The sequence below is a fragment of the Macaca mulatta genome, chromosome 1 (assembly GCF_049350105.2).
Source record: "Macaca mulatta isolate MMU2019108-1 chromosome 1, T2T-MMU8v2.0, whole genome shotgun sequence".
Taxonomy (NCBI): Eukaryota; Metazoa; Chordata; class Mammalia; order Primates; family Cercopithecidae; genus Macaca; species Macaca mulatta.
Genome location: NC_133406.1, coordinates 216549904 through 216691942, shown reverse-complemented (window position 1 = coordinate 216691942; position 142039 = coordinate 216549904). Strand labels below are relative to the sequence as shown.

Sequence of the window (142039 nt, the reverse complement as noted above, 5' to 3'; positions counted from 1 at the left end):
AAATGTAGGTTTGATCTTTTCACATAGTCCCATATTTCTTGGAGGTTTTGTTTGTTCCTTTTCATTATTTTTTCTCTAATCTTGTCTTCACACTTTATTTCATTTAGGTGATCTTCAATCTCTGATATCCTTTCTTCTGCTTGATCAATTCAGTTATTGATACTTGTGTATACTTCACAAAGTTCTCGTCCTGTGTTTTTCAGCTCCATCAGGTCATTTATGTTCTTCTCTAAACTGGTTGTTCTAGTTAGCAATTCCTCTAACCCTTTTTCAAGGTTCTTAACTTTCTCTCATTGGGTTAGAACATGCTTCTTTAGCTCAGAGGAGTTTGTTATTACCCACCTTCTGAGGCCTACTTCTGTCAATTCTACAAACTCATTCTCCCTCCAGTTTTGTTCTCTTGCTGGCGAAGAGTTGTGATCCTTTGGAGGAGAAGAAGTGTTCTGGTTTTTGGAATTTCCAGCCTTTTTGCACTGGTTTTTCCTCATCTTCATGGATTTATCCACCTTTGGTGTTTGATGTTGGTGACCTTCAGATGGGGTTTTTGTGTGGACATCCTTTTTGTTGATGTTGATGCTATTCCTTTCTGTTTGTTAGTTTCCTTAAAACAGTCAGGCCCTTCTGCTGCAGGTCTGCTGGAGTTTGCTGGAGGTCCACTCCAGATGCTCTTTGCCTGGGTATCACCAGCAGAGGCTGCAGAACAGCAAAGAATGCTGCCTGTTCCTTCCTCTGGAAGTTTTGTCCCAGAGGGGCACCTGCCAGATGCCAGCTGGAGCTCTCCTGTATGAGGGGGTACCCACCAGATGCCAGCTGGAGTTCTCCTATATGAGGTGTCTGTCAATCCCTGCTGGGAGGTATCTCCCAGTCAGGAGGCATGGGGGTCCGGGACCCACTTGAGGAGGCAGTCTGTTCCTTAGCAGAGCTCGAGCGCTGTGCTGGGAGATCCGCTGCTCTCTTCCCAGCCAGCAGGCAGGCATGTTTAAGTCTGCTGAAGCTGCGCCCAGAGCCACCCCTTCCCCCAGGTGCTCTGTCCCAGGGAGTTTTATCTATAAGCCCCTGACTGGGGGTGCTGCCTTTCTTTCAGAGATGCCCTGCCCAGAGAGGAGGAATCTAGAGAGGCAATCTGGCTACAGCGGCTTTGCTGAGCTGTGGTGGGCTCCGCCCAGTTCAAACTTCCCAGAGGCTTTGTTTACACTGTGAGAGAAAAACCACCCACTCAAGCCTCAGTTATGGCGGATGCCTCTCCCACCAAACTCGAGTGTCCCAGGTCGACTTCAGGCTGCTGTGCTGGCAGCGAGAATTTCAAGTCAGTGGATCTTAGCTTGCTGGGCTCCATGGGGGTGGGATATGCTGAGCTAGACCACTGGGCTCCCTGGCTTCAGCCCCCTTTCCAGAGGAGTGAATGGTTCTGTCTTGCTGGCGTTCCAGGCACCACTGGGGTATGAAAAAATACTCCTGCAGCTAGCTCGGCATCTGCCCAAATGGCCACCCAGTTTTGTGCTTGAAACCTGGAGCCCTGGTGGTGTAGGCACCTGAGGGAATCTCCTGGTCTATGGTTTGCGAAGACCATGGGAAAAGTGTAGTATCTGGGCCGGAAGGCACCATTCCTCAAGGCACAATCCCTCATGGCTTCCCTTAGCTAGGGGAGGGAGTTCCCCAACCCCTTGTACTTCCTGGGTGAGGCAATGCCCCACCCTGCTTTGGCTCACCTTCCGTGGGCTGCACCCACTGTCTAACCAGTACCAATGAGATGAGCTGGGTACCTCAGTTGGAAATGCGGAAATCATCCGCCTTCTGTGTTGATCTCACTGGGAGCTGCAGACTGGAGCTGTTCCTATTCAGCCATCTTGTCAGCCACCCACTTGTTACTGTATTTTTAAGAAATATTTTCCATCCACAGTTGGCTGAATCCTTGGGTACAGAGTGCTGACTATAAGTTGTTATCCAAAGCTTCAGAGCTGTCCTTGAACCCCCTATTCCTTACCTCTGCAAGTACCTCTTTTGACTTACTTCAAAATTAAGTCTAAATCCAGCCAGGGTTTGGCATGTCTATTGCTGCCACTCCAGTGCATGCCACCCAGATTCCTGCAATTGTTCTCCTTGCTTCCACTCTTGGTCCCTGCAGTCCCCACCAAGCAGCCACAGTGATCTTGATCTTCGGATGGCTAAATCAGAGCATGACACTGAAAGAAAAATCCAAGCCCTTCCCCAGGATCTGCAAGAACTGGCCCCTTCCAGTCTCTCCACCTGTGTGTTGATCAGCTCCAGCCACAGTAGCCTTCTTGCTGTTCCTAGAATGGACCACGCTTGCGCTCACCACAGGGCCTGTGCACTTGCCAATTCCTCCATTTTCCTGCCAGGATGTGGTCAAGGCTGTCCCATTCTCATGACTCACACTTCAGCTCACACATCCCTTTCTCAAAGCAGGCTTTATTTTTAAAAAATGTTTATTTATTTATTATTTTTATTTTTTGGGATAGAGTCTCACTTTGCCACCTAGGCTGGGATACAGTGCCATGATCTTGGCTCATTGCAACCTCTGCCTCCCGAGTTCAAGTGATCCTCTCACTTCAGTCTCCTGAGTAGCTGGGATTACAGGCACCTGACACCACGTCTGGCTACTTTTTGTATTTTAATAGAGACTGGGTTTCACCATGTTGACCAGGTTGGTCTTGAACTCCTGACCTCAGGTGATCCACCCTCCTCTGCCTCCCAAAGTGCTGGGATTACAGGCATGAGCCATTGCACGTCACCTAAGCAGGCTTTTATGATCCCCTTTTCAATGTTGCCCTCAACACATGAGCATCACTTTCTTCATAGCAACATTTGAAATGATCATTTTTAGTGGTTTATGGTTTGATAGCTCCTATGAGGGGCAGATCTTATCTATTTTGTTCAGTTTTATGTTCTCAGAGCCTCGAGAGAGTGCCTAGAAAATATTTACGGGAATCATACATATTTTGCTAAATGAATGAATAATGATGACTGTGGTTATTGTAACTTCTTTTCCTTTTCAACAAGCATACCCTGAGATATTGTAACTCCTTAAAATGTCTTCAGTAAGCTTAAAAGACAATGGTAGGTGTTTTTTTTTGTTTTTTTTTAATGCGATGGAGTCCTGCTCTGTCACCCAGGCTGGAGTGTGGTGGCATGATCTCGGTTCACTGCAAGCTCCGCCATTCTCCTGCCTCAGCCTCCCGAGTAGCTGGGAATACAGGCGCCCGCCACCACGCCCGGCTAATTTTTTGTATTTTTAGTAGAGACGGGGCTTCACCGCGTTAGCCAGGATGGTCTCGATCTCCTGATCCACCCACCTCGGCCTCCCAGAGTGCTGGGGTTACAGGCATGAGCCATCGCGCCCGGCCGATAATGATAGGTTTCAAAACAGTATGGCACTATTTTCCCTTTTCTAAAATTTTGTTTCCAAAAACATATGCACACACATATCCATGTTTATACATACACATGCATATAATATACATAACACACACACACATTATACATACCCAAAGCATACACAAACATCTGTAAGGGCATACATCGAAATATTAATTCTTTTCTTTACAATCAAGATACATATGTTTTAAAATCAGAAATAATCTATAAAACAATTGCCATTTCAAAAACATCAAAGTTGAAACAATGTTTTTGATAAAGAAAACAACCAATAGGAAAAGGAGAATGTCCTAGGACCTGAGCTTAAGCCAACGAACATCCTGTTTCATTTTATTTCCAAATTCCTGACAGCCAAAGGGGTCTTGTGCTGCTCCCAGACATCACACGTGCTGGTCTGGAGAGAGGTGCTCTTTCCTGGTGTTCAGCTCCGGGAGGAACAGAGAGAGCATGGGAATGTTGAGATAAAGGGCGTTGTGCAACGTGGTGAACAATGTCCTCAGCTTCGCCAGTGACACTGACACATTCTTCATTAACTATTTGTCACATCCTCCCTCTATAAAAACTAGGGTATAACATCACATCACAACTCAGCAAAGATATTTTTGCATGTGGCAAAACTCAAGTGCTTGCATCCATTGCCCAACTCGTGGACGGAATCACAGATGCTTATACAATGCTGACAGCCTGCCAGGCTGTGTGCTAAGTACTTTACATACATTAACTGGTTTAATTCTCATATTAGGAGATGTGCCCTAGGAGATGGGCACTGTTATATTGCCATCATCATACCCATTTTACGGATGAATAAACTAGGTACAGAAAAGTTCAGCAACATGCTGAAGGTCATATGGCTGGTCAGTGGAAAAGCTGAGATTTGAACCCACGCAGGCTGGCTCTGGCACTCTGGGCTCCTTACCACGAAGCAATACTGCCCCCCAAAAACCAGGGGCCTGGGGCAGTTACACAGTCCTTTCGACTCACACTGACTTGTCTTACTGTCCACCCAGATATGTTGACACTCGATTAATTTAACCAGCCCAGCCAGGCATATTTCACCTGGCACCGTTCTTTAATTAAGCATGGCTAAAGGCAACTGGCTTGTAGGTTTGGCACAGTAGTTTAGAATGGTAGGAATGTGCATTCTGGGGGCAGATTGCCTAGGGTTTGAATCGCAGCTCTAGCACTTTTAGCTGTATAACGGGAAACTTAACTGTTCAAGCCTCAGTTATATCATCTAGAAAATGAAAGAACTAACACTGACGTTGTATTGGGGTTGTGGAGATGAAAGGTGGTCATCACTATGAGTGTGCCTGTCCTAATACCCAATTCTGTTGAGAAGGTATGTGATAAAAATTAGTTATTGAGAGGCCAAGCCCACCAGCCATTCATTTATTCAATTTCCTCTTCCATAAAATGAGGAATAATCATACTTACTTCATAGGGTCGTTCGAGTAATTTAATCCAATAATGAATGTACAGTGCTTAGCATATGTACTATCTGTGCTTAAAAGTCAGGTATCATTGTTGTCATCACTTGCTGCTAGTATAACAAGGTGGGCAAGAGTGGAGGCTTGGCCAGGCACAGTGGCTCACGCTTGTAATCCCAGCACTTTGGGAGGCCGAGGTGGGTGGATCCAGGAGTTCAAGACCAACCTGGGAAACATCATGAGACTCCATCTCTACTAAAAATACAAAAAAACTAGCTGGGTATGGTGGCACTTGCCTGTAGTCTCAGCTATTCAGGAGGCTGAGACAGTGGAATCAATTGAGCTCAGGAGTTCGAGGTGGCAATGAGCTATGATCAGGCCACTACACTTCAGCCTGGGTGATGGGAGTGAGACACTGTCTCAAAACAAAAACAAAAACAAAAACAAAAAAAAAAAAGAAAGAAAGAAAAGAAAAAGAAAAAGAAAAAAGAAAAAAAGATTGGGGGCCCTTCAAAGTCACCCAAGCTGGGCTCAAACCATGGATTCTGGGGCAGGTAACATCATCTCTCTAAACCTCATTTTCCTCATCTGAGGAATGGGATAAATAACAGTCCAAATGTGACAGTGTGTGTAATGCTTTGGCATGCTGCCTGGCAATTAAGCCCTTAGTTACTATTCTCTCTAATGTGTGTTTACTGACTGCCCACTTGGTCCTAAGCACCTGTCCGTCTTGGGCAGGAATGGGCTGATTCTCCATCTGAGGAGTCCTGGGCTGGGGTCAAGGGTCTCCATTTGAGGATCCTTGGCTTGTAGACCATCTGGTCCATGGCTGGCATACATACCACACTAGAATGACCAGCTGCCCCCAGGAAAGCCAGCCTGGGTCCTGGCAGAGTGGGTGGGTGGTAGACAAGCTGTCTTGAAGCTCAGGAATGAGCACATCCTAATGCCTCTGAGCTTGGCAGACACCTTTGGGAAGCTGAGACCCATCTTCAGGGCCAGACACCCAGCCCCAAGTCCTGGCCTGAGGGAAGCTCTGGTCGCCAGCACCCCGAGCAGTCACTTTGTGCCTGAACAGAGCTTCCTTTGTGTGGTGGCAGCAGTGGATAACTGCTCCTGGGTGACAGGTTACTCACTGAAGTGCAATCCCTGATTTAATAACTGGAGCAATCGCTAGGCTGCCGCAGCAAGGCTACCGTGTTGGCCTCCAGGGGCAGGTGCCACAAGGGTTGTCACTGTACCCTGGGGAGGACCCCAGAGCCTCCATTCCAAGACATCCAAGCTACATCCATTATCCCCAGTGGGGTTTGAAACTTCAAGAAGGTGCTGGGCGCGGTGGCTCATGCCTGTAGTCCCAGCACTTTGGGAGGCTGAGGCAGGTGGATCATTTGAGGTCAGGAGTTCAAGACCAGCCTGGCCAACACGATGAAACGCCGTCTCCACTAAAACATACAAAAGGTAGCCAGGCGGTAATGGCATATGCCTGTAATCCCAGGTACTTGGGAGGCTGAAGCAGGACAATTACGTGAGCCTGAGAGCTGGAGGTTGCAGTGAGCTGAGATTGTGCAACTGCACTCCAGTCTGGGCAACAGAGTGAGACCCTGTCTCAAAAAAACAAAACAAAACAAAACAAAACAAGAAGGTCCTCAGAAAACCCTGGACGTCTTCAAGCTAATGGATCTAAAGTTTTTCTGGTGCTAACAGCAACCCCGCCCAGCAGGAATTATCATCTGCACTTTGTAGATGAGGAAACTGAGGCTCAGAGAGGTTGAAGTTAAGCAAGTGGCCCAAAGGACCTCAGCCAATCCAAAAGCCTTTCTTGCTGTCCAGTCATGACATCCCTGGTGGTGTTGAAAACAGGGGGAGCCTGAGGGTACTGATTAATCACCACCATTTAATCTCACTGAAAGCAGTTATTAAGTTGGTGCAAAAGTAATTGCGGTTCTTGCCATTACTTTTAATGGCAAAAACTCAGCAACTTTTGCACCAACCTAATACCATGTGGCAGGCTCAGGGCCAAGCAACAAGTGTGTATTGTCTCCTTCCATCTCAACATCACCTCCCCTGAAAGAGATGTCATTATTCCTCTTAACAGAGGAGAAAACAGACCTATGGAGGTTACTTGTCCCTGATCCCACAGCTGGTAAGTGGCAGAACCAGAATTTGAACCCACATTTCTCTGTGAGTAAGACAGATGGTGAATTATTACCACATACTGATTGAAGCAGGAGTTGGTAACATGGCAAGTCTTTTAAAACCCGTTTTTATTAAGTACAATACACATATGTACAGAAAAGTGTAATATACATTATAGAAAAGTGCACCAATCATGAATTTTCGCAACCTGAACACTGCTATCCACCCCAAGGTGCAGAAGCAGAACTTTCCCAGCAACAGACACACACACCCTCATCCCCCTGTCCTGACCGTTATCCTGACTTCTAATCTCATCAGTTCATTTTGTCCTTTAGCTAAATGAAATCACATATCGTGTGTCCTTTTGTGCCTGACTTCTTTCATACATTATGTTTGTGTACAGCAAGTGTGTTTTTCAACGTTTCATTATGAAAGTTTTCAAACATCACAGCAAAAGTTGAAAGCATTTTATAGTGAATATCCTTAAACTCACCATTTAAATTTTACTATGAATGTTGTACTGCACTTGCTTTTCTTTCATAAAGCCATTCTTTTAGACTTTCATTAATGCTCCGACTTCATTATGAATTTAAAAGTAAATTGCAGGCATCAGTACAATTTCCTTAACTACTTCAGCATGCACATATATTTGCTCACAACTTTTATCCTTTTGATGTAAAATTTATGATGAAATGCACAAGTGCTTTTTATTGAGTTTTGATAAATGTATACACCTGTGACCCCAAACTCTATCAAAATAAAGAACATTCCCATCACTCCAGAAAGTTCTCTCATGCCCCTTCCCAGTCAATTCTTTCCCCTCCAGCACCCTAGGCAACCCACTGTTCTAATATTTTTCCACAGTGGATTGGTTTTGCCTGTTCTGAAAATTCATATAAATGGAATCATACCTTGTATAATCTCTCATGTAAGGCTTCTTTCATTCAATGTAACGTTTTGAGATTCATCCATGTTGTTCCTGCATATCATTAATTCATTCCTTTTTATTAATGGGGAGTATTCTTTTGTAGGCATATATTGCAGTTTGTCCATTTTTCTATTGATGGACACCTGGGCTGTTGACAGTTTGGGGCTATTATGAGAAAGGTGCTATGAGCACTCTTGTACAAGGCTTTTTGTGAACATATGCTTTCATTTCTTTTGAGTAAATACTTAAGAGTACAATGACTGGGTCACAGGGTAGGTGTATGTTTAATTTTATTTAAAAATGACAGATCTTTTTCCAAGGTGGTGGTATCACTTTATTGCACCACCAACAATGTATCACTTCACCACCAACAATGAATGAGAGTTCCAGTTGCTCCACAGCCTCATCAACATTTGGTCTAATTTTTTTTTTTTTTTTTTTTTTTTTTTTGAGACAGAGTCTTGCTCTGTCACCCAGGCTGGAGTGCAGTGGCATGATTTCAGTTCACTGCAACCTCCACCTCCCAAGCTCAAGTGATCCTCCCACCTCAGCCTCCCAAGTAGCTGGGTCTACAGGCATGTGTGGCCATGCTGGGCTAAATTTTTCTATTTTTTGTAGAGACGGGGTATCACTAGGTTACCCAAGCTTGTCTCGAACTTCTGAGCTCAAATGATCCACCCCACCTCAGCCTCCCAAAGTGCTGGGACTACAGGCATGAGCTACCACACCTGGCTGGTATTATCCATCTTTTTAATGTTTCTGGTAGGTATGTAGTAGCATCTCACTGTAGTTTTAATTCACATTTTTATTAAAAGCACCTCCTTCTCCAGATGGATACAGTTCCTTGCCAAGGCTCACAGCTTAGCAAGCAGAGTACATGCTCTGTCATGCAGAGTACAGCCTGCCCAATGACCCATGGTAGCTGTGCTTCAGGTCTCCATGGTGCCTACTGGGCAAAACGAACAGGAGTCAGCCCTTGAAGTACTGTATTTATTTTAAAGAAAAATAGCATTTATAGTGGTTGACAGTGGCCTCTGCAGTTAGACTGTCTGGGTTCAGATCCCAGCCTCACCATATACCAGCTGTGTGACAATGGACAAATTACTTCCCATTTCTAACTCTTCATTCCCTCACATCTATTCATAAGTTTGTGGTGAAGATTAAATAAGACAGAACATGTAACATGCCTAGCACAGAAAACACTAGTAAACATTAGTTGTTTTGTTATTGTTCTATCTGAGTAGAAAAGTTACACGCAATTTCTACAAATCATAGAAAATGAAGAAAAGTAGAAAGAAGCTTAAAGTTACTATAACCCTGACACCCAAAGATAACTGTTATTAATATTTGGCACATTTTTCTAGTATTTGTACATAGGATTAAAATTTTTATTTTTATTTTTTTAAATACAGTCTCACTCTGTCACCTGGGGAGGAGTGCAGTGGCATGATCTCGGCTCACTGCAGCCTCAACCTCTTGGGCTCAAGCAATCCTCCTGCCTCAGACTCCTGAGTAGCTGGGACCATAGGCACACACCACCATGCCCGGCTAATTTTTTCATTTTTTTGTGGAGATGGGGTCTCACTTTGTTGCCTAGGCTGGTCTGAAACTCCTGGGCTCAAGCTATCCTCCCACCTTGGCCTCCCAAAGTGTTGGGATTACAGTCGTGAGCCACTGTGCCTAGCCTAGAATTGTTTAAAAACACCAATGGCATCATACTCTGTATACAATTTCATACCCTCCTTTCTATATTTAACTCTATGTCATTAACATTTTCTCATGTCATTGCATGTTCTTCAAAGCTCCACTCCTAAAGGCTCTGGAATGTTCCAGCAACAGGTGCTGCACTGTGTCAGGTGATAAAGCAGTGGGTTGAAGATCAGTGATTCCAGAAACAGCCTTGTATCCTCTTGACTACATGTGATTATTCCCTTGGGACATTTTTAAAGCATTTGATAAACATTATCAATTTGGAGCACCAGGTCAAAACCACATCTTTTCACTTTTTCCTAAATATAAAATTAACACAGTTTGTGAAAAGAAGAAATAATACATGATTGTGAAAAATAGAAAGTGAAAGCCCCCTCCCTCCCCAATAATCTCACTAGTAAAGAAAAATCACTTTGATGTACATGCTCCCAGACCTTCTATTCCATACATATGCAACCATAGATATAAGTATACTAACCCAAGAGTAGAAGGGGATGCTGGAGTCTGCCTGTGCCTGGTTCAAGTCCTGACTCTGCTGTGTATTCACTGTGTGACCTAGGGCAAGTTAATTCACCTCACTGTGCCCTGTCTTCAAAAATTGCTTCATTTGTTTCTGGAGTTATTTTTCAAATATCTCCAGGTTCCTCAACATTCTCAACCCTGAATGGATACAGGAGAGTCTGCTGGAGTCTGTACCTGAAACTGGGCCAGGAATGCCTTAGCCCTTTGGACCAGATATTCCTCTCGTGCTGCTGTCCTAGAGGTCCCTGGACCACAGGCGAGGTTGAGGTTCCCCAGCTTTGCAGCAAGTAAACATTGATTCACTTGGGCACACAGGGTAATTGCACAAATTGCCCATGCAGATGGGTGCCTCATGCCTAGTTACCCAATGCTTACCAAGGTAGGTGTGGTTACCCCAAGACAGGTGGGTGCCCAGGCCTCACCCACTACTTGGAGGCCCCAGTCATAGTCATCATATCAGGGAGTATGGGGGATGCCATTTGGGGCCTCCTCAAAAAAGACACCACCTGCTCTAGCCCAGGAAGTCAAGCTGTGGTTGCCTACCTTGGGACAGTAGGGACAGCTTGCTGGGCTTGTAAATAAATGTGGAGCAAATCACAGTGAATGACCCACACCTCACTTAGGCCTTCACCAGGCATTGCCAAATGCTGCCTTCTCTTTACTCGCCCAGGAGCCCGGGCACATTGGTGTCTTCATTATTTCCGAGTGGATCTTATTCAATAACCCAGGGAAAACCAACAATGTGATTAGTTAAAATCTTAAGACACACTCTGTTTTGTATCTGTAGACTCTACTGAGCTACTTCCTCCGGGAAGAAGGAATTGGGCCACTTGTTGGGTTTATTTATTTACTTATCTACATGCATCTGGACAGTTTTGCATTATGATTCATTCTGGGAAAGCTGTATCAGATGGGACCACATCCAAGGAGGAACCGGGTTGGGAAAGGATGCTGGAATCCCGGAATCGCCTCCTCAGTCACCTCAGAATCAGGATTCTTCTCTTTTTTTATGATTTCTCCTTCACAATGAGTTTCCTCCCCAGAAACCTCACTAACCCTGAAACTTTTTGAACATTTTCCACAGGTAAAGGAGGCTGGTCTTCTGGACTCAGCTGAGTCCTGGGTGACTCAGGCTGAGTCCTCAGGAAAACCCAGGGGCTCAGGATGCAACGTGCAGAGTCCCAGGCCGGTGGCCCAACCTCCTCAAGCCTTGTCTTCTCATCAGCAAAATAAAAAGTTCCCTCTCAGGGTGTTGCAGTTTTCGATACAATCACACTGTGGATCAGGCTCACTTCGGGGCCATTGCACATTCTGTTCCCTTTTTCTGAGACACAATTCCTCTCTTCCCATCACCACTCCAGCCTCTCAAGTTGGTTAACACCAACCATCCTTCCAGCTGTAGTTTAAATATCATTTCTGGCCAGGTGCTCATGCCTGTAATCCCGGCACTTTGGGAGGCCAAGGTGGGCAGATTGCTTGACTCCAGGAGTTCAAGACTAGCCTGGGCAACATAGACCCTGTCTCTACAAAAGTAAACAAAATTAGCCCAGTGTAGTGGTGTGTGCCTGTGGTCCCAGATACTCAGGAGGCTGAGGTGGGAGGATTGCTTGAGACTGGGAGGTTGAGGCTACTGTGAGCTGTCATCATGCCATTGTACTCCAGCCTGGGTAACAGAGCAAGACCCTGTCTCAACATTAAATAAATACATAAATATTATTTCTTCAGAGAGCACCTCAGCCCAGCGCAGATGCACAATTCAAAGCACACACAGTCCCTTGAACTTTTCCTTCTCAGCCTCATCACATCTGTAATTTAAGTAACTCTTTGTTTAACATCTGCCTCCTTGGCCCAGCCCAGGAGCCCCATGGGGTAGGGCTGGGTCTCTGTTGCTCATCCCTCCATCCCACTCCTCATGCAGGTCTGGCACTAGTGGGCACTTGGGAAACACGAGTGACCCTTTCAGAACCCAGGAGATGGCCTGTGGGTCTGGAACCTCCAACACCCACATGAGGCCCTTCGACTTGGCCTCTTGTGGATAACGTTCGGGCCAAGGCCATGGAGACAGTGGCATAAGCCTTGGCGTTCAAGCTGTGCCCCCCCAGAACTTGAGGTTCAGTCAGTTCCCTGATTCTGTGGTCAGATTAGAGGTGGGCAGGCCCAGACAAGCCTGTTCTGGAGCAGAGGCCGCTGGGGCGGGCAAACCCTGAGCCTCACCCACGCTGCTCCGTCTCCGGAGCACATGCAGGCTGCTACACGCCTAAGGAAATGCGGCAGCTGCTCCCCAAATGCAGCTACACCCCGACCTCCATCTTGAGAGAGAGGAGAGCCTGTGGTGGAGAGTGTGGCCCCAGCAGGCACCTGTGCTGATAGGAAAACACACAGACAGGTCAACGAATACACGTACGCGCACGCACATACAGACTCTACTTGGAGACAACTTCTGGGCAAGGCCCAGCCCTCTGCTGTGGTTTTGCTTGGGCCCAAATATTTCTCTTTCTTGATAGGCACAGCCCAGTGGCACAGGGACTTGGTTGTCTGTGTGCCCTGGGGAATTACATTGAGAATAAGAACAATGCCAACAGTGGCAGCTGCCAAAGCTGTCTTTTAAAATCAAAGACTTCTATGTGCCAGGCACTGTGCTAAGTAAGCCCTCTGTACATGACCAATATTTACTGAGGGCCCACTGTGCTCCAGGCTCTGTGTAAGGCTCTCGGGGTACAGCGATGAACAGAGGAAGTATGAAGTTGTGCCTTCCTGCAGCTTATGGTGGGGAAAGGCACATAGTAAGTGAAACAAACAAGTAACTTACATAGCAGGTTAGAAGGGGCGTGTGCTATGGATGGACATAAGGTAGGAAAGGAGGAGAGAGGAGTGGAGTTGGGCAGGGGAATGCTGTGGTTTTTTTTTTTTTTTTTTTTAATGTTTTTATTTTTGAGACTGGGTCTTGCTCTGTTGCCCAGGCTAGGGGGCCGTGGTGTAATCACTGCTCTCATTGCAACCTCAACCTCCCAGGCTCAAGCCATCCTTCCACCTCGGCTTCCCGAGTAGCTGGAACTACAGGTGTGCACTACCGTGCCCAGGTGTTTTGTTTTTTTTTTTTTCTTTTTTGTGGAGACAGGGTTTCATGTTGCCCAGACTGGTCTCAAACTCCTGGGCTCAAGAGATCCTTCCACCTTGGCCTCCCAAAATACTGGGATTACAGGCGTGAGCCACTGTGCCCCACCTAATGTTGTGGTTTTAAACAGCCTGATCAGGCTCCCGGAGAAGGTGACACTGTATCGTCTCAGGTCACCTTCTTAATAAGCTCCTCTGGTCATCACTATTCTCATCCCCATGTTATGGCTGACAGAGCTGAGGCTCAGATGGGGAACAGATGTGCTCAGAGGGTCTCAGTCTGTGACAGCAGAGCTAGGATTTGAACCCAGATCTCCCTGATGTCAAAGCATTAGTTAACCAGACATCCTGCCTTCTGGCACCGTGGCCTGCCCCTGCTTGCCACAGCCCTCGGGGTGCAGGCCTTCCAGGACCGGGGGCTGTGTTCAGATTCCATCTGCTGGGTTACCTGCCGGGAGAGGGCAGCTGCTGAGTCTCCCTAGGGCTGGCATTCCTGCTAGGCATGTGTCTCCAAGTCAGACCTGTTTGGGCTGCACAGCCCAGCCCCTGAAAAAGTTCTTTTGTGCTTTCTCAAAGGGCCTCACAAGAGGGTTAAACGCCCTCACATTAGTGCTAATTTGGGGCTGACTTTCCTATTCAGCCAGGGACAAAGCGGTGTTTGCACAAGGACCTGAGGAATGGGACCACACGCACTGCCAGGGAGCGGGGCTCTGTGCCCACCGCCCTCCGCCCACCCTCCCTGCCCTCACAGGCACCTATTTCTCTCACAGGTAACTGGAGCTCTGCTGGGATTCTGGGTCCGGTGGCTCTAGCTCTGCCCGGAGATCGGAGCAAGTCTTGGCCCCAGTCTTTCCCAGTGAAAACCCTCTATGAAGGAATGGAAGGGCCCATTACAGATCCCTATTGTCATCAACAAGAAATGTTTGTCATAATGAAAAAATAGAAACAACCTAAATGTCAAAGGGGCAAATGGTTAAACACATAAGAACGAACATTCACATCACACAGATATTTAAAAAGAGTGAGGCTGGTCTCTGGGCACAGCAACACAGAAAGCACATACAGCCTGCTGTGAAGCAAAAAGAGAACACTGCAAAAGAATATACACAGTAGGATCCCATTTAGGTTCATTTATTTTATTTTATTTAATAATTTTTTTGAGATAGGGTCTCCCTCTATTGCCCAGGCTGGAGTGCAGTGGTGCAATCTCGATTTACGCAGTCTTGAACTTTCCAGCTCCAGTGATCCTCCCACCTGAGCCTCCCGAGTAGCTGGGACTACAGGTGTGCACCACCACACCTGGCCATTGTGTGTGTGTGTGTAGAGACACCTGTAATCCCAACACTTTGGGAGGCCAAGGCAGGTGGATCACTTGAGCTCAGGAGTTTGAGACCAGCCTGGGCAACATAGGAACACCTCATCTCTACAAAAAAAAATGTTTCAAAAACCAGCCAGATGCAATGGTTCATGCCTGTAATCCCAGCACTTTGGGAGGCTGAGGCGGGTGGATCACTTGAGGTCAGGAGTTCAAGACCAGCCTGGCCAACATGGTGAAACCCCTGTCTTGATTTAAAAAAAAAAAAAAAAAAAACTTAGCTGAGTGTACTGGTGCACGCCTGTAGTCCCAGCCACTCAGGAGGCTGAGGCAGGAGGATCACTTGAGCCTGACGAGTAGAGATTGTGCCACTGCATTCCAGCCTGGGCAACAAAGTGAGATCCTGTCTCAAAAAAAAAAAGTATAAATGTTTATGTATATATGTGTGTGCATGTGTAGGAGACAGAGAGAAGTACATTGAATCATTGAATGAAGAATTTCTGTGTTGTTCTGTACAGTTGACACTCATTACTTATGGTAGTTCTCCTCCTATAAAGTCACTGCAAACACTGACTTCCCAAATACAGAACCATTGCTCCTAGGATAAATCCAAGGTGAAATTCCTGTGAGCCACTGATCACAACATTTTCATCAACCAAGCAACATGTAACCTTGTTTTATGTGTGATTCTGTTAAACACACTTTATTTAGTGTAAGTTGTTGCTTCATTAACATTGACCCCACTATAACTCATGAATGAAGCTTATCTAACGTGTATTTTCTCTCTGTAAGGCACATCAGAGCTTAGGAACACTAGACAACACTTCAGCCCTACACTTAGGGGCCATTTTATTATTTATTTATTTATTTTGAGACAGGGACTGGCTGTGTTGCCCAGGCTGGAGTACAGGGGTGTGATCACGGCTCATTGCAGCCTTGACCTCCCAGGCCTAAGTGATCCTCCCACCTCAGCCTCCTGAGTAGCTGGAGCCACAGGCATGCACCACCTTGTCTGGCTAATTTTATTTATTTTTGTAAAGACAGGGTCTCACTATATAGCCCAGGCTGGTTTCCAACTCCTGAGCTCAAGCGATCCTCTCAGCTCGGCCTCCCAAAGTGTTGAAATTACAGGCATGAGCCACCGCACTCAGCCTTGGGGCCCATTTTAAACAGCAAAATCACCAAAAAAAGCACAAAAAGTGAAAAGTGCAGAATTAAATAGAGCATGATATGACATTTGTTGACTGTATGACAGCTGAAACAAGAGGGCATGGTCTCGCTTTGTTCAGACTCAGCTGGGAATGTAGCATCGGGCAACTCAAAGTTTTTGCTGCTCCATGCATGTGTGTGAAAGACAGTGAAAACCCTGTGATATTGATTTTGGTGTTGCAAATATATTTTAGCAAGCAAGCAAATCTGCAAATATGGAATCTGCAAAGGATGAGGATCGACTGGCGATACTTTTGAGGTTCGACTTGGCATTCTACAAGCTCCCTGGTGCCACGCCAGGCCTCTGGCCAGCTGTGTGACCTTGGGTGTCAATATCTCAACTAGACTTCCTCTCCTTTGCAGAGTCGTTGTGAGAATTAAGTGAAATGATGTCTGTAAAACACCTAGCACAGTGCCCGACACATAGTAGGTGCTAAAAAACCGGCCATTATGATATGGCTCATGCCTGTAATCCCAGTGCTTTGGGAGGCCAAGGAGGGAGGACCACTTGAGGCCAGAAATTCAAGAGCAACCTACCTAAGCAACATAGCAATATCCCCTCTCTAGAAAAAAAAAATTTTAAACATTAGCTGGGTGTGGTGGTGTATGTCTGTAGTTCCAACTTGGGAAGCTGAGGCAGGAGGATCACTTGAGCTTGGGAGCTGGAAGCTGCAGTGAGTCATGATCATACTGGTGACACGGTGAGACCCTGTCTCATAAAAGCAAAAAACAAAAAAAGTGCATTGTTACTATTATCATCACTGGCCCGGGACCCTGTGTTCTATACTCTGGGTGGCAGGGTGGTTTTAACCAAGGTTTGGGGAAGGTCCGTCTGCAGCAGAACTCTGGGCTGGCATCATTTTCATAAATTCATCGTCCCATTCAGCCCCTCTCTGGGTACTCGGAAAATAATCTGAATGTTGAAATTTGTAGGCAATAAAATGATTTCATGACACAGGCCAAATCAGGACTTTTCTCCTTTGTAATGACACCTTTCTCCTCTCCTCTGCTGTGGCCCTGGCTCTCCACTCTCCCCTTGAGCTTCCCATGGGACTACTTTGCATGGATCCCACTGGGTTATGGTTAACATTCAAGAGTCCTGGGCGCAGGGCCAGGATGGCAACTCGCCCAGGGCAGGAAGCAGCTTACACATCAGTATTCCCCATACTCAGCACAGGGCCTGGCAGAGATCAGTGCCCTGTGAAAGGCCATGAGTTGAAAAAATAGTGACCTAGAGTGTACTGGGCATCTCACCCAAACTTCCCTGACACAGAAAAGAAAGCAATGAACAGAGTTAGCACTCAATATGTATTTGTGGGCCGGGCATGGTGGTTCACGCTTGTAATCCCAGCACTTTGGGAGGCTGAGGCGGGTGGATCACTTAAGGTCAGGAGTTCAAGACCAGCTGGGCCAGCATGATGAAACTCTACTGAAAAAACAAAAATTAGCCAAGCGTGGTGGTAGGTGCCTGTAATCCCAGCTACTGGGGAGGCTGAGGCATGAGAATCTCTTGAACCCACGAGGCGGAGGTTGCAGTGAGCCAAGATTGTGCACTGCACTCCAGCCTGGGTGGCAGAGCGAGACTCCATCTCAACAACAACAACAAAAAAAAGGATTTGTGGAAGCAGGGAGGAAGGGAGGAAAAGGAAGGAAATAAGAAGCATGCCTGACCTACCAACTGGATGATCAAAGTATGAAAGAACCAAGAAACAAATGAAATGGAATTCCTCTCGTAGCTCTCATTCTCTGGAGAGCTCTCCTTCTCATCATTGGAAAAGGAGAGAAATTAAATAAGTTGGTCTTTTAAATAATAAGCACTAGCATAATAGGAGTATTTACCATGTGACCAGCTGTGTTCTGTTCATTTTGAGTGTATTAACTAATTTAATTCTCACACCAATTCTAGGAGACGTATTTCTGTGCCCATTTCACACTCCAGGAAGCCAAGTAACAAGCTCAAGGTCATGTGGCTGCTCAGTGGAGCAGCTGGTTCCAGAGGCTGCCCTCTGGGCTGGGATTACTTTGGTCCCTCCGAGGTGTTTCAGGAGGTGGACCCCCGCACAGGTGGTGATGACACAGGCCTGGTATTGTGTCCTGCTCATCCTGTTGCTCAGATCCTCGGGTGTGGACTCCTTTGCTTGCCTCTTGCCCATTTCTCCACAGTCTAGCTCTAACAGACATTTTCAGTTTGATCTCCTTCTACTTCCTTTCCCGTACCCGATGCTGCACCCAACCCAGCTGCTCCCTGTTCCCTGCTCACACCCTGTGCATTCCTGTGTCTAGGCTTTTGCTGCTGCTGTTCCTTCCTTGGCCTGGAATGTGTTCTACCACCCCCGACTCTCACAATCATCCCCACCTCTCCAAGTCCAATTCAGGTGCCACTTTGCCTGTGAAGCCCTTCCTGGCCGTCCCTGTTTAAAATGCATTGCGCCTTGCCCTGCTCTGGGCTTCAATAACTAACTCTTGATCATCTCCAGCCCCCAACATCCCACCCTAAGAAACTCTCATTGACCAGCGGCTGGACTGAATTGCTTCACCCCTCCCCACCCCAGATGTTGAGATTTGGGAGAGCAAGGAGCTCTGTCTAGCTCACATCCTTGTCCCCGCTGCACAGCATAGGACCCGGCATAAGTACACTGACAGTTAAAGATGGTTAAAAGTGACCTACTCCGTGTTCAGTCACTAGCTGATGATGACATGCTGGTGTCCCTCACCTTCCGTTCCAGGATTCCTTCAGGTTCCCTCAATACACTTTCCACTACAATCCTTGGCCATGCTGTTCCTTCCACCTGGAATGCTCTTCCTGCTTCGGCTGCTCAGAGAATCCAGAGTCTTTCCAAGTTCAGTTCAACGTCCCTTCCTCTAGAAAGCCTTCTCCCTCCTTTGCCCCAGAGCTAAATCACTTCTTTTGTGTTGTCTCTGCACTTCACACCTGCCTGGGTGGTTGCTAAGCTATACTGCAGTGAGTTTTCCTGTCTGTCTGTCCCAGGTGGGTCTTTGAGGCTGGGGACATGACAGACCACCTCTATGTCCCCAGGACCAGATACAGTGATTTTAAAGCATTTTTAGTGGTGGAACTCTCTCTTCAAAAGCAAAATCTATAGGTATCTCAATATAAAACAGATACAAGAAAGCAGTTCTTGGCAGAATGGGGAAGGGGGCTGGGGGCAGCCCTGCCTGTGTGACCATCTCAGACCCACCAGGGACGCTCTCTCAGAGCTCTGGAGCTCCCGGGTCTCACAACACAGTGTGAGAACCCCTGACTCAGCACCACACCTGGAATAAGGTCGCTGCTCAACAAATTCTTTTTAAATGATTTGAGGGCCAAACACTTTCAGGATCCAAAGAATGAATTTCTTAGAGTGGAATTTCAGACACCTTGCCTGGAAGAAGAGACGCACTGGGGCTTCGGCTCAGGAGTCAGGGGTTCAAGTCTCAGCCCCATTGCTCCCTGGCAGGACAGGGACCTCACCTCTCTGGACCTCATTTTTTTCATACATAAAATGAGAAGAAAAGTAACACCTACAGGTGTAAGGGCTACCGGTTGTGGTTATTTCTAGGCATTGGGGCTCTCTGCCCCTCTCTTCTCCCTAAATCACATCATTCATGTCCAACTGAAAAAAGACCCACTAGCCAGGCACAGTGGCTCATGCCTGTAATCCCAGCACTTTGGGAGGCTGAGGCAGGCGGATCATGAGGTCAGGAGTTCGAGACCAGCCTGGCCAACATAGTGAAACGCCATCTCTACTAAAAATACAAAAAAATTAGTTCGGCATGGTGGTATGCGCCTGCAGTCCCAGCTACTTGGGAGGCGGAGGCAGGAGAATAGCTTGAACTCGGGAGGTGGAGGTTGCAGTGAGTGAGATCGCGCCACTGCACTCCAGCCTGGGCGACAAGAACAGAACTCTGTCTCACAAAAAAAAAAAAAAAAAAAAAAAAAAAGACCCACTGCAGTCGGAGTGTAGGCCAGTCTGGTATAACAATTTGAGCATGGGTCTTGGCGCCAGATCCTGGCTCTGGTCTCTGAGCCTCAGTTTGCTCATCTGCCAAACGGGGATAATAACAGTAGCTTGTGGGGATAATAACAGTAGCTTGTGGGGTAAAGAAGGTTTGTAATATAGAGGTTAAGTGTGTGCACAGGTCCAGTTGCCCTGCTTTGAGACCTGGCTCCCTCATTTTCCAGCCCTGTGACCTTGAGCAGATTACTTAACTCTATGTGCCTGGGTTTCTCCAGCTGGAAAAAGGGAGTAATAATAGTACTCCCCTCTTAGGAGTGGAAAAAGTCATAGACCTGAAATGCTAAGAACAGTGCCTGGCACATAGTAACTGCTACATACATGTACCCAACTGATACCATCCCATGGGGCGGTTGTGAGGATTAAATTAGAATATAAATAAAATGTGTCCAGCCTAGGGCCTGGTATACAGTAAGAACTCAATTCAGAGGAGCTGTTATTTAATATGACTTTGGCTCAAATTCAGCATGTTACATATGAGCTGCTAGGGTGGGGGGAGAAAAAAAACCTGGGCAGCAATTCTAGGGCTTGCAATCTCACTCTGCGATCTCTTGTGAAAGGGGCTGCAGCAGCTTCTCCATTTGGGTGGGTGCCCCACGGTGCAGTTCTGGGTGTGTCCTGCTGCCTGACTCAGAGACAAGTGCCCTCTCCCACCTGTCCCCCACCCATCTCCCACAGCACCCTGTGCCTGCCCATCCATGTGGTGATTAGACCTGACCCCGAAAGCAGCAAGATTCTATCACTGCCCCAGGGCCAGGGACGGCAGGAGGGGTTATAATTATGGGTTTCATCGAAATTGTGGAAATGACAAGCGCTGCTTTCTGCGGCTCCTCTAAGGGCCCTGCTGGGGCCCTCCCTAACCCCTCTCACCTGGGTGCCCCCAGAAGCCGGCACTCCCAGTCCATGGCAACCTACAGTTACTGACAACTTATTACAAGTGTTCTAAGCGTTTTACGTGAAGAATCTCATTTAATCCTCACCAACGGTATTATTTCCCCCATCTTACAGGTGAGGCTCAGGAAGGCAAAGTGACTCACCCTAAAGTATGTGGCCAAGACAGTCTCCAAGGACTTTTGGGCTCTTTGGCCCATGATCTTAACCTCTACCTGAGTTTGCATCAAATATGGCCCCAAAATCTGGTTGCAGTCAAACAGTTAGGAAACTGGGCCCCGAGTTTGGCCGTGGCTCTCACCCTGTGCGATCTGCACAGTCACGTTGCCTCTCTGAGCCTAGGTTTCCTCTTGAGTTCAGCGTGAGGGCCAGAGGAGGAAACAGGTGTAAGTGTCTATTAATGCCTGGGATGGATAAGGCTCCATAAGAGTCAGCTGCCATTCTTTTGCTGTTGTTGATACTGTTAGGCTTTATTGGTGGAGTGATGAAATCACCGAATACACAGGCACAAAAATCAGGGCATTGGGAAACATCTTCGTACTGGATGTGCCACGGGTGAGATTTGATCATACATTCTCCAATTTCTTCCAGATCCTGAGTCATGAAAAGGTGGGCTGAGTCATGCATGGGGCTTCCATTTTGCTTAGACTGAGCCAACACGTTGTGAAATCTTTAGTAAGCAGCAGGAGCTTTAATGGAAAGCAAATTAAACTCATCCCCCGGTTTGCTGGGGCGGGGGTGGGGGGCGGACGCCCGTCAGTGAACCTCTGTGTCGCTTGGTTTCTCTCTAGCTGAATGTGTCAATCTTTTGCCGGGAAGCTCATAGTGATCATAGCATCGAGCCTGGAGCTCTTGGAAGGAAAGGGGTTTGAGAAGTCCTAGGTCTTCCTCCCCGCCTCTCCCTTTTCTTTTGAATAATGTGTTTCCTTCAGCCTGTGATAAATGACTGGGAGTGGAAGATGCCCAGTAGGGGGAGGGAAAGGGAGGGATGTTGTTTACTTATCTGCGAGCACATCGCCAAGACAAAGCTTGGAGTTCTAATACTCTCCCGTGCGTGACCCACTTCCCTCTGTGGCCCAGAGCAAGTATCGCCCTGATTTGCGGGTGACTCTGAATAATCACCTCCCTCAAACTTACTCACCTCTCCCAGCAAGGCAGGAAGGAAACACCACGCCTGGCCTTGGGCAATCCCGGGGACCAGCCAGGATTCCATTAACCCCAGAAGTGAACCCTGGGTTCCATTGGCCAGGCCCCACCTCCCAACTGCGTTGGGCTTCCTTGGGTAATTTATGAGCTTCTCCACTTTGGCTGTTATTATGCGCCTCTTGTTAATGAGCAGGCTTAGGGCATTCAGGATTTCCTTAATTAGTGTTTCCTCCTTCCGGAGTATTCTGTCTTTGGACTTTTATAGGTCGTTAACAGCCTTGCAAAGTCTGACACTGTAACAGGCAACTGGGTTTCTTTACTGGAAAGGAGAAGGGGGAGGCTGAGGGGCAGATGGAAGCTGCTTTGGGTCAAGGGGGGCTCTTGCTCACCAAAGGCCATAAACTCACCATTTTCTGTCCCAAGGGGACAAACACAACCCACGCGGCTACATGGGACTGAGGAGATTTTGTATCTGCATTCCTTTTAAAATGGAGAGACCTGGAAATTGGTCTCCAAAGACAACAAAGTAATGTTTCATTCACTGCTCCTGGGGGCTTCCTATTTTCTGAGGTCAGTGTGTGCAGTTGCTTTCCCGGAAGGCACGTTTTCTTCAGCCTCAAGGCCTCTCCAGCTGAGGTGGCTGAGGGAAAGACTGGAGTGAGGGGATGAAGTCCTGGTTGACAACACCACCTTTCTTTTCATACTTCAGCACTTGACACACTGGCACGCTTCATAAAACAGGTGGCAGGCACGGTGGGGCCAAAGTGCTGATTCAGTCATGCCACTTGCCTTTCATCTTGAGCTTGAACTGTTGAACAGACATGCTTAACAAGATGGAGGAGTTTATCTCCTGAAGTCACTGTGCGGAACCATATTCATCTCCCAGGACGCTGCAGGGGAACCATTTTCTAGTTATAGAGTATTAATAATTTGCCCAGTGGGCTTAAGAACTATTGATATGGTCATTAATAACAACAAAATCTATTGATACATTTTTTTGAAAAAAGCAAGCTTAGACCAGGCGCGGTGGCTCATGCCTGTAATCTCAGTACTTTGGAAGTCCGAGCTGGGTGAATCATGAGGTCAGTTCGAGACCAGCCTGGCCAACATGGTAAAACCCTGTCTCTACTAGAAATACAATAAATTAGCTGGGCGTGGTGGCGGGTGCCTGTAATCCCAGCTACTTGGGAGGCTGAAGCAGGAGAATCGCTTGAACCCAGGAGGTGGAGGTTGCAGTGAGCTGAGATTGTGCCACTGCACTCCAGCCCTGGTGAGAGTGTGAGACTCCATCTCAAAAAAAAAAGAAAGAAAAAAGCAAGTTTATAAAACATAGTATCTTGTCTGCGATTTCATTTTTGTGGAAAACAATCTACTATGGAAAGAATAGGTTGGAAGGTTTTAAAATATCAACATTGAATGGTGGAGTAACGTTTTTAAATTTTTAGTTATTTATTGCCTTTGGTAATTCTGAAAATTTTCTCCAACAAACATATATTACATTTGAAATAAATAATAAAAGTAACCCCCCAGATATTTCTGGTAAATCCAACCCCAGCTTTAGCTTAAAATTGTCTCCCAAATTCAGACAAAAATATCTCAAGGTCAGTGGCTAATTTCTGCTTTTATGCCTTCTTCAATTCAGCCCTGCTGCCCCAAAAGCCCAGGGAGTTGAAGCTAAAGATAAATCATTAGGCTGGGTGCGGTGGCTCACGCCTGTAATCCCAGCATTTTAGGAGGCCAAGGTGGGTGGATCACCTGAGGTCAGGAGTTCGAGACCAGCGTGCCCAACATGGTGAAACTCCATCTCTACTAAATACACAAAAATTAGCCAGGGCATGGTGGTGGGCGCCCATAATCCCAGCTACTCCGATGGCTGAGGCAGGAGAGTCACTTGAACCCCAGAGGCAGAGGTTGCAGTGAACGAGATCACGCCACTGCACTCCAGCCTGGGCGACAGAGCAAAACTCCATTTCAAAACCAAAAAAGGGAAATCATTGTTCGCCATTTGTATTTGACTCAGTGGCCCCTTTTTCCCTCTAGGCCTAGCTTCTCCTATAATGAGAGCTGTCACAGAAGGGCATGGGGCAGGAGTGGCTGTCTTTCCACAGCCATAAAATGTTTGTTTTCCCCTTGCCTCTGCTTTACCCTGAGAGGCTGGGATTAGCAACACTGTACAGTTCTGAGTGGGGCTGTTTATCAAAATGTGCTGTTTAAACCCAGATTAAGGCAACCAGGATTTTGAGTATGGAACCAGCGCTGTCTCCCAGCCTTTCTGACCTGTGTCTGCTCCTCAGCCCGAGCCAGGAACAAGAAGGACCCTGGGGGAAGCCTCTCTTTATGAGGCTTCCGCTACTAAATCTCTTCAGCTTCCTCAGCTGGAAGCCTGAAGCGAAGCCTGGACAGTCTTGGCATCACCTCACCTTGAGCAAGGGGAGGGGTTTATTTAAAAAAAAAAAAAAAAAGCTCTAGACGATCAGGAGGATGACAACAGGTCATTTGGGAGTGAAACACTTTTTAGTGATGAAGCCTGAAAAGGGATTTTGAAACCCCAGACAGTAGTTGCTTATGCGACAGGGAGAAACAGCCCTCAGGCCACCAGGGTCATTGCTCCTGGGGATGTTTTCTGAGCCTCCCTTCTGCTCCTGGTTGCAAAACACAGTGGTCTGTGCAAGAGCCCTCCAAGCCGCCGCCTGTGCGCCTGGTCCTGCAGCCCTGCTGCTGCTTCTGAGGAGATTATGTCCTCCCTAAGGAAGGCTTGGGTGAGGAGGAGGGCTGGTGAAGTGGGGCATCTTCCTCTCCTTTGGAAAAGGACGACAGAGGGGACCTGCCCTTAGCTCACTGTTAACAGAAAAGGATCTCGGGAGAGGCTTCTCAGTTCTACTGGTGAAAGCTGTCAGGCTTGGCACATGGAGAAGGAAAGCAGCAGGAGGAGGAGGAGGGGAGGGCAGCTGGAGGAGGAGGAGGAGGAGGAAGAGAAGGAGGAGGAAGAGGAGGAGGAGGAGAAGGAAGAAGAGAGGGCAGCCCTGTGCTTTTGTACCACTGAACTTGCCCCTGGTGAGGCAGGTGAGAGCCCAACACCCCCGCAGTCTGGGACCAGGGCAGAAGCTGCATAGTCCAGAAGGGACCATGGCCTGTTTGTTCCTGGAAGAGGGCAGCGCATAGCTGGTGCTAATAAATATTTCAGTGAACACCCAGGCTCTAGTGGGCAGTCAGCAAATGAAGGAGTCTTGGACAGCAGCAGTTAAGAACTACTAAGTTAACTCCTAGTTAAGATTAGAGTTGGTGGATCTGAGTTCACATCTCAGCTCTGCCACCAAGAGCTGTGTGGCCTTGAGCAAAGGGGAACCGAACACCCACTACACAGGGTGGTTAGGCAGACTAAGAAAGTTCGCAGTTGACCAGGTGCAGTGGCTCACGCCTGTAATCCCAGCACTTTGGGAGGCCAAGGCGGGTGGATCACGAGGTCAAGAGATCAAGACCATCCTGGCCAACATGGTGAAACCTCATCTTTACTAAAATACAAAAATTAGCTGGGCATGGTGGCCTGTGCCTGTAGTCCTAGGCTGAGGCAGGAGAATCGCTTGAACCCAGGAGGCAGAGGTTGTGGTGAGCTGAGGCCGCTGCACTCCAGCCTGGTGACACAGTGAGACTCTGTCTCAAAAAAAAAAAAAAAAAAAAAAAGAAAAGAAAAAAAGAAAGTTCACAGTGCAGAGCAGGAGCCTGGTAAACAGTGGATAGTCAAGAAATGAACGAAAGCTTCAAACAATAACTGGGCAGCATGAGAGACCTCTGAGGGTGATGGAACCATTCTGTGTGTTGATCGTGGTGGAGGGGACACAACTCCATACCTTTGCCAAAATCCATAGAACTGTATGCCATGAAGAGTGAATTGTACTTTTTTTTTTTTTTGAGACGGAGTCTGGCTCTGTCGCCCAGACTGGAGTGCAGTGGCGCCATCTCGGCTCACTGCAAGCTCCGCCTCCCGGGTTCATGCCATTCTCCTGCCTCAGCCTCCCGAGTCGCTGGGACTACAGGCGCCTGCCACCGCGCCCGGCTAATTTTTTGTTTTAGTAGAGACGGTGTTTCACCGTGTTAGCCAGGATGGTCTCGATCTCCTGACCTTGTGATCCGCCCGCCTCGGCCTCCCAAAGCGCTGGGATTACAGGCTTGAGCCACCGCACCCGGCCCTGAATTGTACTTTTTTAAACTTTTAAAAAAATTGGTTGTCTCAAAGATTCCTTCTGGTTTTGACATTGTATGGATTTCTTCACCTATAAGATAGAGTTGTTGCTGGAAAAAAATGATGTAATTGATATGATTCTGCATTTTGGTGGAAAGAAAAAGGGTCTGTATGGTATAGTTTCATTTGTTCACTCTAGCGTCCTCTTATCAGCCTGCTTTTGGTTCCTTCAGGACTTACCCAGGGAGTGGTCGAGGATGGCCACTCAGGACCTCATTTGGTGTCCAGGGGCAGTGAGCTCTCAGAGGTACAACATCCTTTATAGTAGCCCCTGGTCCCACATGGCTATTATGACTTGAAATGTAGCTGCCTTAATGAGGGAAGTTAACTTTTAATTTTATATCTTAATTAACTTACATTTAAATTTAGAAACCAAATCAGTGTAAAAGATTTTCCTATTAAATATAACTGTATTGTTTTGGTAGAACTACTTCTTAATTTTATTTATTTTATTGTTAATTTTTTTTCCTGAGATGTAATTCACATACCATAAAATTCACCATTTTGTTACTCATTTTTAAATTTTTGAGACAAGGTCTTGCTCTGTCACCCAGGCTGCAGTGCAGTGGCACCATCACAGCTGACTGCAGCTTCAAACTCCCCAGCTCAAGGGATCCTCCCACCTCAGCCTCCTGAGGAGCTGGGACCACAGGTGTGAGCCACCATGCCTGGCCAATTTTTAAAAAAACTTTTAGTAAGACAATATATCACTATGTTGCCCAGGCTGCTCTCGAACTCCTGGGCTCAAGTAATCCTCCTGCCTTAGCCCCTCAAAGTGTTGCAATAATAAGTGTGAGCCACTAACCTGGGCTTTTTTTTTTTTTTTTTTTTACATTTCACCATTTTAAAGTGTTACAGCTCAGTGGTTTTAGTATATTCACAAGGTTATGCAACCATCACCACTGTCTAATTCCAGAACATTTTATCACCCCTCCCCCAAAATAAAACCCGTATCTGTCAACCGTCTGAATTCCTCCCTAACCCCTAGCCTCAGGCAAACACTAGTCCACTGTCTGTCTCTATGGATCTGCCTATTCTGGACATTTTACATAGATGCAATCACTTAATATGTGTCTTTTATGTCTGGCTCTTTTCAGTTAGTATATGTTTTCGAGGTTCAACCATGATGTACTCCTTTTATGGCTGAATAATATTCCACTGTATGACTGTACCAGGTTTTGTTTATTCATTCATCAGCTGATGGACATTTGGGTGTTTCCATTTTTTTTGGCTACTAGCCCTTGAAAATATAGCATTCAAATGAGATGTGTTGTAAGGGTAAATCAGACTTATAGAAAAAATAATAAAAATACCTCAATAACTTATTTATATTCAATACATTTTGAAATAAGTTTTTTTGTTTGTTTTTTTGAGACAGAGTTTTGCTCTTATTGCCCAGGCTGGAGAGCAACGGCACAATCTCAGCTCACCACAACCTCTGCCTCCCAGGTTCAAGCGATTCTCCTGCCTCAGCCTCCCGAGTAGCTGGGATTACAGGAGTGAGCCACCACGCCCGGCTAATTTTGTATTTTTAGTAGAGACAGGGTTTCTCCATGTTGGTCAGGCTGGTCTCGAACTCCCAACCTCAGGTGATCCACCCACCTCGGCCTCCTAAAGTGCTGGGATTACAGGTGTGAGCCACCATGCCCGGCCCAAAATAAGATTGTTTGTATATGGAGTTCGGTAAAATATACCATTGAAAAAAACAAGCCTAGAAACAAAGCAGAGGAGGTGTGACTGTAGGGGAGGGACGGCAGGGACCTTCCTCCTCAGGTCTCTTTGTTCAACTTCCTGCACTCAATGGTGGACTTAGAATGAGGGACGAGGGAGGGCCTGGGAGGAGCAGCCGCTTTTGGAGTCACTGTGCCTTGGCACTTAGGGGAGCTGCAGAAAGCACAAGTCCAGGCAGGCGTTGGTAGATTTCCCCCTGGGAGGGGACTCAGGGCTGGATTAATTGAACAAAAGGAGTAACCGGAGTGGCCAATGACAACACTGCCTTCTCCTGGCACCTGGCCTGCGCCAGGCTGCGGAGTTGCTCAAGGCACTTTTTGCTCAAGTACCTGCAAGCTCCTGTGCTCCTCTCCTTTGCGGGGGAGCAAAGGCAGCAACATGAGAGGCTTCATTGTCTCTGGGAAGCAGGGCTAGAGCCCAGGCCCTGCTCTGTCACTATTTTGCTGTGTCCTTGGGCAAGTTCTTTCTGCTCTCTGGGTCTTGATTTCCTCATGGGTCAGATGACAGGACTGGATTAGATAATCTATAGGGTGTTTTCCAGCTTTAACATTTTAGAGTTTTGAAAATAGTCCTGAGTCAGACAGAGATGGGATCAAAGCCTGGCTTTATCCTACCAGCTGTGTAACTTCTCTGTGCCTTGTTTCTCTATCTTTAAAATGGAGTAAATAATAAATAGTGACTTCACAGGGTTACTCTAAGGTTTAAATAAGGTAACTGTTGCCAACACTTGGTGCTTACTATTACCAAACACTGTCCTAAGTGCTTTGAACAGATGAGCTTATTTAATCCTCCCAGCAAACCCAAGTTCCTATAGTGAGAATGTGACAGAGAGGATTTTGGACCCAAGTAGTCCAGCTCCAGAACTTGTTTCCTCATCCACCATGCTAACCTGCTTTCAGTACAGGTAGGAGGCTATGTCCTCAATAAATGCTGGAGGGAGAGGGAGGCAGAATTCTATGACTGTTAAAATACTTCTGATGGAAATGCTAGTATGTTCCCCATTAAACAGATGGAGAAACCAAACTCAACAGGACGAACTGATGAGCTCTGGACCACCGCCAAAATGGTAACAGAGCAAAACCCAGATACCCTGGCTCAGAGTTCCCCCAAGTATTTGGAACTGGAGTGGATCTCAAATTACACGTGCAAATCAATTGGCAGATAAGCAGCCCCAACCCAGGCTGATCTCAGAAAGTATCGCTTGGCTGATTAATATCTGAATATCAGGGCCGCGTTTCTGGAAATGCCTTTGCCTTCCTCAGTGCATATTCTCTGAATTTCATCCAGGTACAATTCTTAGTTGTTAAGTGTTACACTTAGTAAGAATTGGCTGTCTAGGGTGCTTTTAAAATCACTCTTGGCTGCTTCTAAGATTGAGCTCAAATATTTCTTGAGTGTCTACTGTGGGCAGAGCATGTACTAGGCACTGGAAATATGCAGAGATGAAGGAACTACTTCCCGCCCTGCCCGCTGGGAGTTCTCAGTTGAATCAGGCAGATAGAAGACATTCCCTTGCTCAAGAATAATTGTTTAAAGATGGACAAAAATGATAAAACTCAGTGTTGGTGACTGTGTAGGGAAACAGTCACTCTTATTCCCTGCTGGTGGGAAAGGAACATGGTCCAAACTTTCTAGAGGGCAGTTCAGTAACAGTTATCAAAAGTCATAAAACTGTGCCTACCCTTATAACCCTGCAATTCTACTTCTTGAAATTGGCCCCAAGGAAATAATTATGGCTGGGCACAAAGGTTTAGCCATAATTATGTTTGTGCAGCGTTATGATAATGAAATACTGGATACACCCTTGTACGTCAATGGGGGACTGGTACATTAGGCACGGGTCTTCCACACAAAGGTCACCAGAGAATATTTAATGCTACAGAGGTTCACATTGTTACCCAGTGAGGAGAAAAGGCAGGATACAAAAATGCCATCAGATAGTGTGGCAGCATTTTTTCAGTAAGAATATGCTTTTTCCAAAAATTAGCTGGGTGTGATGGTGGGTGCCTGTAATCCCAGCTACTTGGGAGGCTGAGACATGAGAATCGCTTGACCCCGGGAGGCGGAGGTTGCAGCGAGGTGACATTGCACCACTGCACTCCAGCCTGGCGACGGAGCAAGACTCCATCTCAAAAAGACAAAAAAGAATATATGTTTTCTACAGTAAGAGCTAACATCTATAGTCACTTTTAGGCATTATTTCAACCCTGTAACAGATACTCGTTTTTAAAAAATTGTTTAATAAACTCTTAACTATCATAGGTGCTCTTTAAATTTTTTTTTTGTGGGGAGGCCAAGGCAGGCGGATCACCTGAGGTCAGGAGTTCAAGACCAGCCTGGCCAACATGGTGAAACCCCGTCTCTACTACAAATATAAAATTTAGCCGGTGTGGTGGTCCGTGCCTGTAATCCAGCTACTCGGGAGGCTGAGGCAGGAGAATCGCTCGAACCCGGGAGGCGGAGGTTGCAGTGAGCTGAGATCATACCACTTCACTCCAGCCTAAGTGACAGAGTAAGACTCTGTCTCCAAAAAAAATAAATAGCCAGGCGCGGTGGCTCACACCTGTAATCCCAGCACTTCTGGAGGCTGAGGTGGGCCGATCACCTGAGGTCGGGAGTTTGAGACCAGCCTGACCAACATGGTGAAATCCCGTCTCTACTAAAATACAAAAATTAGCCGGGCGTAGTGGCGGGCGCTTGTAATCTCAGCTACTTGGGAGGCTGAGGCGGGAGAATCACTTAAAACCAGGAGGCAGAGGTTGCAGTGAGCTGAGATCGCGCCACTGTACTACAGCCTGGGCAACAAGAGTGAGACTCCGTCTCAAAATAAATAAATAAATAAATAAATAAATAAATAAATAAATAAATAAGTAAATATTGTTTTTAGAGACGCTCTCACTGTTGCCCAGGCTGGAGTACAGCGGCTGTTTGGAGGTGTGACCATAGCACACTACACCCTTAAAGTCCTAGGATCAAGTGTTTCTCCTGACTCAGCCTCTCAAGTAGCTGAGACCACCAGTGTGGACCCAGCCTCATAGGTGCTCTTTTTCTTCTCATTTTACAGTTGAGAAAGTTGAGGCTCTCCGAGTGTAAGAGACTAGCCCACATGTTATAGCTGGGATTGAAGTTTGGCTCTGAGAGCCTGTGCGGTTAACTCGGATGTAATTGCTTTCCTATAGGCAAAGAAAACCATACAGGAGAATAATGGTGGTTCTCTTGGGATGGCGAATTATGAATACTTAATTTTTTCTTCATTATAATTATCTGCATTTTCACTGATTTTTTTTCCTCTCAATAAGCATTGGTTGTTTTTGTAATTAGGAGAAAAAAAGTTATTTCAAATAACATTGGCCTGTTGAACTCAGAAATCACAAAAATGAAAAGCTTGAAATATAAGAGAGTTTATCCTTGGCAAGTCCTCCACCTGCCAGAGGGTTGTTTCAGATGGAGGACAGAAAACCCTAATGTCTGGTCTTCAGAACTCCAATGGAGGACCCTCATCCCCAGCCAGCCCTCAAGCCAAATCCCAAAGGCCGAGTTTCCAACCGGCAGGTTCCTGTCTTCCCATCAGCCCTGAATTCCATAGCCCAGTCTTCGCTAGCAATTCAAAGCTGGGCACCCAGAGCTCAGTGGCCCCATTCATCATGTGGGAAGCCTTCCCACCACCTCATTTGAGAGTGAGTTAGGCAGGAAAGCCCAAAGCAGGTGGCAAAGATTATTTAAAAACAAAGATTTTTTTTTTTCTCCAAATTAGCTAGGGATCCCTAGAGTCACTACCCACCAGGAAATTAACCCCTTTTTGTACTCACAGGGCTGACTGGCTATTGTGATAGCTGTTCATTATGAAACTGTCCATCACAACTGCTGTTAGAGAACTACCTGCTGGGTTTCTACCACCTGAGGAAAGGAAGGCGTGGGGAGAAGGCCAAAATACCGTTGTGGGGGGTGTGGAGGTGTAAGGGAAGACACGGAGGAGGGATACAGGTGGTTGTAATCATAGTAAAAGCAGCAAAATGTTAATAAACTACAACGAATGTTTCCTGAGTACTTACACATGCTGGGGGGTTTATATGCATTATTTCATTTAATCTTCCCTTAAAACCCCATGAGGTAGGCACTGTTATTACACCAGTTTTGCAAGTGAGAGAGCAGTCAGGCTGAGTAAGGTTAAATAACTTGTTCAAGGTTATACAGCTGCTAAATGGAGCAGTTAGGATCATAAACTCAAGTCCTCCTCTTGCTAACCACCCACCTGGAGGCCTGGGGAGCCCCCAGAGAGCCTCTTCTCAGGGCGTGCTTCATATACACACTTTACACACATTTTCAATTTCAAGACTTGCTGTTTTCAAGTCTCTTGGCCAGAAAGATCTCACAAGGTTTTTGTTTTGTTTTGTTTTGTTTTCCCTAGATTTATGTGATGCCACTTTGGAGGTACTCAAGCTTGATGGCTTTGAGATCTGCCCGTCCTGGGTTTGTATCCTATTTCCAGCACTATACGCTGTTGTATTTCGGGCCTCAGTATTACCAATGTAAATTAGAGACTGAAAATTAAACATACATGTCCTTAATCACACAGTAACCATAAAGTTTGGAAACACACTTATTTTGCCTGTCTTTTAATGTAATCGAGTTATACCATTCACATTTGTTATGCATATTTTCCTCTTTTCAGATACAGAGTAGCTCATGAGATAGATCTGAACTCATGGGAGATATATATATTTTTTTTATATTATAAAATTAAATATGTGTATAAAGAACTTAGCATGCAGCCTGGCACATAATAGGTGCTTAATACATGAAAACTACTGTTGTTTGTTGCTTTTGGGCCTTAACTCAATCTCACAAATGTTTGTTGAGTGTCTGTGTGAAGGCCCTAGAGGCAAGCTCTTATGTAGTGGGGAAGGCAAACAAACATATACATAAATTATTCTCAAAGAAGGCAGTCTATGTTAAGCGAAGTGCTGCCAGTATAGACAAAGTGCACTGAGAGAATAAGGGACAAAGTAGTGAATTCTTGCCAGGGAGATCTGGGTGCTAAGATTTTTATTTTTAGATTAAATTGACAATATAGAGAAATGTAGATCTTCAGTGTACAATTCAATGAATTTTGGCAAATGTATTTACCCATGAAACTACCACTGGAATGAAGATCAAGAACATTGACATACCCTAAAAATCCCTTCTAATCAATCCTCCCTCCCCAAAGGCAACCACAGTTCTGTTTTTTCCCCACAATAGTTTTGCCTGTTCTTAACCTTCATACAAATGGAATCATTCAGAATGTCCCCTTCTTGTGTCTGGCTTCTTTCATTTAACATGGGTGATAAGGTTTGAGCTGAGCCTGAAAGCACCGCTAGGATTGAATAAGCAGCCATGGAGGCAGGGGAGAAAATATGAGGTATAGGGAATAGCTTGAGAAAGAAAAGGAGACAGATAAAAGTGAATTGGGGACTGGTGTGACTACAGAAAGGGGTACCCAATGGGGAAGAGAAAGAAGGATGGAAAGCTAGGTTGGAGCTTTGTTTTGCAGAGTTTTCAATGCCAGGACAAAGGCATGTAGACTTTATCCTGAAGGCAACAGGGAGCCAGCCAGGGAACAGAAGAGTGGACTGATGAGATCTGGGTTTTGAGAAGATGTGTATGTGGCCACAGCAGGTAGATACAATGAAGTTCAGGAAATCTGGAGGCCTGGAGACCAGTTATTTGATTGTTTATTAGTTCATCCATTCATTCACGATGTCTGCCAACTTTGTGATCAACAGTCTGCTCATTCATTCATTCACTCAAAAAGTATTTATCTGGTACTGAACTCTAGATTTTGGTTTCTGACCATTACATCTCTGGCTTTATCCATTGACTAGGAAACAAGTAAGTTTGCTAAACCGTTTCTGCTGGTTCTTCCTTTTTTTAAAAATTGAGATGGGATCTTACTGTGTTGCCCAAGCTGGTCTTGAATTCCTGGGCTCAAGCAATCCTCCTTCCTTGGTCTACCAAAGTGCTAGGATTACAGGCATGGGTCACTGCACCCAGCCTCTGCTGGTTGCATCAAATTCTCTCCCCACCCCAAAATTCTGGGAAATCCTTTTTTTTCTAGTAGTGGGCTCATCAAATCCTGCTAAGAAAATCTTCATTCCCATTGGGTATATCTTTTCTAAAAACTCAATTGGGCAGGTATCACCTTAGATTATTTTATATGTGAGATAATAAGTAAATAGCCCAGAGAAACAGGAAGAGTTTAAATAAATGAAGGCAAGGTCAACTCTATGCCTTCTTGGAGGGCTGGGGACAGTGTTTCCCAAAGTGTGTTCCACAGTGGATCACTGGTTCTGCAGGTTGTTATAGGATTCAGTGGGGATGGAGGAAATGAAATCATGGCCATCTCAGTTTGGGAAATACTGGGTTAAAAAACAAACAAAGTAGGTTTCCTGACTGCAGGACTTTTCAGAGGCTTGATGACTATGCCTTGTTCATTTCTAAGAAGAGGCGTGAATCTTTTCTGCCTGGAACATCTCAGGCATTCCTGTATTTCTCAGAATGCATTTGTGAGATTTGCTGACATGACTTGAGAGAAATCAAAGCAGTTCAGATCCAGGAGAGTTATGGAGCAAAATGTCCATAAGGCTGGGCCAGAGTAGGGAAGAGCCCGGAGCAGTGAAGAAGAGGGAGCTCCTTCCACAGGAAGGCACAGGAAAAGGAGAAGGAAGTGTGCTTGAGCCTTGCCTCGCAGTTGCATGGAAGCAGGAAGAGGAAAGAAACTTCCCAGCGGGAAAAGGAACTGGTGCAGGGCTGAACTGGGACCATGGAAAGCCATCTGTATTGCAGAATTCCTATGGAGGAAACTTTATCTTCAAAGTGGCTGCAGCTGGAGCCTATATTTGCTGGGCAGGAGAAAAAGGAGGAAAAAGTACATGGCTACTGGCCATGGGATGTGACAAGGACAGGGAAGCAGTGTGCTCCTTTGTGATCCCCACCCCTAGAACTGGCCTCTTTCCCACAGGCAGAGAAGTGAAGAGCGCTGAGTTCTGTCTTCTCATTGTATGGCACACTCACCTCCCGCATTGTGCTTTGGTTCCCCCAACCATCAAAGGATGAAAAGGTAGGCCTTCCAGAAAAAGAGTCTGAACCTTCCAAAGGCGGCAGGCAGATCTGTGCCTCTTCATAGCTGGCAGAGCTTCACCAATAGGCTTCAGACAGGTTTGCACACAAAGTCACCACGGTAGTTGAGGTGCTGAAGTAACACGGTATCTGGGAGCAAATACCAGCTCCACCACTTACCTTGAGCCAGTCACTTTACCTCTCTGGGCTTTTCATGTTTCAGGTTTTTTCACCTGAAACACTTGGGCACCAGGAGCTTAGTAAAAGGTACTTATGTTTGTTAGTAACATCACTAAACTCCTCTAAAGTCCATTGTCTCTGTAAAGGGAAATTTGTTACATTAAGATGGTTAAGAGACTTTGTACTATAAGGGGCAAAAACTGGTAGAACGAGTTGAAACTGATTGTGTTTTATTTTCTGTAAATCCCACCCGTGTCATCCCCCTCAGGGTTCAAGCAGGGCTTAAGAATAACTCGGTGGAGACTCTTGTGAGTAAGGGGGATGCTGAATGCCTCCTCCATTCCCAGCATTGGTCTCCTGCTGGGTGTGACTCAGACTGCGTAGTGGGCCAGGAAGCAGGGGGTGGGGGTGTCAGAGGTCACTAGGCCCCAAAAAAGAAAATGTTCTATTTCCAAGGTGGGGCCTGTTTTACAACAGATGGGGACATCCCCAGGCTCTAGGAACAACATCCCTCCCTCACCATAAACTAATCCATTCTGGTCAGGTGGAGGATGATTCTTGCCCAAGGCACCAAAAAGCAGAATCCCTCAGGTCTGATGTTTGGGGTCAGCTGGTTTTCTCAGGCCTGCTCCCTTTGTGATGCAGGCTTCGCTTTTTAGCCTTACACCTTCCCTGAGGCCTCCTTGGGGCTCCAGAAAGCTTTCTGCGGTCTTGCAAACAGTTCATTCACCCTATCTGCTAGAGAAGGTCCTGCCTAGAAACTGCAGGATGGGGTGACTTTTGAAGATGGTGTCAAGGCCCTGGGGTTTATGAAATGTTATCTTGGCTGATAAAGGCATCTGCTGTTATTTTTTCCTTTGTTTTCTTTTTTTGTCACCTTCAAAGTCACAGATCTCAGATAGTTAGAAAGGACCTGAGTGACCTTCAAACTCAAACCATTCATTTCGCAGTTGAAGAAACTGGCTCAGAGAAGGAAGATGACTTGCCTGAGGTCACACAGCCAGCAAGCAGCAGAGCTGGAACTCAAACCTTGATCTCTTGCCCCTCGGTCCTGTGCTGTCTCTCCTGCTGCATAATATTGATAATCGCTATGGAGCATTTACTGTGTGCCAGGCAATATATTAAGTGCTTTATATGCATTCAATCCTTAAAACCATCCTATGAAATAAATACTGCTACTAATCCCATTTATAGCTTTTTTTTTTTTTTTTTTTTTTTTTGAGACAGAGTGTTCTGCCACCCAGGCTGGAGTGCAGTGGCACGATCTCGGCTCACTGCAACCTCCATCCCCCGAGTTCAAGGGATTATCCTGCCTCAGCCTCCTGAGTAGCTGGGATTACAGGCATGTGCCACCATGCCTGGCTAAGTTTTGTATTTTTAGTAGAGAGAGGGTTTCACCATGTTGCCCAAGCTGGTCTCAAACTCCTGACCTCAGGTGATCCGCCCACCTCAGCCTCCCAAAGTGCTGGGATTACAAGCATGAGCCACCATGCCCAGCCTTAATCCCATTTATAGATGAGGAAACAGACTCAGAGAAACAAGTTATGAAGCTTAGGGTCACGGCTAACAAAACGCTGAGCCAGGTTTCAAACCAGATCAGTCTCAAAACCCGGAGCTTGTAATCACTAACACTAATCTAAGGCATAAGACTTCTCTTTGAGGGGCTTAACTTTCAACACCCCAAACCACCTCACAGGTTTCAGGGAACCCATAAGGACTGGAGAGAGAAAGAGGGTGAAACAAAAGGCTCCCAAACGGGTCCCATTCTGATGGGGCTATCCCAAGTTGTCACTTTAGTCCAAGAGCAGCCAAATGAAACACTGTGACCCTATGCTGGGTAATCAGTCAATTCAGAGGCCCCTGGTAGTTTTGAAATATGGCCAAACAGGCAAAGCCATAGGTTAGAGAGTCAAGCCACTGTCACCTGCCTATCAAGACTCATCTTCTTAGAGGTTTCTCCAGCGCCCATCAGTGGGTAATACTGAGGATGTCTGCACATGACCCAGGAGGTGCAAATGACTGAGCTCATTGTGAAAGGAGACAGGGCTGCAGGTGAAGTATGCATATTCATAGAGTATTGGCAAGGCATGAATCAGATTTCTAAGGAGACTGGGCAGAGAGCAGCAGTCATGCTCTCATCCTCTGAGGCAGGGGAACCTGATGACTAACCCCCATCATCAGGCACATTTGCCTTGGGCTGAGTGCCCCAGGTGGCAGAAGCAAAGAAAGAGACAAGGAACTGTTTCACTGGGGTGGCAAGAGATGCCCATCCCTAATGATAAAAGACAATGGCTGACGCTTATCAGGTTTTAACTATACACCAGAGTGGTACTGAATGTTTTGCATGTGTTACCTTATTTGCAAAGACCTCACAACAGTGAAATTATGCCTACTTTACAGATGAAGAAACTGAGGCTCAGAGAGCTCAAAGGACTTGCCCAAGGTCACACAAGTAGTAAAGGGTTGACAGCCAGGATACAGACTCACGTAGACTGGCTCTAAAATCCAAGCTCGATGTGCTCCACCTTCTGTGTGTGTGTGTGTGTGTGTGTCTGTGTGTGTGTGTGTGTGTGTGTGTGTGTGTGTGTGTGAGGGCAGGCAGTCGGCAGTAGAGACTTCTGCATCACCTGAAGGGTGAAATTAGAGAAGTCTGATGGACTCCTCCAACACAAGAGATTTTATGAAACTTGACAACAAAACAATGTTTCCAAACATCTAGTTGCAAGCCAAGGAAAAGTTTTCAAGTAGAAGGGTTTCATCAAGGTTCCCCCACTGGGCTTGTGTACAGGAATATACCTTATTCATTTATCTCCCCAGACTGTGGCATAGCTGCTTGAACTGAGGGCGTCCTCACCAAGTTACCTGAATGACTGCTGAAGCAACATAATGTAGCAGTTCGGCTTTGGAGCCAAACAGCCTGGGTTGAGATCCCAGCTTGGGTCCTCTGGCGCTGCAGGACCTGATCAAGTTTCATAGCTTCTTTAAGTCTCAGCTTCTGCATCTATAAAATAGAAGTGGGCACTCGTAAGGACTGAGTGAAACAGGACAGGTAAAGTATACAGACCCAGGCAGAGAGTTAAGTGCTCAAAAGATGAGAGCTGCTATTATAATTGGTGATGATTAAATAACTCTCCATACTCATTGAATGGATAAATGAATAACGCATGCGCCTAGCAATGTGACAGCGTGTCCCGAGCACTGGCTGAAAGGGTGAGCAGGGGCAAGTGAGGGGTGGGGAGATTGATGGTGACTTCTGAGCAGTTACCGTCCTGAGGGAAGAGCCAGAGGGGCCTGATCTTGACGTAAGATATGGTTCTTAGGCCCCTGCAGGCCACAGTTTCTAAGTCCTTCCTCTTCTCCACTGCTGGACCATAGGGCCCCAAACTGATGGCCTTGAAAAATTCCCTAGCAGGCCAGCGGTGGATTCAGAAAACCCCTCACCTGAATGTTCAAGGCCCAAGGTTGAGCACTTAACCTCTGACCACATGGCCTCTGCCTTCCTAGCGGGGGATACAGGGCCCAGAAAGGCCTCAGCAAAACTCTCCCTCTCCCTACCCTCTCCAGTGATATCAGATCTAAACAAACACCAATGGCAGCCTTTGAAGGAACACTCCTAAGAAACAGGATGGGTTAGGACCTTATGGATTAGTTGTGCCTATCTGAACCTCTCTAAGCAGAGCAGGTCCCGCCCTGCCCTGCCCCACCTCACCCCACCCCACCCTAACCTAGGAAGGCAGCACTGACCCTAGCCACCTACTCACTCCATTCAGCACTGGGGCACCAAGACCCTCTGTCCAAGCCAGACCTTGGCCAATTTTCCTCTGTAGCATTTCAAGGAAATCCTCATCTTAACCCTCCAGGCCCCAGTTTGACCCCTGCAGAGAGGAGGAAATACATTTTCAGTGTTGGTTGCTGTGGGGGTAGTGGGGAGAAATACGTTGTTCTCCACGATGCTGTCTTTTATTTGGAAGTGGGCAGTGTCTTGTTTAATGGCCTCTTTTAAGACAGACCCAGCATAGTGGTTGGGTTGCTGGGGCCTGAGGCACAGGTGAGGGCTCACCTGCGGCCAAGGCAGCTGGGTTCTGTTCTTTCCAACAGGCCCTTTCCTTCCAGGACTGAGGCTGCATTCTCCCCGGCTCCCCTCTCCCTGGCTGCCTCCTGGTCTGGCTAGTTCCTGGCAACAGAGGAAGAATCTCAAGACAGCACTCTGGCTGCTGCTTCTTTCTCTGCCTGAGCAGAGGATAAGCCTTCTCTGATTTGTTACTTTTAAATAAAGTTTCTTTTTCCTATTAACAGAAGAAATAATGTCCACAGAAACAAAAATAAAGCAAAAAATCACCACTGACCCCAATATCCATAATGCTCCCTGGGGTGAATTATTGTTTTCTCTATTCATATAAATGGATGTTTAAAAGAGGAATGGACTAATTTACTAAAAGTAGAGTAAACGGAAGACTTAAAAGTAGGGAATCAGACCCAGATTCAAGACTTAGCTCAGAAACTCCCTGAAAATAACCTTAGTAAGTTTCACTCCTGGGCCTCATTTTCCAAATAAAGATAATAGTACTTACATCATAAGGTGGTTGTGAGAATAATATGAGGTCAAACACTAAGCCCAGTGCCTGGAACATCGTAAGGACACATAATTGCTAACAACTGTACTGAAAGCACAGTAAATAACTTCCATGGTACTCAGGAAGCCTCCGTAGCATCCTTTTAAACTGTAGCGGGGCATGCAGCTACATTCAGGTATCTTAATTTACTTCACTGAATCTCCTCTGAAGGGTATTTTTATTAATTCTAATTTTTCAGGATTATAAACAATGCTCTGACGCATATCCTTGTAGGTAACTCTTTGCACACAAAGATTATTTGCTCAGACAAAATTCCTATGAGTGAAATTGCTAGATCAAAGGATGAGCTAAACTTGAAAGCCAAAGCTTGGACGGGCTCACTCTCCTTCCAGCAAGGAGCACGCTTGTTTTCCCTTGCCAATACTGTGATTAGCATTTTCTTTCATCTTTATCAACTGGATAAATGAAAAAAAAAAAAAAAACTGCTTGTTTGCTTTCAGAGACTTTTATTTTTAGGAAGAGCTTTCAGGGTGACTTTAGACTCCATGATTCCTCATGTCCAAGAAAGCTCCAGGAAGGAATGTAGGTGGTGTTATTGGAAGAACTGTGATAACAATCTAAAGTACAGAATATAAAAGGGCCTGAGAGCTGCCCTTTTCATGTCCTGCTGCTCTGCAGGCACAACTTCCAGGTCCATCCATGCCTTCAAAGAAGGGCCATATTCTCATGGCCTGGTGCGGTGGCTCATGACTGTAATTCCAGCACTTTGTGAGGCCGAGGCGGGCGGATCACCTGAGGTTGGAAGTTTGAGACCAGCCTGACCAACATGGAGAAATCCCATCTCTACAAAAAATACAAAATTACTGGGCGTGGCGGCACATGCCTGTAATCCCAGCTACTAGGGAGACTCAGGCAGGAGAATTGCTTGAACCTGGGAGGCGGAGGTTGTGGTGAGCCAAGATCACATCATTGTACTCCAGCCTGGACAACGAGAACGAAACTGCGTCTCCAAAAAAAAAAAAAAAAAAAAAAAAGGGTCATATTCTCTATGTAGGGTGTGTGACCTATCCCTCTGCTTAAGAACATTATAATGAAGCTTTTACTTTAAATGTTGAACGTTCAAATGAAATGCTACAGAATATTTTAATGAGCTTTGAGTGAGTGCCCAGGACAGCACTTCTGTGATCCCTTAGGACCCATAATTATATCTAGGGTGATGCTTTGTCCGAAAAGTCAAGGGTCAATCCAAAGTTCTACATGTAACCAGGGGCACTCTCTCTGAACCTGTCTAACAAATGGGGCCAACCATGCACTCTTGTCCCCTCCTCGGGGGGCAGCTGTATGGATCAGAGGAGACGAAGCACAGGAAAACACTTTGAAAAGAGCTCTGCATCTAGCAGAGACTGTTTCTAAGGGAGGTTGAGGGCTGAATGCTGTGAAGTTAGCTGTGCACTGGGGCTGGAAATGGCAAGTGGCTGAGAGGCCTTTTTTCTAAGCTGGTTGCTCCCTATAACACTAGCTATCTTTTATTGGGTACCTATTTGCCATAGATTTTATGTCAATATCTCATTTAATTTAATCCCCAGGCTGACTCCACTGAAGTATGATGGGAAATTACTTACAGACATGAAGTCATGGGTGCAAAGAGAAGGCACTGGTGCATGATAATAAGAGGGAGCAGAGGAATTCAAACTTTGGAGGTCTTCCCTTGGGTAGTGGTGGGGGGTGGGGTAGAAGGCAATACTTAATTTGCCAAAAATGTCAGTAATGTGTGAGATTATATTCATTCATCCGTTTTTCATTTATTCAACAAACATTTATTGAACACCTATTATGTTGAGACACAGGACAAGTGCTATGTGAGATTTATTTTTCCTTGTATGGTTTCTGCCCTCCAGAAGCTTACAAATCCTATCTGCCTTGCAGATACTATCAACCAACCTATCTGCTTTTCTTCCCTCCCTCCCTCCAGTCTCCCTTCTATTTATCTATCCTAGACCTTGTTCCAGAAAGGGAGTAGGAAGCTTGAAAGGACTATTTCCACAACTTTGGGATCAGGCCAACTTTGGTTTGATTTCATCTGTCACTAAGGGGAGAGCCAGGTGACCTTAGATATTATATCACCGCTTTGGGACTGTTAACGTCTTCTGTAAAACAGGGATACTTATGGCGGCTACTTCGAGGCCTCTTGAATTACATGATATACATGTCAAGCACTAGAATAGTGCTTGACATATATATCTGTGGACACTGTTATCTAATCCTCACAGCAATCATTTCACTGAGGACAAAATGAGGTAGAAGGAAGCGAAGTTGCTTGTCCAAGGCCTCAGGCAGTCACCCTCAGAGCTGATGTTCTTTAGTAACTTGGCCAACCATGTGACCCCATTTTACAGGTAGGAATGGGATAGAGCATCTACAGCTAGCATTACAACGTTAAGTGCTCAATAAATGATAGTAATTTTAATTGGAAAATCAAAATGAGATCAGATAGCTAAGCTCACTGCTGAGAGCCTGCAAGCCAGACAGCCCCCCGTCTCCATTCCTGTGCCTCCTGGGGATCTCTGGGCAAGGACTCAGTCTTCACTCTCTTCATCCCTGCCCTTGCCCCAGGAAGGATGGGGACACAATGGTCATTTGTCAATGGGAAATTATTTTGGTTTAATGACATTTAAACTGGGGCTTTGTATAGAATTTCTAATTACAAAAGCAATGCAAGTTCAACGTAGCCCATTTGGGGGAAGACAGGGAAAATACTGAAATCCTAGTATTTCAGTGCCCACAGAGAAGCACTGTTGACATATGGGTATATGTTCTTTCAATACTTGAATATAGGTCAACAGATCTGCATTAAGAGTTCTGGATAATTAGAAAGCATTCAAGTGTTAGAAAAGGACGGCTGTCAGCAGGGTCCTCGTGTTCGGCAGCGCGTGTCCCGTCTGGTAAACGGTGCCGTCATTGTTCAGTACACCACTTTCACAGACACACAGAGGAGCCCTGCCTCTCAGGACTCCCTTACAGTGGCCCTAACTTTTACTGCTCCCCAGCGTGCCACGGAGAAGTGTCATACTCTTTGGGAACAGCGGCTTCTGGACAGGCATGATCGTGGAAATGAGGGGAGGGATGAAGGACTGTGCAATCCTCCAAGAGGGCAGATCATAACGTCTGGAGAAAGAACATCAGTAATCTAGAAAAGCAAATCAAGATGATTTTGATAGGGAACTCCACCCTCATAGTGATTCACTAATCTGGTCTTACAGAGAGGGAAATTGATGCTCTGAGAGGAGACAATTTACTCAGTCACACAGTAAGTGGCCAGAGGCCAGGCAGAACTTGAGCCCAGGGCACTCCCTAACTTAGTCCAGTCCTGCAAGAATGGAATCAGAAAGATGTGGGTTCAAATCTCAATTCTTTAACTTACTAGCTTTTGTTGTTGTTGTTGTTTTCTTTTAAAGAAGCTCACTGTTTGCCCAGGCTGAGTGCGGTGGCGCAATTTTGGTTCACTGCAACCCCCGTCTCTCAGGTTCAAGCAATCCTCCTGCCTCAGCCTCCCAAGTAGCTGGGGTTACAGGTATATACCACCATGCCCGGCTAATTTGTTTTCTTAGTAGAGACAGGATTTCACCATGTTGGCCGGGCTGGTCTCAAACTCCTGATCTCAAATGATCTGCCTGCCTCCTAAAGTGCTGGGATTACTGGCATGAGCCACCGCACCCAGCTAACTTTTGACTTCCAACAAATCATTTAACCTCTGAGTCTCAGTTTCTTCACTTGTGAAATAAGGTTAATACCGTCCTCATTAGATTTAAATGAGAATTAAATAAGAAAAAGAAAAAGGCTTTTCTAACAAGTATTGAGTGCTAGATGCCAGGTACAGATAATGTGCTTCACACGCATTATCTCATTTACTCCTCACAATAACCCCATAAAGGGGGAATAGTTTTTATATACACTTTACAGGTGAGGAAACTGAGGCTCAAAGCGCTATAGCCACTTGCCTAACATCATGTAGCTAGTAGGTGGTTGGGCTGAGATTTGAAAGGAGGCCTGTGAGTCTCAGAACAATACTATCTTATCACATAGGTAAGTCTTAGCACAGTGCTTGCAAAATACAAACGCTAACTAAACAGCAGCCCTCATTATTTACTGTCGTTATTGTGGATATAATTATTATGTTACATGTAATTGGCTGGTCTCTGTTTATGTTTTTTTAAACTTTTTTTTTGTTGTTTTGTTTTTGGAATAGCTGTTCTGTTTTAAAGCTCCTCTGCAGAGGAACCAAGAGCTGTGCTGATCCATGAAGGGGAAGTAGGTGCCAGCCTCATTTAGCCCCACGGGAGCAGGAAGGGGGCAGCAGCAAAGCATGGGGGGCATCTCTTTAAAGGCCTGGCATTTCTGGGTTGTTGGGATGAAGGCCTGGAACAGCACTTGTACCTCCTGCCCAGGAGGTGTAACTCCTACTGAGGGGTCTGGTGACCTTACAAACTGGCTCATGGCATCCCTGCCTACCTAGCCCAGACCACCGGTCCTTCTATCCCATCCAGGATACTTCTGTGGCCTTCCTGTGTGTGGAGACATAGAAGCCCTCTGCCTTGTGATTTGGGTCTCTGCTGATCTCTGAAGATGGGCACAGGTGATGAAAGAGGCAAGACCTAGAGGCAGAGGGAGAGGACCCATTTTTAAAAGCCTAGCGAGCACAGACACGCCACCTGGAATCCCAGCCTCCCCTAAGCCCAGCCAGCATGAGTCACCCACAGCCCTTCACCTGTGGGTTGCAACACGGCTGACAGAAACTCCACAGCCTTCCAAGAGGTGGGCAGACAGGTACATACAGAGGAGTGTGCCATCCTTTGGACTGCAATAAGTTTTGCAGTTACAGTTGGCACCCAATAGCCCTTCGGCCACCAATAACCTCTGTGAAGCGGTTGGGTACCCAGGCTCCGCTCTTGGATTAAATCCCAGCTCTAGCTCTACCACTGCCTAGCTCTGCAGCTTGAGTAGTTTACTTCAGTATTCTGTACTGCAGTTTCCTCATCTATAAAATGGAGATATCAAAAGTGTCTTTCTCCCAGGGTTGCTGTAAGGATTAGGTGAGACAATGCATGCAAAGGCTTGGCACAATGCCCAGCCTGGTGCCTGTGGTATATGAAGCACCTACTAGGTGCTAGACACGGGAGATTCCATAGTGAGCAAAACAAAGTCTTTGCTCTTATGGAGTTTACATTCCAGAGGAAGGGAAGAAAGACAATAAACAATTAGAAAAATATCATAGGTCATATTACATTATATCATAAGTCAAAAGGGCTCTGCAGAGAACAAACAGTAGTGTGATCCAGAGTGACTGAATGTCTACTTTATTAACAAGGGTGACTGAAGAGAGCTGTTCTGAGGAGGTGGCTTTATTAGCAATTATTTACTATTATTTATTAGGGTCCCCTGGGCTTCCCCCAACACAGCCTCCAGGGAGAAACCAACCTCCGAGAGTTCTCAAACCCAGTACCCCCTCTCCACAGCCCTGACCCCACCCCAAGAGGGCTCCTTTGAATTCCCACTTTACCCTGAAAAACCTCCATAAATTGGCAGGAGTAGCTGAAACCTCATTTGCCGTTCCCAGAGAAGAGAAAGAGAGGAGTGGGCCAAGTTGAGGTTCCCAGGAAGATAGAGCAAAGAGATAATTTGCCAAAAGGGGAAGGGTGGGGGAGGGGAGAATTGAAAGAGAGAGGGAAACAAAGATGCCAAGATCTCTGGCTTAGATTTAATTTCAAACTAATCCTGGAAGAAGCTCTTTAAAAAGCTCTAACATTCTCCTGTTTGTGTTTGTGGATATTCTGGGGTTTACCAAGCTTGTTCTTCATAGAAGACAGCTCACAGCAATTACTCCACAATTACTTCATCTATCAGGCATTGAATTTCTCCCAAGTTCCCCATACAGAACGAAGCACTTGGCACCTGTGAAATGACCAGCTGGCTGAGGCTTCGGAGGTGCCTTCAACTTTTCTATCCCTTCTGTGCTAAGCAGAGGTATGTGGCTTGCCCACACCCCCTTCACACCCAATAAAAGCCTGGTCTCCTTTACTCCCCCACCCCCTGCCACCAACACACATCCCCCCCAGATAAACTCTTGTTTAACTCTTGTAAACTCCTCTAGAACAGTAACCCTGTTTTTCTGGCCTCAGTTTCTCCAGAACCCAGAGTAGGGTCTGGCACACAACAGGTGCTCAATGGATGTCTGCTGAATTGAGGCCACTGACTTCAGCCCAAGGGGCAGCCAGACTTGGAGTGAGATGACCGCAGATTGGATCTGGGCTGGGACCTCGCTAGCTGTGCCCTTGGGCAAGGTGCTTTGCCTCTCTGGCCTCCGTTTCCTCCTTCATCTGTAAAATGTGTGTTGAAGAGGAAGGGGGAAGCGATAATAAATCTATCACAGTGGGTTACTCTAAGAACCAAAAGAAGTCACTTGAGTAACTGTAAAAGATTATTCGTAAGTATTATCTTAAAGGGGAAACCGAAAAAAAGGGAACTTATACAAAGATCTACCTGGGAAAAGTTGCTCTCTCCTTTGAGAATTCCCCAGTGGTACAGAAGGAGGGGGCAAAGAAATGTGCGGGTGGGGATGTTTCTGGGTATCTGGGACCACTAGAAACAGGAATCAAGTTTTCCTTTAAGCCAGGTTATCTGTTTGTCCCTGTACTTTTCCTCTAGTTATCTTGCTTCTTTCCAACATTTTTTTCTCCATCCCTCCTCCCTCATCTCCACCCCCCACCCCCTCACCAAGGAAGGAATTGGCCAGCTCCACCCAGCCAGTCCCCCATAGCTCCGCCCTCCTCGGCCGGCTAAGAGTTAACAGCTGCACCTGTTGAGGTATACCTCCAGTCGCGGGCACCTGTACCTGTAGCCAATCAGCGCCAGCGCTGCTGGGAACCTACCTGTCAGCAAAATCTCGACACCCAAACCTCAACATAAATCAAACACTTCCCTGGGCAGAGAATGTCTGTGTCAGGCAAGAATTAGAGACAAGCGGTCAGCAGAACCTCAGTGCTGATCGTCGGAGCCTGGGAGCAGGAAGATGTCGAATGAACTTGAGTGAGTAAACATCGGTGGATACCTGCCGCTCTCGGGGCGTGGAGGCTGGATGGGGTTTCCTGGAGGGGGAAGAGCGGGGAGGCCGGCACCGGGATTCACAGAGCAATTTGTAAGGGTAAATGAATGGGCTGACGATCTTACTTTGGCGTGTCAAGGCAAGCCCCAGTCTCAAGCTAGAGGTGAGTGTTTCCCTGGGAAAATAGTTTTTCTCATTCTCTTTGCTGAGCAGTTTCGAGCCAGGCAGGGAAACACAAGACTGAAACTGTGAAGGTTTCTGGCACCACTTTTTGATCCTCTGAAGGGGCCTTGGAAATCAGACAATCCCAGTCCCATCGAGGCTTTCTATCTTCTTGCCAAAAGGAACTTCTTTGAGGTAGTTCTAAGAGCTGTCTTAGGCAGAGTTGAGTTTCTCTAAAGGGACTTGTTTAGTGGGCTGGAACAGTCCCAAGTGGGAAGGTTACAGTGTGGTGGTTAAGCATGTGTACTCTCTGTAGTGGGCTTGACCTAAGTTCAAATCCAGGCTCTGTCCCTGGGTGATCTCAGTTTTTCTGGGCTTCATTTTCCTCATCTGGAAAACAGGTACAAGAATGCCTTGTAGAATTCTTGAAAGAGTTAAGTGTGATAAATGCTGTAAAATGCTTAGCGTAAAGCTATGGTCTAAAGATGCGTTCAGTAAAATGTGGTTCATCTTATTCAGAGGCAGTTCTAAGGCTGGGGAAGCTGAGAAGGGATTTTTGGTAGGTCACCTCTGTGGGCTGGCAGGATGCATGTGCTTTCCTGCCCACATCTGAGATTGAAGATCCTGACTGACTTATGCTCATCTTCACCATGGTGTCCTTCTTAGGGTCCAGACCTTAGAGAAGGTAGGATGAGGCTGGGATCTGGACTGCTTTAGATTGGGTTCAGGTTGCTGGCAGGAGAAGCCAGAACCCTTTAAACATAGGCTCTCCTTTTCCTGCCACCCTCAGAGGTGAGTGGGCAGAGGCAAGGATTGTACCATCTTTTTCCTAACTGCTCCTCAACAGACTGTTTTAAGAACTTGAAGATCTGTGGGCAGAGCAGTGCCAGGTTCTGATTGCAGACAGGATTCTATGTTCTAGCTAGCCCTTCAGCTCTTCATGTTCACAGCACAATCACTTGGTTTAACAGGCACATTTCTTTCGAATGAATTTCCCGGGGTTGACAATGTATTGACAATTGGACCACAATGAGAATAAGAGCAGGAGCATTGGTGCTGACACCTGGGTTCAAGTCCCAGCTCCAGCACTTACAGCTGTGTGATGTTGAGCAAGTCACTTATTCCTCACCTGTAAATTGTGGCCAACAGTAGTGTCCACCTCATGGGGTTGTTAGGGGATTTGACAACTTTAGAATAGTGATTGCTTTTAAGGCTGGTGGAGAACATGCTAGTAACACCATTGTTCCTTCATGTAGAAATAACCAATCAATGAGCATTCCCGAACCTCTTGTTATTTTTCCATACTTTGAACACACAAAAAAATCTTTGAGATGTGTCTCCATCCCACTTAAATTTGCTGGCTAAAACTGCGGAGGCTACAGAATCTATTCATTGCTGTACGTTAGGGGGTATGTGTTCCGAAGCTGGGTTACTTGAACAGAAAGGTTTCCTGCTTTTCTCCTCCCTAATGGTTTGGATTTGAAGTCAGATCCGCTGACAGTTAAGGCTTCTCAGTTTGGGGTGGGGTGAGGGAAAGCCAGTTGCCTGCTGAGTAATTGCAGGCGGACTCCAAGCCACCATTTGAGATTACAATGGCAGAGCCTGGGGGCTCGGCTGCCCCTACTGATAAGGGGAGGACACCCCGTGCTTGACTTGCAAGTTCTGAGCTGCTGTTGCTGCTGCGGCCTCGGCATTCTCCTAAAAAGTGCCAAGACGACTGGCCATAGCTTACAGCTTGGGCCCTCACGGAATGGCCAACTCTGGCCAGGCCTTGATATAGTGGAAAAAGTGAGACTTGCCTGTCACTCTAAATTCTGCCACTTACCAACAGCAGGATCCTGGTGAATTTGTTTGTCCTCCCTGACTCTCAGTCTGCTCATTGTCTGTAACACCTACCTGGCAGGAACAACTGTGAGCTCCCCAGTGTGGACCGGGAGCGCCATCCGCGCCCGCCCGGTGGGCAGGCCCCGGGTGTAAGGCGGCACTTCGAAGGCTGGCCCCTGAGAAGCATGGAGGCCCCGGCGGTGTAGTTAGAAACCAGCTGGCGGTGGTTGGCGGGTGCTGAGCGCCGGGCCTTTCATGTGGTCGCAGCGCTCTGGGTGCCTGGAGCCCGCAGCCCTGGGCAGCCCCGGGCTACGGCAGGGCGCAAAGGATCCTGGGCTGCGGCCGACGGCGCCGGAAGTCGCTGCCGACCGCCCGGGTATCGCGGGAAAACAGCTAGAGCCCGCGAGGTGGCTGCCGTCGGGCTTTCCTGAAGGTGCGTCGGGGCCCCGGGGAATTGGAGCCGCTGGCGACCTCGCTGGTGACCTCCTGTTCCCCGCCGGAGCGCCTGCCATCCCCCGGCCCTCCAGGCAGGCCCCGTTGACAGCCCAGTAGAGTTTCGCCGCAAAGGGGCTTGGCACACAGTAGGTCTAAGGCACCGAGGCCGGAACGTCCCCCGCAGCCTCGCTTCGTGCTCTCTGGGCCCCACCGCCGCCGCCTGGAGTCTCCCCCCAGCCTAGCAGAGGCGCGACTCGGTTGGGGGATGGGGCCGAGAAGCGTCGCAGTCCTGACCGCGGCTGCCGCCGCCGGTCTATCTGATCTCCAGGAGCGCCGGCTCCAGACTGCCTGGAGCGCTGAAAGAGTTAACCAGGAACGCCTCCCCGCTGTGGTTTTGTGGTCGAAACCATGATTGCCAGGAGCAAATTTTTGTCGTGCACGAGGTGTGTTATTAAAAGTCGGAGCTACGCTGCTGCTGAATGAAAAGTTAAAAGCCCTCTTTGAGTTCGGGCTATAAAACTGGCGGACTGGGCCGAGAGGCTTGAGCCAACCCTAACGGCGGCGGCCCGGGCTGCGCGGGGGTCCTGCGGCTCCACCAGCTGCTGGGAGCGGACAGGCGCCCGGACCCAGGCCAGGGGCAGGCCGTGCAGTCCCAGCAGTGAGTGGCCGCAGCCAGGCGGTCGGCAGAGCTCCCACTGAACCACCGGAGGAGTGAAGAGGGGCAACAGGGCTGAAACCCAAATGGGATCATCCAGCTTTCTCTTATGTTAGAACAAAAATGACAGCCAACATTTATGGAGCGCTGACTCCGCATCTGACATTGTGTCGAGTCCTTGATAAATACACGCTCTTCTTTAACCCTCCCAACGAACTAATGAGGGATGGGAGTGTAAATGCAGTTTTGCCGAAGAGGGGACCCAGACTTGGTTCAGGTTTGCCCAAGGTTTCACGGAAGCACTGGGATTATAACCGCGTCTTAGCCGAGCAGCCATAAGCCACCCTGCTTCCTCTGTGCTTAGACTCTGAAAAGAAGGCAGAGAAATACGCCAAACTGTTAAGAGTGGTTATTTCTGAGCAGAAGAATGTGGATGAATTCCATTCTTCGTATTTTTCTGTAGGTTCCACATTTTATGTATTTGTTGTATTTTACAAACCTATGTTACCTTTGGAATTGTTAGGGGGAAGAGGGAGTCATTATTTTGAAAGAGAACACCTAGAACAGTGTTCTCAAACTGTGGCCCGTGGGCCATCATCATCATCATCACCACCACCTGGGAACTAGTTAAAAATACAAATTCTCAGCCCCACCCTAGACCTACTGAATCAGAAACTGGGGGTACGGCTCAGCGTTATGTGTTTTCACAGGCCCTCCAGGTGATTCTGATGCGTGTCCAAGTTGTAAAACTGTTGGCCTGGGAGACCAGGCAGAGGACTGGGAAGCAGGAGGTTCCCAAATCCACTACTGACCTGCAGTGTTGTTGCTGAGTCAGCAGGCTGAGAGCTTAGTTCTAAGATCACACCTGTGTTTAAAGCCCAGGTCTGCCACCTATAGATTGGGTGGCTTGGATGAGCTCCTTAACCTGTCAGTTTTTGCGCATATAAAACGATGATAAAAATAGCCACCTCGGCCGGGCGCGGTGGCTCAAGCCTGTAATCCTAGCACTTTGGGAGGCCGAGACGAGTTGATCACGAGGTCAGGAGATCGAGACCATCCTGGCTAACACGGTGAAACCCCGTCTCTACTAAGAAATACAAAAAACTAGCCGGGCGAGGTGGCGGGCGCCTGTAGTCCCAGCTACTCGGGAGGCTGAGGCCGGAGAATGGCGTGAACCCGGGAGGCGGAGCTTGCAGTGAGCTGAGATCCGGCCACGGCACTCCAGGCTGGGCTACAGAGCGAGACTCCGTCTCAAAAAAAAAAAAAAAAAAAAAAAAAAAAAGCCACCTCACAAGGCATGTATGAGAATAAAAAGGCACAAGGCCTGACTCTTAAATGATTGAGTTCCTTTCCCTCTCTTGCCTTCCCTCCTCTCTCTGGAACTCACCGTTCCCATCTAAAATGCAGCAAATAATCCTGGCTGGCTGCCTCCCTCTATTCCTTTTGCCTCCTAAAAAGGTTAGAACAACTGACCTAGTGAAAGTCTTGAAGGGAAATTATCTCACCGTTATTTGGTGCTATTTTGCTAGGCTTCCAGAAGGTCAGCAAGAATTGGGAACTGCCAGGGCAGGGACTGAAAGGGGACAGAACAGTGTAGCCACATGAATGGCAGTGGCCTTCACCTTTTTGTCCTCAGCACCCAGTACGTGGCCATTTACAGAGTAATCCTCAGTAAACGTTTGTGAGTGAATAAGTGAAGGGATGTGGCACCCCGGGGTTTAGAGGTGGATTTCAACTTCTTTCACACCTCAATTGAACAATAGATGGGGGCGGGGGGCGCGGTAAGGAAAATTAGAGAAGACACCAAGAGGAGAATATAGCACGAAGGAAAAATTCCCATACAGAGAAGAATTTTTAAAAGCGAAGAAAGAGAGTTTCTGCTATAAGTAGGAAAGGGCACCTAGATAATTTACGTGCAACTACAAGTGTCCGCTGGAGCCTGACCACCGTCAGCTTGCCCGCCTGGCTCCTGACGATGAAGCTGGTAGTGCGTGTTCCTCTTAAATGGAAATCTGTAAGCATCAGGTCTGATTCTGCCAGCTAGGAAGAGGTATCCCAATTCATAGGCTGGAGAAAGGCTGTGAGTTGTGCAATTTGCTGGGGACTGCCCTACAATGTATTAGTAATAATAATAAAAATAGTTCACATTATTAGGTGCTGGCACTATGCTGATTGCTTTACCTGCATTATCTCATTGCATCTTCCAACAGTAATACTTCACAAAGTTGTAAAAACGTAAGACAATGATTAGAAGTTGTTGTCAGCCAGCACCTGGTACTTGGTAATCCCTCAGTGAACGGTAGCTCTCATAATAATTCTGTGAGGTTCGCATTCTCATCGCCTCACATTTTACAGGTAAGAAAACAGGCACAGAGATGTCAGGTTGCTTGCTTGAAGTCACACAGTAAGTAGCAGAGCTGGACCTGGAACCCAGGTCTGCGAAACTCTGGGCCCACTCCCGTAACAATGAGTTCATACTGCCTCATTCAAACTGGAGTCATTACAGAGCCATGCCCTACACTCTGCCATTTCCCCACTGAGGCCCCTAAATGAGCCCCCAGCCCATGTGACAAGGCACATTTCACAATCTGTACACCCAGAAAACCAGATGGGCCACTGGCAGGCACGAGAACCCTGGGGCACCCCTGTTGTGCCCAGGGAACATCGTGTGTGGGGCTGACTGAAAATGATTCCTCTGTGAGCAGTTGTGTCAGGGCCTCCCTGTGGGTGATTAGAGAGTGATTGATCACCGTTAATGAGGTTGGGTGGCTCATGGGAGGATTTAGCAAGTCATTGACTGGGAGTATCTGGGTGTCAACACCCAGCTCAGGCGGCCCCTGGGACTCTTCCTCCTCTGGCCGAAGGGAAGTGGGGTCTAGCCCGCTGGATCTGTCCTGTGCCACACACCTCCTTTGGTGGAACTTGAGACCACCTCCTTTGGTGTTGGGTTTTCTTCCCACCTTCTGGAAAATGGAGTACTTTCTTTTCCGTAGCTTAACTATGGAGTCCCATCCTGCCGTATGCTTCATGTCCTTAGGCAGGTCCCTCTCTGGAACTAGATCTCTGAGGTCTCTCTGCATCCTCAATTGCTAGGATTCTAACAGAAGGAAAAGACACCAAAAGTTCTCAACTAATGGCTGAGACGGCATTTCCTTGGCCTTATTGGGGGTTTTAAGTAGCTCAGCCAGAAAGCAGTGGGCATTTTGAGTCAGAAGAGACTTGTTGGGATGAAAACCCACTTTACCACTCTAGACTTTCACCATCCTGGTGCCCAGAATGAGGCATGTTGGAGCCATGAAGGCTGAGGCTGACTGGACATGGAGCAGCTGGCACCACACCCCTGCTGTGCTGAGAGCCAGTGAACTGGGGAAAGGTCCTATCCCCCCCTCCCAGAGCAGGGGCCCTGGCAATTTGCACTTCCCCACAGACTGGACGGGAGGCCTCAGGAAGTGAGGCCTATCAGGTAGACCCCTGAGCTCCTCTCTCTTGATCTTGTTGCCAACTCTCTCCTAAATGGAGAAGAAGCCAGACGGGAGACTCTGAGGAGGCGGCTCTGTGAAGGTTCTGGATGCTGGGAGCCAGAGACCTCAGTTCTACGCCTGATGCCTTGAGGTACCAGCTGGGTGGCCTTAGGCAAGCCAGTGGCCCTCTCCATGGCTCAGTTTTTCCTCAAACGAGGACAGTCATACCTTCCCTCCCTCCCTCCCTGACAAGGGCGTTGCAGGATCAGAGGTGATGACAGATGTGTGAGCACATTGAAAAATATAACACTATGCAAATGTGAGGGATTATCAAATCTTGGATTTCCTCCTTAGTGGGCTGGCTTTCCTTAAAACAAGGTGGCATATGCAAAGCACCTGGCACACAGTAGGCGGACAAGCTCTGGGAGCTGTCCCAGGCTGATGCCTTTGATCTTGCCTTTCCTTTCATCTGGAAGGTCCAAGGTCCTCCCAACTCATCTCCATTCTCCCTCTTCCCCTCCACCCCTCTTCTCAACCAACATCCGTCACTCCCTTGGGTTGAGGCAGGTCAGAAGTCCTCTTGTTTCTTTTTCTTCATAGCTCTCCTCACCTATCTAATGTTAACTGCTTGTTTTTGTGGTCATGTATGTCTTGCTGCCACTAAAATGCAACCTCCATGTCAGCAGGGATGACCTCCTTATCTTTTCTCCCAGGACAGGTTCTGGCACATAGTAGTTACTTGATAAATATTTGTTGAAAATGAGGGATGGATGGTTACATGGATGGATGCCACCCAGGTTTATTGCTTTTTAAATCTCTCCTACATCCCTTCATGGAAAGTAGTGGTTTTTTCTTTCTTGGAAAAGTGCTAGCCATGGAGTTCCCAGGCCAGACCCTAGAAGTCCTGGCTTCAGTCATCCAGTCCCCTGCAACAGATCACCTCACATCTCTGTTGTATATTTCCTGGTCTGTAAAGTAGGGATAATAACACATCACATATGTCGGGAGGCTCTGTGAGATAATGGAAGTTGGGCAAGGTGTTATTACACTATCTCTTTTGTTTCTTTTGAACAGAACCCCATTCACAGACAGGAGGCTGGTGGGGGGATGATAAGAACCTCAGGCAGAATCTCCCCTTTACTCCCATTTGGAGGTTCTGGGATGATGATGGTGATGATGGCTATTATTAACTGAGCAATTATTCTCTGGCAGGCTCTAGGCTAAACACATTTCTTACCTTAATGTACTTCATTCTCCTAACAACCCATGAGACAAACCCTACTCTAAACTAGCCACCCCTAATGACTCTCCATTATCTTACTATGTTAATTTTCTTCACAGCACTTATTACTAACTAAAAATAACTAATTTACCTACTTGTTTATGGTCTGTCTTCCCCAATTAGACTGTAAGTTCCATGGAAACAGAGACTTATCTGTCTCATTTTAGTTGATTCCCAGTGCCCAGAAGAGTCCCTGACTGGCACATAGAAGACACTCAGTAGACCCATTTAACAGATGAGGAAATAGAAGGGCTAAGTGCCTTACCCAAGGACATGTAGTTAACACACCCATACACTGTGACCCTGGTGCTGCCTCCTTCTATGGTGGTGCAGGTTCTGGTGTGCTGTATCTGGTAGAGATCTGATGGCAGGCTGTCCATGGCAGGTCTTCCCTCCTCCCTCATTTCCTTTTCACTTTCTGATAGTTTAGTTCAGTCTTGGACAGGGACACCAACAGAGAATCTGTGGAGGCCCTGGGGAAGCTGACCTCATAGGTTGGGAGTCCCCTGGTTTCCTTTCTTTCTTCTGGCCCTATCACCCGTGAGTAGGACTCACTCCTTCTTAGAACTCTTTTCACATTGATCCAGTATCAGCTCCTGGGACGACTTTTTTTTTTTTTTTCCTCTCTCTCACCTCCTGGCTCCTCAATACTCATTTGTAATCTTTAAGAGAGCAGAGAGTAGACAGCCAAAAGTTCTTGGATTTTAGGATTCAGCACACAAGTCAATACTAACCTTATCCATTAAGACTTTCTAGAAGCCAAATGCTTAGTTCTAGAACATGAGGTTATTGGTGGCAGGAGCAGGTATGGGAACCAGGACACTGGGACTCCCAGCCCCTGACCAGAAACTCTTACAGTCATCATCTTGCCACCTTCCTCCTGCCTTGTGTGGGTGGGAAATTCCTTTCTGCCTTGCAGCAGAGAATTAGTTCAATGTGTTTTGAGAAGGAAAATTTCCAGAATAGGAAAGGCATCTGGAGAAGAGACTAGCACAGGGGTTGAGCGCTATACTGTGTAGTCTGACAGCTCCAAGTTCAAGCTGAGCCTCCGTCACTTATTGGCTGAGTGACCTTGAGCAGGTGATGTCACCTATTTGAGTCTCAGTTTCCCCTTCTATAAAAGGAGATGATAATTCCTGTCTCTCGGGGCTATTGTGTGGAGTAGATGAGATGACACACAAAAACAGATGGCACTGTGTTTGCCAGTGGTAAGTGTTTAAAGTACAGAAGCTGCTGTTTATCAAGGAATCAGACTTTGAGATCCCAACAGGATAGACTGGAGACCTTATAGGCCAGGAGACCCACCCAGGTGAATAGCAGACATTGTTCTTTTGTTTCGGTGTTACTTTATTGTTGTCTTCTAAAATTTATCTTTTTTAAAGGGTAAGATAACTCAGCATCAAAGCTGATAATGGTCAACCCCTAGAGTCAGCAGATTGGGGCTCCAGGGCCAGACCTGCCACTGACTTGCAGAGTAACCATGTCTTCTACTACTTTGCAGCCCCTCCATGTCTCACCCCAAGCTGACCTGGAACGCAGTGATGGCTTGCATGAATTGCACACTTGTTTTGTGCCAGGCACAGTTTTAAGCATTTTTCTTGTGCTGATGCATTATCCTCATTATGTTAGTGGAGGGTGCTTTTATTAGATTTGTTTACAAATGAGGAACACTGCTAAGCACTGGTGGTCCTCACTGACCCAGGGGGTGGGATCGATCAGGCATTTCCCTGCTTTTCCCATGCCTCGTTGGTTGGGAGTTTCCATTAGCTCAGGGTTGGGCAGACAGTGAGGGTGGTCACCCTGGACTTGCCCAGTAAACTCCTCTAAACTCCAGGCCCAGGAGGCAATGAGGAGGGGCCTTTTCGCACCTCTCCTTGAGGCCCCTTGATTTATAGCAACAGAAACTCAGGGTGTGCCTCCCGCACCCCTAGAACAGGAAAGTTTCTGTCATTTCTCTTTCCTGTGTGACAGCTCCACCTCCCTTCCTCTCAGAGCCCAACTCCTCACACCTCGGGGCCGGTGGGATGGGAGACACTGTCCTGGATGAAGCCGCTGGGAGAGCTGCCGCCTCCTGTGTGCTGAGGTATGGCCTGGCCGGCTGTTCCCACTGCAGTCTGAGGATATGGGCCCGAGTGGCCTGGCAGCAGGAGGGTACTTCATGCACCTGATTATAGGGGTCTCTGCCCACCCACTAGTCTGCCGCTGTGCCGCAATTTTACCACAAACACATTTTTCTGCTGTGATAAAGACTGTGCCCCTGCATCAACGGAAAAGCAGTGTGGCCGAGTGGCAAGTGTGTGCCTTTGTGCTCGATAAGGCTGAGTTGAAATCCTGGTTGTCTCATGGACCAGCTGGATGATCTTGGACATTTTCTTGTTCTCTGCAAGACACAGGTTCCTTTACCTTAACAGACGCAAATGATCCTTACCTTGTACTGTCCCTGTAAGAAGCAGGGCTAAGGAACACAGAACATTCATATGCATCATAGTAAGTGGCAGCCGGCCTTGTTCTTAGGTTCCTAACAAGGGAGATTTTGCCTGGCCCATGTAGAAAGGGAGGCACTGGGAAACTAGGAGACCAGTCAGTGCCCACTTCATCACTGGGGCTCTCTCTTCATAGCCTGGACCATCCCATCTTCATACACTCTTTGCTCTAAATGGAACACAACCAGAACTTTTCTGCTTCTATGCCTTTGTTTGTGGTTAAGAGCACGTGCAGTAACTAGTGATTCCTCAAAATGTGGTCCCCAGCCTACCAGCATCAGCAGCACCAGGGAAGTTGCTAGAAATGCACATTCTCAGCCACCCGGAGCCAGTGAATCAGACACCCCGGGGGTGGGGCCCAGTAATCTGTGTGTTTTTAATTAATTTTTAAATAAAGGACACATAATAATTGTACATATTTATGGAGTACAGTGTAAGATTTCAATGCACGTTTACATTGTATAATGACCAAATCAGGATAATTGCCATATTTATCACTTTAAATATTTATCATTTCTTTGGGATGATAACATTACAAATCTACTCTTCTAGGTATCCTGAAATATACACTACATTGTTCTTTGCTGTAGTCACCCTGCTGTGAAAGCGATCTGTGTTTTAACAAGCCTTCCAAGTCATTCTCATGCAGCTAAAGTTTGAGAACATTATTCTGTACCATTGCATCACCCTGAAGGAGCTTGAATCCCCTCTGGGCCACTCACTTGCTGGGACCTTGGACAACTCTCAACTTATCTGAGCTTCAGTTTCCTCCACTGTATAATAGGAATAATAATAGTATCTGCCTTGCAGGGTTGTTTCAAGTAACATGGTAATTTATGAAATGTGCTTAGCTAGTGCCTAACACATGGTCAGTGTTCAATAAAGAATACTTTTATTTTTACCATTCTCATTATTTTTCTGTGTTAGGTCCCTCCTCCTTCCCCCGATTGCTGAGTGAAATAATCCCCTGTGCTGAGTTTCCCCAACTAAAATGTCTGCCTGCTCCAGAAAGCCTTTCCTGATCTCTTTCCTTTGAGCCCTTGTGGCTTGTCTCTCAAGCGATATAATGCCTTGTATTTGTCCAAGCTTCTCAGCACCAGTACCTGGGTCCTGCCTGCCTCTGTGTGCTCTGTAGCCTTCAACTCCAGTTCCTGGCTTCTGAGCAGCTGCTCGAAACTCTATAATAAAATTGGTCTGAAATGGCATTTCCCAGACCAGGTTCTGCCTAAGGGCTTCCTTGCCCTGGCTGTCTCTGTCATAGACCACACTTTCTCCCAGACTTGAAATGATCTACAGCCTTCTGTGCCTTTCACAGTCTTGAGGACAACTTCTTCAGTAGAACTCATGAGGGGTTATCTGGAAATTTTATTCCTATCACATTGCAGCTTGTCATTGGCATTTCCCATTCTTTACACTAATTCTCTTTGAATAAGTACCTACTATGAAAGTATTTTATTGAATCCACTCTGTAGTCTTGAAGATCAGGATGATGGCCCTCATGCTGTGGATGAGGGAACTAAGGTCCAGGTCATCAGCTTCTACACGGCAACATTTGGAATTGATCCGGCACCAGAATTTGTGTCCCTTCCACTGCCCCACACTGCCTAATGGTGGCAGAAGAGACAGTTTCATGTTTTCAAAGCTAATAACTCTGAATTCCTGCGCATTGGCCTGCAGTTGCCCATTCATGGACCTTCCTCTGGGATAGCCTAAATTTGACCCTCCTTACTTGCATTCAGTTTCAGGTCTGTGCGGCTGCTAAAGAACGATCCAGTCAACTTACAGAAATTCTCTTACACTAATGAGGATGAGGCCTGGAAGACGTACCTAGAAAACCCGTTGACAGCTGCCACAAAGGCCATGATGAGAGTCAATGGAGATGATGACAGCGTTGCAGCCTTGAGCTTCCTCTACGATTACTACATGGTACGCCTGCCCCCTCTGGGCATGCCCCCCTTTTGACTGAATGGGTGTCTTCGCTTTCAGGCCTCATGGCTCAGCAGCCCACCATGACCACCCCAGCCCCTCATCTCTGGGCCTTTGCACAGTGCTGTTCCTCTGCCTGGCACCCTCCCTTTCCCATGGCTAATCCCTACTCTCAGCTTTGGGTCTCAGCTTAAGTGTCACTTCATTCATTTACTGGAGGGGAGGCTTTCTTGTCTGGGTGCCCTCAGCAACCACCGTCGTCATCCTTGATGCTATCAAGAATGCTTAGAAGCTTGCTGTTTACACATTTATTTCTTCCATCTTCTGCATGAGACTGAGCTCCTAGAGGATCATTACCAAGTCTTCAGCCCACCATACAGCCTGCCACACGGTGCATGACACATGCTGACCAAGTAGACAGTGCCTGACCCACCCCTTGCCTGGTCCAAGCATGTTCTATGACAGCAACACTCTTGTACCCCACCATCTTCTTTCTGCCCCTGTCCCTCGGATCTTACGTTTCCCTGTCATCCCCACCCATGTGGTATAGCCCCACCACCTGGAGCCTACCTCCTGCTCTTTAACTTTCCTTCAGGGCCCTTCCCAAGGCCCACCTTCTCTTAGAAGCCATCTGCCACCTCATCTCCCTCTCCCAAGGGTCTTACTGTCCTTCCTACTCCAGCTGACATTATGTCTTTTACTGTTCTCTAACTACTTCCAGGGTCTTGGCCTTGTCTCTGGGAGGCTGTAGGCTCCTAAGAATAGGAATTAGGCCCTCCTATATCTGATAAGTAGGGGGTTGGGCCAGTCAGGAATCACAAGGATATAATACGTGATACAACCCCCCTCCCAACTCCAGTGCATGTGCCAGACATTGCTAATGGATTGCAGCCTGCATTCTCATGAAGGGTACAGGTGGCTGCAGAATCTTTGTCAATGTAGTAGTCGAGGTAGGCCCTACCCATCTGTCTGAATTGTCACAAGACAGCAAACTGACATGCTGTCCCTGGGCTGGGTAACTGCTCCAAGAAACTGTCCTAGATTGGGGGATGGGGGCACACAGCTAGCCAATTATTGAGAAACTTGAAGATTTAAAGCCACCTTGTACATAAGACCTCAAACTTAACTAGCCCAAGAAGTATTTTATCCACTGTACCTCAAGAATAAAGGCACATTCTTTGCATGAACTCAGAGGCCAAGGGGATTCCAGACAGGAGAAAGCCCAAAACCATCCTCTGGCTTTGGTTCTCCTTCTGGAATGGTCTGGTTACCCTACCCTCCTTCCTCCCCAGCAGACTGGTAGCATCCAGTGAGTGTTCAGCCCAGGTCAGTGGAAGAGGAGTTTGAATGGCTGCCTCAGCTTGGGGCCATGGTAGGAGCCAGAATTCTAGATCTAGGTTCAAACTCCAGCCTGGGATTTATAGGTTGAGAATGGACCATAAATTACAACCTGACTCCTTGTCCCCTTGGCAAGAAGCCATTCCAGGGCCAGGATGGTAGAAGAGAGGCTCTGAAGGTGCCACCGATAATACTGGTTTTCGCGAAGTACAGTGTCTCAGTGAGATACACCTGCCCTGGCCTCCCCATTCCAGAGCACTCTGGATTCACAGCAGCCCCCTGGACAGTGAGGACATGGTCTGATGGTATAGAAGGAGCACTAAGTCAGGAATTTGAGACCCAGTCCTGCCACAAATGTGGCTTTGGGCAATATAGTGCTAAAGGCAACTGGTTACCATTTCTTACTGAATGTCCACCACTGTGTCGGGCACCTTCCTTCATACTCTCATGGGGTGTGATGAAGAGTACAGGCTTTGGAGGCTATGCTGGGTTGGGGTCCTGGTTCTAGCTGTAACAGCCTTAGAGACAAATGAATTAGAATGTTCTAAGATATAGGCCGGGCGCGGTGGCTCAAGCCTGTAATCCCAGCACTTTGGGAGGCCGAGACGGGCGGATCACGAGGTCAGGAGATCGAGACCATCCTGGCTAACACGGTGAAACCCCATCTCTACTAAAAAAATACAAAAAACTAGCCGGGCGAGGTGGCGGGCGCCTGTAGTCCCAGCTACTCAGGAGGCTGAGGCAGGAGAATGGCGTAAACCCGGGAGGTGGAGCTTGCAGTGAGCTGAGATCCGGCCACTGCAACCCAGCCTGGGCGACAGAGCAAGACTCCGTCTCAAAAAAAAAAAAAAAAAAAAAAAAAAAAGAATGTTCTAAGATATAACAATATTATAATTATACTCGTGAAATGTCACATTTATATAGTGCTCTCCATGTGCTAGACGCTGTTCTGAGCGCTCAAAGTGACCCCTGAGGTTGGTATTATATTATGATCTCTGTACAGATGAGGATATGAGGAATGGAGAGGTTAAGGGACTTGTGTAAGGTCACACAGCTAGCATGTGGTAGGTCTAGGAACTGAACCCAAGAAATCTGGATTCAGAGTCCATGCTCATAAGTACTAAGACAATAGAGTCTCTCTGAGCCCCCACTTCCTCATCCATAGAATGGTGATGATACTAGTAGACATCTCAGAGTGATTGTGAGGATTAACTTAGAAATGAGAAGGCACTTTAGTATGAGGCCTAGCCCATAAGAAGTACTCTATTAAAAAAGTGAGTATTTTTTATTAACAAATATTTATAATCCCCTTTAAGTAGGTATTATAACCACTCACTTGACATATGAAGAAACTGAGTCTCAGAGAGGCGTAGTCATTTATCCAGAGTCACACTGCATTTTCAAGTGGCATTTCTAGGACTTACGCCAGGCCTGTCTCACTCCAAATTTCATGCTCCTGAACTACTAAGCTTGAGGTTCTTCTTCCCACTCCCTGACCTGGGGCTCAGACTAATCATAGCTAGAGCTCCAGCCAGTGGGAAGGACTGGAGGGTTTTCTAGTGACCAAGTGTATTAGTCTGTTCTCACACTGCTAATAAAGACATACCCAGGACTGGGTAATTTTTAAACGAAAGAGGTTTTTTTTTTTTTTTTTTTTTTTTGAGACGGAGTCTCGCTCTGTCACCCAGGCTGGAGTGCAGTGGCCGGATCTCAGCTCACTGCAAGCTCCGCCTCCCGGGTTCACGCCATTCTCCTGCCTCAGCCTCCCGAGTAGCTGGGACTACAGGCGCCTGCCACCTCGCCCGGCTAAGTTTTTGTATTTTTAGTAGAGACGGGGTTTCACTGTGTTACCCAGGATGGTCTCGATCTCCTGACCTCGTGATCCGCCCGTCTCGGCCTCCCAAAGTGCTGGGATTACAGGCTTGAGCCACCGCGCCCGGCCACGAAAGAGGTTTAATTGACTCACAGTTCAGCATGGCCAGGCGGCGTCAGGAAACTTACAATCATGGTGGAAGGGGATGCAAACACATCCTTCTTCACATGGCGGCAGCAAGGAAAAGTCCCGAGCAAAAGGGAGAAAGCCGCCTTATAAAATAATCAGATACGATGAGAACTCACTATCATGAGAACAGCAGCCTGCGAGTAACCGCCCCCGTCATTCAGTTACCTCCCACTCCCATGTGATTATGGGAACTACAATTCTAGATGAGATTTGGGTGGGGACACAGCTGAACCATATCACCAAAGTTACTCCCCTGCCTGGCCAAAGCTGCAAAAGGGGGTTGAGGCTCCTACCAGCAAAAGCTTAGCCATGCATAAATCCTTCCTTTCTCTCCTCTCAGGGTCCCAAGGAGAAGCGGATCTTGTCCTCCAGCACTGGGGGCAGGAATGACCAAGGAAAGAGGTGAGGCTTGCCCACACCCTCTGCCTCTTTGCCCTTCCCCACCTCCACCTGGGGCCTCTTCCACACAGGTTTGACTTATCCATTAGGCACAGGAGGCGCAGTGTTGAGGGCCCACAACACATTTTGGGATCCATGATAGTGTTTTCATTTCTTTTAAAATTAAAAGAAAAAAAAATCAATATAATCCAACTTGGATTATATTTGTCTTTATACCAATGTACTTATTAAAGATATTTTTAAATATTTTGGAAGGGGCCAGTGAAGGCAGAGCCTAGGGCTCTTGAAAGTCCTAATGAAACTCAGCTTGAAAACACACACACACACACACACACATACACACACACACACACACCCAGATGCCTGTAGGTCATGTGGCTGGAGTTTACTGAAAACAAACTTCAAAGCCTTAGTAATAGAAAAGCTTTTCTTTCTCAGCTTCAAAACCCTCTCCCCTGCAGTCCCACAGCCTCTTGGAGAGGGAGACCTGTGTTGGGGGAGGGACATCTGGGTTCCCATACTTCTTCCCCTGGCATTAGTGCCCCAGGGCATTGACGGTCCTTCAGAGAGCAGCCCAGGCCATGCTTATGGCTAGATGGGCACTGGAAAGACCTTGCCTCTCTTTCTCCACTTTCTCCTTCCTGGCCAATCAGGTGACTTCTCACAAATGACCCTGTCGTGCCTCTGCTGGGAAGCCTTTTGAAAAATTCAAACAGGCATTGCAGCTCTTCTCATAACCCAGCCTGGGCCTGCAGCTGGCTCAGGGCCAGTCCCCTCCACTGCCAGGAACAGTGGGTTTGGGTACATGGGGACCTTTCTCAAAACTAATTTTAAAAAATATCATTAGCTCTTCTGATTACAAAAGCAACACCAGTCTCTTGCAAAAGATTCAAACTCTTCAGAAATGTATAAAGTAAAAAAAAAAAATTTCTATAATCCTGTACCCCTCTCCTGCTGAACAGTTTGGGGTACATCCTTCCAGACCTTTTTCTAAACATGTGTTAACTATACTCACAGATACACATTTCCCCCACCCTCCCCACTTCGTACACACCCCGCTAGGGTTGACTCCATACAGCTGTTTTGAAGTAGGGACATTTTGACACAGAGACATTTGACTTTGGCTAAAAATAAATGATTAAACTTTCAGGGGTTTTTTTTTGTTTGTTTGTTTGTTTTCTGGTTTTTTGTTTGTTTGTTTGTTTAAATTAACAAGTACTGTAATGGATAAAACAGATGTTGCTCCCTTAACCCTGAGCCTGTACTTGGTTCCATTCTCAACACCTCCCTGCTCATCCCCGTAGCCAGTTGGGCTGCTACAGTGACTTATTTCGTGCATGTTGGATGGGCCTGAACATTACACTGGATCGAAGGCCAGCATGTCAGTTGCCTTCCACTCTAGCCAAGGACCCCCCTCTACCCCCAGAGAGAAGTATACTGAGCCCCTTTTCCTTCTCCCCAGGTACTACCATGGCATGGAATATGAGACGGACCTCACCCCGCTTGAAAGCCCCACACACCTCATGAAATTCCTGACAGAGAACGTGTCTGGAACCCCGGAGTACCCAGATTTGCTCAAGAAGAATAACCTGATGAGCTTGGAAGGGGCCTTGCCCACCCCTGGCAAGGCAACTCCCCTCCCTGCAGGCCCCAGCAAGCTGGAGACCGGCTCTGTGGACAGCTACCTGTTGCCCACCAGTGATATATATGATAATGGCTCCCTCAACTCCTTGTTTGAGAGCATTCATGGGGTACCGCCCACACAGCGCTGGCAGCCAGACAGCACCTTCAAAGATGACCCACAGGAGGTGAGGGCCCATCCCCATTTCCCTATAGCATAGATAGGTGTGTGCATGTACAGAAGGAGAGAAGATAGTGAACAGATCAGAGCTTTGGAATCCATGGGGGAAAGCATCCTAGAGCTGAGACAGGATTGCCATGTACTATTGTCCAAGTTGTACACTGTAAAACCTGCACAGCTGTAATGCACAGCCCTGGGCTGAGGCTTGCTGGAGTGAATGTGATCATTTATTCTCTTGGGGCTATGTTTCTCTGCAGTCGATGCTCTTCCCGGATATCCTGAAAACCTCCCCGGAACCCCCATGTCCAGAGGACTACCCCAGCCTCAAAAGGTAACTTGGCCTCCCTGGACCCTCAGACACCTGGGCAGTGGGCAGGAGGCTGCAGACAGAGCCCCACACTGTCCCCAGGGCATAGCAGGCACAATCAATTAATGAGAAGTGGGAGATGAAGGCAGATAGATAGAGGGAGAGAGAACAATTCCCACTTCCTGTCCCTGGGCTGTGACAGGGAGCTCAGAACTTGCACCTTATCAGAAAACTGAGGTTCTTTTATCCTTAGTTGCCCCTGGTTTTGTCACCTCTCAAGGTTCTCTCTAATTTTCACTGGGCCCTCATTATTCAGCAGGATTGTGGCTCAACAAAGCCGTTAAATAGAACCCCAACATTGAAGAAACTGGGGCCCAAGGAAGTAAAGTTATTTTCCAAGGTCGGACAGCAAGTCTGTAACACAGCCTCAGGCTTCCTGCCCCACTGCTCTCTAGGGTACTTCTTGCCTGGGAGCCCAGCCTCACTGTCCTCTCCCTCCTCCCTGCAGTGACTTTGAATACACCCTGGGCTCCCCCAAAGCCATCCACATCAAGTCAGGCGAGTCACCCATGGCCTACCTCAACAAAGGCCAGTTCTACCCCGTCACCCTGCGGACCCCAGCAGGTGGCAAAGGCCTTGCCTTGTCCTCCAACAAAGTCAAGGTGCGTTGGCGTGGAGCAGCTTCGGAAGGGCTGGAATGGGGCAAGATATACGTCCTCCTTGGGCTAGCCACGGACCCTGGGGAAAGGCTGTTTGATAATAGCCCATGGCCGCAGGGTTGGGGAAACTGAGGCAAAAGGGCAGGCCACTGGACCCAGGCTCTAGGAAGAGGCCGGGAGTGACTGTGACCAACTGTGCTTGCAGAGTGTGGTGATGGTTGTCTTCGACAATGAGAAGGTCCCAGTGGAGCAGCTGCGCTTCTGGAAGCACTGGCATTCCCGGCAACCCACTGCCAAGCAGCGGGTCATCGACGTGGGTGAGCGCCTTCTCAAGCCTCCATTCCAGCTCTTCTCTCTCCCCCCACCCCGCACCAATCAGGCCTTTTTCTTGCTCACCCCTGTTTCCCTACCCGGCTCTGACCTCTGTCTCCAGGTCAAACACTGTGGGGTTTGCAAGGATTTGCATCTGTTGATGAGAAGTCGTGGCCTCTCTTCTGTATTGCTTTGGGATAAACAGGGCCCTGGGGACCCTAGCAGTGTGAAATAAATAGGCCCCTGAGATGCTGGCCTGTTTGTCCCCATCAGGAGGCTGATGAAGACACAAAGGGACAAGATAAGGTGCAGGCAGCAGGTGGTTCAGAAGGCCTGAGGCACAGCACAGGATGTTCAGCTTTTGGGAGCTGGGCAGAGGAAAGGCTCTCTGTGGGTGCCACCTGGTCCCCATCCCTAGCCCTGAAACAAGTGGGAGGCACAGCCCGCCCTCAAGTCTTCAGCTTCTGGCTCCCTTACTCCCTTCCTGGCTGTGTGACCTGTGTCACCTCACCTTCCTGAGCCTCAGTTTGTTCACCTCTCAAACGGGCTGAGGCCAGCTGCCTTGCCTGCTTACAGTGCTGATTTCTGCTTTGGAGCTGTGTGCACTGGGGAACACAATACACACAGGGGACTGTTTAACGATTTGTCCGAGAGGCTGGACAGCAGAGTAGTAAGGAGCATGGGTTCAGGAGCCAGACAGATCGGAGCTCCAGCCCCTACTCTGCCTTTTATTAGCTGAGTGACCTTAGCCAAGTAACCAAACCTCTCTGAGCTTCGTTTTCCTCATATATAAACTGAATATTCAAAGCATAGTTGTGAGGATGAACTAAGGGCTTAGCATGTTGTAAGTGCTGAAGGAATGGTACTTGCTAATCCTACTACTTTTGCTATTGCTCTTACTACCCCTATTACTGTTGTTACCATACTGCTGCTGCCGCTTCATCTGGGAGAACTCCCAAATCACAGCCATGGTGAAAAGTACAACCTCCACCCCCAATATGATGAGTCTATTTGGCAAAGCTTGGGGTTCCCTCTGGGGCTTGGGGCAGATCTGCTTCTCAGGCTGGATCTGTTTTCCCATCTGTAATCCAGGGCACAGTAATCCCTTTTCCTCCCTGGATCGAAGTGTGGTTCTTGGGGGAGAGGATGTATGCCCCTGCCAAGAGTCAGGCCCAGTCAAGTGGCCCCAGATCCCTTCCTTCCTGATTCTGCTTCTGGTCTCCTGTGGTTTCAGCTGACTGCAAAGAAAACTTCAACACTGTGGAGCACATCGAGGAGGTGGCCTACAATGCGCTGTCCTTTGTGTGGAACGTGAATGAAGAGGCCAAGGTCAGTGCTGAGGGCAGTGGCTGGGATGGGACTGGGCTGCCCGGAAGTCCCTATTCTGGGGGAGAGGCTTTCTTGCACCTAGGAGAGTGGCATTTGCTCTGACGAGTGTACCCATGGAGGAGGCAGGACGTAGTGTGGTGTGGAAGCTCAGGCTTTGGAGCCAGGCAGGCTGGGTCTGCATCCCACCTTTCCACCTGTTGGTCCAAAGTGTGACTTTGGGCCAGTGCCTTAGTCCCTCTGAGCCCCGGTTGTTTTGCCTGTAAAATAGGAGTGGCATCATAGCACCAACTGGTAGGTTGTAGTGAGGAGCAGGTGAGATAAGTAACAGGTGGAGCATACACCTGGCCCAAAAGTGGCAGCTGTTGATATTACTCCAGTCCACCCATTTGCTAGATGGGAAAACTGAGCCTTCTGCATGTTCACTGGGGGCACCCAGGTTTCCTGACTTCTTGGCCAGTGCAGAATGTCACATGTAGGAGAAATGCGAAGGAGTCCGGTGAATGAGGGCTTGAAAACCAGTTATCTCACTTCTCTGAGCTCATAAAAATGAGAACAGTAACCTGCCTGCTAGGATTGGAGTGCAGACCCCACAAGATCATGCATGTCTACAAACCGGAGAGGCCTGAGAGATGGAGCCTCTGGTGGTGTTTTCATGCCACTAGTTAACCTGTTAAGATCCTTCCAGCTTTAGTGCTTGAGCCCAGCCGCGGGCTTGCCGTGTGCTCATGGGCCTCGCTGTGTCTTAGTTTGCTGTTTAGAGAGCCGGCCTGGTGGAGAGGCCCTAGTGTGGGAGTCGGGAGCTGAGTACCTTTGGCCTGTCCCTTCTCTCCCTGGACCAGGCTTACCTCACTCACCAGGGTCAGGTCCAGCTCATCTCAGGGGCATTTCTGGCCTGGAGAGGCTGGGGAGCTAACTCCTGCCTCTCTGCCTGCCTCCAGGGATGGCCAAGCTGCCTGGAGAAGATGGAGGTGCAGGAGCTCAGAAAACACAAAGGGAGCACAAAGGCAGGGATTATTATTATTCAGACAGGCACCGACTGGAGGAGAAGCTGGGGCCTCGGGTTCAGGGAGGTGGGGAGTTTCATGGGAAGGGAGAAATGGGTTTCGGTGGGGATTTTCTCACAGCCTCTTAAGCCCCCAGGCTTGGGTCTTTCTCAGGTGCGAGCTGGGCGGGGGCTGCATGAGGGCAGAGCTGGCTGAGGGGGAGGTATGTCTGGCATGTGCCTGGGGGCCTGGGCCGCACAGCCAGGGAAAGAAGGGGGTCTGCTCAGACACACCCCCTACATCCTGTTTGGGTCAGGGTCATTTCCAAAGGAAATGTTCCAAAGACCAGGGAACAGCCTGCGGTGCAGGGGCCGGGGTTCCCATGGAGCCCCGGAGAAGGACAATCACCAGGTGATCTTGCCAGGGTTTGCCCAGCTGAGACCGACCCCAGGCGACCATCAGTTGGGCATAGGCTTTGGGATGAGACTTCCAGCTGTCCCTCCCATGGCAATAGTCACAACATATCAAGCATACATCCCCCGACAGCCTCACAAGATAGGTTTCATTATCCTCATTCTGCAGACAAGGAAACTGAGGCTCAGTGAGGTGAAAGGATTTGTCTGAAGCCACACATAGCTAGTGAGCGGCCGAGCCCAGCTTCCTGCGGCAGGTGTGGGCGGCCCCACCGCCCGGCTCACTTTGTGATGCCTCACGCCTGACTTCCTGGGGGAACAGCAGCAATTATGGCCCCGCGCAGAGCTTCTAGTTCCCCGACTGTAAGATGGGGTGGCTAGGACGCTCCCTTGCTGTGTGTGGGGTGGGATCAAATCAGCGGGCAGAACCTCTCACTAGAGGGTCCTGCTGTGGCTGGAGTGGGTGGCTGGGGTGGAGAGGGGCTGTGTCTCTGGACCAGCAGGAAAGTGGTGTCCCTGTGCTGGGGACAGGGGACTCAGCCCTTTTCCACCTCCTTGTCCTGAGTTGCAGAAAAATGAGGCTCTGGATCTTAAGCTCCTACAGGACTCTTGACATCCCCCCAAGTCTCCACCCCTTGGGCTGCCCTTGGCAGTCTAGCAGAAACTGTACCAACAGAGGTGAAGGGCCTGGGCTGTGAGTCTGGGCTCAAACCCCTGCTGCACCACACACTGCCCGTGTCACCTCGGGAAAGTTGCCCCCCGCCGAGCATCAGCTCCCCATCCGTGAAAGAGAAGTGCTGATGTTTGCCTTCTAGGGGCCCAGTGAGGCGTAAGGGTGAGCAGCAGGCACACAGAACGCTAGAAAAACAGGATCACTGTGGGACGGTGGGGCTGGACACCTGGGCAGGCCACTTACCCAGCGGCCCCCTCTGTCTCCAGGTGTTTATTGGCGTAAACTGTCTGAGCACAGACTTTTCCTCACAAAAGGGGGTGAAGGGTGTCCCCCTGAACCTGCAGATTGATACCTATGACTGTGGCTCGGGCACTGAGCACCTGGTACACCGTGCTGTCTGCCAGATCAAGATCTTCTGTGATAAGGTGACTGGACCGGGCAGACCCTCTGCTGGGTCCCGGGGAGGTAGAAGGGCCAAGCCCTGACCCGTGCATCCTCCTAGCCTCTCTGGGTTGTCTGTCTCTGTTTTTCTATCCCTTCTCCTCCTCCTTCTCTGTCTCCTCCTCCACCCCCACTCCTCCCTCTCTCTGTCTCTCTGAGTTTCTTCTTTTCTGTCTGCCTCTCTCATGGTCTCTACTGACCTCAGGCAAGCAGGGCCAGGCCCCACTGGCCAGGCTGGGCCAGGTAAGTGCTGGTACCTTCCCATTTCCTGGTCTTGTTCTGGAAAAAAGAAGGACCAGAAGCCTGGCCCATATTTAAGATGCAAGGCAGCAGCTGTGAAAGTAGCTAGCCCCTCCCAGGCCCTTGGTGACCCTCTCTCCTTGTCCCCTGCAGGGAGCTGAGAGGAAGATGCGCGATGACGAGCGGAAGCAGTTCCGGAGGAAGGTCAAGTGCCCTGACTCCAGTAACAGTGGTCAGTGGGGATCCAGGGCCTGGGTGGGTTGGTCTGGCGTGAAGGGGAGAAGGAGACCAGAGGTGGGAGGGACCTGAGTGGAAGGACCTGGGGGCACATGGGCTTCCTTCTCCCATCAGGCGTCAAGGGCTGCCTGCTGTCAGGCTTCAGGGGCAATGAGACGACGTACCTTCGGCCAGAGACCGACCTGGAGACGCCACCTGTGCTGTTCATCCCCAACGTGCACTTCTCCAGCCTGCAGCGTTCTGGAGGGGTGAGGCCAGGGCTGGGGTCTCGGGGAGGGGCCGAGAGAGGGTCCTGGCTCCTGGGTGGGGCCTGCCTTAGTGCAGACCAGTGGGGAGCAGCCTGCCACTCAGCCAGTTTCAAGACCTTTATTGAATCACAGGGGTTTAAACATGTATTTATGGTCCTATAGCTTCAGTGACCTATTGAACTGAAGAGAAGAATGTTATGAAGAAACAGATATCGTAACCATTAAAATGTTCATGGTTAGGGCACACAAAGAGGAGGCTTCTGATATCTGACCCCAAATTTGACTGCAGCCACATGGAATTCTCATGGCAGCACTTGGGGTGCTCACCGTGTGCCAGGTGTGGCTCTGAGCGCTTCCCAGGCATCACCTTCCTTACCCTTCTCTACAGCCCTGTGAAGTCAATAATAATGTCTCCCTGGATCCGTGGGGTAGAAATGGAGGCACAGAGAAGTTAAGAAACCTCCTGAGATTGCATAGCTAGTGAGTGGCAGAGCCAGGATCTGGACTGAGGCACCTGTTCAGAATCCACACCTTTCCCCACTAGCTGCTCCGTCTCTCAAGCAGCCGGGACTGAGTGCCTGGCAGCCAGGAGTGGGCTGGGTTCCCTGTGACAGCTGTCCTCCGAGAGACTGCACCTACCCCCTTTTCCAGGCACGGTCCCACAGCAATTCAGTGGCAGGGTCAAGACCCCAGAGCCTGTCTCCCAGTGCCCTTCCTCTGGAGAGTCTGAGCACTTCCTTCCTTTAGGGGTACAGCTCCGCACTGTTTCCTCAGGAATATTTATACAAATGGACCTCGATGTACAAGGCATGTTTAGTGTATTGACTTAGGACAGTGAGGTAGACAGTGGCACTGAGAAGAGCAGCCAGTGCTGACAGAGCTTGGCACAGGCGCAGAGCACTGCCTGTGTCCCTCCTCTCTCTGCCGCCTTGGGAGCAGCACTGTGACCCCACAGCACAGGCGGCTGTGTGAACCTGTTCTCTCTTGACTCTCCTCACTCTCTCACCAACTAGAGGCCCTAAGTAAGGAGATGACCACTCAGGGTGAAGGCCCCTGTGGCTAGGTTGACAGTCAACCTGTGGGGGATGAGGGCAGGCCAGTCTCCACACCTGTGAGCCTGGGAGAGGGGAAGCCCAGGGCAACAGCCAACAGAGAGCCTGAGTTTGAACCCCGACTCCTCCTCCTGCCGTGTGTGTCATCTCTAGAGGCTCTCTGCTCTCTCTAGGCCTCGGCTTCTTACCTCACAAGACTGGGTAATGCCTGCCCCAGACCAACAGTGCCAGGTACACTGTAGGGTCCAAGAAGAGGGCCTGTGGCCAGGCTTAGTGGCACACACCTGTAATCCTAGCTACTTGGGAGGCTGAGGCGGCAGGATTGCTTCAGCCCAGGAGGTCGAGGCTGCAGCGAGCTGTGATGGTGGGACTGCGCTCCAGCCTGGAAGACTTCCCTCCAGCAAAAAAAACAAAAAACAAAAAAAAAACCCTCTTCCCATCGCCCCCTTGGCCCTCAGCTCCAACTGCCTAGATACTGGCCATAGGACCATCTGCAATTCCCGGCCCTTCTGGGTGTGCTGGGGCCCAGGTGGGGCTCAGGGCGGCTCTGCTCTGACAACATGGCTTTAGCACCTCCTGTGTGTTCACTGAGTCCCTGACCCGTCCAGCTTGGGCTGGGTGATTCCTTTTCACTCAACATCTCAGGTCACCTAAGGGCACTTGTCTGAGCAGAATGGGCTAGAAAGGCATTGTAACAGTATTCTCCCCACCTCCCACCAAAAATATTCCTCCCAGAGAGCCTCCAGCAGCCAGGGGCCCCTCTCATCTTCTGTGTGTGATGGAAAATGTCTTTTTCGCTTCATTGCAGGCAGCCCCCTCAGCAGGACCCAGCAGCTCCAACAGGTATGGAGAGCAGCAACCACACACCTCCCTCCACACTTGTGTCCCCTCCACACCTGTGCCCCCTCCACACCTGTGCCCCTTCAACACCTGTGCCCCCTCCACACCTGTGTCCCCTCCACACCTGTGCCCCCTCCACACCTGTGCCCTTCCACACCTGTGCCCCCTCCACACCTGTGCCCTTCCACACCTGTGCCCTTCCACACCTGTGCCCCCTCCACACCTGGGCCCTTCCACACCTGTGCCCCCTCCACACCTGGGCCCTTCCACACCTGTGTCCCCTCCACACCTGTGCCCTTCCACACCTGTGCCCCCTCCACACCTGTGCCCTTCCACACCTGTGCCCCCTCCACACCTGTGCCCCCTCCACACCTGTGCCCTTCCACACCTGTGTCCCCTCCACACCTGTGCCCTTCCACACCTGTGCCCCCTCCACACCTGTGTCCCCTCCACACCTGTGCCCCCTCCACACCTGTGCCCTTCCACACCTGTGCCCCCTCCACACCTGTGTCCCCTTCACACCTGTGCCCTTCCACACCTGTGTCCCCTCCACACCTGTGCCCCCTCCACACCTGTGCCCTTCCACACCTGTGCCCCCTCCACACCTGTGTCCCCTCCACACCTGTGCCCCCTCCACACCTGTGCCCCCTCCACACCTGTGTCCCCTCCACACCTGTGCCCTTCCACACCTGTGTCCCCTCCACACCTGTGCCCTTCCACACCTGTGCCCCCTCCACACCTGTGCCCCCTCCACACCTGTGCCCTTCCACACCGGTGTCCCCTCCACACCTGTGCCCTTCCACACCTGTGTCCCCTCCACACCTGTGTCCCCTCCACACCTGTGCCCCCTCCACACCTGTGCCCTCTGTACCATGCCCATTGCCCCAGCCTACTTTTCTCCCTGTTCCTTGTAAGCTAGGGCGTGGGGCCAGAGGAGGAAGCCACAGGCTTCCTACCCCAGCTCCCAAGCTAGATCCTTGCTCCTTTCTCACTGAAACTGCCTGGGTTTTTATGGGTTTGTTTTATGTGAAAAGTTGGCGAATCTCTGGCGAGACACCCGCTTGTAAAAAAGGGAAAGGAAAAGAGTCTGTGGCGGTGCAGATTCAGAGAGAAGAGGGAAGCTGTGCTGGAGGCTTAGGGGATGAAAACCCTCCATCTCCTTCCCCAACACACACCCACTGGGGGGCCTAGCTGGGGCCTAGGAAGGGCCTTCGTGTCCTTCCTTCTGTCAGCCACAAACTTAGTGCCCTGAGCAGTCCCTTCCCCTCTCTGAGCCTCAGCCTACACATTTGTCAGATGAGGAAAACAGCCTTGAGAGGGTGAGGAGGGTGGCGTGGATATGGAATCTTCGTAAGTGGGAAAGCGCTTTATGAAGATCATTTGTTGTTATGATCAGTTTCTTCCCTATGAACAAAATGTACTTTTCAGATGGTGCTTTCACCCCAAATTGTGTCACCTGTCACCTCACAACAGCCTAAGAGTTAGGCAAGCAGGGTTATTGCCCTACTTTATGGATGAGGAAACTGAGGCTCAGAGAAGTGAAGTGCCTTCTAGTCACACAGCTGTTAAGTCACGGCAGCAGGACTGGCACCCAAGTCTGTCTTATTCCAAAGCCCACAGTCCTTCCATCCCCACTGCCTCACATCTGACCTGAATTCTTTTAAAAAGGAACGATGATGATGATGACGATGAGTCCACATTTATTGAGGCCCTACTGTGCATCGCAGTGTTCTAAGAGCAGTGTGCATGGTCTCCTGTGGCCTCACACCACTCTATGAAGTATTGCTATCATTGCTTTCTCATCACCCCATTTTATAGATGCACCCAGGTCACACAGCTAGTGCGTGGCAGGGCTGGGATTTGAACCCAGGCAGTCCAACTCCAGACCTGCTGCTTTATCCCCACTGTCCCTCTCCTTTGTGTCCACCCTTGTGTTTTCTTCCCCATTTCTAGGGCCCCTGGAGGCCCAGCAGTGTCTTTCAGCCTCTAGGGGCCCCCGAGTTCCTCACAAGCTCCCCCACTACCATCCCCACAGGCTGCCTCTGAAGCGTACCTGCTCGCCCTTCACTGAGGAGTTTGAGCCTCTGCCCTCCAAGCAGGCCAAGGAAGATGACCTTCAGAGAGGTGACCGCCCGCCCTCCACATTTACTCACCGAGCCCACCCCAGCTTCCCCCTCCCTCATGGCGTCCTGGAGAGGGCACGAGGAGCTGCCTTACCCCTTGAAGCTAGGTTTAGGTCAAGACTTGGGGGTGGGGGTAAGGAGGGCACCTCAGGCCTCTTGGAGAGACCACCACAGGACTGGTGGCTTCTGTCTCCTGAACTCGTGTGGACGTGGGCACCCTGGGCAGCTGGCATAGTCAACAGGCTCAGTATGCTGGGCGGGTCCTCCTCCCCCACTTTTTCTAATGGGGAGTGGGAGAAGGGTGGGGTTTTGATGTCTGGCTTCCTGGCTTTGACCCTCTAAATCTGTGACTTCTCGGGGTGGGGAACAAGCCCAAACCTCTGGAGGCTGTAGCTGACCGTCAGAAAGCAACCAACTAGCAGCTAAGCTCAAAAGCTTCCAGCAGCCGTGAATCGAGCTATGCGCGGCAGCTCGTGTTTCCAGACACCGCCATCAATTCCCACAGTGACTCTACGAAACAGTGGACAGAGCCTCCATTTTATAAACAAATACAATGAGACTCCGTGATGTTAACATCACGTTTGCAAGGTCACCTGGCTGGCAGGTAGTAGAGCAGGGTCCAGACACCCTCACATCAGCACAGCTTAAGAAGATACATGGGAATCTGCAGAGCTGGCCGAAGGGCGTCCCAGCTGGGCACAGCCCCTCAGCAGAAGTCAGTCTTCAAGTAACGTTTTCAGATTCCGCAGCCCCTGACATGATCCTGTTCACATTCTCTTCCTTGCACTCCTCAAGCTGCCCCTTTCTTTTCAGTTCTGTTGTATGTGCGGAGGGAGACTGAGGAGGTGTTTGACGCCCTCATGTTGAAGACCCCAGACCTGAAGGGGCTGAGGAATGCGGTAAGCTGCCTGTGGACCCCGCCCACCATGGCAGACCCCCCTCTAGGCTCCTGTCCCCACTCCTCACCATGCAGTTCTGATTTCCCACAGGAGGGAACCTTGGCTTGTCGGTGGCCTACCCGTCCCACCCTGTTCAGGGGGCCTGAGGGGCCCTGCCGGTGGGGGTGTGCCTCCGTGATGTTATCTCCCAGTCAGAACCCTGACTGCACCCTGGGAATCGCACACACCATAAATCCTCCTTAATCTGATGGCTGCTGTCTGACAGGCCAGGGTTTTTTGTTGGCTTTGTAAACCTGTTTCTGTTTTAATGGGAATGGAACCCAAAAAGGCCAGGCCCCAGAGAGGCTCTCTTTCTTTCCCAGGGGGCCTCATTCCGCCTGCTTGTGGCTGGCTGGGGGCCACTGGCTGGGGTGGCCGAAGGCAACGTCTGTGCAAGGAGACCTTCCCCAGCCCCCTAAACCACCAGAGAGCGGGCAGAACAGCCCAGTCCTGAGTAAAACCCATAGCCAGCTTTGTGGCTCCACCAAAAACTAAGCAAACAGCCTCTACCAGGGCCAGCTGTGTTGAAGGTAAAACCACTCAGAAAAGCCAGATGGTGTCAAGATTTCAGGCTGGCAGAGTGAAAATGGCATCAAATAGTAACACTAGCTGACCTTTATTGAAGGCCCACTATGTGCCAGGCAGTTGGTCAGACCTTTATTGAAGACCTACTATGTGCCAGGCAGCTGGTCAGACATGCCGCCTGTGCTGGCTCATCATGTGCCCTTAACAACCCTGAAAAGTGGGTACTATTTGTATCTCCTCATTTCCTGAGGATACAGCCTCCGAGAGGTCGGGTGACTTGCCAGGGTTCCTCAGCTCCAGGTGACAGAGCCGGGATGCCAGCCCAGGCTCTCCTCACACTGCTCAGCTGCGTGCTCTTTACACATCGTCATCCCTGCTTGGCATCAGCCCCAGGAAGTTGGGCTCACAAAGACCATTAATGTCACCTAAATATGGACTCAGAGGCTTTGGACAATACCTTAAAGGGTCAGCTCCCCATCTAGTGCCTGCGCTCCCTCTCTCTAGCAGCGCTTCCAAGCTGGTACCCACTTCTGACCTGTGTACTTCTAGGAATGGAGAGTTCACTACCTGGGGGGCAGCCATGGTGTCTTTGTCCAATTTGTCCAATTTGGGGTGAGACAGTTCCTGAGTTCTTCCTTAGACTGACTTGAGATCTTCTTCCTAGTAGCTTTCAGTCACATCATCATGAAAAGAAATAGTAGTCTAAGAACTTTTCTTGCCAGGAGGAGTCTCTGTTAGGGCAGAGAATAACTGAGAAGTTGAACCCGATCCTTTTTCTAAAATGCCAGAGAGGATGACCTCTACCTGAAACCCAGGACCTGAGGTTTGCTGCAGCTTCTAGGCAGCTGGTACTAATCCACACACAACAGCTCTTACAGAGCTGTTACCCTGGCACAGGCACTGGGCTGAGCCCTTTACGTATTTGTCTCAGTTCATGTGCAGAACTGCCCTGTGTGTACATCCTATTACTATGCCCATTTTACAAGTGAGGAGACCGAGGCTCAGAGAAGTAAGAGTGACCCGTCCAATGTTCTGCATGTTCAGGTGGCTCAGCTGGGACCAGACTGGATCTGCCTGCCCCAGAGGAATCTTCAGAAGCTCTGGGGAGACAGGCTGACGCTGGCTCTGTCATCTCAGGCAGGTCACTCAACAAGCCTCTGACCCATAGTCTCCTCATGCAGGGAACTAAATTCCAACATTTTCAAATGTGATGGAGTCAGTTAACCTGGGGTCTAGGCCTTGGGTGCGTGGCTTATCTTGTTTGAGCTCCGCATGCTCGCCCATCAAATGGGGTTAATAATTCCGGCCTAGACGGGGCAGATGTCTGGGCTTTCCCCTGTCACAGCAGGGCAAGAAGCATCCTCATTGCTCTGCTTCTAAAAAAAAAACGACACTGACCGCTTATTCAGGTCTCAGTACGCGCCAGGAGCTGTCCTAAGTGTTTAATGTGGATCAATCCACTTCATTCTTCCAGCAACCCTCTGAGGTGGGCACTGTTTCTGTGTCCACAGGTAGCTTGCACGAGGCCGGCCAGCTGGTACCTGGGTGCACCCGCAGCACTAGGACAGTTTCAGTGTCTGATGGACCAGTTCAGGGCAGTGATAGATGCTCTTCAGGTTATTTTTCAGCCACTAAAAATGCTGCTTGACAACTGTTTGTTGTGATATAGGAAGGCTTGTAATAGGATGATAAGTAAAAAGATATATAAAACCAGGTGGAGCCTAGAAACATTTATACACATAATCGTACACATGAAGAAAAGATGGGAAGACACATACTCAGTGTCTGTCTCTGAGAAACAGGATTATAGATGGTTATAATTTTCTTCTTCATATTTGTCCACAATATGCATATATTTTACTTTTGTAATCAGGAAGTAAAAAAAGTGATGGCATAAAAGACTTGTCTAAATCTAGCGTGGGCAGCAGGCAATGAATCACCTATCTTTTCCTTCCAGATCTCTGAGAAGTATGGGTTCCCTGAAGAGAACATTTACAAAGTCTACAAGAAATGCAAGCGAGGGTGAGTGCCTAGTTCACCCTCCCCCAGCTGGTTGCTCAGTGCTGAGCAATGTTTGTACTTGGCCTTTGTGAAGGGGCTGAGGGGCTGTGGAGTTGGGGTGGACAGCCCCCCAGCCAGGCCAGGGCCACTGGTCACCTCTCCATCTGCAGAGACAAGACATGGGTCACAATTGGGAAGGATGGGAGTGGGAGACAAGTGGAAGTGTCTTTACATATGATCTGCTGTGTGGGGTGGAGAGAGAAGTGGAGGGTCATGTGTCAGAAGACCCAGGTTCAAGGCCACTGGGAAATCAAGCCATTTGATTATAATGATTATAGTGACCACCATCCACTTGACCACTCACTATGTGTCAGACACTAGGCTGAACACACCCCACTTAACCCTCACAGCCACACTAAGAGTCCTTATTTGACAGATAAGGAAACTGAGGCTCAGAGGTAATAAGCAGTGTTCAGGGGCAGGAGAAGTGGATCAAAGGCATGAGGCAGGCAGGCCCAACAAAGTTGCTACTAACAGAGCCGTAGGCAGGAAGGGAGTGGCTGGCGATGAGTCTGGAAAAGGAATTGTGATTGGGAGTCATTTTGAGGGAATCCAGCCAGGGATGCTCCACAGGCCTCCTCCACCTTTGCTAGCCAGACTAGGCCAAGAGTAAAGCTGTACCCTCTAGGGGCAGGCAGTGCCTGGCTGCCTACCGTGGGCTCCTGAGGACCACAGTACCTTTGTTGTCTGCTCAGAAGATCCCTTGGGAAAGAGAGGTAGGGTCACGTGGTAACTGTCCTCCAGACATCTGTCCCCTGGTCAGAGTCAGTGAGCCTGGCCTCTGCAGCCCTTCCTCAGTAGGTGACTTCACCAGCCTGGCATAGGGCCCCCAGACAGTGAGGAATTGTCACTGCTATTGCCAGCCCAGAGGCCCCGGAACCAGAGCCCTGGGAAATGCACTCCCAGCCCCTCTGCGCATAGCTCCAATCTGATCCTCTTGCTGTGGACAGTCTAACTCCAGCGACATTTGCTAGTAGCCCCTTGGAGGTGCTCAGCCGCTTGCCCTGTGGCTATTGCATGTGGATCTTCCTTTTTAGAAGACTCTGCAAAGTGAGGCAGGTTTTATACTCAAGCTGAGTCCCCATCTCATCAGGCCTAGAGGCCTGGCCGCCTTCCTCACAGGCCCAGCCCTGCCTGCCTTCCTCCTCCTTGGTTCCTACCTAGCCTTCCACAGAAGGCTGAGCGTGGGGCAAAGTGTCCATCCCTGTAGCCCCTGGGAAGGGTTTTTTTTTTGCTTTTAGTCGCATACATGTCTAGTTTTTTGTGTGTCTTTTTTTCCAAGTTTCGGTTTCCAACTGAGTCTCACATGCTCTGTAGAGTGAAATCCACCTCATGGCGAAGGGCAGGCTCTGCTTTGCCCAGACAAGCCCAGCCGCACTCTCCCTTCAGCACCGGTGCCCACGCCCCCTGGCTCCAGCCCCACCTGTGGCAGGCCTCCCTTACCAATCCCACTCCAGGCCAGGCTGTGTGATTGCGTGGGGGGGTGGGAGGGTGGGGTGTGCATAAAGGATGTTCCCCAGCCCCACTGACTGAGTTGCCAGAGGCTTCCCCTTAAGCCCCAGCCAGCTATTGAAATCATAATTCTAAAACCTCCCATTCATGGGGCACTTCCTACACACCAGGCACTGGGCTGCATCCCTCCCGAGCACCACTCACGGACCCTTTGAGCTGGGTATGATTATCTCCGTTTGTATGTATGGGGAAACTGAAGTCTGCAGTAGTTACAAGGTCATGAGTTAGGAACTGGCAGAAGCATCCCCGATTTCTAAAGCCTGTACAGTCATCCACTGTGTTATCCTGCCTCCTGCTTGTTCCTCTAACCGCTAAGCAATGTGCAAATAAAGGATGCAGCCAGAGTGCTCAGTTTATTTGTCCAGCACCATAGCCCAGGGCATCACTCAGCAGCCTTCAGAGGCACCCCACACACCCCCACGGCCATGAAAACCTCAGCCCCAGGACTGTCTGAAATGTCTGAATGACAGTGTTCCCCAAAATACCTCTTAGGAGAGTCCAGGCTCATCTTCTGCCTCCCTCCAAGTCCTCATGTGAGAAACAGGAAATTCTGATCAAAGGCCTGGTTTATTTTCATGAAACCCTCCCGAAAGTCCTCTGGACGAAGGTGGATAGAATCAGCTTTACAGGCACCACAAAGTGCTGGAAAGATGAACAAATACATTGTTTTTGCTGGCAGCTGGCCAGGGGTTTAATGTGACCCCGGACTGAAGACAGCTAGAAGGTGGAAAATAATAAGAGGCCCACATTTGGTGACAGTTGTTCTGCCTCTCAGGGGCCTGTTGTCACTGACTTATGAGAGGAGGGGTCTGTGAGCCCATCTGGAAACCCTCTTGTGCAGGTGTGAGCAGGTGTGAGCTTGGCAGGTGTGAGCAGGTGTGAGTTCAGCGTGCTGGGAGGCCCTGCTGGGGAGTGGGAGGGATCCAGCCTTCCAGCTGGTGCACATCAGGTACTTCACAGCGCCTGGCACCTAGAAGCACCCAATAAATGGCAAACAAAAGCACCCTGATTTTGACAAAGCGCCCTCCCCTCTGCCCAGTTCTGGTCTCCCCTGGTCTGTTTCCGACCTCCAGTGCCCAGACAAAGAGCCCTCTGTGAAATGAAGGAACTCCAGGCAGGACCCAAGAAAGGGGAGCCTGTGATTACACACTGGCAGTCAGCACTCAAACCACTGAGAGCACAAGCCTGGATCTCCTTCCTGAAAGTGGCAGGGAGAGAAAACTGGATGTGGGCCATGCCTTCGGGTCGGGGGTCCTCATGCCTGCCGCTCCTGCGCCACTTCAAAGAACTCTCCCGTAGCCCTGGATTTTGCCCTCCTTCTATCCACTGCTTCCGAACTTGTACTTATAGGGCTTTGTTTCCTTCTAAAGATGATACAGTAGAAAGAGACAGAGGTTCAAATCCCAGCCCTGCCATCTAGGAAATGTGTGACCTTAGACAAATAACTGTTTCTTTGAACCTCAGCTTCCCCATCTATGAACTGGGGTAATATAAGGATTCATCCTCCCAGTCCCTACTAGATTCAAAACTCCTGGAAGGCAGGAACTAGGTCTAATTCATCTCCCTATGGTCCTTGTTTTTGAGCAAGGCCCTGCACATGGAAAGGCCTCAGTGAATATAGGGGTGAATGGGAAGATGAAGGCCAGGTGGGCAGGTGGATGGAGGATGGTGGATGGGTGAGTGTGTGGGTAGATGGTGCATGAGTGGGTGGATGGGTGCGTAGTAGAGGGTAGATGGGGATGTGAGTGGGTGGGTGCATGGTAGATGGAGGTGTATATGGGTGGGTAGATGGTGGGTGGGGCTGTGGTTGGGTGGGTGGATGATGGATGGGGGCTATATGTGAATGGATGGTGGATGGTGAATGTGTGGGTGGATATAGCCAACTCCATTACATGCTCAGAAGACAGCAGGGAAGGGGCAAAGAGAAGATTGATGTGATCAGCTCAAGTCACATCTTGGTGGGTCCTTCATCAGGAGCAGCTCCTAGAGGGCTGCTCTTTGGCATAAACAATGGCTCTGACTCCCTGCAGGGGCCCACAGCCATGAAGGTTCTGTCTCTCTCAGGTTGACCCAGGTCCTTCCCTGGAGAATATGGGGAGAGAGTGGGCCTAGCCCCTCAAGTCTATTGGACAATCCTCCTGAGATTTCAGCTTCCTGGGAATGGAACTGGGAGGGGCTTGTGTGGCAGCTGCCTCAGGCTCAAGCAGGCATGGCTGAGTGACACATCCAGGCCTCTTGTTGAACCCAAACCACCACCCCTCCTGGACTTGAACTCACACTTCATGTCTGAGTCCTCAATATGGTGACTAAGGGAGCACTGCATCCCCCCCAGATCTACATACTAGTTGCTTGAGTGTCCATCCTCGGGTGCACCAGGACAGAGGCAATCCGGCACAATAGCTGTGATCGTGGGGGCCAGCAGGCCTGGGTTGAGTTGTGGCTCGGCCACTGGGCATTGTGCAGTAAAGGAGACTGTGACTCCCCGACCTTGCGGGGTTGTTGTGAGGATCAGAGGGAAAGTTTGTGAGGTGCCTAAAATGTGGCAGGTACCCACTGGGTATGACCCGTCACTCATCCTGGTCTCTCAGAAGGCCTGAAAACAGGGCGCCTGCTGTGTTCCAACCACATCCCCTCTTCCCTTCCAGAATCTTAGTCAACATGGACAACAACATCATTCAGCATTACAGCAACCACGTCGCCTTCCTGCTGGACATGGGGGAGCTGGATGGCAAAATTCAGATCATCCTTAAGGAGCTGTAAGGCCTCTCGAGCATCCAAACCCTCGCGACCTGCAAGGGGCCAGCAGGGACGTGGCCCCACGCCACACACAACCTCTCCACATGCCTCAGCGCTGTTACTTGAATGCCTTCCCTGAGGGAGGAAGCCCTTGAGTCACAGACCCATAGACGTCAGGGCCAGGGAGAGACCTGGGGGATTCCCTGGCCTGAACCCCCATGGCATGCTTGAATCTGCTCCCTGAACTTCCTGCCAGTGCCTCCCCGTAGCTAAAACAATGTCACCGTGGTTACCACCTACCCAGAAGACTGTTCCCTCCTCCCAAGACCCTTGTCTGCAGTGGCGCTCCTGCAGGCTGCCCGTTAACATGGTGGCGGCACACGCTCCCTCCCGCAGCATCACGCCAGCTGGTGCGACCCCCACTCTCCGTCTTCCTTCAACTTCAGACAAAGGGTTTCTCACCCTTTGGTCAGTTAACTTGAAAACTCTTGATTTTCAGTGCAAATGACTTTTAAAAGACACTATAGTGGAGTCTCTTTCTCAGACTTCCTCAACGCAAGATGTAAATAGCACCAACGATTGACTGGGCAAAGTGACCGCTGTGTGAAACTACTGCCTTGCCACTTACTGTTGTATACATTTCTTATTTACGATTTTCATTTATGTTATCTATATATATATAAATATATTGTACATATATGCAACATTTTATATTTTTCATGGATATGTTTTTATCATTTCAAAAAATGTGTATTTCATATTTCTTGGGCTGTTTTTTAGCTGTTATTCAGTGATGCATTTTGTATACTCACGTGGTATTTAGTAATAAAATCTACCTATGTATTACGTCACATTACTTCACATGCTGCACTCGTTCTTTTTGGGAGAGTCTGTTGGGAAGAGAGGGCCACAGTGGTCGAGGTCTTGCTCCTCTGTCTCCCTTCGCTCTGGCTCTGTGCTGACAGCGGGTTGTCCTGGACTTGAAGGATGCTGGGACGTGCAGGGCACCAGTGGAGCAGAGGTGCCGCCTCTGGAAGGCAGCAGATTCCTGATGCCCAGATGTTTGTCTTTGACTGTTACAACCTCAGGATCATTGACTCTGAAGAGAAAGTCCTGGGAAGGGTGCAGAATGAGCTTGAAGAGGACCTCACAGCTGGGGCCAGCAGGCAGCACCCAAGGCTGGGAGCCACATGACCTGAGTCTTGTGCCAGCTCTGCCCCTATTCCCTAGGCCAAGCCACTTTCCCCGGAGCCAGCTCCTACAGCTCACAGAAGCAATCGCATGCGTCTCGTCCCAACTCTGCAGCAGTGTGGTCGTGCTGGCACACTGAAATCAGCCATGGTGACAGTCAGAAATTGACAAATGCTACAAGTCAAGGCCTTTATTTTCCTTAGAGAACAAATCACAGATTCAGGCTTGCTTTCTTTTCATTTATCTTTTTTTTTTTTTTTCCTTGAGATGAAGTCTTACTCTATCACCCAGGCTGGAGTGCAGTGGCATGATCTTCACTCACTGCAACCTCCGCCTCCCGGGTTCAAGCGATTTCTCCTGCCTCAGCTTCCCGAGTACCTGGGACTAGAGGTGCCCACCACCATGCTTGGCTAATTTTTGTATTTTTAGTAGAGATGGTATTTCACCATATTGGCCAGGCTGGTCTCGAACTCCTGACCTTGTAATCCACCCCCCCCCCCCACTTGGCCTCCCAAAGTGCTGGGATTACAGGCATGAGCCACCGTGAACGGCCAGTTTTTGTCTCTTAGTTCAATTCCTTCATTGCCTCATTTAGCTTTTTTAAGCTGCCAAGTTGAAGTGCGTCTTTCTTCCTTTGGGAGAGCAGACTTTCCAGCCACTGCTACCTGTAGCCCTCAGTTTCTCTGGTATGAAATGCAGGACATGATCTCCATTGTTTGTTTGTAATTATCATCTTCAGAGCCTCAGGACTCACTGGTGGGTCTCCAAGGTCACTACAAAGTGAGGAAGGGGCTGCAGCAGGCCCTGTGTATCCGCCCCCCAACTCCATCACCACAGCTCTGCTTCTCCCCATTTAAATAGGATTTCTTGTAAACGTTTGTCTGAATAAAACTTTTTTTTAAAGAAGTGTGAAAACCATGATGCCTATAAGAACCTTCCAGCGCTGACAGAGTCTGTGGTCCTAATTCCCAAGCCCCTACCTAGAGTCAAGGCTACGGGCAGGTGAGTCTCTAGCCTAAGGCACAAAAATTAAGGAGTGCCCAAAAGCTCAATAATCAAGATAAATAAGTTTAATGCAATATTTTTTAAATTAAGGCAAAAAAAAAAATGCATGGTGAACAAAACATCACAGTCTTGAAGACAGGATTCGTATTACTGATGTTTCCTTTTGCCTCGGGTTCCCATTAGGCGTGCCCCCAGTGGGGCACCCAGAGTTGCTCTGCCAGGCCAGGCCTCACTGTGGCTGTGACGCCCCCGTGATGTCAGAATGAGGTGATGCGTGGAGGTTAAATGACAGGAGTGTGGAACCGCAGCCACGCTGTAGGTGCTCCGTGTGTATAAAGTTCCCACCTCCTGTCCTTCCCAGCTCCCCTCCCAGAGCCAGTCAAGAAGCTGGAAGGTGTCACTGCTCAACCTTCACCTGTCACTGGAATCACCTGGGTGGCTTTTACCCCCCCGCCTCCCCACTGCCCAGACCCCACCCTGGAGGAGTTAAATCAGCATTTGTGGGTGGGCCCCAGGCCTCAGTACTTTTTAAAGTCCCCAGGTGGTTCCAGTGCGCAGTCAAGGCGGAGAACCACTTCTCTGGAGAGGCCACAGACGTACAGGCCCTGGAGCCTTTGTAACCTCTCAGTATCTGGCGGGGTGAATGCACAGAGAGACTTACAGCGTCAGTCAAAGTCTGCTGGGAGATGAGGGAAGGAACCTGGCAGCTCCCCACCCACCGTGCACCTGTGCAGCCTCCACCAAAACCACCAGGGCACATTTCTTTTGGCCTCCACATAAAGAGACAAAGGCTATCAGGCCTAGACAGGCCATGTGGACTCCATGGAGGGGCCTGCAAGCCTTGAGAAAATTCAGTCCCGCCGGCAGAGGAAGTCAGGGAAAAGCACAGCCCCTGGGCCCGGCCACTGCCATTCCAAGATGATCTCCCACTCCAAAGAAGAAAAAGGTCTAAAAGGAGTAAAGCGAGGCCTTTCCAAATAGGTGGTCACTTTAGAAAGGAAGCTGTGGAGTGGTGGAAAAAGCATCGCCTGCCTGCAGGTAGCTTTCGCCCAGTAGATATACCGTGAGTGAGTGAGTGAGTGAGTGAGGTCAGGAAGGGACAAATGAGAAAGGCAGGAGTGAGGGAATGAATGAATGTGTAAATGAATGAAGGAATGACACAGGGAAGGGTGGGGCTTCCAGGCTTGGCCACCTTCAGGGTGGACTGCTCCTCCTTGAAGTCTGCACCTCAGGAGTCCCTTCAGTCTGTGGCAGGGAGTCGTGCCGGAAGCCAGCCTGGATGGGTGCGTGGGGAAGCAGCCAGGGGCTCTGTCCACTCCTCCCTTCTGCTCAGGAACCCACTGGAGTCCGTGGGGCTGGGGTGCAGTCTCCAGGGAGCAATGTCTCCAGCTCAAGACAAAGGCAATGGCAGCAGTCCGGCTAGCACGCCAGGCCAGAGTGGTAGAGCTGGCCCCCAAGTTGTCAGCTGCCACACACATGGTCAGTCTCCTCCTGAGGAATGTCCTGGGGAAGCTGGGCGGGACGGGCTGATGGCAGGGGTTCTCCTCGACCTTGTGTGACATCCCTACAGCACCGGGATCCATTTCTTGTCCTCGTTGTAGAGGAAGGACTGCTTTCCCGGGAGCTCTGGCTTGTACGTGGCTGCGAGGGGAGAGAGAGGAGGAGGCATTAAGAGAGAAAAGGCCCAGTGCTGCAGTCTCTGGCATTCTACCTCAGAGCTGGAAAGGCCTGGGGAGCCCTGTGCCAGCCCCTGTATATTACACGAGGGGAGACAGAGTGGAAGGAACTGGCCCGAGGTTATTTGGCTCTTAACGGGCCCAGGCAGGAGTCAAACTCTGGCTTCCTACCTTCTTTAATTCTTTTCAACTTCTTTAACAGAACAAAATTTACAAAACTATTTTCTATGAAATTTGAAAAGAAATTGAGTAAAACAATATTCTTGAAGCAAAGTATTAGCTTCATGGGGTCTTGTTTTGATTTAGTTCAGGGGTTTCCATAAAAGCAGAAGCCATGACAGTTGCAGACATGGTTCTCTAGGAGATGAACAGGGCTTGGGAATCACAGCCCCAGGCGACCGGAAACTCTCTTGTTGATACTGACTTGGTTAATGAGGGTCCTGAGTGCGGCCTCTCTGTTCCTATACTTGGGAAGCTGCTGAGGGGAGCCCATGGCAGTCCAGGTATATCTGAGTTTACTGGAAGCTGAGCAGGCAGATGCCGACACATACATGTGCCCAGGAAACCCCTCGCAGAAGCCCACCTTGGCCTGGGTGATCAGAGTAGCAGGAGCTGCCTGTCTCTGTGTGCCAGGTGTCTAGCACCACAAATGGCATGGAAAAGTCATTCGGGCAATGCTCCTAGAGGATGTGGCCGAGCAGGGTCAAGCCAGGATCCCTGCCCATGCCCTGCCCTCTCTGGAGCTCACCCTTGTATAGAGGACATACATGTTTGCAATGCTGAGTTCTCCTTGACTGACCAGATGAGCCCCAGATCAAACCTCTATAGCCTTGCTGGTGTGATTATCACCACATTTGCAAGGCCAAAGCTATGCGAGTGACTTTCTCCCTGCCCAGTCTGCCTTATGTTAGTCTCACCTGTGAGTATGGAGCGGAAGGAGTCTCCCTACCTGACTGCAGCCTCTGGGGGCAAACCCAGGGCCCAGGTCATCTTGGCTCCCGAGCACAGGAGCATCGTCAACACTCACGGAAAGGCTGAGTGTAACCAAGCTGGCGGCCATCACAGCTCTGCCTTCGTCCTCCTGTGCCACCTGCCACACATGTCAGTCCCCAATGCTTTGGCCATGGTCAGGGTGTGGTAATAGCAAAAGCGCTCTATAGAGAGCTACAAATAGGTCAGGAAGCACAGAGACTGCCCATTGGAGTGAGTCCCTCCTGATATTAGCTCCCAGCTAGATCCCAGATATAACAGGTGATCCCTACTTATGCTTGCCTGTAAAAAGGGCGTGGCGCTAGATGGCTGAAAAGTGCTGCTCCATTGGACAATCCCTGGTTAATTTCATTAACAAACAAGGCACAAATGGGGAAACGCCTGGCACTGCCCGCCATGAATTCGCCACGGACCTGTGGCCAACCTGCTCTCCAGGGCTTCTTCAGCTGTAAAATAACCTGGCCACACTAGACCAGTAGTTTAAATATTTTTAAGAAAAAGAATTTTTCTGGCTGGGCACAGTGGCTCACGCCTGTAATCCCAGCACTTTGGGAGGCCAAGGCGGGCTGATCAGTTGAGGTCAGGAGTTCGAGACCAGCTTGGCCAACATAGAGAACCCGTCTCTGCTAAAAATACAAAAAGTAGCTGGGTGTGGTGGCAGGTGCCTGTAGTTCCAGCTACTCGGGAGGCTGAGGCACGATAATTGCTTGAACCTGGGAGGTGGAAGTTGCAGTGAGCCAAGATTGCACTACTGTACTCCAGCCTAGGTGACAGAGCGAGACTCCATCTCAAAAAAAAAAGTAAAAAAAATTAATAATGACAAAGACAAAGAACTTTTCTGACACGCTGACAAAAGCTATGGCCTCCTTTCCCAGAAAATAATGTCTATATGTGCCAAGTCTGCAGCCAACTGCAGAGTCACAGACCCCTTCAAGACTATCTTTGAGCCCTTTAGATGTTCATGGTCCTCAGTACGAATCCCTGGCCTGGACCATCTCTAAGAGCCCCTTCACCTTAAAAAACAAAACACTTTTGTACTGTGAAAATGTGAACGGATAACGCTTCCAAACTACTCTCATCCCTGTCACCTATTTGGGAAACAACCTATAAATCAGGGGCATGTGACGACCCAAGAATGACAATTCCAGAAGATTTGGTTTTTATAGTCATTTAAAACAATCCTCTGACCTGGGCCAGGCAGGCCTGGCTGAGCGGGCGCCGCTGTCCACCGGCTGGTATTAGACACGAATGACGCGCTCGAGATGAAATGCTTGCGGGGGCCTAAGTAGTCCACGATCTCATACTGACCAGGACCTGGGAGAGGCGGCTTCGGGGGCAGAGGCGAAGGCTGAGCAGAGAAGTTCAGGATGGGGTTTTTCCTTTGGGAAAGATAAAAACGGGAAGATGTCACTAAGGCAGTCTAGTGGGGAAGGCATAGTTTCTAGACGCAGCCAAGGCCTGCACAGCACCAGGTTGTCTGAAAGAGGACTGGACGTGGCACCTGGGCAGAGTCCTAGCTCCACTGCTGGTGAGCTGGGAACCCCAGGATCTGTTTCCTCATCTGCACATGGCAATCATGATAGTAACTACTTTGAGGTCAGGGTTGTCAGGATAAATGAGATGATGCACCTAAAACACAGCACTCAGGACAGGGCCTGGCACACAGTGAGAGCTCGGTGTGCATTGTTGGAGACGTGGAGCTAATCAGAAATGGCAGGCAGTGTATATCTCATGTGCCAACTCTGATTGATTGGTAGTGCCTAGCTGGAGTTCTGTGAAAGAAACTGAGGCCTCACATGACTCAATGCGAAGAGGCCTTGGTGAGCCACTTGTGATGTCTGCCATGATCAGGGAAGAGAAAGAAGCATCCCACAGCCCAGAGATTTGCCATCCCAAGACCAGCAGGTCTTTAGAGGCCACTGTAACATTGATGTTCCAGAATCCTACTAAATATCATCCTGGGGAGGCAGGAGGCATGAGTGGAAAAGCACTGGGCTGGAAATCAAGAGACTGCATAACCCTTACACTTACACTGTCATTGTTTTCAGGTCTGTCTTCCCCTCCTTCAAGAAAGGGAGTCTATCGGCCGGGCGCGGTGGCTCAAGCCTGTAATCCCAGCACTTTGGGAGGCCGAGACGGGCGGATCACGAGGTCAGGAGATCAAGACCATCCTGGCTAACACGGTGAAACCACGTCTCTACTAAAAAATACAAAAAACTAGCCGGGCGAGGTGGCTGGCGCCTGTAGTCCCAGCTACTCGGGAGGCTGAGGCAGGAGAATGGCGGGAACCCGGGAGGCGGAGCTTGCAGTGAGCCGAGATCCGGCCACTGCACTCCAGCCTTGGCGACAGAGTGAGACTCCGTCTCAAAAAAAAAAAAAAAAAAAAAAAAAAAGAAAGGGAGTCTATCTTTTACTTCTGATATTGAGACATTAAATGAAAGAGAAATAGGACCTGTACTTGAGTCCCAGCTTGGTCATTAATTCATTCTGGGCTTCAGTTTCCCCATCTGTAAAAGGAAGGAATTAGACAAGATGACCTCTGAGGTCCCTTCCTGCTGTGACCTTTCATCAGGCCTTGATTCAAAGTTCTACTGGGTTGTCAGAGATTTCTGGGCTTGTTACAGGAATCATGCTACTTTCCCAACCATGCAATAGAAGGGCCGCCTCCTTCTGGCTCACACCCAGGGCTTCTTCTAAAAGGCTTCTCACCAAAAGGGGAGAGGAGGTACTCTGCACTGAATGGCCAAAGGAGCCTCCCCCAGCACTCAACGACCAAGGGAGCCAGCCCATCCAAGCAAAGAAGGGGACTTGGGATTCCTGGCCACGGGGGCACTACTGCACTTTAGCCAACAACTTCTCAAACACAGAGAGCTTGAGGGGACCCAAGTGATATCTTCTTCAACCTCCTTAGTTTTCTAAAAATGTTGGTGTCCAGATCCAACTGATCCAAAGTTACAGGCACGTTCATAGGAATGCTGGCATGGAACTCAAGTCTTTGGCACCTAGCAATATGGAGGAAAGCATGATGGCGGAGGGGACTGAGTTTAAGGGTCACAAAGACCTGAGGCTGAATTCTAGTCATGCCACTTCCTGGCTGTAAGACAAGGCCCCTGATCTCTCCATAGCTTAGTGTCAGTATACACAGCATGGCACGGAGCAATGACACTAACTTTATAAAAGAGTTACGATGACTAGAGAAAAGGTATGTAAAGCACCTAGTAGAGCACCAGCACATAGTAGGTGCTCAATAAAGATAGTTGTTATTCTTCTGATGATCCCTGTGTCAGCGTCACTGTGTGCTGCTTGGTGACAGACAGGCAATTGAGCCTCGTAAAAGACTGATTTAGGGCCCTTCCACCTCAGAGTCATGCTGAGGCAGGGGACACCCCCCTTGTCAGGGAGGACACTAAAAGTCATCATAAATGTGCTTGGGTTCACATCTTGTGGTGGAGGAGCAGCTGGCGTGGATGCTTATATTTAGAACAAAGGTACCCACAGGGAAAGCGGGGACATGCTGCCTCCCTGTTTGCTGTGAATCTGCATGGAAGAACTGGTTATAGGGTGTAATCAACAACCTCTCCCCTTATAAATAAAAGCTGGCTTCTCCTTGTTCTGGCTTGCGGTTCCCCCTTCAAAACACCTCCAGACATTTGATGAGTTTGTGGCTGGCATCATAGAGAGACAGGTTTGATTCCTGGAAATTAAAGCTGGAATGAACCAACCATTGTATGAGGTCACCCCATCACTGGTCTGGGTCACTCCATGCCCAAGATTCCCACCCTGTTCTTTGAGAACACCATGAGGTATCTGCTTTCTTAGCCAAGGACAGCCTGCAGGAGGCTGGAGCACGCTGAGTTAATGACTCACCAGTGTTCTTGGCAAGATGGGTTAGAGAGGTCCCTTGCCTTCCATTCCTTCAGTATGCCCAGGAGAGGCTCAGAACCTTCAGCCTAGCTCTATGGATCTTTCATGAGCACCAGCCATGTGTGTGACTCTGGGCCAGACATGCTTGGGAATCCAGGCAGTTCTGTACTAAGACACGGACCCAAGTGTCCTTAAGGGCTTGACAATCCGCTGCCAGCAACAGCCATGACTGGTGACAACTTCAGGCAGTACGGGCTTTGCACTCAGACAGAACTGGGTTTGAATCCCCTCTTCTCCATTCACCAGCTATGTGTTCTTAGAAAAGGCTCTTAACCTCCTTAAGCCTCAATTTCCTCATCTGTAAAATGGTGGAAATAATACTTCCACCCAGATTGTTAGGAAGATTAACTAGTGCTTTACTTGTAACATTTGTTTAAAAACATGAAATCTGTTAGAATAGAGGTTAAAAAAAAACAAAAACAAACAACAAACAACCAAAAAAACTCCAAAACAAACAAACAAAACTGCATTGAGAGCAGAAAGAGAGACAGACGGACATTAATTCCAACAGGATGAATCCAGAAATCCACCCAGAAATCCAGAAAGTCTTCAGGTGAGGGGCATTTCCAGCCGAGGGAACAGCAGGTGCAAAAGCATGGAATGGGGAAAGCTGTAGCCGTTATGGCAGGAATTGGGACACAAGGAGACAGACGCTGAGCACCTAGACTGCCTTCAACCCTCCATCCACCGGCGAGTTCCTGGGTTGTTCACTGGCTTCTGACCCTCCCCACTTACAAACCCTGACGAAAAGTTAAAGGCAAGATCTATTTATGGCCTCTCAATCCAGCCTAATCTCCCACGTACTGCTGCTTCCGTTTTACCTTCCAGAAACACCCAACACAACACAGTTCAGCAACTCCATGCCTTTGTCCCTGCTGTTCCTTCTGTGAGGAACACCAACTTTCCCCGCAAACTTGAATTCAATTCTTGACGTTCTCACTTCCTTCAGGGAAACTTCTCTCCTCCACCGACACCCATCTCACCACCCCGCACCTGACTGTCTTGGATGTTCCCATCCTGTGACTCAAGTGAGGAACATGGGTTTTGGAGATGGATTTTGGAGGCAGAGGGACCTGGATTCAAATCCCAGCCCCACCACGGTAAACAGCCTGCACCTCACTGTAAACTCGGAGTGACATGCCCACCTGGAGGAGAAGTGGAAGGATGATGGCAGATCGCATCTGAGAGCTCTCAGCTCAGAGTATACGGCCCTTGAATACATTCTGGCTATTCCTTTGCACTTAAAATGTTGCATTTTCTATGGCTTTTACTTGCCTAGCTCTTTAAGGGAAGGGAATGTGTCTTCCTCAGCTTTGAGGCCCCCAGCCCTATCCTAGGAACATTTGCTGAAGTGCAGAGAAAAGCAGAGGGCTGGCAGCAAGTAAAGGCGCCCAGGCATCTGAGGCCCACATGACAGTTTCATCCTCATCCAGGGCTGGTCCCTCCATGTCGAGGTGGGGCTGGCAAATCACAAAGGTCAGGCCAGATCAAACCCAGGGCAGCCCACAGTGCACTGTGACCAGGGCTTTTATGAGCCTCATTACTCAGTTATAAAAGCCAACCTGGCCCTGCCCCGTGGAAAGAAAACATCTATCAAAGGCTCTGAGTTGGCCACAGCTGGATTAAATGTGTTTGCAGCTTCCAATGCGAGCTGTTTGCAAATCACCTAAGAATAATGAATGTCTTCGAGGACTCAGCAGGCCACTTGGGGAAGGCATCCGAGACCCTCCAGCCACTCCCAGGCACACATTCACTCTGCCTCAGGGATTCCCAGGGTTGGGAGGGATAAAGGGGCAATTTTTCTCATCATTAAAGGGCAGCCGATTGCCTCTGGGGTGGAATGCAGTATCTATTTAACAGGGTGGCGGGTGACAGATCACAGCCACTTGGGAGGAAGCATCCCATATCGAATTGAAAATCCCAGGGGAAGTTAAGGTGGGTCCAATCTAATTACCAAAATTGGAGTGGGGCCAACGGGGCTTGATTTTTCAGCTCGAGCTGTGACAAGACAGCGTGTCTGTGCAAATCCAGTGGCTTAAAACTCCAGGAAGCAGATCAAGGGTTAGAAAGATGACCCTGAGTGTTGCACCTCCTTGCCGGGGAGCATGAGTTGGAAGGCAGTGCCTAGGAGGAACTATTTTGATCTCCAAAACTCTCACCCTGACTCACCCTAAGTCATTGAGTCACCACTGTGACGGATATTGAAGACCTCAGAAGTGAAACCTTGGCTGACACTTCACTTTGCTTCTGAAGACACCCTGGTAGCTGAGAAATCCTCTTAGCTTTTGATTCAGCAAGGTGGCCATGGCCAAGGAACACCCGATGGTGTGACCTTTAGCTAAGGAGCTCAGAAATGCCAGTGCTAACAAACAGCCAGCCCCCAGCACAGCATCTGCCCTAAGGGGCCACACTAGAAACCCTAGGAAGACTCGGAAGACCTGCTCACCTGCTTTGATAAAAATACAAGTTACCATGTGAGTTTTGTGGGTTATCTCCTTTTATCCTTGCAACCATATTATGAGGTACTCTTATCCCCGTTCACCAAAGACGACTTTGAATTCACTGGGAGTTAAGTGACCTCCCTTCCCCCAGGCCCACCTGGCTGGTGAGAGGGGAAAGTGGAGGTTCCATGGTACTGACTTTGGAGTCTGCACTAATCAATCCACTGCCCACGCCGCCTCCATGGCCTCCCCAGGAGACGTGATCAGCTGTTCCCTGCCCTTCTCAGAGCCTTTAAGATGCCTGTGCAGACTGCGATGTTCTCAGGGGCAGAGGGTTACCATGCAGTGCTTCTCAGACTTATTAACCAAAGACCTTTTATTTATGAAGCCTTGACAGACAGCCAGCGATCCCTAGAAGCCCCAGACACGCAGCCCCGCTGCACTGCCCAGTGGGAAGACGGCCCCACGGGATGTGCATGGCCACACACCCCTGAGGCCACCTAACCCAGCATTTTGCTGCAGGCTCCCCCACTTGGCTTCGAGGCTGTTCCCAGATGAGGCTGGCTGGAGGCGTGGTGTCCTGTTCACCTGAGCCTCCAGTACAGAACTAGAAATCTATAGAGCCTGATGACTGACAAATGCAACCACCATAAAATAAGAATGATCTCAAACCACCTGCTCAAACTTGAGCAAAAGCCAGAAGATACTTCTCCAGATAAAACAGTTAAAAACCAAGTGTCCTCCACTCTTATGTTATTTCACCATTTTCCTTGAAGAAGCTTCCAAATTTGGGCTGGGGGCTTGAGCTGCCATGCCAAATAACAGCCATATTGTATAATATAGCCTAATATGTCTATAGGATATACAATAACCACAGCTATCATTATAAGGGTAATAGCTATTTTCTTTCTTTTTGAGACCAAGTCTTGCTCTGTCACCCAGGCTAGAGTGCAGTGGTGTGATCTTGGCTCACTGCAACCTCCACCTCCTGGGTTCAAGCAATTCTCCTCCCTCAGCCTCCTGAGTAGCTGGGATTACAGGCGCCCGCCACCACACCCAGCTTTGTATTTTTAGTAGAGATGGGGTTTTGCTATGTTGGCCAGGCTGGTCTTGAACTCCTAGCCTCAAGTGATCCATCTGCCTTGGGCTCCCAAAGTGCTGGGATTATAGGCGTGAGTCACCACGCCCAGCCGGTAATAGCTATTTTCCAACATCTTCTCATCGAATCTTCACGGAATCCCTACAAGATTCTTATCTCTACTTAATAACATGAAACTCAGGCTCAGAGAGAAGTCTCTGGAAGGTACAGAGCTGGGATTCATACTCTGGTCGGCCAACCCCAATACCTGTCCTCTTGACCACCTTCCTCTGGCAGAGTAAAGGAACAGTTGCTTGTAGAGATGCCGCATGCCAACCTGGAGGCGGGAGGTCTCTGGAGAGAGGCTTTCCAGAGAAAGAGCTGTTCCTGGAGACTGGCCTGCCCCAGCCCCTGGCCCTACAGCCTGTACAAGGCCAGCCTGCAGAGCCCTAGCCCTGGAGGGCAGAAGGGACTCCTCTGGTGGATTCCAGCGGAGGTCTCAATCCCCTCTCCAGATTCTAAGTTCAACTTGGCAGATTCACAACTCTCACCTCTCTCTAACAGTGGTCCCCTTACCCTAGGCTGATGATCAGACTATGCCCAATGTTGTCAGCCTCCCTGGGTTGCCTGGACTTCTGACCCACTGTGGCTATGGCTCCCACCACCTGCCTGATCTCTCCGGAGGGGCCCAGGTGGATATATGGTTGGTCCCACCTGGCCAGCCCTCCCATTGGCCAGCTGTGTCTGGAGGGGCTGCACCAGGGTGAGAGCTGAGATGGTAACAGGAGGACTAACCCTAACTGCTGTTAGTTCCAGAAGTTCTAGAACCATTCGAGAAATAAATAAGCCCTGTGAGTGTTTGAGACTCTTAGGTGAGAGTAATATAAAATGTGCAGGATATTAAACAGGGTAACACAAATCCCTGTATTTATTTTTAAAAATCTGTGTTAATATTGAGTCACCAGCTGCAATGCCAATGCCAAACATATATTTTATTTACCTTTTTTTTTTGAGACAGGGTCTCATTCGGTCACCAAGGCTGGAGTGCAGTGGCACAATCTCGGCTCACCACAACCTCAGCCTCACAGGTCCAAGTGATTCTCCTGCCTCAGCCTCTTGAGTAGCTGGGATTATAGGCATGCACCATCATGCCTGGCTAATTTTTGTATTTTTAGTAGAGACAGGGTTTCACCATGTTGGCCAGGCTGGTCTCGAACACCTGATCTCAAGTGATTCACCCACCTCGGCCTCCCAAAGTGCTGGGATTACAGGCGCAAGCCACTGCGCCCAGCCAAACATATATTTTTAATTCTGAAAGCAATCCTATGAGGCAGGAATTATTCCCACTTTACAGATGAGGGCATGGAGGCTCAGAGAGGTTAGAACTCTGCCCAAGGTCACAGAGCATAAAAACAGCAGAGCTGAAGTACAAATCCAGCAGGTATCACCAACTCCAAAGTCGGGGCTTAAACTTCCATCAGTATAAAGCTGCGAGAGCCGGACTGCTTCTGAATGTCCTGCCACTCCAGCGAGGATTTTATGTTACAAAAATACAACAATGTCAGCACCAGGGGAATCCAGCATCACAGGGAATGAGGACAGACTTCGTCCTGAGCCAATTCCCTGTGGCTCCTCACTTTAGCTGTGTGGACTTAGGCAAATCTCCCGCCAAATCCGAAGCCTTGCTTCCTCCTCTATGGGGTAAGAATAACAATTCTTTCAACAGGATTATAGTAATAATTGAATACAATTTTAAGTTCCTGGCACACAGTAGTTGCTCAATAAATATCAGGCATTCAACAGGCATTTATTGAGCACCATTATGTGTGACTAAGGGCCCCTGAAGAGTGGCCTGGCACTGTGTTCTGCCAAGCAGTGACACCCCTGCCTTTTCTCTATGTTGGGCTCCTTCCCCACAACCACCTTTCAAAAGAAAGATCAGAATGATCGGGACTCACGGGAAAAGAGTCTTTTTTGGAACTTTTGTGCAATCGCCAGGGTTGTAATAACCGGGTCCCGGGCCTGTTGACGTCAGTTTTAATCCACGGTTGGTTTTTGATTTAAAACAAGACATTAATGTGTTTGGCGACTGCTTCACAAGGGATTCGTTGATATCATAATGCCCTACGGAGAAAGAAATTTTATGACAGAATAAGGAACTCTTCTCAAGTAAATAAAAAGTAGTACCTTACCCCTAAGAACACACTTGATGGCTGTAAGGCAACATCACTCTAGGATGGTCAAGTGGAAGGGCTGCCTGAGATAAACAAAAACAGTCCTCACCAAGCAGAGAACAGATGGCAGGGGAAGCACACACTTAGCTGATTTAGTTCTCGCACTAGCCTGGCAAGATGAGTATTACTGCTTTCATTCTAAATGTGAGGAAACCGAGACTCAGAGATATTAAATAATTTGCCAAAGGACATTCATCTAACCAGGGACTTAGATAAATCTCTCCACCTTGCTGAAGCCCAGTTTTCCTTCTCTACAAAGTAAGAATAATAATTCTTCTGACAACAGAGTTGTTATGATAGTTGAATAATATTTTAAGTTCCTAGCATATAGTGGTTGCTTTGTAAATATCATGCAATCAACAACTATCTTTTTTGTTTGTTTTGAGATAGAGTCTTGCTCTGTTGCCCAGGCTGGAATGCAGTGACATGATCACAGCTCACTGCAGCCTCAACCTGCTGGGCTCAGTGATCCTCCCATCTCAGCCTCCCGAGTAGCTGAGACTACAGGTATGTACCACCACGTCCTGAAAATTTAAAAAAAAAATTTCTTTTTTGGTAGAAACGAGGTCTCATTATTTTACCCAGGCTGGTCTTGAACTCGTTAGGTCAAGCAATCCTCCCACCTCAGCCTCCCAAAGTGCTAGGACTACAGGTGTGAGCCATTATGCCCAGCTAACATGTATGTATGGAGCACCACTATGTAGAGACTGGTCTGCTTGTCTCCAAAGCCCACACTTCCTCACCATGCCACAATGCCCTGTCTTGAGAAACTGTGACAGAATAAAATGAATTTGTGTACAAAGCTTTAAGGAAGAAGAGAATGACCAAAACTGGGGTGAAGAGGAAGCCATCTCACCCCTAAGTTGTCAGTAGCGCTGTGCATGGATGTTCTCCACTACTCTATTCATATTAGCAATCAATTCAGAACAATCACAATTTCCAATAAGACAATACTGCTTCCTTAATGTATGGTACCATCATATAATAATATACTATATATTTATTTAAAATGATGTTCCAAAAGGATTTTTACTAACATGAAAACAGGTTCCCAGTATCAGCTGGGCACAGTGGCTCACACCTATAATCCCAGCACTTTGGGAGGGCAAGGTGGGCGGATTACTTGAGGTCAGGAGTTTGAGACCAGTCTGACCAATATGGTGAAACCCCATCTCTACTAAAAATACAAAAAAACAAATTAGCCAGGTGTGGTGGCGCACACCTGTAGTCTCAGCTACTCTGGAGGCTGAGGCAGGAAAATCACTTGAACCCAGGAGGCGAAGGTTGCAGTGAGCTGAGATGCACCCCACTGCACTCCAGCCTAGCTGATCACGAGCAGGACTCCTTCTCAAAAAAAAAAAAAAAAAAAAAGAAAAGAAGTTCCCAGTATATACTTAAATTTTTAAAAAAGCAGATGTCAGCAGCATTTACAATATTGGATAACTCTCATATTCTTTGTTTCATATATATATTTCTACTAAAAAGGTTATAGCAACACTTGAATTACAAAATACGGAAAACAATGAAAAGCAAAAGCAAGGAATAGAAGGCATTTATGCTGCCACTACCAGAGAGAGCCAGCCGCCAGGAAGCTGGGGTGGGGGGTGAGAAGGTACCAGGTATTGAACTAGATGAGCCTGGATTGAAATCCAGCCGTGGGGCTGGGTGTGGTGGCTCACACCTGTAATCCCAGCACTTTGGGAGGCCAAGGCAGACAGATCACTTGAGGTCAGGAGTTTGAGACCAGCCTGGCCAACGTGGTGAAATCCCGTTTTTACTAAAAATACAAAAATTAGCTGGGCGTGGTGGCGCATGCCTGTAATCCCAGCTACTCGGGAGGCTGAGGCAGGAGAATCACTTGAACCCAGAGGGCGGAGGTTGCAGTGAGCCGAGATCGTGCCACTGTACTCCGGCCTGGGTGACAGAGAAGACTCCATCTCCAAAAAACAAAAACAAAAACTAAAAGAAATCCAGCTGTGGGACACTGGGCCCATCATCTGCTTTTCTATCACCTCTGTCGGTGAAGTGGGGATAAAGTAAGAACAGCTCACACTTTCTGAGCACATGATTACGTGGTGAGTGCCTGCTCCATGGGGCTTTGGAGCATTCAATGAGATAATGAATGTAAGGCCCCGGCACCCACGGGGAGCTTAACAGATGCTAGTACCCGCCCTTCCCCTCCTGTTCTGTGTTATAAGGGGCTGGGGGCTTCTCAGGATCCCCCCCCCCCAGGAGGGAGCAGGAGCAGGTGGTGGACTGTGGAGGTGCCCGCATCCCAAGGCTCACTGGCAGGGACTCTGGCCAACCCCAGGGATGGGCTTTGTTCTTCTGTATAAACAGACAAGGTGGGGTTTTGCCCATGGATGATGCAAGGCAGGGGAGCATGAACTGGGGCTGAGCTTCCTAATTAGCGCTGGTTTTGTTATTCAGCTTCAGATTGATCTTTTCAACTTTAATCTGGATTTGCTGAAATCTGACATGCACTACAATTTTATCCACACCCCTCTGCAAGAGGCGTGATTGCAGAAGCAAACCTTCCCTGCTCCTCCTGGTTTGGGCCCAAGGCTCCTGGGGTAGCTCTGGTGCCCAAGGATCCTGGGGGTGGGGCGTGGTCTGTGGGACCTATTTGGGATAATCTAACATAATGAGTGCTCCAGGACTGGCGGTCAGAGAGCACAGGAGAGGTGCAACACCTTGCCCCAAGGCCAGCAGGGGAAACACTTGGAGGAAAGCTCTTGTTATTCCTGCATCTTGGAGGTTCCAGAAGGGACAATGGAATGATGGAGGACGTGGGCTCCTCAGTGAGATCTCTCTGGGCTTGTGTCTGCCATTTACCGGCTGTGTGACACTGGGCAAGTCATTTCAACTGTCTGAGCCTCCATTTCCGCATCTGAAAAGCAGGGCTAAGTGGACGAACCTACGAGGGCAGACCTGCAAGACTGCATGGAAACCATTGAGTGGGTGCCCCGGAAACAGAGCTGCCTCCTCCGTTTCACGACTAATGATGAAGTCACCTCTGGCACAGGAGAAAAGGAACATGGCAGCTGAGTGTAGAAGGAACAGGATGTATGGTCATGCCCTGTGTCTCCCACCCCTCCCCAGTGGCCTCTGATGGCACCTGGGGTATACAAATGTGCACACTTCTGAGGTGAGAAGTCACTTCTCCACTTGGCTGCCCAGAGCAGGTATGCCAGGTCATAAAAGGGGAGGCCCGGAAGCTGCTTTGGAGGCCCATTTCCAGAGCCAGCCTGTCCTCCTGGGGGGGAGAGCTGGCTGTCTTCTCACCTCTCCTCTTTGTTCAGTACCTGCCTGCTACTCCTCCCCACCCAAAGACTAAATCCTTCCAAAGACTCCCTATGGAGAAGTAGGTGCCCTGCAAATCAAATCTGGGACACTTAACCCTTAGGTCAAGGCCAGGGCAAAGCAGCTGCTTACCTGGGGGAGGTCCTTTTTCAGCAAAAATGAAAGATCCTCTTTGGGTTTTTGACATAAACCCGGCTCGGGCACAGACGTTGTTTCTCTGCTTGCAGCAAGAGACAGAGGCCTGGGGGGAGAAAATACACCCAATGTACTCAGTGCCTTTCCTCTCTTTGTCTTTGTCATCATGCCTGGACAAGTGGCAAATGTACGTAAAAAAAAAATCAAACTGAAACCTGTCCTTCTTAGCAAACGTAAAGATGTGAGCTGTAAAGGTCACACTGGCTGTGGCTTCCCCGTCATCCCAGCTCAAGTGGTCTATGAGTCTGTGATCCCCAGAAAATGCTGGTCACTCAAGAAGGAACAGAGCACACAGCTAGCTGCAGGCCGGCTTCCAGGCTCACTTCTGTTAGGACAGGCTGTGTGGTCCTGCATCTGTAACCTCTCTGAAACCAAGTTTCGTCATCTGTAAAACGGATTGGACAGTCGGCTCCACTTGCTGTGGAGTTCCATCAGGGAGTAGGGGTGGGCCAACAGAGATCACCTCTAGGAAAGTGGGGTTTTTTTTGAAGTGTGTAATGCTACACCTGAAAATTATCTTCATTTTGTTGCTACTTTTTTTTTTTTTTTTTTTTGGAGACAGAGTCTCACTGTGTTGCCCAGGCTGGAGGGCAGTGGTGCCATCTCAGCTCACTGCAACCTCTGCCTCCCGGGCTCAAGCAATCGTCCCACCTCAGCCTCCAGAGTAGCAGGGACTACAGGCACACGCCACCACACCTGGCTAATCTTTTTGTATTTTTTTGTAGAGACGGGATTTCACCATGTTGCCCAGGCTGGTCTTGAACTCCTACACTCAAATGATCTGCCTACCTCGGCCTCCCAAAGTGTTGGGATTACAGGCATGAGCCACTGCACTTGGTTTTCTACTATTTTTACTGTTTTCAGGACACACAGTCCTACCCATCCCCATCCTCATTCCTAGGTGCACTGCTCACTGTTCAAATAGCCCTTCTATAAATGCAGCATTTGGGGCACACAAGAAAGTCGTATCATTTAACATTGTGATCACATTTGCAAGCACTCCCTTGTCTCAACTTTCCTGAACTGATCAGAAATTAAGCATTCTGGCCGACTCATGAAATACATTTGAGAGTGTGCGATGTGTTCAGAACTCTAAAAATAATAGGAAAAAACCCTGAGATCATTCTTCTGTTACACATGAATCATAAATATTTTAAATGCCAATTTGCAGTCTCCTGTATTCATTGGAGAACAGAGGCAATACAAATTAAACCTGTGATTGCTGGGGATATTTGCTGAATGAGTGAAACTATTTGCTGGGGCCAGGATGGTTTGATTTGCTGTGATACTCCTTTGTCAAAAAAAATGTTTCTTGAGAAATGCAGATGGCATTTTGATTTTGTGTTTACAAAGGTGGAGGAATTTAGCTTTTCCCAGGGCCCTAATGGCTAGACGGCATGCAGAGAGGGCAAACAAAGAGACCAGATGGGACAGGTTAATTACTGGACGTGGGGAGTGGGGAGAGGAGCCAGGTTGCCGGAGAGAAGGTAATAACACAGTACCAAGGAAGAGGACTCGAATATACAAATGAGGGATGGTGGCAGCAAAGGCAGAGAAAGGCTTTGACAGACCTCAAAGCACAGTGTGGCTAACAGGATTACTGCATTTCTACTCCTCACCAGTTGACTCAACCATTGTTCTCCCGGCCTGAAAAAAAGCCACCTGTAGACAAAACAGCATGTCGGCTTTATTTTTCACCCAGACAGAAAAGCAACTGAAAAAGGGAACATTTTTGTATACGCTGAGTGTGCGTCACTGGAAGATTTCTCCATGGGGCCAGGAAAATATTCAGCAGGTTAAAAAAGACTGAAGCAGATTTATTGTATTGCCATGGAAAGAAATCTAAGAAGAAAATGCATGTGTGCTGTGTACAGCATAATGCTAACACTGGTGGAGGGACAGAGGTAGGAGAGAATATGAAAGAAACTGCACCTGGTTAGTTCTTTGTTTTGTTTTGTTGTTTTGTTTTGAGATGGAGTCTCACTCTGCTGCCCAGGCTGGAGTGCAATGGTGCGATGCTGGCTCACTGCAACCTCCGCTTCTCGGGTTCAAGCAATTCTCCTGCCTCAGCCTCCCGAGTAGCTGGGGTTACAGGTGTGTGCCACCATGCCTGGCTAATTTTCGTATTTTTAGTAGAGGCAGGGTTTCCCCATATTGGCCAGGCTGGTCTCAAACTCCTGACCTCAGGTGATCTGTCTGCCTTGGCCTCCCAAAGTGCTGGGATTACAGGCATGAGTCACTGTGCCCAGTCTGCACCCGGTTTCTAACGCAGTGGTTTGCTTTGGGAAATAGAATTATAAGGGACTTCCACTTTCTAATTCATGGGTTTCTACAGGGCTTGAATATATTTTTTGATGAGCGTGTATTATTTTCAGGGTCATGTTAAGACAATAATGAACAAAAAATATGCACCTAAATGTATCTGTTGGCAGAAGGACACAATTCTGACTTGGGAAGTGGTCCTTTCTAGATTAACAACTGTATATTACTGGAAAGTTATTCCTTTGATATCATAAACACTGATGGATGCTTACTGCATCCCAGGACCTGTGCTGGGCATTGGAGACAGGAAGCCAGGTGAAGGAATAGACAGCGATTTGGGGAGAATGGCGCATGAAACACTGACGGTGGCGTCCCTCAGCTACAACTGGGAGGCTGCAGAGAGGGGCATCCGCACAAACAGTCCGTTCCTGTATCTGTCTCCCTAGTAGCCTGGTTGCCACTTGGGATTGGCAAAGGGGCAATGGTTAAGCCCCTTTCTGATCAGTTTCTTGGACCACACCTTGCCATCTCTCCTGTCAGCATAATAGTCTCCTCACTGGTTTTTCAGAACCCCCAACCCACACTGCAGTCCATTCACCACACAGCAGCCGGAAGGAACTTTTAAAAAAACACATCAGAATGGCTGGATGCGGTGGCTCATGCCTGTAATCCCAGCACTTTGGGAGGCCGAGGTGGGTGGATTACGAGGTCAGGAGTTCGAGACCAGTCCGGCCAACATGGTGAAACCCCATCTCTACTAAAAAAAAAAAAAAAAAAAAAAACCAAAATTAGTCGGGCGTGGTAGCATGCACCTGTAATCCCAGCTACTTGGGAGGCTAAGGCAGGAGAATTACTTGAACTGGGGAGGCGGAGGTTGCAGTGAGCTAAGATTGTGCCACTGCACTCCAGCCTGGGCAACATAGCAAGACCCTGTCTAAAAAAAAAAAAATCAGATCACGCCACCCCATACCTCCAACCCCCTCATGGGCTTCCTAGGACCCAGAGAACAAAATGTAAACTTCCTCCTGGGATCTTCAGGGCCCTGCGTGAACTGGCCACTGCCTGTCTGGTGCCCCCTTCTCCCCCTCCTCTTGCTCATGCTACACTAGCCACTCGACCTTCCTGTAGGTCCTCGTGGGCTGAGCTCCTTGCTGTCCCAGGACCTTGGCACATGTTCTTTCTCCAACCCTGGCTCTTCCTCAGTCCTTGGGTCTCAGCCTCGGCACCTTCTCTGACCACCAAGTCTAAAGTATGTGGTACTGCCAACCTCCATATCTCCCACATATTCTCCCTCAGGCTCCAGCTGACCCTCAAATTGATCACAGTTTGTAATTATTTTGTTTGTTTACCTGTTCTTTTCTGAATTTCCCACTGGAATCTAAGCTGTATCACCAGCCTGGCACGGAGGAGCAATAGGATCCACGGAGGGAAGCCTGTCAGGGCTGGAATGAGGTGACTCTGACCTTTCCCCAGCTTTCCACCCCAGTCATCCACCAGTGCCCACTGATGTGCAAATGATGCCTTCAAGCTGGGGAATTTTGGCCAAGTCCCTTCACCTCTCTGAGCCTCAGCTTTCACTTCTTTATACTGGGAACAAGATAATCCACGTTATGGATTCACTTGTGAGTATTAAATATGATTAATATATAACTCTTAGACCAGCACTTAGTACATGAGAAGGGCTTCATCCTTCTCCTCCTCATCATCATCATTATTTTCAGGCTCTGATTATGCCGAGGGAAGACTGCCTGGAGTTGTACTGCCCAGTATAGTAGCCACAGGTTGCATGTGGCTATTGGCCCTGGAAATGTGGCTGGCCCAAATTAAGATGTGCTGGAAGAATAAAACACATACTGGATTTTAAAGACTCAGTACAAGGAAAATAATCTTCCTCAAATATAAAATTCATAACTTTTATATTGATTAGTGTTGAAATGATAATATTTTGGATCTGTTGGGTAAACTATATTACTCAAATTAACTTTATCTGTCCCTTTTTCTTTTTAGATGTGGCTACTAGAAAATCTTAAATGAGGCCGGGCACAGTGGGTCATGCCTGTAATCCCAGCACTTTGGGAGGCCGAGTCGGGTGGATCACGAGGTCAGGAGATCGAGACCATCTTGGTTAACATGGTGAAACCCTGTCTCTGCTAAAAATACAAAAAATTAGCCAAGTGTGGTGGCGGGTGCCTGTAGTCCCAGCTACTCAGGAGGCTGAGGCAGGAGAATGGCATGAGGCAGGGAGGCGGAGCTTGCAATGAGCCGAGATCGCACCACTGCACTCCAGCCTGGGTGACAGAGCGAGACTCCGTCTCAAAAAAAAAAAAAAGAAAGAAAATCTTTAATGATGTCTGTGGCTCCCATTTCACTCCTAGTGGACAGTGCTGGCCTAGCAGGCACTTATATTACTTGGGACACATTATAATTGCTTGAATCCATCATAGAAGGTGGGCAGGATCTTTGTAGTCAGAAAGATAATTATTAATTATAAATATTATGAAGGAAAAAAGTAAATGGCATAATAAAGGTATAAAACCAAAATAGCTTGGAAAATGGCATAGTAACATTAATATCTTAAGTACAATTCATGTCTTATGCACTTCAGAGTGCTTTCATGTTCGTGGCCTTATGGTAACGCTGTAGGGCGAGTAGAATTGATTCCATTGTACTGTGGGGGCTGTGACTTACTTGCCTCATATTTAAGGGTAAGTAAATACCCTTCATGTACTAACAAAGACAGCCCTACCAATCTCCATGTATTGTGTGGTCCTTGTGTGACTGGTGCTGTCCTGGGCATGCAGCACACATTATCTCATTTAATATTTGCATTGACACGATGAGGTGAACATACATCCCCATTTTACAGATCAATAAACTAAGCCCTGGAAAGGTTAAGGGACTTGCCCAAGGCCACGCAGTTAGAAAGTGGCAGAGACGAGAGCTAAACCAAACCTCCCTGAATCCATCTCTTAACCATCCATGCCATTCTGCCTCAGTGAATACAAAGCGATCATAATTGGCACAGCAGAGCACAACTGTTAAAACACCTATTTTCTGATATGAAAGTTTATTTTCCCTAGAAGAACCTAAAAAGTAAATCACTAGTGGCTGCAGACAAAATGGTAAATAATACACCCATTGTTACAGATGAGAAAACTATGTCCCAGAAAGGTTACAGGATGAGAGTAATTAGAATATGTGTTTCTCAGGGCAGTGGCCTCCCCACTTTATACTGGCCTCCACATTGCCCGCCCTGATCTCCGGGGCCTGCAAACTTCCTGAAAGAGACGTGTACATCCTTAGGCACCCATTGGGTAGTCAACAAATGCTAACTGGCTTGACAATTGCATTAAAATATGATGTCCCCAAGATCCCCTCTTTCTTTTATTTCAGTAAACCATTCATTTGATCTATATTTAGCAAGCAAAGGCAGAGTTCTTACATTGTAATAGTTTGGTGCAGGAGTTTCAAATTTGAGAACTTTCATAAAGCTTGGCAACTGGAACATGCTGGAACATGAATTACTAAAGTCTCTCTTGGAAATAAAGTCCGATGGGATAGTGTATGCATTCGCTGCAGGGTATTTAGAAATGATGGTGTCCAATCGGGCGCGCTGTAAGGAGACAACAAAAGGAATCAGCATTGTCACATAATATTTTGGCTCTGAAGGACAGATGTCAAAGAGATGGTGACCAGCACAAGGTCTAAATGCATTTTATAAAAGGCAAAACTCTGGCAGGTAACAACGATAAACTGACCTCGGGCTTTAAGGATCTTCCCTTGGAAAACACAAGTTGAGACCTGTACTCGCTTCTGTAAACTAACTCAAATTATTCATCTTCTGTTTGGGACTTGGCAAAAATGATTTTGCCATAAATGCATTTCCACCCAATCCTGTTCCAGGCCACTTACCCTTGACTCATCAGCTGTTGGGTAATTTACGTGATAGGAAGCTTTAGACGCTCTTCTCAGCCTAGGCTTTTCTTCTGAGTAAAATCTCACATCTTGTTTCTAAGATTAAATGATCTGAACTGCCTAAGCAACGAGTTTGCTTCAAACAAAGCTCAGGGGGCTTGTTGTCCCTCCGTGCCTCCTACTCTCCACCAAATTACTGTTTTCATCAAATCCTACAGTATTTTCACTGTTTAACAGAACCAATCCCACTCCTTTCAGGAAGCCACGATAAATTATCTTCAGTTAAAAAACAAACAGAATCAATGTTTGTCAAAAGAACAGGGACAAAAGTTACAGAAACTCAGTGATAACATCACTTTCCCCTAAGATAGCATGGCAAATATTAGAGTCTGATAAAACAAAATATTTCCTACTATTTAATGGTCAAAAGCTTGAGAACATTGCCCTGGATTTTCTCACTTGATAGGAATCAATAACTACACAAACACAGAACATGGGTGAGCCCAAAGGAAGGCATTAGGGCCCCCCTACTTCACTCTGTGGTTGGTGGTGACGGTCCTCAGCGTCTGGTTTATGGACCACCCCTAGCATTTGGGTGGGTGTAGCATCACCAGAAGTGGGAGTGTTCTTGTCCAGAGCCTAAGTTGTTCAGAGCCTAACCTGGGTTCAAGCCCCAGCTCGACCTCAACCTCTTCAGTAATGGGGAGTTAACTCCAAAGCTGGTCTGTTCCTTGAGTATCCAACTCTGCCAAACTCGAATTCTAATAAGAAGTGGCCGCATGCAGTGTGTAAGGATTTGCTGATGCTCCTAGAAGTAAGGTCACCCCAGCCTTGAACATGCTTCGTCTTTTTCATTCTGGCCAAGAGTTAACCAATACCTTTGGTGGGTTTTTGTGTTGAATCCTCACGACAACCCTGAGCAGTGGATCTTATGATTATCTCTACTTTTACAGATCAGGAAGCTGAACTTCCTTAGCTAATTCAGGTGGAGGACCAGCATTCCTACCCAAGCAGTCGGCCTCCATTACATGACATGGATCAGAGATCCCATTCTAAAGAGGAAAACGTCAAGTGGTATGGCCCTGGGGTAACAGCAAGCCCTTTCAATTATAGACTCTTTTTTGGTTTAGAACACCTACAACTTACATTTTGAAAATGAAAAAAATTCTTCCCGAAAAAGTTCCAGTAGAGGCAATGTTTTATAAAGTATTGTAATAGAATTAGTCTCAGAGTGTGGCTACAGTAACACTCACTCACCAACACTACACACCCCTTGGTTTACTTGCCAGACCTGTGGCCTCCAATCTGGCCATACGCCGGCATTTATGAACTTCTCTCCAGCACCTACTAACTTTTCTAGAGCCACTCCTGCCAGCATGCAAATACAGACAGGCCATCAAACTCTCCACCCACCTGCCTCATACACTGCTCCTAGTCAGTTCTGTGGAAGATTCTGGAGCAAAGATTTGGAATATACTAATAAAGCTCTTTATATCATTTGGACTTAGAGAGATGACAGGTCTCTCAAAAGGTTGGGTGTAGTTGTTTCAACAGTCATGAGGAAGTTTCAAAAATTTATAGACCCACAGAGTTTTTTGGTCAGCCTCACCCATAGTCACATTCCTACTGGTCATTCTGATCTTTCTCTGATGAGAGCTACTTTTAATTCCCTTCACGTCTTGGGATCCAGAAGTGGAGGAGGTGCTAAAGGTGAAAGTTACTGAAAGAGGCAGTGGGGTGGGGGGATATGAAATTCTCATCCAGTTCACACAGGAATGAGGTAAGATGCAGGGATCTCCTACTAGATCTCCATCGACCACTTCAGGCACCCATCCCCAGCTACAGGACCTTAAGTGTTTATACTTGAGTGTAACGTAACTATAAATACAAATTCCCATATTTGTGAAAGGGAGGAGGGGGGAAGCCTGAACAGCTCAAAAGTCTGCCTTCTTTGGGGTTTGGTTCTGAATTTTTTAAAGGCCTGTAAGGTGTGGCTAGGTTCTGTAACACTCAGCTCTTGCCTTGGGCCCCTTCTCCTCCAGATAGTCCGGCTTTTCATTTGGAAAGTTACCGCACGCAAAGCCTTGTAGACAACCAATCATGTCCTCTGATTCAGTCTCTTTTTTGGCACCAAGAAGGAATGGGCAGTGCCATTATTTAGCAAAGAAGTTCTCGGAGAGAAAACCTAGGTGTTGCAGGAAGTATTGTTTGTGACTCAGGTGGTAACAATCATAATATTCAGCATGTTTATAATGCTTTGCTGTTTCAAAGAGTATTTCACTCATTGCAATGTTAATTTGCCCAGTGCCTCCAGGGAGTCTCCACTTTCATGAGGCAACTGGGACACAGAAGGGTGACGTGCTTGAGGTCACGTCAAGAATCCACAGCTGAGGCAGGATCAGGTCTGAAGTCTTGTCTTCTACACCAGGACTTCATGAGACGGCACTTCTTTTGAATTTCTTTCCTAGCAGAGCTGGTGGCAGAAAAATAAGTAGAGGCATGGTTGTTCTGTGAACCTACTGAGGCCATGTACAAACTCAGCTTCTTCGGTAATGGGGAGTTAACTCCAAAGCTGGTCTGTTCCTTGAGTATCCAACTCTGCCAAATTCAAATTCCAATAAGACGTGGCTATGTTTAGTGTATCTTAAATGATCCCTTTGTGTGGTTAAAAAAAAATCAGTTCCAATGTCAGGCATCAGAATACATCTGTGCAAGAAATTATTATAACTTTTAAAGGAAAAAGATGGCATATGTTTATTAATTTAATGTTAGAGTCTGGGCTTGCTTTCTTTTCACTTTTTTTTTTTTTTTTTTTTTTTTGGCACAGGGGGTGGGGGGATAGAGTCTGCCTCTCTCATCCAGGCTGGAGTGTGATGGTGAAATCATAGTTCACTGCAGGCTCAACCTCCTGGGCTCAAGTGATCCTCCCACCTCAGCCTCCTGAGTAGCTGGGATCTATGGGCACACATCATCACTCCTGGCTAATTTTAAAATTATTTTGTAGAGATGGAGACTCACTGTGTTGCCCAGACTGGCCTTGAACTCCTGGGCTTAAGTGATGCTCCCGCATTGGCCTCCTGAAATGCTGGCATCATAGGCATGAGCCACCATGCCTGTCCACTTTTCACTTTTCTTCCTCAGGTAGCCTTACCCTAGTTTGTATCTTTCCCCTTGCTGTATCTATTTTTCTTGATCATTTATCTATTTTGCTGTATCTGTTTTTCTTGACAATGTATAAATATTTCTAAGAAGCCTATCTTTGCCCAACTCTGGTCAGAGTCATTGGCAATTCATACAGCTGCTTGATTGCTACAGCCCTCAACCAAAATTAAGTCCCAAAATTAAGAGAAGGAATGGGGTGGGGCCAGTACATTTCAGGCCCACCGCTGGCTTTCTTTTTAGTCCTATCAGATTTCTCAATAGTTTGACAACCAATTAGATTAAGCATTGTAAAAATCATATTACACCAAGATGTGTAAGAGTAACAATTTCCTGGTATGCCTAAACATCTCAGGAAAATACTTGCTTAGTCCACTCACTGATGACAAAATTGGTTTGGCAGGACCAAGTCCTGAAGATTCCTCTGGTTTCTCTTCCCACCCTGGCAATGGGTAGAGATGGGAAAAAGTTACTTAGAGACACAGGGTCCAATTTACCTGCATGAAATTTGAGGAGGCAGTTACTCTCCTAATTAGAACCATGGGCCTTTGGAGAGAAAGGACCAGATGTCCAAGATATAATTATGCAATGAATGAAGGAAATTACTGACCAGTTAATGCTTTAGTCAAGAGAAGTGGTTCTCACCATCGAGGGAAACATGCATGTTCCTTTCTTGGACAATGAGACACTGTTGGACACTGGTGACTGGTGAATGACATTGTAGAATCCAGGACCTGGGATTTCATTCTGAAAGGGAAGAGAAGGTGGCGTCATGGAGATATTTCAATTCCATTGTGCTTTTCCACAGGATTTACATCCATTAACACTGAACCTTACCGTAATCCCACAGCACAGGCGCTACCACCACTTGGCGGGTGACAGCCTGGCTGTACCATTTCCTGACTTGCCCGATCTTCGGCTCAGTTACCAAGTGGTGGGGCTGGAATTCCAAGCCAGGCTAAGACTCCTAAAGCCCTTGCTCTTTCCACTATGCCCTGCCACATTCCGAAAGAACACAGTTGTTTTTCATGTCATTAGAGAAATGGGCCTAAAGTGGGACACTGAACATGGCTGATGTACAAGGCAGTGTGCAGTGATTGGGTAAGCCAGACCCACGGCAAGGGAAGGGTGAGCGATTTCACGTTCACCCCACCCCACCTGACTCAGCTTCCTCCTCAGCCTTTCAGAAGAGAAACCAGGGAGTGTCTCTGTTTATAAAGCAAAATGAAACAAAAACAACCTTCATCCCAAACCAGGCCGTTTCTAACTCTCAGACAAAAAGAGGCTAGCTCTTGAGGCTCAAGCGCTGAACGATGCAGGCATGTGAGAGAGGAATAAGTGAGAGGTCATTTCCAAGTTCATTTCTGCTGCGGCAGCTCATTGGGCTTTCATCGCATTTCCCATGCTAGTTACCAGGGGGAGGTAAATGTTGACAGAAGCTGGCTGAGCAGTGTGAAACGCTACGGATGCTCCACTGTCACAAGAGGCTCCTGGGTACCTGCTTGGTGCTAGAAGCTTTTCCAAGTTGGTCTCATGTTCACCATCAGTCAGTGAGGAGGGGATTACTGCCCCTTTGATAGATGGAGACACTGAGGCACATGAAGATGAATTTGCCCAAGGTCCCACTGCTGTAAGTGGCAGTACCTGACTTCAGTGCCAAGTGCATGGTGTGTGCTGTCTTGTTTACTCCTCACACAAGCTTTTTACCGTGAGATATGGTCAGGGCCACTTTAAGGAAAGTGAGGCCCAGAGACATTGGGCCATAGCTAGTAAGTGGCAAACCCCGGAGCTGAACCGAGACAGCCCGACTCCAGAACTTGCCATCTCCACTCTCTGCCACTCCGGCCTGTCCTGTGTCTACCGTCCCTACTGCCTGCCTTAGGGTAGAAAGCCCAAGGTACCATCAGTACCTTCCAGGACTTTCCAGTCTGGCTGGACAGTGTATAATTATGGTTTCATAGAGGGGATAGAGTCAAAGTGCAATTAACAGGTTCTTCTGTGCTGCCTTTTAAATGCAGTGAGCCCTTTCACCCTTGCCCCATGGCAGGTAGGGACAGGGGAGCTGCTTCCTGCTTTAGGTGAGAATGATCCCGGTGGACAGAAGAGGAACTGACTGTCATGGAGAGTGAGGCAGGCAGCAGGAGGCACTGCGGAGCCAGGTACTCCAGCACCCCAGTCCAAGAGCTCAGGAGAACCCTGCTGTTGTGGATGCAGATGCGAAGGGCTATGGGGAGACAAGGAAGAGATTTTTCTAGGCAGCTGTTTTCAAGGCAAGCATCAATTTATTGAGTGCTTATTGTGTGCCATGCACCGTTCTGAGGACTTTACATGTACTATTAGCTCACTTAATCTCCATTGTAAAGAAGTTGGGGCCAAAAGAGATAAGGCCCACATAACCAGTAAATGTCAGAGCCAGAACCGAGGCACTCTGACCACAGAGTCTGCTCTTAACCACGAAACCAAACTAACTTTCAAATGAGATTGTATAGGATTAAAAAAATCCCCACTGGGTTATGAATCAGAAATTGTAGTCTCGGTGCTGCTACACGCTAAGTGATACTGAGCAAGTCACCTCTCTGGGCTTCCTTATTTGTAAGTCCAAGGTGTTGGGCCTTGGGGTGCTTTTGAGCTTCCGGAGTCCCTGAATCTAGGAAAGCTGACGCAGGAAGTGTCACTGTGACTCTTCTAGGTTTAAATAGCAGACAGTAAAGACACACACCTCTAGCTCCCGGTTATCACCACGCTCTGAACCTGACCATCAGTTTGCAAGAATTTTCTGAGCACGCTTATGTGTCTGAGGAGCCAGGGTTTCCAGACAAAATACAAGACCTAAATGCCTGCTCCATCCTACCTGTCTAGTTAAATTAGAATTTCAGATAAACTGCAGATGATGATTTTAGTATATCCCATGCAATATTTGGGACATACTTGTACTAACAGAGTTGCCATTATCTGAAATTCTAATTTAACTGGACATCTTGTATTTTCATTTGCTGAAGCTCACAACCTTCCTGTGCTTTAACCACACTTTAATTCTGCCACTTTGCAAACTGGCTTGAGCCCAGGGCAAATGGGAAGAGGACTGTTACCACCTCGCCCGGAGGAACGGAGTGCTGCCTGTTTGTTCTTAGCAAGCAAAAGGACAGTCCTCCAGGCAGCAGCAGCTGGAGCTGGCCAGCGGCAGCTTGTGAGGAAAACTGTTAAAAATTCCGAAATGTTGCTGGTGGTGGCTTGAAACTGGCCAGGATGGGAGTATTTATACCACAAAAATGGGCAGATGCTACAACTCAGCAGTCTTCTTCAAGGAGGGTAAATGGTGGTTGACCAGCACACCACCACCTTCGTGCAATGCCCAAGTAGGTCTCTGGGAGGGGAATGTCAAGCATTCTCCTGCAACTTCTAGAGGTGGGCGGATAGCACCCTAGGAGAGAACTTTCGCCTGTGCGATAATAGTTCCTGCAACTGACGTTCTGTGACTTGGATGAACTTAGGCCTCTCAGAGCAAATCCCAGAGAACGAGAATCCAAGTTGTGACTGGTGTGAACTTAGCCACTCCTTGGTTTCTTGGCAAAAACCAAATAAACAAACAAAACAAAAACACGTATGGGGAGGGAGACGGGAAGATAACTCACATTTACTAGCACACTATGGAAGCCCAGTGCCGGATGCCCTACCAGCTGTCTCCTTCGCTGCCTCTTAGCGTGAGGATTAAAGGGGTCAATACACATAAAGCGGGTGGAATAGCACCGATGCAGCCCGCCATCATCATCACCATCACCACCATCACCACGCATGACGTTGCCTACTACTGCCTCTATGGAGCCAGGACCCTCCCTTGGGAGTCACAAACCTTCAGAGTGGGACTGAACAGCTTATTAGCAGCCTCTTGAAGTCCCCTGAGTGGAATGGGGCAAACATGCAATTTAGCAGACACTGATTGAAACCTACTGTGCATCAGGACCTGTGCTAAGGGTAGAAGATACAGGCGCAACCTGTTAGCAGCTCACAAGGTCTAGGAATGGGAGGAAGGAGACGCATCACAACAGTACTCATGGATGGATGTGTGGTCGTGACTCGATGGGAAATGTGCAGACTTGAGTTGGGGTCATTCAATCCATTTTTGAGGGATTTGTGGGGTCTGGAAAGGACAGCAATGACCACTGCCCAAGAAGCCCCTAGGCAGGTGGTGGAGGTAAGACAGCACACACATTAACCTCCTGTCAAGGGCATAAGACGGACTGTGGGAGGTACTTCCACCTGGGGAAGATGCTGGGGAAACAGGATCTGAGGACCAGGAGCTGCTACCTGGGTTCATCCTCACTCTGCCCAGCCTCGACTGCACAAGCTACTTCCCCCTGTTTTTGTCTCGGGATCATTATCTGAAAAGTGTGGATAATGAGGGGATTTAGCTCACAGGGTTATTATGGGGATTAAATGAGGTAACAAGTGCAAAGGTCTTTGAGGGGGACCTGGCATGTCATGAGTGCCAGCCCAGTGTTTGCAGACCCCTTTGGAAGGGGTGCTGGTGAGTGGATATGGAGAAGTCAGGCTTCACAGAGCAGGGAGGCAGGGCAGACCCTACTGTGGGTCAGATATGCAGCTGAGGGCACACTTGGGGCGGCTGTCCGCTTGAACATGGTGACTTCCGCAAACTGAACCTCCTTTCATTTAAATATCCCTGGTCTAGTGTCATATCAAGTTAATAAGTGAACAATATTAACTTTGTATGATTTCATCACAAATTAACCACTGGCTGGCTTCCCGTCTGGAAGGGGAGATTTACTATGTAATGGTATTAACATACATTTTTAAGTTGTGCCCATCTAGAGCACATGGTACCGATGTTCTACCAGTATTTATTTATTCAAGCCTGGAAGGGATGAGGTTTAGAACCATGAAATAGTCATTCCTGGCAAGGGCTTACCTACCTATTGCAACATCTTTATTTTTAGGATGAGGAAACAGAGAAGCAAAGACATTAAGTGGTGTCCTTAGGGGTACACAGTTTCGGAAACAGTAACCACAATCCAGGGTGAAGTAGAGACAGAAACACGGAGGCGGGGGTAGAAAATGTCCAACAGGCTGCCGGGCCATGCTCTGTCACACAGATCAGACGTGTCTCTTCACCTACGCAAAGTTACCAGCACATCTGTAAATAACTCGAAAATGTTCAGGAAAACAGACTTCATTTCTAGCAGCCAAAATTGCCATTCCAGACACTGAGCTTTGTGAAGGATTCCTTGTACTCTGCAGTAAGATTCTCATGGGGAATGTGAGCTGGGCAAGGGGGCCCTGATGGTTCACTGCAAAGTTAGCCTCAGAAGGTAAGTGCGCATTTCAAAGGGCACTGATTCTCTGCGTCAAAGATGTGCTAAGGTGGGCCACAGGACTACTGTGAGGAGGCAGCCATGTTCGACCTGGAGCAAGGGTGCGTGCGACTAATTCTTTAAGAAGGGTGGCGAAGCCCTGGAGTTTTAAAATCTGTTTTTAATTTGTATTGCCTCACTAAATTATCAGGTGATGTTAAACAAGATCTTTAACTTCTCAATGCCTATTTCCCTCAGGAAAAATGAGAATGAACCATAGAATAGGATTTTTTTTTCTGTTTTTATAACTTGAGGAGACCTCAAAAATTATATAATCCAAATTTTATGTTTCAGTTAAGGAGACTGAAGCCCAGAAAAGTCAAGTGACTGGTTTAAAGGCACACAGTCAGTGACAGAGTAGGACACAGAAAGCCTGATTGATGGATCCCCTGCCCTTTCCATAAAATTCCATCCTTATTTCTAAAATGTTTACAAATGCCGAGATGAAAGTTTTCATGTTGTCAGGTAATACGACCACATTTTAAATGTTGGAACCCAATCTCTGAGCAATTCCTGTCTTCATTCAATGCTGCCTGTAGGTTTGGCTACCCGCCTCCTTGGTTCGTTCAGTTGAAAACGTTCTGAGAAGCAATCATCTTTTCAAACACTAACTTGAGAAGTCAGCCCGTTTGCTTTCTGAATTTGAGTGCTCAGAACTAGATCATGGGGGATGGGGCCCATCCACGCTAGCTGACATCCTCCCCTGTCTTCAGCTTGGTCTGCTTTGCTAAGGCCTTTTCAGAAACTTGCTGACTTTCACAGGACAAAGTTACAGCTCTGCGGGCCACAAAGGTAGGCGTGGTGCAGTGTGGAAAGAGCAAGAGGCTTTGGAGTGAACTAGACCTGGGTTGAGGTCTAATTCTTTCAACATTGATTCAGCAAACATTTCTTTTGAGCCTCTTATGTGCCAAACCCTGCGCTGTGTGACCTTGGGTGGGTCATTTAACTTCCCCAAGCCTGGGTTTCCTCTTGTGTTAAATTAAAATAATAAACCCTTCCTTTCAGCACTGTTCCGAGGATTAGAGATAAAAGGCAGTCTAAAAGTACACATGGTAAGGATAAGTAAATGGTGGCTGCTATTGTTTTTATCGGAGGCTGGGCTGCAAATATCCTAGAGATGGACAATATATTACCATTAAATTGACAAATGGGAAACCAGACAGAAAATGGGAAAGAATCAAACAGTTAAAACAGAGAAACTAGAGAGAGAAGAAAACTCCTGAGCAAATATGTATTGTCTTTGGAGAAAACCTGCAAGTGATTTAAAACTGTGTGTGTGTATTTGTGTGTGTACACTCTATTCTTTATTATTTGCTTTCTTAAAATCCTAAAATATCAGAAGTGGAAGAAACTTAAAACTTTCTCTAGTTCAGCGTTCTCATCTACCAAGGAGGAATCAGGTTGAGGGCACCAGGGCTAGCCAAGGCCCCTCAGTCCATGCTTTGGCTCCATTCAGAACCTAGATCTCCTCATTCCTCCTCTGCCATCTGGGCAAGGTGACAGGATGAAAACCATTTTCAGAGAGCAGCAAAAGACATGTTAAATGAGGACTCCTCCAAAAGAACATTATTCTAAAGGTCTTGCTGAAATGAATGAAGGAATGAAAAATTTTTTAGATTCTAAGGATGCCTGTGAGTTGCTTCTGGTTGCTTCTGTCCCCTGATAGTGAGAGAGGAGAAAGTCAGGTCCCATAAATCCCAAAGATTAAATAAGGACCGGTCAGGAACCACGCAGAACTTTCTAGGTTAGAGAGGAAAAGAGATGCGGCAAGATTTAGGGAAGGGGGGGAGGTGGGTAACACAGGAATATGATAACATGTTGTGGTAGTGGTGGTTTTGAGATGGAGTCTCATTCTGTTGCCCAGGCTGAAGTCCAGTGGCGTGATCTCAGCTCACTGCAATCTCCGCCTCCTAGGTTCAAGCGATTCTCCTGCCTCAGGAGAGGCAGTGGTTGGGTCTACAGGCACGCGCCACCACTCCCAGCTAATTTTTGTATTTTTAGTAGAGATGGGGTTTCACCACATTGGCCAGGCTGGTCTCGAACTCTGGACCTCAAGTGATCTGTCTACCTTGGCCTCCCAAACTGCTGGGATTACAGGCATGAGCCACTGCACCTGGCTAATAACACATTGTTTAAGGAAGTTGTTTTTTGTTGTTGTTGTTGTTGTTTTAAAGTAGGGCAGGGCTCATTACAAAGGTAATTTTTTTTTTTTTTTTTCAGACAGGGTCTCGCTCTGTCACCCAGGCTGGAGTACAGTTGCACTATCTTGCTTCAATGCAACCTCAACCTCCTGAGGTTCAGGTGATCCTCCTTCTTCAGTCTCTTGAGTAGCTGGGTCTACAGGCACGCACCACTACGCCCAGCAAATTTTTGTACTTTTTTTTTTCTTGTGGAGATTGGGTTTTGCTTTGTTGCCTGGGCTGGTCTGAAACTCCTGGCTCAAGCAATTAATTCTCCTACCTCAGCTTCCCAAAGTGCTGGGATTACAGGCATAAGCCACCATGCCCAGCCCTCCAAAGGTAATTCTAGATGTATTTGACTCTTCTTTTCCTCTTGTGTTATTTGAAGTCATGTGATTTCCTCTCACAAGGATGAGGAAGATTTTTGTTTTAACGTTTTACTTAATTGATAACACTTGGGAATTTTTGCAATTTTTCAGTTTTATAATTATTTTTAAAATATATTTTTTCCTTTAAATAGTTTTGGTCCAGTTCAATATTTTTGGCGCCATAAATCCAGACATAGTTGTTTTTTCCCTGGATGTCCCATTTTTCAGGCTCATTCTTACACTTAGTCCAGTCGGTGCCCCTCAGTGGAGCTGGTGCCGCGGCTCCTGGGAGCACACTGCCCTCCACTGTCCACAGAAAGACACTGCAGCCAGACAGAACCTGCCTGTCCCGCAAGGCTAAAATCCAGACTAAAACGAAAGAACCCCTAAGACAACGTCATTACCTTCTTTTGAGAAAATCTCTTGGCTTGACTATTGAATCCTTTTTTTTCTGATTCTGGGATTACTGAAGCTTGATATTTAACAGGAATGGAGGATTGTGTTGGATATGCAGCAGTAAAACCTAAACAACAAAAATGAAATAAAATCAAAATGAATACAAAACAATGATTGACAAATGTGGAAAACACAAAGGTGTATATTAAAGTTTTATTTTAAATGGTAGAGAAGAGAAACTTGCCTTTTGACAGGAAATAGACATGAAACAGGATTAACAAAAAAAAAATTCCCCACTTTCTTTCCCTCTCGGCAATTTATCAGACTTCCCCCCTCCAGCTCTTACACTAGTGAGATGTGGTCACATAAAGTCCTTAAAGCAGGCTGTCCCGGGGAAAAGCAAGGAGATGATAGTAAAGACATTCTTGCCAGGCAGGAAGGAAACAGCAAAACTATTCTGGGAGCAGCCTGGACAAGGCGTGGTCAGAGGACAGAGGAAACGTCCTCACTGCTCCTTGGCCTAGATTCAGACACCAGCATTAGGCCGTTAAAATCGAAAGAGGTTAGGGAAATCCCAGCGTGGGGCTGGCTCTTACTTTCCAGGGCACTGTGCAAGACAGGCATAAGTTTTCGTTTCTGCTTTGAGCAGACATGGGGTTAAAAGGCAGAAAGGGCTTATCTATAGAAACTGAAGTTAAAAGTTCATTTGTCTAGGTTGTGATGTGTAAATGCATGTCTGATGTATAAACTCCCCTCCTGCTGAGACTTCCACAACTGCTAGAACTTGGCGGCATCTGTCTGCATAGCAGGTTGATTATAGACTCTAACCTGGAAGTGTAACGGACTCTGACTCCAGTTTTCTGATGTTTGATGGCTGATAGCTCTTCAGCTTCACCACTCCCTCATTCCCTTCTGCCCCAACACTGGGCAAGTGGATGAGAAAGCCCAGTGCTCCCTCCTGTGGCAGCAGCTGGAAGTTCAGACCATGCAAACCCCTGCCCTCAGTCCAGCCCCGCTTTCCAACCACAAGAAAACCCCCAAGTCGGCCGGGCGCGGTGGCTCAAGCCTGTAATCCCAGCACTTTGGGAGGCCGAGACGGGCGGATCACGAGATCAGGAGATCGAGACCATCCTGGCTAACACGGTGAAACCCCGTCTCTACTAAAAAATACAAAAAGCTAGCCGGGCGAAGTGGCGGGCGCCTGTAGTCCCAGCTACTCGGGAGGCTGAGGCAAGAGAATGGCGTAAACCCGGGAGGCGGAGCTTGCAGTGAGCTGAGATCCGGCCACTGCACTCCAGCCTGGGCGACAGAGCGAGACTCCGTCTAAAAAAAAAAAAGAAGCAGAAAACCCCCAAGTTAGGCTCCTTTCCCTGCTTTCTCAAGCCATCATTGGATCGGGTTAGGAAGGCTGTGCTGCTGTCCTCAGAAGGCCTCACTATGTGGGTGATAAGCCTTTTCCTACACTCTTGATGAGCATGTGTGTGGCACCATAAGTCTTGACATCCAAACCAAATTTTGGGTGGGAGGGTGCATCCTGACTCTGTAGGCTGTTCACAACAGTAAGCCAAATTATTTTAACACCAGAATCCTAACCCTCAGAGAGAAAATACGTGCAGAAATGGGGAAAAACAGTCAAGGGAAGGAAAGAAGAAAGTATGCGTCAGCCATAGCAGAGGGTGGTGTGTATGGAGACTATCAGTAAGGCTCATTTCTTCATCTCTGACTTTTTTAAAAAAACCAATACTCCTTTTCAGAGTGGGAAGCCTGAAGACAATAGGGACCCCTCGAGGGGTACAATCATGAACCAGCTTCACAGATGAGGAAACTGAGGCTTAGAGGGATTCAGTTATTCATCCAAATCACCCAGCACTTAAGGGGAACAGGTGGGGTGTGAACATGATTTGCCTAATGAGCCCAGGCTCTTGAGCTCTGAACTGTGCTTCCTCTTCCTGAGCTGGCCTCTAGCAAGTGCTCAATAAACAGATGACTGATACAATGGGGAGAGGGACACTTGAGCCTAATCTGCCTGGGTGGAGGACAAAGCAAGTAAAAGGAGCTGAATACATGTTTAAGTAGAAAATATTTGGGGATATCAATATACAGTAAATGTATTCTTCTCCTCCCCTCCCCATTTAAGCAGATGAATGGCTGTGTTTTGGGTTTGTTTGCTTTAAGAGAGCTATACAGCAAATCCAAAGGCAGAAGCAGCTGCAAGACTTACTGGCTTTTGTTTCTAAAAACCGAAGCCTATAGAACAGCTGAGAGAGTGTGCAGAGGAGGCAGTAAAGAAAGAGAGTTGCTTTAAAAAGGTTACTGGAAGGACGTTCTCCTGGGGAAAGGAGAGGTTTCTGCCTGACGGGAAAGGAGATCCAAGGCTTCTGGCTATAACAGAATGGCATTTGTCAGAGCAACCCTCTTGATGAAACAATTAAAAAAGTAGAATTTTTGAAAAACACTCTGGATGACTAAATTCCTATTTCTAACCGAAACGGGACTAGATTTGCCCTCCCAGCTGGGAAAAAAAAAAGTTAAAAATGGGCAAGATATACAAAGCAATCAAGACACTGGACATCAGGCAACAAAGGACAGGGATCCCTGAGAGAAGCAAAATAAATGAGGTTGGCAATAAGATGGCCCCCAGCTTTCTGCCAGGAGGAAATCTCCAGACCACAGCACAGGAAGAAGGGATCCAGATGGGGCCCCGTGGACTTCCTGAGGTGAGGAAATGGATCTGGGAGTCCAGAAAGGCCAAGACAGCTAAGTTCACAGAGCAGAGTACTGGAGAAGAGAGAGCTACCCAGATGGACAGCTATGGAGCTCTGCAACAGGGTCCCCTGAGTAAGTTCCTGGGTATTGACCGACACATGCACATGAGAAAACTACCCAGGGCTGGAGAAGGAACCACCTGGCAGAATTCAAGCGAGCAATCCCGGAGGCTTCCACAGGGCCAGGAATAGCTCCCGTTTTCATGAGTCACAGCAGGAAAACCTCCTAATTCATGGAACACAGAGTATGCAGGAGGATTTCGCCTCAGAAATAGGGCCAAATTACCCCTAGACTAAATACTGCTCTGGTTCCAGCTAACAAAGCTTTAAAGCAAGACCTGAAAAGATCAAACTGTTTCCAAACAATTTAACTGCATCTCAGAACAAAGCACAAGAATGTTTATGGGACTACAAAAATAGACAGCACCTAAGAGGTAAAATTCAAAATACCTGGCATTGATAAAAAAATTAATAGGAGGAAGAAGGACAAACTATACTTCAAAGTGGGGAGAAAATAAACAATCAAAACCAACTCGGAAATGATACAGATGATAGAATTAGTGGAGAAGAACACTGTAACTGCTATACTAACTGTATTTCATATGTTCAAGAAGCCAGAGAAAAGACTGAACATATTAGTAGACATGGAAGATATAATGAAAAGATCCAAATCAAACTTTCAGATGTGAAAACTAAGATGTCTGAGATTAAAAATACACTAGATGAGATGAATAGCAAATTAGAAGAGAAAAAGATTAGTAAACTTGAAGATATAGAAATAAAACTATACAAAATAAAACACAGAAAAAGGACAAGAAAAAGGATTAGTGAGCTGTATGGAAACTTTGAGGAGACTAATATATATGTAATCAGGCTCTCAAAAAAAGAAATATGAGGAGAGAAGAAACAGAAAAAAATAGTTCAAGAAAAAATGGTTGAAATTTTTCCAAATTTGATAAAAAAAAAACTATTGACTCACAGATTCAAGAAAGTCACTTAACGTGAAATACAAGAAACATGAAGAAAACGACACCGTAGGCCAACCATAATCAAATTGCTTAAAAAGTGACAAGAAGAAAATGTTAAAACTGGGCAGAGAAAAAAAGACATGTCACATGTGAAGAAACAAATATGAGAATGACAGCAGATTGGTGTTGAAAACAACACCCTTAAGGCACTAAAAGGAAAAAAAATAAAAATAAAACCTGTCACCCTAGAATCCTGTACCCAGTAAAAACATCTTCAAAAGCAAAAGCAGAATAAAAACTTTAAAAAATATATAAATATTGAAAGAATTAATCATCAGCAAACGGGAGCTACAAGAAATGTTAAGGGAAGCCCTTCAGGTCAAAGAAAACGATACCACTTGGAAATCTGAATCACATAAAGGAATGAAGAGCTCTGGAAATAGTAAATATGTGGGTAAATAGAAAACATAAAACTATGAGTATAAATTGAATAATTTAAATATAACATTTTAAACATTTAAAAAGTAATGATTATAGGCTGGGCGTGGTAGCCTGTAATCCAGCACTTTGGGAGTCCTCCTCACCAAACTAGCCAGGCATGGTGGCAGGTGCCTGTAATCCCAGCTACTCAGGAGGCTGAGTCAGGAGAATCGCTTGAACCTGGGAGGCCTAGGTGAGCCAAGATTGCTCCACTGCGCCCCAGCCTGAGCGACAGAGCAAGACTCGATCTCAAAAAAAAAAAAAAAAAAAAAAAAAAAAAAAAGGTCAGGCGCGGTGGCTCATGCCTGTAATCCCAGCACTTTGGGAGGCTGAGGCAGGCGGATCACGAGATCAGGAGATCGAGACCATCCTGGCTAACACAGTGAAACCCGTCTTTACTAAAAATACAAAAACATTAGCCGGGCATCGTGGCGGGAGCCTGTCGTCCCAGCTACTCAGGAGGCTGAGGCAGGAGAATGGCGTGAACCCAGGAGGTGGAGCTTGCAGTGAGCTGAGATTGTGCCACTGCACTCCAGCCTGGGCGACAGAGCGAGACTCCACCTCAAAAAAAAAAAGAACAACAACAAAAAGATATATACTATAAACTCTAAAGTATGTAGGGATCAACAAACTTTTTCTAAGGGCCAGAGAGTACATATCTGTCTATCCATCTATATCTATCTATCTATCTATCTATCTATCTATCTATCTATCTATCTATCTATCTAATTAATCTATATTTTGAGACAGGATCTTATTCTATTGCCCAGGCTGTAGTGCAGTGGTGCAGTCATAGCTCACTGTAGCCTTGACCTCCTGGACTTAAGCAATCCTCCTGCCTCAGCCTCCCAAAGTTCTGGGATTGCAAGTGTGAGCCACCATGCCCGGCCAGATAGTAAATATTTTAGTCTTTGCAGTCTATTTATTCTCTGTGGCAACTATTCAGTGCTGCCATTATGGAGTAAAAGCAGCCACAGACAATACATAAACAAACTGGGGTGGCCGTGTTCCAATAAAACTTTATTAATAGAAATAGGCAGGGGGTCAGATTTGGTCCAAGGGGCAAAGTTTGCCAACCATTGCTTTAAGGTAACCACCAGGAAAATACTACAAAGAGTTATTCCTAATAGGCTAACAAATGAGATAAAATTGAAGCATTAAAAATAACACAAGAGACAGAGAAAAGGTAAATAAAGAACAGAGGGGACAAATAGAAAGCACGTCACAAGATGACAGACAAACTTATATACCAATAATCACATTAAACGTAAATACTCTAAATATCCCAATTAAAAAACAGAGATTCTCAGACTGCATAAGAAAGAAAGACCCAACTATATGTTACCTCCGAGAAACATACTTTAAATATCAACCCAGAAATAAGTTAAAAGTAAAATAATGGAAAAAGATTTATTATGCTAACACTAAGCAAAAGATAGATATTATCAGATAAAGTAGATTTCAGAGCAAAAAATATTACCTGCATTAAAGAGAGTCATTTCATAATGGGATCATTATGAGGGGTCAGCTCCTCAAGAGAACCTAACAGTCCTAAATGCTGATGTACCCAATAAAAAGAGATAGAAAATATAAGAAGCAGAAACTGATAAAACTGCAAGAAAAATAGAAAATTTCAAAATTAGAGTCAGAGATTTCAAAACATCTCCCTCAATAATTTAAACAAGTAGATAGATCAGTAAAGATATATGAAACTTGAACAAAACTATTACCTAACCTGACCTAATTGGCATTTATAGAACACTCCACCTATCAATTCCATACAAGCTGTCCCAGAAAACTGAAGAGGAAAAGACATTTCCAAACTCATTCAATGAGGCAACCACTACCTGATACCAAAACTATACGGTGTCATTACAAGAGGGAAAAAGATCACTAGGGATCAAGAGCCCTCATATACGTAAATACATAAATTCTTAGAAAAATTTTAGCAAATCGAATCACACAATATATAAAAAGATAATACATCATGACCAACCCCAGTAATGCCAAAATAGTTTAACATTTGAAAATCAATATAATTCATCATATTAACGAACTAAAAAAGAAAAACCAAATGAGTATCTCAATAGATAAAAAAAAAAAAAAAAAAAAAAATCATATACCTGTAACAGGTACTCTTTTTATCTGGCTTCTTTCACTCACCGTAATTACTAAGAGATTCATCTCTGTTGCTGATATATCAATACTCCATTGCTTTTTATTGTTGAGTAGTATTCCGTTGTATAAAAACATGATGTTTATTCGTTGGTGACGTAAATTTGAGTTGTTGCCAGTTTTGGGGTATTACAAATAAAACTGCTATTAGCATTTTATCTACAAGTCTTTAAATGGAGATAAGCTTTCATTTTGTGGGGTAAATGCCTAGGAGTGGAATGACTAGATCGGATGTTTAACTTTTTAAAAAACTGCCAAACTATTTTTCATAGTCATTGTACTTTCGTACATCCCCACTATTAGTGTATGAAAATTTCCATGACTTCACATTCTCATCAGCAATGGGAAGTCTTTTTAATCGCAGTCATCCAATTAGGTATGTAATGGTATTTCATTGTGGTTTTAATTTGCATTTCCCTAATGACTAATGATGCTGAGCATTCCTTCATATGCTATTTTCCCTCTGTATATCTTTTTTTTTTGGTGAAGTAACTGTTTAGTAGATACAGAAAAAGCTTTTCATAAAATCTAATATTCTTTGATGATTAAAAGAAAAACTCTAGCAAACTAGGAATAGGAGCAAACTTTGTTAATCTGATAAAAGGTGTCTATAACAAAAGCCTATAGCAAACGTGATACCAAATTGTGAAATATTAAAAGCTCTCCCTCGAGATAGGGAGTGAAACTAGTACAACTGCTATCATCCTGCTATTCAGCACTGTACTGAAGGTCTCTAGCCAATACAAATGCCTACATAAAATATATTAAAAATACATAAAATATAAAATATATGGATGAGAAAGGAAGAAATAAAGTTGTCATTTTCACAGATGACAAGATTGAATATGGGGAAATTGCAAAAGAATCTATGGATACCCTATAAGAGGTAATAGTTGGATTTAGTGAGGTCGCCAGAATCAAGGTCAATATACAAAAATCAATTAATATTTTTGTATACCAGCAACAAACAATTTAAAATAAAATTTAAAATTACCATTTATAACAGCATAAAAATCAAATGCCTAGAATAGATATAACGAAGATATGTAAGACTTCTACAAAGAAAACTCTAAAACATTGAGAACAATTTAAGGTAACTTAAAAGGATCTATACATGGATTAGAGAAGTTAATATTTATTGTAAAGATGTAAATTATCCTTAAATTGATTTCTAGAATCAATGTAATCCAAATTAGAATGAGAGTAGAGATTTTTTTTAAGACATTAATAAGCTGATTGTAAAATTTTTATAGCTACCGATTTGATCATTACACATTGTATGCTTGTATCAAAATATCACATGTGCACCATAAATATGTATAACTATTACATATCCATAAAAATTAAAAATTAAAAAGTAAAATAAATTTATATGGGAATGCACTGGGGTCAAGAATAGCCGGCATAAACAAAGAAGCACAAAGTTGAAGGGCTTATGCTACTAAAGAGTTATTATAAAGTTACAGTAACTAGGACAGTATGATATTTGAACAGGATAAATAATCCAGAAGCAGAGCTGCATATGCCTGGACACTTGATTTATGACAAAGATAGCAACAGCAATACAGAGTAGTAGAGAATGAGCAGCCTTTCAATAAGTGGTGCTGGGTCAACATGGAAAACAACAGACTTGGGTGTCTTCCTCATACAAAAACAATTTCAAGTGAATTGTAGATCTAAATGTAAAAGGTAAAGTAATAGAGTTTCTAGAAGAAACTATCTTGGGATGGGCAAAGATTTCTTAAGTATTAATAGAATAGACATATACACTAAACATAAAGAGATTGATAAATTGGGCTATATTAAAATCAAGAGTTTCCGTTTCTTAGCACATTGTTAAGAGAGTGGAAAGGAAAGTCCCAGGATAGGGGAAGACATTTACCTATAGCTAACAAATGACTTGTTTCTAGAATAGTTAAAGAACCCCTATAAATAAGGACAGAATGGTTTAAAGAACTCCTATAAATATACAAAAAAAAACAACAAAGAAAGAAAGAAAAGAAAGAAAAACCCATCAGAAGAAAATGGGCAAAAAAGTTGAACAGTCACTTCTCCAAAGAGAATATCCAAAAGGCCAGTCAACATGAAGAAGTGCTCAATCTCATTGATCTAAGGCAATGCAAATTAAAACTATTATGAGCTTAAAATGTTGGTGAGGATTTGGAACATGTGGAATTCACATATATTGCTTGTAAGGAGGTAAAATTGGCGCACCTACTTTGGAAAACTGTTTGGCATTATCAACTAAGCTTAGCCTAAACATACCCTATGACCCAGCGGTTCCACTCCTCGGGTATAGACCCATGAAATACATAAATATGTGTCCCACAAGACAAGCACAAGAATAGTTACAGAAGTTTTTATTCATAATAGCCCCAAACTGGAAACAACCTAAATGTCCTTCAGTAGTAGAATAGATAAATAAATTGTGGTATATTCAAACAAGAGTAATAAATGAACAAATTACTGATACATAAGATAAAACAACATGAAGTTAAATCTCTGAAACATAAGTGAAAAAAGCCTGAGAGAAAAGAGTTCATATTGTATGACTCACATTTACATAATGTTCAAAAACAAACTAAAGTTGTTAATGATGTGAGAAGTCAGGATAACCGTAGTGTTTACTTTTGTGGGGAAGGGAGATCATATCTGAGAAGGGACAAGGGCTTTTGAGATGCTGCTGGCATTCTCTCTTGGTCTGAGAAGTAATTCCACAGGTGGTGTCTTCTTTGTGAATATTCATTAAGCTATACAATTAGGATTTGTGCGCTTTTCCTGAATGTATACTTATGCTTCAATTTAAAGAAATATTGAAGAAAAAGAGAGTGCAAAATCAGAGGATGGGAGGAAGAGAGAGAGATTTCTCTGGATTTGAGACCAGCAGTGACTCTGGAAGCCCACCAGGGAGGTGATAATAGCCTTGAAAGAAAAAGCGCTAGAGCCTAGGAGGACTCAAAATGATGTTTCCAGTCTCAGCAATAATTCCTAAACCACAGGTATGGCCCAGAATACACTAACAAACCAGAACACTAGTTTGCCAGAAAACTAGCAAAACCAAAGGGAGCACGTGAGCTGGGACACTGGGGATCTCACCAATGTGGATGGTCGACCAATGACCTGAGTATTCCTCCCCTCCCCAACCCAGCCTCCCGGGATTACACTAACTATTGGGAAAGTTCCAAACTTGAAACAGCCATGAGGGAGATAGGATTTATGCTGATAATGGCTGGAGTTATCCTTTCCAACAACCCAGCAGAATGGGGGTTTGCAGTCATACCTCAAGTTGGGTTCCAGGAAATAAAAAAAGATATCTTACATATCTAAATTTGAGGATAGAGATTCTTACCAGATACATGGAAATAACAAGTCTGGGTTTTGTTTATTTGTTTTTTATTTTTAAAGAGGCTTCCTCCTTCTTCTCTCATCCTTTCTTCTCACAGTTTCTTCTAATCATCACACTTGAAACAGTAGGGCCTAAAATCATCTATCTGATATGCCTATAAGGATGGCCCTGTGGATATAACCCAGGATTTACTATTCCCCCCAAATTTGCTCTTATGTACTAAAATAAGCATATGTCAGGAGCTATCTCCTCCCTGCAAAGACACGTGTACCTTTCTGTACTTCAATGGCACGTCTGGGATGTTTGCCAGTGAGTTCATTTTTCTGTGCAGAGTTGTCCATATTAGTAAAATACTATGACGTGTTCCATTTGTTTGATGAAAAGCTCTACTGCATGTTCTCCTAAGCACCTGAAAGAGCAAAACACAGCATTTGTAGAGATCATTTCACATTGGTTAATTCTTGCAAATGGGTTCTGTGCTATCTACAGGGTAGACAGAAATGGTATGGGTGCCGGCTGAGATCTACCAAGTCCAGTGACCCAAAGCCCCAAGCACACTGCAGTAGGAACTGCAGAAGAAGTCACTGTTGATGTTGCTGACAGAACTACCGAAGGCTTGGCTTTTATTTTTATTTTTTGATTCGGAGTTTCGCTCTTGTCACCCAGGCTGGAGTGTAACGGCGTGATCTTGGCTCACTGCAACCTCCGCCTCCGCTCCCCCTCCGGGTTCAAGTGATTCTCCTGCCTTAGCCTCCTGAGTACTGGGATTACAGGCGCCCACCACCTGTAATTTGTATTTTTAGTAGAGACGGGGTTTCACTATGTTGGCCAGGCTGGTCTCAAACTCCTGACCTCAGGTGATCTGCCTGCCTCTGCCTCCCAAAGTGCTAAGATTATGGGTGTGAGCCACCATGCCTGGCTTATTTTTATTTAAATTTCGCTTTACTGAGATACAATGTATATACAAATAAAATTAATCAGTGTTAGTTGTACAATTCCAAGTTTTGGCAAATGTTTACAGTTGAGTTAAATACCACCACTATTAAGATATTAATCTATCTATGATGCTGAGAAGCTCCCTGTGTCCCTTCGCAGTCAGCACCTTCCCAACCACTGCTCTGGCAACCACGGCTCTGCTGTCACAATTGTTGCCTTTCTACAAAGTCACACAAGTACAATCATAGAGTAGACATTCTTTTGTGTCTTTTTTCACTTAGTGTAATGCTTTTGAAATTATTCCATATTGTTGCATAGATCAGTACTTTGTTCCAATTGTTCTACATTTCACCAACATGTGTTTGCTCAATCTTGTTAATTTTAGACATTCTAGTGATTTTACAGTGGTATCTCAGTGTCATTTTCATGTGCTTATTTATCTTCTTTAGTGAAGTGTATTCAAATCTTCTGCCTTTAAAACAAAAAAATTGGGGCTAGGCATGGTGGCTCATACCTGTAATCACAACACTTTGGGAGGCTGAAGCAGGAGGATTGCTTGAAGCGAGGAGTTCGAGACTAGCGTAAGCAACATAGTGAGACCCCGTCTCTACAAAAAATAAAAAATTAGCCAGCCTGTAGTCCCAGCTACTCTGGAGGCTGACGTGGGAGAATTGCTTAAGCCCAGGAAATCAAGGCTGCACTGAGCCATGATAGCGCCACTGCACCCCAGACTGGACAGCAGAGCAAGAGCCTATCTCAAAAAAAAAAAAAAAAAAAAAAACCATAAAAACCAAAAACGATTGGATTTCATTGGGTTATTACTGAGTTGTAAAAGTTAATACATTCTGGATACAAGCCTTTTACCATATATGTTTTGAAAATATTTGCTCCCCAGCTGATGTCTGCCTTTTTATTTTCTTAACATTATCTTTTGAATGCAAATTTTAAAATTTTGATCAAATTTGTCAAAATTTTCTTTTAAGGTTTTAAGATTTCTTTTGTCAGATCTAAGCAACCTTTGCCTAGGTCACAAATATTTTCTCCTACATTTTCTTTTAGAAGTTGTATAGTTTTAGCTTTTACATTTAGGCCTAGGATCCATTTTGAATTAAATTTTGTATACGGTATTACGGTAAGGGTCAGGTTCATTTTATTACATTTGGAGATTCAATTAATCCAGCACCATCTGCTAAAAAGAATATCCTTTTTTCACTGAATTATCTTGGCACATTCATCAAAAATCTACTGTGTGTGTATGTGTTTATTTAGATAGATATAGTGCCATTTCTAGATTATCTTTTCTGTTCTTTTTTTTTTTGAGACGGAGTCTTGCTCTGTCGCCCAGGCTGGGGTGCAGTGGCCGGATCTCAGCTCACTGCAAGCTCCGCCTCCCGGGTTTACGCCATTCTCGTACCTCAGCCTCCCGAGTAGCTGGGACTACAGGCGCCCGCCACCTCGCCCGGCTAGTTTTTTTGCATTTTTTTTTTAGTAGAGACAGGGTTTCACTGTGTTAGCCAGGATGGTCTCGATCTCCCGACCTTGTGATCCGCCCGTCTCGGCCTCCCAAAGTGCTGGGATTACAGGCTTGAGCCACCGCGCCCGGCCCTCTATTCTGTTCTTTTGAACTCTGTGTATATCCTTATACCAACAGCACACGATCTTGCTTTAGAATAAGTTTTAAAATCAGGTAGTTCCAACTTTGTCTTATTTTTCAAAATTATTTTGACTATATTAGCTCTTGTGCTAGCTCTTTTACCATATAACTTACAGGTCAATTTCTGCTTTAAAAAACCAAAAAAACAAAACAAACAAACAACAACAACAAAAAAACCTCCCTGGATTTTGATTGAGATTGCATTGAATCTATAGAACAATTTAGGGAGAATTTACATCTTAACTTTGTTGAGTGTTATATTCCATTAATATGGTATACTCTCCATTTATTTAGATATTATTTAATTTCTCAGCAATATTTTACAGTTATCAGTGTACAAATACTGCACATATTTTCTTAAACTGATTCCTAAGTATTTCATATTTTTATGTCATAAAAATGGCCTTAAAATTTTTTAAATTTCTAATTGTTTATTGCTGGTGTACAGAAATTTAAGTAATTTATATATATTGATACTGTATCCTGCAAACTTGCTAAACTTTTTTTTTAGTTCTAGTAGCTTTTTTGTCAATTAGGAATTTCTACATATATAATCATGTCATATATGAAAAAATGTTTTATTTCTTCCTTTCTAATTTGTATGCCTATTATTTCTTTTTATTGTAATATTGCAATGACTAGGGCATCCAGTACAATGTTGAACAGAAGTGACAATAGTGGATATCTTTGTCTTGTTACTAGCTTGAGTGGGAAAGCATTCAGTCTTTCGGCATTAAGTACAATGTTAGTTTGTTAGTTGTAGTTTTTTTTAATAAAACCTTGTTATCACTTCTAATCTTAGTTTCCTAAGAGTTTTTAACAGGAATAGGTGATCAATTTTATCAAATACTTTTTCTGCATCTATGGAGTGATCATATAATCGTTCTTTGTGAATATATTAATTGAATTACACTGATTGATTTTCAAATGTTAAAACAACCTAGTGTTCCTGGAATAAATGCTACCTGGTCATAAGATATTATCATATATTTTATATACTGAAGGATTCAATTTACTAAAATTCTGTTAAGGATTTTTGCACCTGTGTTCACGAGGGCTATTAATCTGTAGCTTTCTTTTTCGTTTTAAAAATGTCTTTGATTTGGGCATCAGGGTAATGCTTGCTTCATGAAATGAGTTGGAAGGTGTTTTTTTTCTCTTTTAATTTCTGGCAGAGTTTGTATAAAATTGGTGTTAGTTCTTCCTTAAATTTACAAGTGAAGCCATCTGGGCCTGGAGTTTTCTTTGTGGGAAGATTTTTAACGATAAAGTTCATTAACTTAATAGATACAGGCTCTTCAGATTATCTATTTCTTCTTAACTGAGCTTTGGTAATTTGTATATTTCAAGAAAATTTTTCCATTCATCTGTCATGAAACTTACTGGCATAAAGTTATTTATCATCCTTTCAATATCTGCAGATTCTGTAGTAATGTCCCTACTTCATTCCTGATACTGGTAATTTGTGTTTTACATATTTTTGGCAAGTCTGGCTAGAAGTTTACCAATGTATTGATTTTTTAAAAAGAAAACAGCATGTGGTTTTATTGATATTTCTCTACTGTTTTTCTAAATTTTCTATTTCATTGACCTCTATGATTATCTTTTCTCTCTTCCTGCTTACACTGGGTTTCATTTGTTCTTCTCTTTCTAGCTTTTTAAGTGGAAGCTTCAATAATTGAATTTAGATCCTTCTTTATTATTACTATTATTATTATTATTTTTGAGATGGAGTTTTACTCTTGTTGCCCAGGCTGGGGTACAGTGGCACAATCTGGGCTCACTGCAACCTCCAACTCCCAGGTTCAAGTGATTCTCCTGCCTTAGCCTCCCCAGTAGCTGGGATTACAGGCGCTCGCCACCACATCCAGCTAATCTTTTGTATTTTTAGTAGAGATGGGGGTTCACCCTGTTGGCCAGGCTGGTCTCGAACTCCTGACCTCAAGTGATCTGCCCACCATGGCCTCCCAAATTGCTGGGATTACAGGTGGCATGAGCCACTGCACCCAGTGCCTTCTTCTTTCTTAATACATGTATTTAATATCTTAAATGTTCCTGTAAGCACCGTTTTAGTAGCATCTCATATATTTTACCATGTTGTGTTTTCATTTTTCTTTCAGTTTAAAATATCTTTTTTTTTCATTGTAATTTCTTTTTTATACATGGCTTATTTGGAAGTCTGATGTTTAATTTCCAAGTAGTCAGGGGGATTCTCTAGTTGTCTTTTTGTTGTTGATTTGAATTTTCCTTTTGTTGTTGAATGGGGGTTTTTATAAATGTCAGTTAGGTGGAACTGGCTGATAGTTTGTTCAAGTCTTTTACATCCTTACTGATTTCCAATGTATTCATTCTATCAATACTAAGAGAGAAGGGTTGAAATTCCCATATCATATTATTGTGAATTTGTTTATTTCTCTTTTAAGCTTTGTCGATTGTTGTTGTGTATTTTGAAGCATTATTACCAGGTGCATGAACATTTATAATTTTTATGTTTTTGGTGAAGTGACCCCTTTATCATTACGAAATACCCTGCTTTATCCCTGGTAATATTCCTTGTTCTAAAGTCTATTTTTCTGATATTAACATGGCCATTCCAGCTTTCTTTTGATTACTATTAGCACACTCTATTTTTTCTGTCCTTTTACTTTTAACCTACTTGTATCTTTATATTTAATTATTGAGTTTTCTTCACACTTCTGCTGGAAGGAATGTGTCTTTATATTTAAAGATGTTTTTTTAAAGACAACATATATTAGGTCCTGGTTTTTAATCTAATCAAACTCTGCCTTTTGATTGGAGTGTTTAGAACTTTTACATTTAATGTAGCACTTGATAAGGTTGGGCTTAAACCTATCAATTTCCTACTTGTTATATGGGCCTTTGTTTCTTTCTTCTTGGATCCTTTGAGAATAAGTGCATATTTCTTATGATCCCATTTTATCTTCATTTCTGACTTATTAGCTATAATTATGTATAGTGATTGATTTAAGGTTTACAGTATACATCTTTAATTTATCACAGTCAAATAATAGTATGCTACTTCACATATAATGTAAGAACTTTACAATACACTTCCATTTCCTACCTTCCATCTTTTCTGTTACTTTTGTATACATTTTACTTCTACATATATTATTAATTTCATATTGTTTTTAAACACTCAATTATCTCTTAAAGAAATTAAAATAAGAAAAAAATGTATTTTAACTTTATCATTTCCAGTGCTTTTCAATTCTTTGTGTAAATTCAAGATTCTTTCTAGTGTCATAGTCCTTCTATCTACAGAAATTCTTTTAACTTTTCATGTAGTGCAGGTCTTCTGATACTGCATTCTCGAGGTTTGTGTCTGTCTGAAATGGTCTTTATTTTTCTTTTATTTTTGAAAGTTATTCTTACTGGGTATAGAATTATGGGTTCATAGTTTTTTTCTTTTGTCTTCCTACCTCTCCCAAACACTTTTATATTATTCCATTGTCTTCTGACATGCATAGTTTCTGATGAGAAGTCCACTGTAATTCTTTTTTTTTTTTTTTTAAGGCGGAGTCTCACTCCGTCACCCAGGCTGGAGTGCAGTGGCACAATCTCGGCTCACTGCAAGCTCCGCCTCCCAGGTTCATGCCGTTCTCCTGCCTCAGCCTCCTGAGTAGCTGGGACTACAGGCGCCCGCCACCATGCCCGGCTAATTTTTTGTATTTTTAGTAGAGATGGGGTTTCACCGTGTTAGCCAGGATGGTCTCGATCTCCTGACCTCGTGATCCGCCTGCCTCGGCCACTGTAATTCTTATTTTGATTCCTCTGTAAGTAATAATTCTTTTTTTATCCATCAAATTTTAAGCTTTTCTGTGTATTACTTTCATTCAGCTATTTGATTTTTCCCAATTTTTTATTATGGTAAAATACACGTAACATAAAAATTTGCCATCTCAACCATTTCTAAGTGTACAGCTGAGTGGAATTCAAATTCATAATGTTGTGCAACCATCACCACTATCCGTCTCTGTAAATCTTTTCATTTTGAAAAACTCAAATGCTATACCCATTAACTAATATGGTACTTCCCCAGTATTTCCTACAATATGGTGTTTCCTCAGTATTTCCCCATTCCTTTTTCTCTGCAACCCCTGGCAACCACCATTGTATTTTCTATTTCTATTACTTTGACAACTCTATGTGCCTCTCAGCAGTTTTATTTTCATGGTACCTTGGCATAATTTTCTTTGTGTCTTTAATGTTTGGGTTTGGTTTTAATGAACTTCTTTAATCTGCAGGCTATAGTTTTCATCAAATTTGGAAAATATTCAGCCATTGTTTTTTCAAAATTTTTTCTACCTCTGCTCCCTTCTTTCCTGGGGCTACAGTTATATTAGATATATTTTCCCAAAGGTTATTGATATTCCGTTTATTATTTTTAAGTCTCTTTTCTCTCTGCCCTTCATTTGGGTAGTCTATATTGTCATGTCTTCAAGTTCACTGATTTTTTTTTTTTTATGGAGTCTCGCTCTGTCACCCAGGCTGGATTGCAGTGGTGCAGTCTTGGCTCACTGCAACCTCTGCCTCCCAGCTTCAAGCAATTCTCTGTGTCAGCCTCCCGAGTATCTGGGTACAGGTGCCTGCCACCATGCCTGGCTAATTTTTGTATTTTTAGTAGAGACAGGGTTTCACCATCTTGGCCAGGTTGGTCTTGAACTCCTGAGCTTGTGATCTACCTGCCTCAGCCTCCCAAAGTGCTGGGATTACAAGCATGAGCCACCATGCGCAGCCAAGTTCACTGATCTTCTGAAGTCTCTACTCAGCTGCAAATCCCATCTATTGTATTCTTATTTCAAATATTGTATTTTTTCTTTCTAGAGGTTACATTTGGGCTCTTTTTCCATGTCTTCCATTTCTAGCCTCATCGTGTTCAGTTTTCTTTACATCCTTGGGCATATTTGTAAGATTCATAATAGCTGCTTTAGCATTTCTTTATACTAATTATATAATCTGTCATTTTTAAGTCTGTTCCTATGGTTGATTTTCCTCTCAGATATGGGTCATAATTTCCTGTATCTTTTCATGTCTGGTAATTTTGTATTAGATATTAGACATTTTGAATTTTACATTGCTGAGTGCTGGGTTTTGACATATTCCTGTAAAGGATGTGGAACACTTTTCAGTAACTTGTAGATCCATCTGACCCTTTCAAGCTTTCAAACTGTGTTACGGCAAGTCCAGAGCAGCTTTTACTCTGGGAATAATTTATCCCCACTACTAAGGCATGACCTTTCTGTGAACTCTACCCAATTCCTATCTAATACCATGTCTCTCCATTCTGGTTTATGGTAACATGAAACATTCCCAGATCTGTTTAAGCCCCAGAAATTGTTCAGCCTATGGTCTTTTGGTGGGTATTTCCCCAGTCTTAGTTTATTCTCATGCATGTGCATGAGAATCTTATGTTAATGTGCTAATGACCATCTTAGCACATTCTCATGCATGTGCAGATTACTGCTCAGCCAAAAACATAAAGAGACCTCTCTTTCAGGTTTCTGAACATTTTTGGTGCAGCTCCTTCCTTTAGGGTTCTCCCTATAAATTCTAGCCTCTTTGGCCTCTCTGAGTTCTTATTTTTATCTTCTCAACTCATTTGGAATTCATTTGGATTTCCTACAATATGACCTAAAAACTGACCCCGGTACTAAATGGGGGCAATTGTAGGACTCACCTTGTTTTTCTTCCTTCAGGGATTATTATACTGTGCCTGTTGTCCATTGTGAGTTGTTTAACATAGTTAACTACTTTTTAGTTGTTAATAGCAAGGGCACAATGTAATTTCCATAGCAATTATTTTTCATTAGCAGACTTGGGTTTCATTTTGCCTATTTTTTTCCCTAAGAAACTTATACCATTTATATATACTAATGAGTAAAGGATTGAATAAATGATTTGATGCTCTACTAGTCCCTTTCCCCACAGTATTTTTCCTTACTTTAGTCTGTAATCCTCACAGCAGCAATTCTCAACTTTTTTTGGTGGACAATCTATACCAAAAATTTGATATTTAATAGAATTATTGACAACATTCTTCAAGAAATTAAGAGATTCAAAACAACAGAAACGAGTCAATAATGATCTAAGTACAATCACCAATCCAGCTTAACAGGGTCTTTTAGTGTCTATAACAGCAGCCGCTAGGGCTGGGTGCGGTGGGTCACTCCTGTAATCCCAGCACTTTGGGAGGCTGAAGTTGGGGGATAGCTTGAGCTCATGACCAGCCTGGGCAACATGGTGAAACTCCGTCTCTACAAAAAATATAAAAATTAACCAGGTATGGTGGCATACGCCTGTAGTCCCAGCTACCTTAGGGGCCAGGGCAGGAGGATCACTTGAACCCAAGAGGTCAAGGCTGCAGTGAGCTATGTTCATGCCACTGCTCTTCAGCCTGGGTGTCAAAGTGAGACCCTGTCTCAAAAAATAACCAAAGCAGCCACTATTCATTTACCACCCCTCAATGTTATGCCATTTTAGTAAGAACCATCTACTGCCCTAGCTTTAATAAAGCTGTTATTAAAAAATGCATTAGTGTTCCTGAATTATGAGTGATTAGAAAAATAGTAAGCTTCCTGTTATACAGTAGTCCACCTTGTCTGTAGCTTCATTTTCCAGTTTCAGTTACCCATGGTCAATTGTGGTTTGAAAATACTAAATGGAAAATTCCAGAAATAAATAATTCATCAGCTTTAAATTATGCACCATTCTGAGGCATGTGATGAAATCTCATATCGTCTGACTCCACCCCACCTGGGATGTGAATCATCCTTGTCCAGCACATTCAAGCTGTATTTGCTACTCCACCATTAGTCACTCAGTAGCCATCACGATTGTCAGATCCACTGACACGTTGTCTCAGTGCTTGTGTTCAAGTAACTCTTACTTTACTTAATAATGGCCCCAAAGCACAAGAGTACTGATGCCAGCACTTTGGACATGTCAAAGAGAAGCTGTAAAGTGCCTCCTTTAAGTGAAAAGGTGAACGTTCTTGACTTAATAAGGCAAGAAAAAACTGTATTCTGAGGCTGCTAAGATCTACAGTAAGAATAAAACTTTTATCCATGAAATTTCAAAGGGGAAAAAAATTGGTGCTAGTTTTGGTGCTTCACCTCAGACTGTAAGTAGCCACAGAGCATGACAAGTGCTTACTCAAGATGGAAAAAGCATTAAATTTGTGAGTGGGAGATATGAACGGAAACAGTCTGATTGACAGTAATCAGTTTGGGTATTATCCACTGTTTCACTGGCATCTACTGGTGGTCTTGGAACATATACCCCTTGAATAAAGGAGGACTACTGTAATAATAATGTATGTACACTGTCAACATTTAAGAAAATATGATGTTACAAAAAAATTTTAAATAATCCCCAATCCACGGCCGGCGCGGTGGCTCACACCTGTAATCCCAGCACTTTGGGAGGCCAAGGTGGGTGGATCATGAGGTCAGGAGATCGAGACCATCCTGGCTAACACGGTGAAACCCCGTGTCTACTAAAAATACAAAAATTAGCCAGACATGGTGGTGTGCGCCTGTAGTCCCAGCTACTCAGGAGGCTGAGGCAGGAGAAGGTCAGGAGGTGAAGGTCACAGTGAGCCAAGATTGCACCACCGCACTCCAGCCTGGGCAACAGAGTGAGACTCCATCTCAAAACAAACAAACAGACAAATAAAAAACAATCCCCAATCCTACCACCAAAAGACTACACTATTCCAGTCTTCTCACTGCATACCTGTGAAGGCAGGATGAGAGCAGGTGCAGGCCAGATGTGAACAGAGCACTGCCCAAATGTGCCTCACTGGTCCACTTGCTTGTATAACTGTTCATGACAGGATGGCATGGGCCTAGAATCTAAGAAAGAGCAGTGAAGATATACCACCTTGTGAATCAACAACATATGTTTAAGTAATTCCTAGGTGGGGGCCAGTGCAGCAGTCCAGAGTATCCAGTCCTGAGTTCAAGATTATGCTCTGCCACTTAGCTCTGATTCTGGATGAGTCACTTAACCTTCTGAGCCCATTTCCTCCTCCATAAACTGGGAGTGATAACAGTACCTTCCTCTCAGGCTGATCCATGTGAAGTGGTTAATACTGCCTGTCCTGCAGCAGGCTTGTATTAATGTAGGTTTTAATATATGCACAGGGATATCAAATTAACAACTTAAAATAATAGCTATCATTTATTGAGCCTGTACAGTCCTAAATGTCTTCTATGGAATACCTCGTGCAATTTTTACAACAATCCAGTGAGGTATAATCCCCATTTTTCACAGATGAGAAAACTGAAGTTTGGTGGGGGGTTAAGTGACTTGCCCAAAGTCACATTAGAAGAAAGGTGGAATCAGGCTTTGAACTCAGGAAGTCTGACTTCTACTCACTCCTTAACCTCTAATAATCTCTCAGGCAGCACACACTAAATATTAACTTGCTAAATTTTGACATTTAGTACCCGAGTGGGTATGATTGGTTTGTTGTTATTATTTTTAGAAATAGGATCTTGCTGTATTGTTCAGTTGCTAGAGTGCAGTGGTGCAATCATAGCTTACTGCAACCTCAAACTCCTGGGCTCAAGTGATCCTCCCACCGCAGCCTCCAGAGTAGCTGGAAGACTACAGACACCTGCCACCACACCTGGCTAGTTTTAAAATTTTTCATAGAGACAATTTCTCACTATGCTGCCCAGGCTGGTCTCGAAATCCTAGCCTCGAGCGATCTTCTCACCTCAGCTTCCCAAAGCACTGGGATTACAGTGAGCCACAGTGCCTGACCTGATTGGGTTTCTGAAGTTAGAATATTATATATAGTTTTCAAAATATGAAGCAAATAAGGGATGGCTGGGTGGAGGGCAAATATTTGACTCTCTTGAATATTCACAGAATGCTAGGTTTCATCAGAACACAGTTTAAAAACTCCTGGGGGAAGTTCACTGTTGGGCAGTTCTGATTGCTAGAAAGTTCCTTCCTGAATCAAAGCTGATTCTCTCTTTTTTTTTCTACCCGTCCTAATTCCTACCCTTGGAATCAACTCAAAATAAGTCTCATTTCTCTTCCACATTGGTGATTTTCAAAATGCAAGTCAGAGTCTGTAGTCTTTTGTGAAGTTTTAGTTTGTCATATGCGTGTGTGCGTGCTGGATCACAATGTAAAATGCATTTACCATGAGTCACAGTCAAACTGTTTGAAAGCCACTGTTCTATATGACTAGTCTGTAAGAATTTGAAGGCAGTTGTCATGCCTCACCACCTAAAGACTAATCTTCTTCTCCACATGGGACCTCCTTGGCTTTTGCCATATGCCTCCTTGTTGCACGGGGAGCTCCTTTCTTCACCGTACTGGGGCATCATCCTGCGGTCCTGTCACCAAATTCACGAGACTGTCTGTTCAAACCTTCTTAGGGATGACTTCCCTGACCACCCTCTCTTAAGCAGCACTAACCAATCTCTCTCTCTAGCCCCTTACTCTGCTTTTTCAAAGCACTTTTCACTACCCAACATTATATTGTATGTTTATTTATTTATGATCTTCCCCAAAAGAAAGTTCACCTCTGAATCTTCAGTCTATTTCCTGGTATATAGTATTTGCTCCATTGGCTGGACATGGTGGCTCACACCTGTAATCCCAGTACTTTGAGAGGCTGAGGGGGAAGGATGGCTTGAGACAGGAGTTCAAGACTAGCCTGGGCAACATAGTGAGGCCCTGTCTGTACAAAAATAATAATAATAGTAATGAGACTTTTTAAAAAATAGTATTTTCTCCATAAATATTTGTGGAATGAATGAATGAATGAATACTAGAGGTAGACCCTTTTTGGCAATTGTGTGTATAGATGTGCTCATCTTTCCTGCAGGAGTTAGATTCCATAAGGACAGCTCACATGGTCACAACTATAGGCACAGTTTCATTTTATCATCTTTTATGTTTTTAAAACAGTTATATATGCTAAGTGTTATCACATAGTTTACATCATACATGTTACTGTACAGGGTACACAAACATGTACTAAACTATGTATACTTTAGATGGAATTTTTTTGGATGTCCTGAGTAGTTTCGACCGTAGGGATTTTTATCTACTCAGTTATAAGCATCTTGAAAGCAGTCTACACTTTTTCAAAGCACTCTCAGGTAAATAACCCATTCGATAGTCTTCGTTGGCTGAGAATGTGTGTCAGGGAGCTGGAAGGAAATTTAGTGGCGCGCTAGTAACCACCAGGTTCCAATCTCACCCTTTTATTTTACAGATGGGTAAATCGAGGCCCAGAGCAGGGAAGTCATTTGCTGGGGGACACCCCCTGAGCTGGGGGTGCTTGCGGAATTCCAGGGTCGAGCTAGGTGGAGCCCCGAGGGCGGGAAGAAGCCACCATGGTAGTTGCCCCTGCGTCGGGGCGTGTCCTCGGTGGTTCCACCCGAAAAGTGGTGACGGCTGGGGCTTGCCTGCTCCACCGACCTCCTGCGAGAGGCGTGGGCGTCCGACCTTTGTGGCTCAGCCTCCACGAGTGCGCAAAAGTTAGGAGGCTTCAGTGCCTGGCAGCGGGTGGACGCCAAAGACAGGTCCGCCAAAGGTGGACCTATGAGTAGAGATCAGGTCTTTGGCATCCACCCCACTGCCAGGCACTGAAGCCTCCTAACTTTTGCGCACTCGTGGAGGCTGAGCCACAAAGGTCGGACGCCCACGCCTCTCGCAGGAGGTCGGTGGAGCAGGCAAGCCCCAGCCGTCACCACTTTTCGGGTGGAACCACCGAGGACACGCCCCGACGCAGGGGCAACTACCATGGTGGCTTCTTCCCGCCCTCGGGGCTCCACCTAGCTCGACCCTGGAATTCCGCAAAAACCCGGAGGCCGGGGGATCTCCGTGGGCGTCCCACGCGGAGGACATGGTGCGCCGTGTCCTCTTCCCCACGACCTCAAGAAACGGTCCCCCCGCCGGAACTGCCTCCTACCTGGTCCGGTCCCGGCGACTGAATCTGGCCAGCCCAACCTCCCGGTCGCTATGGCAACCACAGGCCTAACATTCGCAAGTCCACCTTCCGCCGTCCCGGAGGTAACTCTAGCCAATGGCATCCTCTGTTTCTTAAACGTGAAAAGTTATTGACCAATCATTAGAGGTGTTTCAAAGTCCGCAGAGAAGCCGGCCGAATTTTAGGGTTTAGGTTAATTACGTCCGGACCTGTGGCGGGGTGGGGAACTAATAAGAGATTTATTTATCTAGGCCATGCCTCAAAAATCTTGTGATAAACCAAAAGCCTTAGAATTTTGCTTACTCAAAAATCCTGCTTCAGGGAATATACCTAAGAGAATTAACATTCATCCAAACCCTGTTTCTTTTTTTTTTTTTTTGAGACAGAGTCTCTCTTTATCGCCCAGGTTGGAGTGCAGTGGCGCAACCTTGGCTCACTGCAACCTCCGCCCTGCAGGTTCAAGCGATGCTCCTGCCTCAGCCTCCTGAGTAGCTGGGATTACTGGCTCTCGCCACCACGCCAGGCTAATTTTTTTGTATTTTTAGTAGAGACAGGGTTTCACCATGTTGGCCAGGCTGGTCTCTCAAACTGCTGACCTCAGGTGATCCACCCGCCTCGGCCTTCTAAAGTGTTGGGATTACAGGCATGAGAAACCACACGCGGCCCCAAGCCCTGTTTCTAACAGCACCAAAAAAAAAAAAAAAATAGATTGACATAGGCGACTATACAAGGGCAGCCACTTGATATTCCAGGAGACCCTCTTCACACGCTTCAGGGCAGGGTGGTCCACAGCGACCTTGTCACTCCCCTGCTTAAAGTCCTCCAATGGCTCCCCTTTAAATTTAGGGTGAAATCCGAGTTTTTTTGTTTTTGTTTTTGTTTGACGGGGTCTTGTTCTGTTGCCCAGGCTGGAGTGCAGTGG

General features: G+C 46.7%; 3 protein-coding genes and 3 long non-coding RNA genes across 14 annotated transcripts; 2 read left to right on the top strand and 4 right to left on the bottom strand.

Annotated features, from left to right (window-relative positions):
- Nucleotides 1–3452: 3452 nt before the first annotated feature.
- On the bottom strand, nucleotides 3453–11274 carry LOC144335236 (uncharacterized). Its single transcript, XR_013405904.1, has 2 exons — nucleotides 9593–11274; nucleotides 3453–4984 (listed from the first exon to the last, which is right to left on the bottom strand). It is a non-coding gene; the product is annotated as an uncharacterized LOC144335236 (long non-coding RNA).
- On the top strand, nucleotides 9273–14131 carry LOC144335240 (uncharacterized). Its single transcript, XR_013405916.1, has 2 exons — nucleotides 9273–9399; nucleotides 11705–14131. It is a non-coding gene; the product is annotated as an uncharacterized LOC144335240 (long non-coding RNA).
- LOC144335232 (uncharacterized) lies at nucleotides 13018–18879 on the bottom strand. Its single transcript, XR_013405896.1, has 2 exons — nucleotides 18716–18879; nucleotides 13018–13309 (listed from the first exon to the last, which is right to left on the bottom strand). It is a non-coding gene; the product is annotated as an uncharacterized LOC144335232 (long non-coding RNA).
- Nucleotides 18880–32812: 13933 nt separating this feature from the next.
- LOC100423510 (uncharacterized) lies at nucleotides 32813–49974 on the bottom strand. The gene is made up of 7 exons (XM_077983337.1): nucleotides 49957–49974; nucleotides 49705–49848; nucleotides 49315–49509; nucleotides 49071–49223; nucleotides 48791–49027; nucleotides 37922–38060; nucleotides 32813–34662 (listed from the first exon to the last, which is right to left on the bottom strand). The coding sequence occupies exons 1-7, from the start codon at nucleotides 49972–49974 to the stop codon at nucleotides 34382–34384; spliced, it is 1167 nt and encodes a 388-aa protein (XP_077839463.1). The 3' UTR covers nucleotides 32813–34381.
- On the top strand, nucleotides 46489–92162 carry GRHL3 (grainyhead like transcription factor 3). Of its 4 annotated transcripts, none has more exons than XM_077969622.1 (16): nucleotides 46489–46716; nucleotides 58774–58960; nucleotides 62641–62702; nucleotides 64162–64507; nucleotides 64758–64831; nucleotides 65316–65469; nucleotides 65672–65783; nucleotides 67013–67107; nucleotides 69443–69601; nucleotides 70011–70089; nucleotides 70209–70342; nucleotides 72203–72237; nucleotides 74270–74358; nucleotides 75171–75256; nucleotides 77778–77842; nucleotides 91865–92162. In XM_077969622.1, exons 1-16 carry the CDS (start codon nucleotides 46700–46702, stop codon nucleotides 92049–92051), a joined length of 1881 nt encoding a protein of 626 aa, XP_077825748.1. In that variant the 5' UTR covers nucleotides 46489–46699; the 3' UTR covers nucleotides 92052–92162. The 4 variants fall into 4 exon arrangements, with proteins under 4 accessions (XP_077825748.1, XP_028693958.1, XP_077825760.1 ...); XM_028838125.2 differs by lacking the exon at nucleotides 91865–92162 and adding an exon at nucleotides 82039–82985; XM_077969634.1 differs by lacking the exon at nucleotides 91865–92162 and adding an exon at nucleotides 82039–82985 and having other exon boundaries at nucleotides 46505–46895.
- On the bottom strand, nucleotides 84379–141224 carry STPG1 (sperm tail PG-rich repeat containing 1). 6 transcript variants are annotated; one of them, XM_002802234.4, is made up of 10 exons: nucleotides 141100–141213; nucleotides 137895–138013; nucleotides 127818–127955; nucleotides 117821–117939; nucleotides 110148–110249; nucleotides 105871–106041; nucleotides 100104–100212; nucleotides 96393–96558; nucleotides 88180–88370; nucleotides 84379–85966 (listed from the first exon to the last, which is right to left on the bottom strand). In XM_002802234.4, exons 3-10 carry the CDS (start codon nucleotides 127885–127887, stop codon nucleotides 85890–85892), a joined length of 1005 nt encoding a protein of 334 aa, XP_002802280.3. In that variant the 5' UTR covers nucleotides 127888–127955; nucleotides 137895–138013; nucleotides 141100–141213; the 3' UTR covers nucleotides 84379–85889. The 6 variants fall into 6 exon arrangements, with proteins under 6 accessions (XP_002802280.3, XP_077825795.1, XP_014986762.3 ...); XM_077969669.1 differs by lacking the exon at nucleotides 117821–117939 and having other exon boundaries at nucleotides 141100–141224; XM_015131276.3 differs by lacking the exon at nucleotides 137895–138013 and having other exon boundaries at nucleotides 141100–141207.
- Between the last annotated feature and the right edge of the window lie 815 nt (nucleotides 141225–142039).

What these genes read in the sequence shown, in the direction of transcription:
- GRHL3 (XM_077969622.1), top strand. An exon ending in TCAAAGATGACCCACAGGAG is followed by an intron (nt 64,508 to 64,757) that starts GTGAGGGCCCAT and finishes GTTTCTCTGCAG; the next exon opens with TCGATGCTCTTCCCGGATAT. An exon ending in TCAAGATCTTCTGTGATAAG is followed by an intron (nt 69,602 to 70,010) that starts GTGACTGGACCG and finishes TGTCCCCTGCAG; the next exon opens with GGAGCTGAGAGGAAGATGCG.
- LOC100423510 (XM_077983337.1), bottom strand. An exon ending in GCGGTCGGCAGCGACTTCCG is followed by an intron (nt 49,028 to 49,070) that starts GCGCCGTCGGCC and finishes GCCCTGCCGTAG; the next exon opens with CCCGGGGCTGCCCAGGGCTG. An exon ending in CTCACAGTTGTTCCTGCCAG is followed by an intron (nt 38,061 to 48,790) that starts GTAGGTGTTACA and finishes TCTATTTTATAG; the next exon opens with ATGCAGAAGCTGAGACTTAA.
- STPG1 (XM_002802234.4), bottom strand. Translation starts at nt 127,887, where the DNA reads ATGGACAACTCTGCACAGAAAAATGAACTCACTGGCAAACATCCCAGA. An exon ending in TGCCATTGAAGTACAGAAAG is followed by an intron (nt 117,940 to 127,817) that starts GTACACGTGTCT and finishes TTTGTTGTTTAG; the next exon opens with GTTTTACTGCTGCATATCCA. An exon ending in CCAAAAAAGACTCTTTTCCC is followed by an intron (nt 88,371 to 96,392) that starts GTGAGTCCCGAT and finishes TCTTTCCCAAAG; the next exon opens with GAAAAACCCCATCCTGAACT.